This window comes from Salmo salar, chromosome ssa25 (assembly GCF_905237065.1).
Source record: "Salmo salar chromosome ssa25, Ssal_v3.1, whole genome shotgun sequence".
Taxonomy (NCBI): Eukaryota; Metazoa; Chordata; class Actinopteri; order Salmoniformes; family Salmonidae; genus Salmo; species Salmo salar.
In genome coordinates this window covers 42,905,750-43,049,928 of record NC_059466.1, presented here as the reverse complement: position 1 = coordinate 43,049,928, position 144,179 = coordinate 42,905,750, and the positions used below count along the sequence as shown (strand labels likewise).

The following is a 144,179-nucleotide window of genomic DNA, read 5'->3' as shown; positions in this document are numbered from 1 at the left end:
CACACACACACACACACACACACACACCACTTTAGCCCACTCTGACAAATCAATATACCCCAAAACCACAGGGATTAGTTTCTCTTTGTTTTCAAAGTAGGCCAGCGTCAAACTAGCGTGAAATGCAGTACACTACAATAGGGTACAGAGAGATCTATACAGGAAACGAGCCGGAGCTGTCAACATCCTCAAAGAACTGGAATCCCCCTAAACACAAGTAATTCACCCTACCAAAAGGGAAAATGGCAGCCCTAATTGCAGGTGGAACGTGGCATGGTTCAAATGGTTGGTGATGCGTTGTTAGAGGACTGGCACCATGCTGGCAGACTGGCACTGACCTTATGACCTTTTGCCAGCAAGGTGCCAGCCTGCACCATGCTGGCAGACTGGCAATCCAGAAGGTCATCAGGTCAATGCCAGTCACAATCTCATACGTATGTTAGTGTTTTGGCCAGAGGTTCAAAGAGTATGTTTGTCCTGTCTTTCTTTGTTTTAGTTGCAAATCATTACATTGATACATTGATATGGTAGGACATGCTTGCCTGTTTGTCCTCGTATCTTCATTGGGTCAATGAGCTGTTGTGTATTTGGTGTAGTGGTGGTGGCCATGTTAAGAAGCGTGCACAGACACTACCAGATATAGTATGTGCTCCCCATCGGTACGGAAGGACACCGTCACCTGCCGACATGGCGTTCATGTTTATTGCCTACACCATGGTGTAAACAGCCTAAACTTACATTTCTACCTCCTCGTTATTGGATTGTACTTTCACCACATCATGGACATAATATGGGTCATATTAGACACTCAGTGGTTGGCTGTCAGAATTGTGGACAGAAATCCAGTTCCAGGAGTGGTTAAAATAGGACAAATTAGAGCAAGATCCACCTGCTCCCACCGAACCCTACCTTCCTCCCACCAACCCTCCCCTCTCCTCCCTACTTCTCCCTCCCTCCCTCCCTCCCTCCCTCCCTCCCTCCCTCCCTCCCTCCCTCTGCGTAGCAGTGTGGACTGGAGGTTTAGCATCCATGCCCCAGCGATGGAATAGTGGACATACATACATTTGGGAACCTGCTTTTACTTATAGGCACTTTGTTCCCCTTTTATTATTAGACACTTTGTATCCCATTTGTCAATGTCAGCCCTTGGTTCTAATCTCTCCCCACTGTAAACACTTCATTAGACATCCATCAACCCCAATGTACCCTTCCCTCTATCAACCCCCATTGATAGAGAGAAGGGAGGAGTGGACAGAGAGAGAGAAAGGAGGAGTGGACGGATAGGGTGCAGAAGGTAGATTGATTGGCGAAAGGGAGAGTGGCTGGCAGTCATAATTATGGAGAGAGGGAGAGGAGACACCGGGTGGATGATATAGAGGAAGAGAAAGAGCAGAGGGGGTGACATAGAGGAAGAGAGAGTAGAGGGGGGTGATATAGAGGAAGAGAGTAGAGGGGGATAATATAGAGGAAGAGAGAGTAGAGGGGGTGATATAGAGGAAGAGAGTAGAGGGGGGGTAATATAGAGGAAGAGAGAGTAGAGGGGGTGATATAGAGGAAGAGAGTAGAGGGGGGTGATATAGAGGAAGAGAGAGTAGAGGGGTTGATATAGAGGAAGAGAGAGTAGAGGGGGTGATAGAGGAAGAGAGAGTAGAGGGGGTGATATAGAGGAAGAGAGTAGAGGGGGGTGATATAGAGGAAGAGAGAGTAGAGGGGGTGATATAGAGGAAGAGAGAGTAGAGGGGGGTGATATAGAGGAAGAGAGTAGAGGGGTTGATATAGAGGAAGAGAGTAGAGGGGGTGAATTAGAGGAAGAGAGAGTAGAGGGGGTGATATATAAGAAGAGAGAGTAGAGGGGTGATATAGAGGAAGAGAGAGTAGATAGCAGAACAGAGAGTAGAGGGGGGTATTTAGAGGAAGAGAGAGTAGAGGGGGTGATACAGAGGAAGAGAGTAGAGGGGATGATATAGAGGAAGAGAGAGTAGAGGGGTGATATAGAGGAAGATAGAGTAGAGGGGTGATATAGAGGAAGAGAGAGTAGAGGGGGTGATATACTGAAAGAGAGAGTAGAGGGGTGATATAGAGGAAGAGACAGTAGAGGGGGTGATATAGAGGAAGAGAGTAGAGGGGGTGATATAGAGGAAGAGAGCGTAGAGGGGGGTGATACAGAGGAAGAGAGTAGAGGGGATGATATAGAGGAAGAGAGAGTAGAGGGGGTGATACAGAGGAAGAGAGTAGAGGGGATGATATAGAGGAAGAGAGAGTAGAGGGGGGTGATACAGAGGAAGAGAGTAGAGGGGATGATATAGAGGAAGAGAGAGTAGAGGGGGTGATACAGAGGAAGATAGAGTAGAGGGGTGATATAGAGGAAGAGAGAGTAGAGGGGGTGATATACTGAAAGAGAGAGTAGAGGGGTGATATAGAGGAAGAGACAGTAGAGGGGGTGATATAGAGGAAGAGAGTAGAGGGGGTGATATAGAGGAAGAGAGAGTAGAGGGGGTGATATAGAGGAAGAGAGTAGAGGGGGTGATATAGAGGAAGAGAGTAGAGGGGGTGATATAGAGGAAGAGAGAGTAGAGGGGGTGATATAGAGGAAGAGAGAGTAGAGGGGGTGATATAGAGGAAGAGAGAGTAGAGGGGGTGATATAGAGGAAGAGAGTAGAGGGGGTGATATAGAGGAAGAGAGTAGAGGGGGTGATATAGAGGAAGAGAGTAGAGGGGGTGATATAGAGGAAGAGAGAGTAGAGGGGGTGATATAGAGGAAGAGAGTAGAGGGGGTGATATAGAGGAAGAGAGTAGAGGGGGTGATATAGAGGAAGACAGAGTAGAGGGGGTGATATAGAGGAAGAGAGTAGAGGGGGTGATATAGAGGAAGAGAGTAGAGGGGGTGATATAGAGGAAGACAGTGTAGAGGGGGTGATATCGAGGAAGAGAGAGTAGCTAGCAGAAGAGAGAGTAGAGGGGGGTATTTAGAGGAAGAGAGAGTAGAGGGGGTGATACAGAGGAAGAGAGTAGAGGTGGGTGATATAGAGGCAGAGAGAGTAGAGGGGGTGATACAGAGGAAGAGAGTAGAGGGGGTGATATAGAGGCAGAGAGAGTAGAGGGGGTGATACAGAGGAAGAGAGTAGAGGGGGTGATACAGAGGAAGAGAGTAGAGGGGGTGATATAGAGGAAGAGAGAGAAAAGGGGGTGATATACTGAAAGAGAGAGTAGAGGGGGGTCATATTGAGGCAGAGAGAGTAGAGGGGGTTATACAGAGGAAAAGAGAGTAGAGGGGGTGATACAGAGGAAGAGAGAGTAGAGGGGGTGATATACTGAAAGAGAGAGTAGAGGGGGGTGATATAGAGGCAGAGAGAGTAGAGGGGGTGATATACTGAAAGAGAGAGTAGAGGGGGGTGATATAGAGGCAGAGAGAGTAGAGGGGGTGATACAGAGGAATATAGAGTAGATAACAGAAGAGAAAGAGAGAGAGAGAGAGAGAGAGAGAGAGAGCGAGAGAGCTTGGTTGGGTCAATTTTATTTACATTTTATTCAACAAGAGATTTACTGATATTCCATTAATTAATTGAGGAATCCTCAAAAGATTAAAGTTATCTGAACAAAGTGTAAAATTGCCTAACCTTGTTGAAGGGAGGGGCCTACATGATACATTCATGCAAAGGCGATTTGACCTAATATGTTTTTAGGGCAGAGCTATATCAACACCACAAATGTGGTACTGTACACCAGAAAGAGATGCGATCAGAAGACAATGTATGTTAAAGAAAGGCAAATTAGGAACATTTCATTTCCCCTACAGAAATCTCTAAACATTTCAAATGAACATGAAACAATTCGGTAACACTGTGCCTTAAGTCGCCCCTACAACCTACCTATGTAACTACACAGTAATACCTGTATGGAACTGCTTGGTAATAACATGGGTAATAGAATGCAGCAGTGTAGGTTACTATGGTAAAGCGTTGCCAACTATTCAAATTAGCATTAGCATGTAACTACATCGTCATCAATGGAATGATGCACTTATAACAGATTAGTGTGTTTATGATATATGGACATGAACATAAAGTGTCACCCAGGGTCCATTAGTTTGTTATGGGTTCTCTATATGCCAGGGGCTTCATGTGAGGCTTTGTGAGTCCTCCACACATATTGACTGGATGTGATGAGAGAAAAGGTTGAATAAATAGATATGGAACGCGGTATGGAAGGCAAGCAGCTGCATAAACGGGAAGTTATACGCCGCCTGATAGAACCAATTGAACCAGATGCAGAGACAGCCCCGTGATTAGCATAGTGTTATCTCCGGCATTAAATGCTACTCCCAGCACCTATCCTATGAATAGCTGAGGACACAGCTCACATAGATATGCACACACACGGTAAATACAGCTTTATGAAACCTGCTTTGAATTGTAGTATAGATAATGTCTGATGAGCGACATTGTGATGATGAGCCCAGTCATTCTGGATGGAGGCTAACTACCATTTAGTCTAAATTACACTATAGTGCCTGGAAATACGATGACATTGCTAAAGTAGGCAAATATTTAGTAGGAAACAACTTTGCCATCATTAGCATGTAGTCAAATTTACTTTTGACAGTTGGCAATGTTGTCATTAGCTAGCAAGCTTTGTCAAAAATAGCTATCATTGCTAACGTTAGCTAACTAAAATCCAGTGGTCTCCCATTAATCTTAGCTAGCTAGCTAATGTAATAATCTGGCAACATCAAAATGGTGACAAAAGGTTTTCCTATTAATTATTTGCCTTCTTGTGAAATGTCATTGTATTTCCAAGCTACTGTAATACACGTTTGATGAAATCTACATCAGAACTCATTGACAATGCATTGAGTAGAATGCTCAGTTGGGCATCAGTCCAAACTGAATGTTCAAAACAATTTTGTGAGGAAACATGCAACTCATGAATACAGACAACAACACCCCACCTACGCATGCACTTAAACATGTAAGCTACCGTTATATATATATATATTTTTTATTATTATTTATGTTTGGAAGATGGACTTTAGCAAGTGTAGCACGTTAGCACGTAGGGCACACCGATTGGTATCACCTCGTTAGTCAGTACGGGTTACACCTGAGTATTCGAAATACTCCTTTGTGTTAGAGTTTCTGTCGCCGACATCCACCTTGAGGGGTTATAAGATTGATGGAATCATTTTGAAAGTTGCATAAACACACAAGCTTATAAATAATAAAGCCATGGACTTTAAGTTGGAAGCATTTGTGGAAAACCCTACATGGGAGATGCTAGATAAAAGTACTAAGGTGAATCTGCTCTTTATTGCAAAGCGTTATAACATCAGTGGCATCTGGTGATCCAAAAGCAGTAATCAAAGAGTTGATCGGTACTGTTTTGGTGGAGGAGGAAATCCTCTCAGAGAGAGGCTGATGAAATTGGCACTACGGGTAGTGGGGTAAGCCCCATAGACGTGCTACTGCGAGAGGTAGAACTAAGGGCAATAATGGACCAACAGAAATCAGAGCTTGAAGACAAGGAAAGGGAAAGAGAACATGAGGAGAGACTACAGCACAGGGTGCAGACAAACAAGAAAGACTTGTGCATGCCATTCGATTAAAAGAGAGGCCATTCAGTCAAGCCATCCTGCACCCTCAACAGAGTTTGATCTTGGTCAAGACAGCCGACTTGTACTGCCTTTCAACGAAAAGGGGGTGGACGTATATTTTACTCTGTTTGAGAGGATTGCCACATCCCTAAAATGGCCACGAGATATTTAGTCACTGCTCCTTCAAAGTGTTCTTGTGGGAAAAGCTCAGAAAGTGTACGCTGCTTTATCTTGACCAGAGTTCAGATTATGACACTGTTTAAGCAGCTATCCTTCGGGCTTACAAGTGGGTACCAGAGGTATACAGACAACAGTTCCGTAAATTATGAAGACAGAATCACATAGCCATGTTGAGTTGGCAAGGCAACAAGCATGTCTTGCAGATGAGTTTGTGTTGACACATAAACCTACCTTCACAAACAAAGCACCCAGTACTAATCCCTGCGCAGAAAGCAAACCAGAGAAATCACCTAATAATGCAAGATTTTAGTCAATTTCTACAGTGCACAAAGATAAAGATCGGCAGAAAACAGTTTTTTTCGTATCCACCAGCTTGTCATTACTGCCGTTAGAAAGGACAGATTGTCTCTGTGTCCTGAGGTGAAACAGAAAAATGAGAGAGAGAAAAAGCAATTTCTTCTTGTGGGAGCACACCAGCACATTAAGTCTCTGGTTGGGACTGGTGTATCTCCTAAACAAGATTTTGGATCAGGTGTGTATGAACCCTTTGTTTCAGACGTGTTTGTGTCTCTGCAGAGTGGCAATGCTGTTAAGCAGCTGGTGAAGATACTGCGAGACACTGGGGCAGCCCAGTACTTAATTTTGGAGGGTGTTTTGCCTTTGTCTGACACTTCACCAACTGGTTACAATGTGTTAGTACAAGGCGTAGAGATTGGTTGCATGAAAGTTCCTTTGTATAACGTGGAACTCGAGTCTGATCTTATTTCTGGTTCCGTTGTCGGTGGAGTGAGGCCTAGCCTACCGGTGAAGGGGGTCTCATTCATTTTGGGAAATGATTTGACTGGAGGGAAGTTCGTGCCAAATCCTGTCATTTGTAAGGAACCCAGAGTAGAAGAACCTGATGGGTTATCAGAAAAGTACCCTAGATTGTTCCCAGCATGAGCCGTTACACATACTATGTCTAAGAAAGTTGCAAGTAGCAAGTCTAGTGTTGAGGAGAATGGCAGTGATCCCACCACGGTCGATCTGTCCGAGACGTTTATGGTTTTGCTAAACCACCTGAGTTTACCTCTCCTTTGAAAACCCCAAAGGTGAGCGAGTTTGTAGGACCACTGAAGGAAGAAAGGGTACCTACATGCGATACTTCGATGTCTAGGAAGCATTTGACTGCTGAACAGAGTAAAGACGATTCCCTCTCCCCCCTCTTTTTTGCTGAGATACATCCAGAGGAGGAGTTGGATGAAGTTCATGTGGGTTACTTTGACAGAGATGGTGGTCTAATGGGCAGGATGTGTGTCTCAAGTTGTCGTTCCAGTTGCGCTTCGACAAGAGATACTGAGGTTGGCTCACAATGGTAGTACGGCCATCTGGTGCTCAACAAGACGTATGAATGTATTTTGCGTAACTTCTTCTGTCCTGGTCTGAAACAGGATGTTGTGGTTGACTGTAAATCAGGTCGCCTTTGTCAGATTATGGGTACACCGAACCAAGCTCTACCAGTTGCACCTTTGCAGTCTGTTCCTGCTTTTCACAAACCTTTCAGCAGGGTTCTGGTGGACTATGTTGGTCCTTTGCCCGAAGCAAAGAGTGGTAAACAGTTTCTCTTGACCATTATGTGCGCTGCCACTCGTTTCCCTGATGCCATTCCACCGAGGAAAATCACGAGCGGAAAGTTACTACGGATATTGCAAGAGTTTCCCCTTGAAATCAGACATGTCCATGGTAAAGACAATTTGATTGCTGATTGACTTTCAGTGGTGAGCAGTCAATAGGTTGTGTTTTGTGTTTGGTCGGTGTGTAGCCCAGGCTCACAATTTGTTTTGACTAAACGTTTTGCTGTGTTGGAGATGAGTATTGTTTTGGTTGCACTTGTTTCATTGGGATGAGAGTTTTAGAAACATATATTATTTTACCCCCATTTCTCAAAACTTGTGAGTTTTAGGCAATTACAGTGCATTCGGAAAGGATTCAGACCTCTTGACTTTTTCCACATTTTGTTACATTACAGCCTTATTCTAAAATGTATTAAATTGTTTTTTTTCCCTCCTCAATCTACACACAATACACCATAACGACAAAGCAAAAACAGGTTTTTCGAATTTTTTGGAAATCTATCAAAAATAACAAACTGAAATATCACATTTACATAAGCATTCAGACCCTTTACTCAGTACTTTGTTAAAGCACCTTTGGCGAGTTTTTCTTTTTTTTGCATCTTAGTGGGCAAATTTGTTGTTGCTAGTCAACTTTCAGTGGACACTCCCATGAGTGTCTTCCAGAACCCCACCTAGAACCACACCTGTTTTGTTTTGGTTGTTAGTGACTCTTTGCTAGCTCCGCCTTCTGTTTGAGCGACATTTTTGGTTTTCTTGACAGGGAACATAACAGCTACATTGAAAGAAACCCATGCACATGTGACAACAATGTCAGCTGTCTGTCAATTTGGACCGCTCAACTGCGGAGGGGGGGTGTATCTGGGTGTGAGTGAAGTGCTGTTATATCTCTGCCATCTGCAGGATGGTAGTGGACTGTGTTCCAGTCTCCATCTCCTGCTCCTCCACATACTGGCTGCAGTTGGGGTCCCCCCGCACCTTGGTGGACTGGGCGATCTGGACACCAGTGAAGGGGTTAACGCACCAGCACTCGCCCCGCTGACCGTGGGTGGAGATGTGGCACTGGAACACACAAGGGAAAAATGAGAGAGAAAAGGGTAGGAGGATGATGGGGTGATGGGGAGAGGTGGAGGGTTAATGAAGCCCTGGATCCAGTCAGAAGTGGCGTTTTCAGGGGGCGGGTGGGGGCGGGTGGGGGCGACGTAACAGGAGGGCGTTTGCGTTTGGATTGGCCAAGATGAGGTGAGATGGAGGGGTGAGGCTCTGCCCCCCCCAATAACAGCCCATCCTCATGTCATGCCCCCCATCCCCCCTGTGTCCCCCGCCCCCCATCCCCCCTGTGGAGACCCTCCTCTTACCCCGAGAATGAGGTCATAATTTTACTGCGCGGGACTGGATCTGGGGGATAGGGACATAGGGGAGGAGAGAGAGAGCGAAAAACACACTTCATTTTTTCCTTCAATGAGAAAGAACAAAAAGTGACAGTTACAGTATTAACGAGAGGAACAAGATGATTACCGAACGATTAAGTGTTGTTGGAGGTGCAGTATTTTTTCAGCCCTGGGAACCGAGGGGTTTTGTCATCAAAACAATGCCCTCATTCATTCTCTCTGTCTCACAACTTCAGACAGATGCCTTGATGCTGTATGTTCAGAATACAGATATGTCATATCATTGTTTTAACCACATTCTAAAAATAAGTGGGTCGTTCCAGCAACAAAGACAAGCTTGCAGAGGAAACTAAGAACATTCTCATTGGTAACCATTGTTTTGACTGGTGTAGTGTGGAAATCTTCCCAATGCCTGGCTACAGTCTGTCTGCAAACATTACCTTGTAACTCTGTTAAAAACATCACCCCATTCTCGGGCATAGGGTGGGTGAGAGTGAGTGCGGGGGTAAGGGGGTATACATTTACACACACACTGGGCCTCTACCCTGTGTGTGTGTGTGTGTGTGTGTGTGTGTGTGTGTGTGTGTGTGTGTGTGTGTGTGTGTGTGTGTGTGTGTGTGTGTGTGTGTGTGTGTGTGTGTGTGTGTGTGTGTGTGTGTGTGTGTGTGTGGATAAAAAAAAATCACGACAACATTGTTTTTCTGCAACCATATTCAGTTGACCCCTTTACCAGAATGAGTTGAGCTAATAAGGATAAATTGCATTAAACATATCAACGACTTGAGACTTACCTGTTTGAGATTGTACTGGCCTATCTTTTCACAGTTGGGGAATTTGAGTTGGTACAGATTCTCAACTGGTCCCCTGTTATCATGGAAGCTCATCTTGGAGATCTCCTCCAGCACCTTCTCCAGCTCCTGTTTACAAGGGCCCTGAAAAGCACCGACCAAATACAACAGTTCAGAAATAGACCATCACCAGCACCAGGCAGGCCTACTGTAAGATATTATTGTCTGTTATGGCAGCAAGTTGTCTCCATGACTGTTGAACTTAGACATTCAAGTCAGCACCATCCAGTAAATAAAGGATTGCATTGTATGACAGGTGCCCAACGTAACAGAGCTGAGGGCTGAAGGTTTGTATGACAGGTGCCCAGCGTAACAGAGCTGAGGGCTGAAGGTTTGTATGACAGGTGCCCAGCGTAACAGAGCTGAGGGCTGAAGGTTTGTATGACAGGTGCCCAGCGTAACAGAGCTCAGGGCTGAAGGTTTGTATGACAGGTGCCCAGTGTAACAGAGCTCAGGGCTGAAGGTTTGTATGACAGGTGCCCAGCGTAACAGAGCTGAGGGCTGAAGGTTTGTATGACAGGTGCCCAGCGTAACAGAGCTGAGGGCTGAGAGTTTGTATGACAGGTGCCGGAGCGTAACAGAGCTGAGGGCTGAAAGTTTGCTATATATTGTACAATAGTGTATCTGACAAGCATCATAGTGGGTCAAAGTGTGTCCTCTGATGGCTTGGCCTGGGAGGAGTGGGGCATGGCCTGCCAGGGATCTTATATGGATCTTGCAATATCATATGGATGCATAGTTCTTACACATTCTGTTGAGGGAAGAAGGTAGAAAAAGCAGGCTCCTCTAAACTTTACAAGTCTTCTAATCTCTAGTTGGAGGAAATTATGATCTCACTATCTACCTCATACTCTGAAAACTCACGGAAACAGAAAACCCATCTTTAACCATTCCAGCAAACCCCAGGCTGTAAAAATAGTGAAGCTTCAGATTAGTTGTCCCTCTGCAAAACCACAACTCGGCTCTGGTATTTCTACTTTGGAATAGAAATGTATTGATGGTCAAAATGCTGTCTATTTTTGACGGTATTTCGCAACAGTTATACCAATTGCAGTATTAAAAGAAATAGGGCCAAATTAATCGGAATAATTTATTTGAATAAATAACAATCTGTGTGAGCGTGCCCGTGTGTGTCCAGACGAGGGCACTGCCGTACCAAATACTATGACGACCAGGGTCACCACTGACCTCTGCATTAAGGCCAGTATTCATTAAACTACAGATAGTTGATTTACAAATACCACTTTCTGAACTGTAATCAATTTACACAGCAGCACGTTTAGGGAGGAAGGGAGGGTCCTATAACACAGTTCTAGAATTAGTTAACCCTACCAAAATCCAACCATTAAAGCTAAACTATGTAGTTCCATAATACTAATGCTCATTAAGTTTCTGAACTGTATCTCTCGAATAGCAGATGTGAACAAAGACGGATTTTTCTTTTTTTTTTGTAATGGTTTTTCCTGACCTTCATGGGCTCTTGGGTCTTAGGTTCCTCGGCACAGTTGTTGTTCTTCATCTTGGTTTTGAGCTCGTTCTGGGCCTGCCTTATGGCCTGATCTTTGGACAATATCCAGATCCTGACATCTTTGGTCAGCTTCTTCTGAGTGGGGCCCTCAGTACCCTGCAGCTCCTCTGTAGGTCCTCACACACATGCACACACGCACACACGCACACACACACACACACACACACACACACACACACACACACACACACACACACACACACACACACACACACACGCACATGCACACGCACACACGCACACGCACACGCACATGCACACGCACACACACACACACACACACAAAAAAAGGCTTAGTTCAGTGCCTTCAGAACGTATTCACACCCCTTGACTTTTTCCACATTTTGTTGTGTTACATCCTGATTTTAAAATGGCGATTTTTCTTGTCACTGTCCTATACACAATACCCCATAATGTCAAAAGTGTGACATTTTTAACTTTTAATAAAAAATGAAAAGCTTAAATGTCATGAGTCAATAAATATTCAACCCCTTTGTTATGGCAAGCCTAAATTAGTTCAGGAGTAAACATTTGCTTAACAGGTCACATAATAAGTTGCATGGACTCTGTGTGCAATAATAGGGTTTAACATGATTTTTAAATGAATGCCTCATCTCTGTAGCTCACACATACATTTATCTGTAAGATCCCTCAATTGGGCAGTGAATTTCAAACACAGATGCCCAGGGAGGTTTTCCAATGCTTTGCAAAGAAGGGCACATATTGGTAGATGGGTAAAACAAGCAGACATTGAATATCCCTTTGAGCATGGTGAAATTATTAATTACAATTTGGATGGTGTATCAATACACCCAGTCACTACAAAGATACAGGCGTCCTTCCTAACTCAGTTGCTGGAGAGAAAGGAAACCGCTCAGGGATTTCACCATGAGGCCAATGGTGACTTTAAAACAGTTACAGAGTTGAATGACTGTGATAGGAGAAAACTGAGGATGGATCAACAACATTGTAGTTACTCCACAGAACTAACCTAATAGACAGTGAACGGAAGGAAACCTGTACAGAATTTTAAAAAATCCAAAACATTCATCCTGTTTGCAACAAGGCACAAGTAATACTGCAAAAGACATGGCAAAGCAATTAACTTTTTGTTCTGAATACAAAGTGTTATGTTTGGGGCAAATCCAATACAACACATTACTGAGTTCCACTCTAGTGGCAGAAGGCACTGTATTTGCAAAGAATACAAAACAAGGACATATGCACATAACAAGTTTATATGCACAGGAAACTCGTTCCAAACAAGGAAGGTGAGTGCTGAAGATAATTTTTCCTGTATTGGCTCTCAGGTTTGCAGAACACATGAAATCTGTTTTCTTAGCTCCTATACATGCCCTTCAGTCAAGCAAAACTGAATCTGTGCCCTGAAACAGGGGATGATGTGTATGAGTTCATAAACACACACACACACACACACACACACACACACACACACACACACACACACACACACACACACACACACACACACACACACACACACACACACACACACACACACACACACACACACACACACTCACAGTCGTATGCTCTCCTTTAATCACAAGTTCGCTATTAAAGCACTGTGTTTCTAATGACACATTACTGTAAACAATGTGTTGTCACGTTTAGAAGACAAAGATTCCCATGGGCTGCCTCAAGGCACCGTCCTGCTGGTATGTGTCTCACACCCTGACGTCACTTCTCCTGCTGGGCAGTGAGTGGCAGAATAGGTCGGGACTATAGTCTCATTGGCGACGCTGTGCGCAACTGTATATACTGTATACTACAGGTTTTAAATAGCCTGAGATTGGTTGTGCTGTTAAAGTCACAGCCCTCTGCACCTCTGCACATACTGTTTACAAGCCTCTGCCTGCGTGATATCCGAGGTCCCGCCTGTCTTCTACCTCCCCTCCATCTATACAATACATAAATAAATGATGAACTGCCAATCTATGTTTGCTCCACTTGAAGTATAACCATCTTTGGTCACCTTGATGCAAAGCTGTCATCAAGGTAAAGGGTGGCTATTTGAAGAATCTCAAATATAAAATATATTTTGATTTGTTTAACACTTTTTTGGTTACCACATGATTCCATATGTGTTATTTCATAGTTTTGATGTCTTCACTATTATTCTATGTAGAAAATAATAAAAATAAAGAAATACCCTGGAATGAGTAGGTGTTCTAAAACGTTTGACCTGTAGTGTATAGACATATATTTTGTAAAAATATATTTAACTTTTTACTTTCTAACCCTACCACTAAACTAGTGAACAACAATGTTTAGGCCTCTACTTCCAGCTTTGTTTTTACTCCTGTCCTTCCTCTACACTCTCCCATCTATTTCTGATGTCCATCTGGTTTGATTTCTATTTGCCATATCTTTCAAACTGTGCTCTTTCACAAAAGTTCTTAACCCACATACGTTTTACGGACACAGTAAACATTTTTGCTATAAGTATTATTAAAGAATTGATTGATTGACATTTTTGAGATCACCCAGTAGTGCTATCTGCAGGGTTAGCTCCAGGTAAATATTGCAGTTCTACAGCCATTCCTGAACCTGTGACCAAAAATAAGCTACATATGGACAGTACCAAAACAAATGATCTAATGATTCTGTCTCTTCCCAGCAAAATCTGCAGAACTGGGAAGGTTGTATCCCCCATATAAATAACAATCTATTGGTTGCAAGAATTTTGTATAATAATTTAAATAAAAAAATGCAATGTTTTGAATCCGTTTTGGTATCAGTTCATTAACCATGTGCCATGGAATCGGGACGCCAAAAACCTCTTCCCAACTCTTCTGCAATCTATATGGCATGGCTGTCAATGTTTTGGTCCTTAGATGAAACTGGTAGACTTTTTTATTTATCACAATTTTCTTTCACCAAATATGGTCTTGTCACGACTTCCGCTGAAGTCGGTCCCTCTCCTTGTTCAGGCGGTGTTCGGTGGTCGACGTCACCGGTCTTCTAGCCATCGCTGATCCACCTTTCATTTTCCATTTGTTTTGTCTTTGTTTTCTACACACCTGGTTTCATTCCCCAATTACATGTTCATGTATTTAACCCTCTGTTTCCCCCATGTTTTTGTGTGTGATTGTTTCTATGTTCATTCGGTACGTTATGGCTGGTTTTCGACGGGTGCTGTTTCCACCCATGCGTAATTGATTACCGTTTATTGTTGGTCAAGTGTATTTGTTACCTTGTGCCTTTATTTTGAGTAAAGTACGTTGCTCACTCATTCTGCTCTCCTGCGCCTGACGTCATGCACCAGCTACACCCACCTTCTGACAGGTCTTCAATGCAGGGCCGACAGACAAGTTCCTTACGTTTTCCCCCTTCCACTTTCCTCTTCCATTTTTGCGGTAATGCTGCAATTATTTGGTTATAATTTTGGGTAGAGCCGACATTTCCATATATTTTGATAGCTGCATTTGTGGCATAACTCCACTAGTTCTATTTATGATATCATTGATGAAGATTATTTTTTTAATCAAATTTTTAAAAAGTGTTTTTTTTTATCAGTTAGTATATTTGTTGTATTATTGTTGTGTTATTTATACTGTCTTCTCTGTGTCACATCCTGACCAGTAAAAGGGGTTATTTGTCATTGTAGTTTGGTCAGGGCGTGGCAGGGGGTGTTTGTTTTGTGTGTTTCGGTGTTTTTGGGTTTAGGTTCTATGTTCTCTATTTCTATGTTTATATCTAGTTTTCTATTTCTATGTTGGGTTTTTGGTAATGACCTCCAATTAGAGGCAGCTGGTTGTCGTTGTCTCTAATTGGAGGCCATATTTAGTTGTGTTTGTTTCACTTGTGTTTTGGTGCGTGGTTATTTTCTGTATAACCTGGGAGCCTTATGGAACTGTTTTTCGTCATTTGTTTATTTTGTATTAAGTGTTTTTTTTAAATAAATTAAGAAGATGAGCACTTTACCCGCGCCTTGGTCCAATCCTTACGACGCCCATGACACTCTGGGGATTAAATTGAAATTGCAACCAACTTTCTTTGCCTTGTTTTAAAAATAGCGATATTTGGGAGATGTTTTCCTTTTCAAATAACTGAAAGTGAGAGGTTGTAATCTGAATAAAGGGAAAAAGGCCATTCTTGAACATGGGGTGAGACATTCTTACTAATTTGCTAGAAAACCAGTTTGGATTTAATTATAACTTTTGTATTTTTGAAGCCTTTAGTGAGAGTTCTAATGCTTTAATATTTAATCATTTCTGCCCTCTGAAATCATATTCATTATATAAATAGGCCCATTTAATTTTGCCTGGCCTGCCGTTCCAAATAAAATTGAATATTATTTTCTCAAATTATTTAAATCACTTTTCACTAGGTGTAGGCAAGACCATAAGAAAAAAGGTAAACAGGGATATGACTGAAGAGTTAATCAGGGTGATTTTTCCACAAATAGACAGGTATTTACCGTAGCAAGATCTTATGTATTGTTGATAACATGCCTAATCTGTATTACCACATGGTCAAGCTGTGTCATGGTGTCCCCATTACAATGTGTCATGCTGGCCCAGTTACACTGTATTTCACACTGGCCTTTTGCATCATCGCTCGGCTTACTAAAAGCAGGCTGAATTGGCCCAACAATGCAGTTTAGGAAGCTCAATATTACACAATGTCTCCATTCTGATGTTCTTACACTCATTTCCCATTCACTTTTTGAAACCCAGAAAGTTATAACTTAGCTGAATGTTGCTATTCTAATAGAGAACACTGGTGACTAAATTGTTGACTAAGGAGCGGAACGTCACGGGAAGTGAGCACAGAATAGTATGGAAGCACTTTTAGTCTGGTTTTCTTGCTGAGTAAGGACTCTCTGCCTGCCTTCTCAGGGGAGGTGAACTACCTGCCGGGGGCACTGTGTGAGCGTGTGTATGTGTGTGTCTCACTCCACTAACTCTTATCTGTAATTAGGGAGGCACAAACTGAGGAGTATGGCTTTGAGACATTAAATCACTCCCGGGAGGGAAAGCAACCCGATGACTCGACAAAGGTATTCATACAGAGTACAGTGACCATGCCTGAGTGTCTGAGAGAGAGCGAGAGAGAGAGAGGGGGAGAGTTGGAAAGAGAGAGAGAAAGAGGGGGAGAGTCGGAGAGAGCGAGCGAGAGAGAGAGAGCGTGAAAGTGAACAAGGGAATGAGAGAGGGGGTATTCATATCTAGTTTGGCATGACTTTACTCAGTATGCTTCTCCTCAAAATGTCAGGAATGTCCTCAGCAGTAGAGAGGCAGTCCAAATAAAGGTGACCCAGATTCAATGCCAACATGCACTGTGGCAGAAGCTGTTGAAAATACACTTTTCACAAGAAATATTCACGTTTCAGCTTGTTAGAGTCCCTTTGCAACACTAGTGGTGATCCAATCTTGGCCATAGAAACTGCATCTTACCTGTGGAAAGTCATCTGAACGGGGGACTTTGTGAATGCTATTGGGTACACATTCACTGTTCAAATCAGCAATATACTAAGAGTGAGTAATATACAGTGATAACAATGTCACTTACGATGTTAGTTTTCTTTTCTCGATAGTGGTTGTCATTTACAGTAGAACTGTGCTCTCAAAATGTGGTAACTACAGTATGTTCCAAATAAAACCTTTCTTGTCTGCCAAGGAAATGTGCATACTTAAAACAGTATTAGGCTACACTCGAGGCTAAACCACTTCAAACAAGTTAAATAATTGAGTAGGTTTTGTCGAGCCAAAAACCCTGAACATTAGATGAGTTGCTTCTTCTTCCAACTCTTCAAAGTCAAAAGTCCAGAAGTCTTGTATTTGATGACTTAGCAATTATTCCAAAGGGAAGGAGAGGCATGGCTGTCGTATGTGTCAATTGCAACGTGGCTTACTTATGCAAAAAAAAAAATTGCAATAAATCACAGGAAGTTCACAAAAAGTCACACAAAGTTATACTGAGGGAATAGTCATGATGTGTCTGACCTTGTCCCTGGGCTAATTGTGCCTATGAGCCTGGAACACCAATAAATAAAAAGGTGTCCTTTATGGGAGTGTACTTAAGTATTTGTCATTATTTGAACATAGCGAATCACACGACTGTGAATCAGAAACATGTGGTGTGCTAGCAAAAACATGAATTCAACATTGCTTGAGAGGCTGAACTCTAGCTAGCTACCAACTAGCTAGCTAACTTAATATAGCAGCCTTGCTGGTTATACATTATCCAAATCTGTGATCAATATGTGCCGCGCTTGTTGGGAAAACTAACAACCCTAATAAAAACGACAGAATGGACTCAAACAGCAAGCTACATTTCATGAAATCTCCACGTTGCATCAGACGAGCGCAGAAAAGGCGAACATACACAGACATACACAAGACAGGGGAGGTGTTGTGGGAGATGATTGATGAGTGTTAAGCCAATGGTTATGCATCTGGACTTTCTCCCTGACTTTTTATTAGGTTATGGACTTTTTCCAGAACTTTCCATTGGCCCAACGAAGGCCATGTTTGAAGCTTTGGCCTACCAGACCTTCTGAGCATTGGGAGATTAGGATGTGCTTAAATAGGCTAACTTATGCTAACAAGTTGCTGTTTTTGACTATTGTGAGCTCTGTCTTTAAAACATACAGTATTTGATTAGTTTAGAAAACCACCTTTTTCAATTGGTCTCCATCCTGTCTTGACCTCTAAATGGCTCTTTTGACCTCTAAATAATTCTCCAGGTCCATAGCTTCTCCTTTCAGAACAGGTTCAATGTAAAGCTAATGGTATTCAATTAAGGAGAACATCAGCTGATCGCCTTCCTGGAAAAGGGAGTTGTTTATCCTCCTGAAGGGAGTGTCTTCAGGGTCACATGTACTAACATGCAGCTTCCACCCAGAGCACTCCCTCCCTCTCTATCTTTATCTCTCGCTCTGTCACTCGCACACACTCGCACACACACACACACACACACACACACACACACACACACACACACACACACACACACACACACACACACACACACACACACACACACACACACACACACACACACACATACACACACACACACACACAGTAATTAAACACCTGTAGGGGTGTGAGCACACCAAGTCTGAGCACACCATTACCTGCAGGGCTACAAGGGCAATGCCAGCCCAAAGACAACACACTGAGAGGAGAAAGACAGAAAATAGAGATACAAAAATATGTAACAGATTTAGGGTCGCAAGAGAGGGTGTATTATTGGAAACATTCTCAGTTTACCAGGAAACTATCAGAATTTTGGTATCTTTCAAGAATTGGATGTAATTTATCACAAGACATCTAGTGGCCCTGTTAGGTACTACAGATTATCACAGGTGTCTGTAAGAATTTTCTGTTCTTCTGTGTGTCTTTATCACATGTAAAATATTTACATTTACATTTACATTTGAGTCATTTAGCAGACGCTCTTATCCAGAGCGACTTACAGTAGTGAATGCATACATTTCATACATTTTTTCCCCGTACTGGTCCCCCGTGGGAAATATACATGAAATAATTAAATAAGATGATTTTAAAATAAACAAGAGAATGCCAAAGCTGTAAAACATTATCCTAAATACAAACCATAGACTTTGTGAATACCATTGGTGTTTAATGGGAGGGTTTCAGCATAAAATATATTTTATGCATTTCTTTTTACAAATGTTTGTATTTTACTATGTCAATATGTGTTTTTGTCAATATTTTGTCATCAAACTGGTGGCAGTTGTGAAAAAAATGCAATATAAGGAAGAGTTGCATTGTTATTTAAAAATAATAATCATTGTTGATGACATGCTTTAAAAACATTAATTAGGCCATTTCCTCTTCAACCATATGGTCAATCTACTTGAAACTCATGGACAACATGGACACAAATATAATACATTAATACTATATGTGCAGTTATTTAATTATAAATGATCAAAGTTAGGATCGATTGCCATAGATTTTCTGTTCATTACCAAAGGTACTGAAGTTTCTGGTAACTTTGGTAAAATACAGGTAAACACAGCTAAACAGACTTATGGTCAAACATCAGTCATGTAGCAACAACAGGAACATGGATTTGATTGCTACCAAACTGCCACTATTAACTCTTCCCCATCTGGGAATGTTTTTGTGTCAGAACAGTGTCTTTGAGAGACTGAATGCAGCTCCAGCCTGTGCAATGTGCACTCAGGCAGATGAGGACAAAGGTTCAAATATCCATCCAAGCACATAATCCCTTTAAAGTGATGAGTGAAACCATTGAGTTAAGGGTGTACTGTATGTACTCTCAAGTTTTTGGTGTGTGTATTGGGGAACGAAAGAACATGGTGCATGAGTTCATGCAGCTCTTCAATTTGCTCCAAGATGTGATGTCATGCCAATAACAGCAACTGTTATCAAACAGATAACAAACACATGATGGAGGGTGAAAGGGGGAAAACTCTGTGTGGGTGTATGACGTGCTACCTAATTAATGAGAATGTAGAGATTCCCAAGGTGGTAGATCTGGGACATTTCCCCTCAATAACAAGACAACTTGGCACATGATAGCACCTCTGTACACTTGACTGGCTCATGAAATGGAAATCTGATGTGAAGGGTATGCTGTCTGTCAGATGGCACAGAGTTACTGCCAGCAGTATTCATGTTTGACCTGTGCTCTGGGAAATAAAAATGGGGGGAAATTGTTAAACATTTACTTTCCGTTTAAAAAAATCTGAGAAATGGGGTCAGCCAAACATGATTAGCAGTTCGACAAAATATATATACTAATGGATAAAAAAAACAATATTTTTGAAGAAAAAAAAGTAATATCTTTGTAAATGATATCATAATAGGACTGGTAGAGTTCTGTCACATGAAGCAAACAAAAATATATGGAAATGTCTGCTCTTCTCAAAATTACAACCAACTAATTGCAGCATTACTGCAAAAAAGGAAGAGGCAAGTGGAAAGGGGAGAAAGTAGGGAACTTGTCTGACCACCCTGCATTAAAGACCATCATTGGCTAAAGAAAATTGTGGTAAATAAAACATATAGACCAGTTTCATTTAAGGACCAAAAAATGTACAGTTGTGCCATATAGATTGTAAAATAATTGGGAAGAGATTTTCAATGTACAGATTCCATGGCACGTGGTTTATGAACTGATACACAAAGCAACGCTGGATTCAAAACTTTAAAAAAAAATCTATTTCAATTCTTGTTAAATTACTATACAAAATTGTTGCAACCAATAGAATGTTATATTTATGGGGGATACAACAATCTCAGCTCTGCAGATTTTGCTGCGTTGAGACAGAATTATTCAATTATTTGTTTTGGTACTGTCCATATGTAGCTTGTTTTTGATCGGAAGTTCAGGAATAGCTGAATAATTGCAACATTTACCTGGAGATAACTCTGCAAATAGCACTGCTGGGTGATTAAAAAGTCATAGTCAGTCGATGAATAATGTAATAATACTCTTAGAAAAAGATGTTGTCATTAATTTACAATCTGTAGAATCTACGAGAGTAGAAAGGTTCAGAACTTTTGTGAAACATCACAGCACAGTTGAAAAATATATGGCAAAAATAAATTAAAACGTGATGGTGTTCAGAGATATATATTTTGGTACTTATTTTCCCCTTATTGGAGTAAACGAATGGACAAGAACTCTTAGGCTTCTACTTCCAGCTTATACATACCACAGTATATACATTTTACGGACACAGTATAGTTTTTTTATGGGGGATTGGAAATGATGCAGACAATTACATTGATGGAAGGTACAATATCTGCAATATTAAAGCTGATCTACTCTCTAAGAAAAAAAATTATATGAAAAAAAAGCAGTTTGACAAAAAGAGGTTAGCTTGTTTTGCCTCAAAGATCAATAGCATTTGGTTCTACCAGTTAGTCCAAACATACCATGTCAACATTCTTTCCCAAAAATCAATAGTGGCCCATTTGAACACATATTTTGATTTGGAGAAACAAAATACATGTTTTGCCGCTGGCCTGGTGCCATTTACACCTAATGAAGGAATTGTTGCATGCTGATTAATAATAGAAGCCATTAAAAAAGACAATAGATATATTGATATATTGCTGATCTAATTATGATAGAAACACCCAGAGAAGCAATATATATTCCGTATGATACCAGGTTATGTGACATGACATTCAGCAGATGCCATGCACTTTCATTGTGTGGAGACCTTTGTGGCCAATTAAATAACTCACACCCTATGTTTTGGTTTATCATGTCACATGACCTGGATTTTACTCTTTATTTAAATCATTTTCATTAAACTGTCCTCTTTTGTTTTTATATCAGATGGTTCAGCACCAGCCTCAGACAAATGCTGTAATTTGTTGTCTAATTCTCATTTCTGGAAAAGGCTTAAAATAAAGGTTAAAATACACAGGGCCCTATGTATAACACAGATTACTTACCCTAAATTAATGATAACCTTCTCTTAGTGACAGTCTAGTTACTTACCACTCGTGCCCTGATGCTCTTGAGTGCGGTTGGGCACTGGGTCCACTTTTTGTGAGCATCGCCCTAACCCCTGAACCAGCTGCTCCAAGGGCAATTTTGAATCTGCAGTGGGATAACAACGCAGCCCTGTGGAACACCTCGGTGTGTAGACGCCACAGAATTCACCTTCTAACCGGGCACACACCGGACAGCAGCCACAGGCGGGCTCCCTGACTATCTCAGTACAGTTGATGGTGAGCTCAGGACATGCAGTTTGGCGCTCCGCAGTGCACTTCGGACAATGGAATACCAAGTCCCCGAGCGATAGGCCCGGCAGACCAAGTAACATAAGCAGAAGCAAACCGCAGCCAAAATATAGCACCATTCTGCCTCTAGCTGTACTGTTTATTAAAGAGTAACATCAAAAGATAAGGATGTAAACTTTGTGTCCAAAAGTACAACTGCCATCTGTGTTAGCATAGCAAACAGGAGAGAGACCCAGTGGTGCAAACCTCAGGGTCCTATCAACTGTCATGTTTCTGATAGTGTATGTCAAAATTGAAGGTGACAACATGTATCTAGTAGTGGGTTGTCTCTTACATAACGTTTGTGTGCAATGGATAACAAATTATTGAAGGAACAAAATTGTACAATGTCAATATTTGAATAATTATGTGCTTGTGTGTTAATATCCATGCTTCTATAATAGCAAGATCCTGCTGTGTGCTTTCTAATGATATTATCTCTAATAAGAAAATGTTATATTTTATCTTAGGTTGCCCTGCTGTCCCTAGTGAAGAATTATCCTAAGCGTTCATACGATTCAGCCATTATGTCAAGATCATTTTTGCTCTTCATAAGAGTATGTTTAAACGACAAGCATAAAATAATATTACAGAGTGTGCTGAGTGTCTCTGACATGACCACTCCATTTCTCGCATGTTCATTGGCACTTAATTAAAGCTGTGCCTTTTGGACAAAATAAAATGTCTCCTTCCCCTGTACGCCCCATTGATATCTTGGTAGCGAGTAGCGGTTGTTGTGCTAACCCACCAAACAGGCTTCTGTAAACCCATACAGGGTGTCTGTATCTCTTGGCCACCGTCAATAGCAATGGTTGTTGACTCAAGGGGGGCAAAGATAGCACGTTTGTGTATATACATATGTGTGGGCAGCGGGTTACCTATCTGGAATGAATTGTGAAGTGAAGGAGGAGGAAACTGAGAAGCTAGTTTGGACGGAGATGTCTATTTATGTAGAACCTTATACCACTTATTAAAAAGCAATTTATCAACACACAGTCCATTAATTTGAGAATTCACAATATGCTATACAGATCTCTCAAACATCTACAGTATGAAACTAAATGTATTTGACCCATGAAAACATAAACTTTCACATGACAAGCAAAGCAATTCTGTAGCTGGGAGCCAATGATACATCAGCATTTGAGGGGTCAAATAATGCTTTGGGGGCTTAGTTACACCATATGTTAATATTAAGAGTTAATTAAGAATATTAATTTGACAAGTTTTGGTGCAGAAAAATAATCCTGCATCAATATGATTTTTATGTTAAGTCCATAATGTTTCGTGAACTGTGGTTAGGCTATTATCTGGCCAAAATTAGGCTACATGAAAAGTGCAGTACTATAGCTGTGTGTTAGTGTGTTTTTTTTGTGAAATTATCTACAGTGCCTTCGGAAAGTATTCAGACCCCTTGATTCTTTCCACATTTTGTTACGTTGCAGCCTTATTCTAAAATGTATTAAATATTTTTTTTCCTCACCAATCCACACACACAATACCCCATAATGACAAATCAAAAACAGGTTTTTAGAAAATGTTGCTAATTTATAAAAAATATAAAAACTTAAATACCACATTTACATAAGTATTCAGACCCTTTACTCAGTACTTTGTTGAAGCACTTTTGGCAGCGATTATAGCCTTGAGTCTTCTTGTGTATGATGCTACAAGCTTGGCACAACTGTATTTCAGGAGTTTCTCCCATTCTTCTCTGCAGATTCTCTCAAGTTCTGTCAGGTTGGATGGGGAGCGTTACTGCACAGCTATTTTCAGGTCTCTCCAGAGATGTTCGATTGGATTCAAGTCCGGGCATCTCAAGGACATTCAGAGACTTGTCATGAAGCAACTCCTGCGTTGTCTTGGCTGTGTGCTTAGGGTCATTGTCCTGTTGGAAGGTAAATCTTCGACCCAGTCTGAGGTCCTGAGCGCTCTGGAGCAGGTTTTCATCAAGGATCTCTCTGTACTTTGCTTTGTTCATCTTTGCCTCGATCCTGACTAGTCTCCCAGTCGCTGCCACTGAAAAACATCCCCACAGCATGATGCTTCCACCACCATGCTTCATCGTAGGGATGGTGCAAAGTTTCCAACAGACGTGATGCAAGGCATTCATGCCAAAGTGTCTATTCTTGGTTTTATCAGACCAGAGAATATTGCCTATTGGCAAACTCCGAACAGGCTGTCATGTGCCTTTTACTGAGGAGTGTCTTCCGTCTGGTCACTTTACCATAAAGGCCTGATTGGTGGACTGCTGCAGAGATGGTTGTCCTTCTGGAAGGTTCTCCCATCTCCACAGAGGCACTCTGGAGCTCTTTCAGAGTGACCATCGGGTTCTTGGTCACCTCCCTGACCAAGGCCCTTCTCCCCCAATTGCTCAATTTGGCCGGGCGGCCAGCTCTAGGAAGAGTCTTGGTGGTTCCAAACTTCTTCCATTTGAGAATGATGGAGGCCACTGTGTTCTTGGGGACCTTCAATGCTGCAGAAATGTTTTGGTACCCTTCCCCAGATCTGTGCCTCGACACAATCCTTTCACAGAGCTCTACGGACAATTCCTTCGACCTCACGGCTTGGTTTTTGCTCTGAAATGCACTGTCAGCTGTGGGACCTTAAATAGACCAGTGTGTGTCTTTCCAAATCATGTCAAATCAATTGAATTTACCACAGGTGGATTCCAATCATGTTGGAGAAACAGGATGCACCTGCGCTCAATTTCGAGTCCCATAGCATAGGGTCTGAATACTTATGTAAATAAGGTATTTATATTTAGTATTTTTAATAAATGTTCAAAAGTTTCTAAAAACCTGTTTTCACTTTGTCATTATGGGGTATCGTGTGTAGATTGCTGAGGATTTTTTAAAAATGTAATCCATTTTAGGTTAAGGCTGCAACGTAACAAAACGTGTAAAAAGTCAATGGGTTTGAAAACTTTCCAAATGCACTGTAAATCACAAAGCTTATCTGCATTTCCTGCAGGACAATTCTCACATTTCGTGTAATCACGACTCAGGCTAGCCACATAATACTTGCAGAATGCCACACTGGGCAATCAGGTGAGAGGGAGAACACCGGTGTACCTTTTCCAGTTGACATACTTTCCCATACTTCCTGTGTCTAACCCTGGAGTGAGCACTGGGATTTCCAGCCTACAGCGTAGCCTTGCCTGTCATGTCAAAGCTGGTCTCTGTGTGCCGCTACCTGGGACCAGCCTGGGAGGCCTCCACTGTGCCCAGCATGTGAGGTAATGTCTCTCTGTCCGTCCATTCTCTCATCACCATGTCTCTCCATAACTACCCTAATACCCTTCAGCAACTGTGGATCAGACCTGGGTAAAAAAAAGTCTATATAAGGTCTATATAAGGTATCACAGTTGACAGTGCATGTCAGAGCAAAAACCAAGGAATTTTTACATACCTGCGTATGATTGAGTCGCCACTGAGCGCAGCTTTACACTTTTGGGACTATTCCATAAATTGGTTCCATTGTGCCAGGCAAGCTCAATCAACTAGTCTTTCAAAAGAAACCATGGACCCAGGTCTGCCATGGATATGCTGTCTTGGCAGTGGTCACCCTTTAAGGGAACAGTGAATACTCACTAAATGTGCATTGTGTAATGGGTTATTATATTTAGTATGCATATGGACCACAGGAGGCTGCTGGGAGGAGGATGGCTCATAATAATGGCTGGAATGAAGCCAATAGTATGTCATCAAACACGAGTAAACAATGTGTTTGCTGTGTTTGATACCATTCCCCAGCAGAGACTTACAAGATAATCTACAGCAGTGGAGGCTCCTCAGAGGAGGACCATACTCCTCAGTGAATTTTACAAAAAATGTAAAAACTGAAGCATTTAAAAAGTTATCCTTTTTAGATAAAACTATACTAAATATATTAAAGGGTTAGAGAGACGCAAGGCAACGTACTGGTCTGTGGGCTAGAACTATTAACAGTCATGGAGACAAACACCTACCAGGAAGCAACAACCTTTCCCTCCCCACATACCCCACCCCAGAAACAACTATGACAAAATGAAAAGCAAAAATGGAGTACAGCTCCTGAAGCTCTGTCGAACACTGGGTCACAGTCAGCCCACTAACACCTCTCTCAGACCACAGTAAAATCACAATGTATCTGAGAAGAGCGGAACCCAACCATGAAGCATCATGACCCAATAAATGACATGGTACTAAACAGGCCTAAAGATGGAGTGCAAACAGTAAAGAAATCTACCAAAAAGCAATTAGTAGCTAAAAAATACAATCTCTCCTGTACAACTTTTTAGCCTTAACATTCTCCACAGCCGTTTGGAACATAAACTTTTATTTTTTTTTACGAATTAGCCTGCTGAGCATTGGATGTCTAAAAAGTTATCGTACAACAGACCACGAATATAAAAATACAAATATAATGATACAAAAAAATGAATATAATGATATTCAAAAAAGGTCCGGAATTCAGGATGACAAATATACATTTTAATTGGACACAGTTCTATTAGAACACCCAGAAACTAGACGTATCTAGGACTAAATATGAGCAACACAGGTAGCTTTCACATGGCTGTGAATGAGCTGAGAGACAAAGCAAGAAGAGCATTCTACGCCATTAAAAGGAACATTAAAATGTAAAATCTGGCTCAAAATGTTTCAATCAGTTACAGAACCAATTGCTCTATATGGCAGCGAAGTATGGGGTCCGCTGTCTAATAATACATTTACCAAATGGGACAAACATCAATTGAAATACTGCATGCAGAGTTTTGCAAGACTGTATTGCAAGTGCAAGTAAAACCTCCAAATAATGCATGTAGAACAGAATTGGGCCAATACCCCCTCCTTATTCGAATAGAAAAAAAGAGCCATCACATTTTACAGCCATCTAAAAACAAGTGACCCCAAAACATTCCATCACACAGCTCTACAATGTCAAAAGATGAAACAAGAGAAGAGTCCCCTCAGCCAGCTGGTTCTGAGGCTCAGAGCACTAACCCAAGCCAACCCCATAGAGTCTCAAGCAAAAATCACAAAGCAAAGATTTAAATATATCACCTATTGGAAAGACACCACAAAAAATATAAGTAAACTTCAATGCTATTTGGCTCTAAACAGACAGTACATGGTGGCTGACTATCTGACCACTGTGCCTAATAGAAACCCGAGGAAAACATTGACTAGGTACAGACTCAGTGAGCATAGTCTGTCTATAGAGACAGACTGTGCTCACTCTGCTCCAGGGGAGAGGTAGAGACAGAGCTACATTTCCTGTTACACTGTGACAAATACTCAGACCTAAGATAATATTTATTTCCCAAAATGATCATTCAGTACAAAGAATTTGAGACTATAAAAGATGAAGAAAAAATCTAATATTTATTGTGTGAAAAGCCAAATATGTGTCCTCCTGCCACAACCTGAGGGACAGCCAGTGAAAAGTGCAATGTAACGTCAATAGTATTTCCCATTGTAACGGCTGTCAGTAAGAGGGAACCAAGGTGCAGCAAAGGATGTGTTCATCATTAGAATTTTAATTCAAAAAAGCAAGAGAACACTACAAAATGAACAAAAACGACAGCAAACAGTCCTGTTAGGAAAATACTCTACACAGAAACAATTACCCACAAAACCCAAAGGAAAAACATGCTCCTTATGTGTGACTCCCAATCAGCAGCAACGAGCTTCAGCTGTGCCTGATTGGGAGCCACACACATGGCCCAAAACAAAGACATACCAAAACATAGAAAAAGGAACATAGAACGCCCACCCAATGTAACACCCTGGCCTAACCAAAATAAAGAACAAAAAACCCCTCTCTATGGCCAGGGCGTTACAGTACCCCCCCCAAAGGTGCGGACTCCGGCCGCAAAACCTGACTCTGAAGGGGAGGGTCCGGGTGGGCCTTCTTACGGCGGCGGCTCAGGTGCGGGACGTGGCCTCTGCTCCACCCTTGGCGTCGCCCTCTTAGGTGGCGCACCTGGCCGCGCCAAAGGTCTGGTGGGCGACGCTGACTGCGCCCGGCTGGCGGGCGGCGATGGCTGCGCCCGGCTGGCGGGCGACCCTGGTTGCACCCGGCTGGCGGCCGGCGATGGCTGCGCCCGGCTGGCGGGCGACCCTGGTTGCGCCCGGCTGGCGGCCGGCGATGGTTGCGCCCGGCTGGCGGGCGACCCTGGTTGCGCCCGGCTGGCGGCCGGCGATGGTTGCGCCCGGCTGGCGGGCGACCCTGGTTGCGCCCGGCTGGCGGGCGACCCTGGCGGCTCCGACGGCACTGACCCAGGATTCACCAGGCTGGGGAGACATGATGGATGCCTGGCCCTGGGCACAGGCACAGGACTCACCAGGCTGGGGAGACATGACAGAGGCCTGGCCCTAGGCGTAGGCACAGGACTCACAGGGCTGGCGGGCGTCCCTGGCCACTCTGGCAGTTCAGGGCAGTCTGGCCACTCTGGCAGTTCAGGGCAGTCTGGCCACTCTGGCAGTTCAGGGCAGTCTGGCCACTCTGGCAGTTCAGGGCAGTCTGGCCGCTCCGGCAGTTCAGCGCAGTCTGGCCGCTCTGGCGACTGTTGACTGGCGGGCAGCTCTGGCGACTGTTGACTGGCGGGCAGCTCTGACGACTGTTGACTGGCGGGCAGCTCTGACGACTGTTGACTGGCGGGCAGCTCTGACGACTGTTGACTGGCGGGCAGCTCTGACGACTGTTGACTGGCGGGCAGCTCTGACGACTGTTGACTGGCGGGCAGCTCTGACGACTGTTGACTGGCGGGCAGCTCTGACGACTGTTGACTGGCGGGCAGCTCTGACTGCTCTGGACAGGTGAGACCCACTGGAGGCCTAGTCCTGGGAGGTGGCACAGGACGGACCAGGATGGGGAGACCCACTGGAGGCCTGGTCCGAGGAGGAGGCACAGGATAAACCGGGCTGTGGGGGAGCACTGGAGTTCTGGTACGGACACTCTTTACCCACACTCCAGGCTGAATGCCCACTTTGGCCCGGCACGGGCGGAAAGCAGGCATTGGGCGAACTGGACCCTCCCAGCGCTCTGGAGACACAGTGCGCAACGCCGGCGCAGGATAACCTGGACCAAGGAGGCGCACTGGAGACCAGACGCGCTGAGCTGGCACCATCCACCCTGGCTCGATGCCTGCACTCGCATGGCACTTGCAGGGGGCTGGTATGTAGCGCACCGGGCTTTGAACGCGCACTGGGGACACCGTGCGCTCCACAGCATAACACGGTGTCTTACCAGTACCACGCTGCTTCCGGTAAGCACGGGGAGTTGGCTTAGGTCTACCACCTGACTCCGCCAATCTCCCCGTGTGCCCCCCCAAAAAAAATTTGTGGGGCTGCCTCCCGTGTCCGTTGCGCTCCCACTCCTCATACCAGCGCCTCTCAGCTCTCGCCGCCTCGATCTCCCACTGCGGGCGGCGATACTCCCCAGCTTGAGCCCATGGTTCACCTTCGTCCAGTAATTCCTCCCATCTCCAGGAATCCTGAACGATCCTCTCCATCTTCTCCAAAGTCCATGAGTCCTTCTCCTGGTGCCTCTCCTTCCTCTGCTGCTTGGTCCGTTTTTGGTGGGTAATTCTGTAACGGCTGTCTGTAAGAGGGAACCAAGGTGCAGCAGAGGATGTGTTCATCATTAGAATTTTAATTCAAAAAAGCAAGAGAACACTACAAAATGAACTAAAACGACAGCAAACAGTCCTGTTAGGAAAATACTCTACACAGAAACAATTACCCACAAAACCCAAAGGAAAAACATGCTCCTTATGTGTGACTCCCAATCAGCAGCAACGAGCTTCAGCTGTGCCTGATTGGGAGCCACACACATGGCCCAAAACAAAGACATACCAAAACATAGAAAAAGGAACATAGAACGCCCACCCAATGTAACACCCTGGCCTAACCAAAATAAAGAACAAAAAACCCCTCTCTATGGCCAGGGCGTTACACCCATTTAGTTTTGTTTTGGCTTTCATACCATGTCATGTGGCTTCTCAGGTTGAGACTGGTCTACTACTATTGCTTTAATGTATTATTATTCTCATTAATATTGTTGTTGTAGTTGCTGTTAATGGTAATCCCATTTCCACGACTACTATTATTATTGCTGTTGGTCCCACCATTTTTGCTATATGTATACTTTGACAATGTAAGTAATTTAACTTGCCATGTCAATAAAGTCTATTGAATTGAATAGAGAGAGAGAGATTTCATGTTTTTCACTTATTTAGCTAGCTAATGCAGCCTACTCAAACATCTGGCTCAAACAGAGGGGGATGCTATGTTAGCTAACTGGCTATGACTATCCAACACTGGAACTCTTCCAAGTCAAGGTAAGCGTTTGGTTTTACTAATTTATTGCCACCAGGGACTGACAGTGTTACTGATAAACTGCTTACTGACAGTACACTGTACTTCATGATTGTAGCGGGTTTACTAACCCGTTAGTTTAATTAGCTATGTTGACTATGACGTTACTTTAGCTAATATGGTGACAATGTGTGTAGTGGATAGCATTATAATGTGAAGGTTTAGCTTGGAAAGGTTTTTTCACCTGGTCACAGACAGCTGATTTGTTGTGCATTGTCCACAAGTCCACAAGTGAAGAGAAAAGGTGAGTGGAGGACAGCGCGTAGATGCCAGAAGGAATGCAATGAGTTGCTATGAAAGAGAACTGTGTTTATGTGTGATCAGGGGCTTATTCATTCCGACGATTCCGTTGAAAAACATTTCTTAAACAGAAGCAAACAGAACGAAACTATCATGACACAAGGCGAGACCCAGATGCAGACACAGACGTCTTACAATATGTATTAATCCAATAGGGTAAGGCAAGAGAATGGTCGTGGACAGGCTAAAGGTCAAAATCAGATCAGAGTCCAAAAGGTACCGAAGGGCAGGCAGAATCAAGGTCAGGGCAGGCAGGATGATCAGGCAGGCGGGAAAGAAGTCTAGAGTCAGGCAGGGGTCAAAACCAGGAAGACTATCAAAAAAAGAATAGCAAAAGGAGCACGGGAAAACACGCTGGTTGACTTGACTATCATACAAGACGAACTGGCACAGAGAGTCAGGAAACACAGGGATAAATACACTGGGGGAAAAAAGCGACACCTGGAGGGGGTGGAGACAATCACAGGGACAGGTGAAACAGATCTGGGCATGACAGAAACATACATTTACCAAATAGAAATTCTCGTTTGCAACTGTTCAACTAATGATTACTCCCTAGATCACCTAGATGCAGGCAAGAGTGTGCAAGGCGGTATTGAATGTATCACCAACTGTCACCTCAACATTTTCTCTCAAACTAGTTGTAAACTTTCATTCATAGACTAGGTTGTAGCAACCTCATGATGGGTACTGGGAACATTCTAGCATCACGTAGTATCTTAAACCTATCGATGTTACACTGAACTGGGTGAATGGAATATGAATGACAGTCATCCAATATGCTCTAATAGAAATAAGGCTATGCTCATTAAAAAAATGTGCGTCCTCCCTCATGGCACCGACTGCCACTGTTCTACAGTAATATCCTTAGTGCTGAAATTATCCTTAGGCACAGGTATAGAATGAGCTTATACCTTCCCCAATATCTTACCCTAACCACTAGAAAGGCAAACACAAAACTAGGGGTAACTTCATATCCTCAAAGTGCTCTAGTAGCCCCGGTACAGTAGCCCCGGGTACTGGGTATGGAGCCCTCTGGGGATATCCAACAACTGTCTGTCATTACCACATTCTTTCCACCCCTGAGTCTTCTAAGTGGCTCCCGACTGGCGCAGCGGTCTAAGGCACTGCATCTCAGTGCTAGAGGCGTTACTACAGACACCCTGGTTTGATTCCAGGCTGTATCACAACTGGCCGTGATTGGGAGTAGGGAGGAGTACAATTGGCCCAGCGTTGTCCGAGTTTTGGCTGGTGTAGGCCGTCATTGTAAATAAGAATGTGTTCTTAACTGACTTGCCTGGTTAAATAAAACATTTTAAAATAAAAATATTAAGCATGACAAGCCCCATTGTGCACAGGCAAGTTCAATGACAGATGGGTAGAGATTTAGCTTTTTATGTAATAAACAACTGCCAATAACCAATCAATTACTTTCTCCCTGAAGTTTGAGTACAGTGGTGAGCTGAAGATACAGCACTGATTTTACCCCCTCAATTAGCTCACCAGAGTCCAGACAGTTTACCAAGTATTCATTTGTTACTGATTCTCATGCTGTATGGAATGTCAGGCCTCAGACCCACAAGGTCAGAGGAATGATAATATCTGGAGCGTGTGAACCTTCTCACAGTGTACACATTTCTCAGCCCTAAAATTAACTTTTACCCAAACAACACAGCCAATTTGCTTGATTTGGCCTTTACGGGGCCTTTGAACTACGAGCTGACCCATGGCGACCCTGCGTCTGATGCCAAAATACACAGGCAGCTTATTGTGCAGGGATATAAATAACGTTGCTGAGTAAGGAGGATGGAACTAGCAGTCTCTCAGGTCATCCAAATGCCATCTGTGTGGATGAATCATCATCAATGCTATGTACAAGTGTACTGTACTATGTGTCATCACACAACACGTAGCAAGCCGTGTCATGGTGATGAATCTTCTTTTTCTTAATGATGAGGACACAAAAGTGTGTTGTGTCCTCTTGGGACATTCATTGTCTTCTTGTATTGGCTTGTGTAGGGAGAGTTAAGGACAGTCACTAGTGTAGTTACAGACTGTGTTAAGGACAGTCACTACTGACATTACAGACTGGGTTAAGGACAGTCACTACTGTAGTTACAGTCTGGATTATGGACAGTCACTAATGTAGTTACAGACTGAGTTAAGGACAGTCACTACTGTAGTTACAGACTGTGTTTCGGACAGTCACTACTGTAGTTACAGACTGGATTACGGACAGTCACTACTGTAGTTACAGACTGGATTACGGACAGTCACGATTGTAGTTACAGACTGTGTTAAGGACAGTCACTACTGTAGTTACAGACTGGATTACAGACAGTCACGATTGTAGTTACAGACTGTGTTAAGGACAGTCACTAATGTAGTTACAGACTGGGTTAAGGACAGTCACTACTGCAGTTACAGACTGGGTTAAGGACAGTCACTGCTGTAGTTACAGACTGGGTTAAGGACAGTCACTGCTGTAGTTACAGACTGGGTTAAGGACAGTCAGTACTGTAGTTACAGACTGGGTTAAGGACAGTCACTACTGTAGATACAGATTGGGTTAAGGACAGTCACTGCTGTAGTTACAGACTGGGTTAAGGAGAGTCACTACTGTATTTACAGACTGGGTTAAGAACAGTCACTACTGTAGTTAACCATTAATAAAGAATGAATCAGTCTTAATTTGGTTGGTACTAGTAATAAACACAACTTGCAGCCATACATGACTTGTGTGTGTGTGTGTGTGTGTGTGTGTGTGTGTGTGTGTGTGTGTGTGTGTGTGTGTGTTCATCGTTGACTAAATTAGGTGGAATGAGAAGAAAGATAAGAAACGTAATCAAATATGGGTGGTATCACTTCTGCGGGGCCTAATGTGAGGCTGGAGCATTGTCCAGGATTCATTAGGATGCATCCACAAGACAACAATTCATTTGCTGGGTTGAGTGACCATCTGGAGGCCCAGGGATGAAGGACTCCTTCAACCTTGGGTGTATGAGCAGGAGGCAGCCTAGACTTGTACCCCAGGATGAGTGTCTCTCGCTGGGTGTCTATGTGTGGGACAACAGGCTAGAGAAGATGGATTCACTGTTTGGAGAGGTTGAGGCTCTCAGGCTTTGAAGGGAACCTGCTACCCATACTGCCCTCCATGGCCAGTAGTGTCTCCTCCTGCTGTCTGCATCGATCCCTCACCTAGAAATTAGGGAACACAATAGATTAGAACACTGATGTAACGGCCGTTGTTGAAGAGAGTAGACCAAGGCGCAGCGTGGTTAGTGCTCATCATGAATTTATTAAAGATAGAACACTTTAAACAAAAAAAAACAAGAAACCGACTGCCAAACAGTTCTGTCAGGTGCAAAACACTAAACAGGAATAAACTACCCTCAAACCCCAAAGGAAAACAGGCTGCCTAAGTATGACTCCCAATCAGCGACAACGATGTACAGCTGTCCCTGATTGAGAGCCATACTAGGCCAAAACAAAGAAATACAAAGCATAGAAAAAAGGACATAGAATGCCCACCCCAACTCACGCCCTGACCAACCAAAATAGAGACATAAAAGGATCTCTAAGGTCAGGGCGTGACAACCGACTACTGTGGTTTAGATTGACGCTACAGTATATCACATGTTTAGATTCCAGCTCAGATTATTCAAGATTAAACCAGGCTGATGGAAATAGGAAATTACACTAGGCAATTTTGTATAAGTATTTATGTCAGAAGCTTAAACGTACAGTATCCATAGTAGGACAACCCGAGTCTGACTGCAACACGTCCATATTAGGACAGCTTGAGTCTGACGCCAACTCATCCATATTAGGACAGCCTGAGTCTGACTCCAACTCGTCCATATTAGGACAGCCCGAGTCTGACGCCAACTCGTCCATATTAGGACAGCCTGAGTCTGACGACAACTCGTCCATATTAGGACAGCCTGATTCTGACTCCAACTCGGCCATATTAGGACAGCCTAAGTCTGACGCCAACTCGTCCATATTAGGACAGCCTGCATCTGACTCCAACTCGTCCATATTAGGACAGCCTGATTATGACGCCAACTCGTCCATATTAGGACAGCCTGAGTCTGACGACAAATCGTCCATATTAGGACAGCCTGAGTCTGATGCCAACTCGTCCATATTAGGACAGCCCGAGTCTGACGCCAACTCGTCCATATTAGGACAGCCTGAGTCTGACGCCAACTCGTCCATATTAGGACAGTCTGAGTCTGACTCCAACTCGTCCATATTAGGACAGCCTGAGTCTGATGCCAACTCGTCCATATTAGGACAGCCTGAGTCTGATGCCAACTCGTCCATATTAGGACAGCCTGAGTCTGACGCCAACTCGTCCATATTAGGACAGCCCGAGTCTGACTCCAACTTGTCCATATTAGGACAGCCTGAGTCGGATGCCAACTCGTCCATATTAGGACAGCCCAGGTCTGACGCCAACTCGTCCATATTAGGACAGCCCGAGTCTGACTCCAACTCGTCCATATTAGGACAACCTGAGTTTGACGCCAACTCGTCCATATTAGGACAGCCCGAGTCTGATGCCAACTCGTCCATATTAGGACAGTCTGAGACTGACGCCAACTCGTTATGACTCTGATGCTATCCTTACATGGATACGATGCCAGCTAGATGAAATGTGAATAATCTTTTTCACTTCTCCACTCACCATATCAGTGTAGCGTATGAGAACTGGGCGAATCTTAAGCTCCATCAGCAGGTCTCCCAGCAGTATCTTCCGATGGTACCTTTCTATCCTCAGCCTCCTCTCCAGCTCTAGACTCGGGTTGAGGACCAGCTCCTCTGTCTTCCTTTCCCCCACATCACTGGCCTCCTGTGGGGCCGTACTTTCTACCAGCAACCTCTCCTGTCGGAGCTTGGCCTGGAGGTCCTGGATCCTGTAGGTGGCCTTCTCTAACCTCACCTCCAGAGATAGCACCCTATGCTCTTTCCCGGCCAAAGCCATGAGCTCCATCCTAGACTCCAACAGTCTGGCTTGGGCCTCTCCAGCCATTCCCTCCCCTCTCCTTTCTACCGCAACCAGGATATGGTCATCACTCGCTTCGCATCTCTGGCCAGTAGACCTCTTTGGGGCTGTCTCGGTAACCTCCAACCCACTGGCCCCTACTCTTCTACCACGGTGCCCACACTGGTGCAGGTTCACCCACTGATAGGCAAGTTCGGCAGCCCTAGAGCTCTTATATAGGATATCTGGTACAAGCCATTGGACCTTGGCGAACCGCTCAGTGAACCGATCAGCCCCATCAGTATAGGTCAGTAGACTGAAGTTCTCTGCCTTGATTGGACCAGGGACGAGCATCAAAGCCCATCTGCGTCGGAGAACAAGGAGCTCATTGGCCACCTTAGTCACAGATGTAGGGACCGGGCTTTGAGGCTCAGAGGTGAAAGAGATAGTCTGATCAGAAGAAGCGGCAGTGCTCTCATCTTCCTCAATTACGTACAGGTTCTCGCAGAGAGGGACTACCACTTTCTCGTCAAAGGTCTCTTTCATGGCGCCGAGATATTCGACGAAAGAGAGAAGCCAGGTGATGCAGCGTTTTATGTCCGAGCCACTGTAGCCACTGACTGCCACTGCAGGCTCCTCTTGAACCTTGGAGAGGAGAACCCGCAGCTGCTCCAAGGTGTTGATTTCATCCTGCTGTTTCATGGTCAGGGCACTCAAGATTGGGTGAAGAGCGTCCATGTTGAAGGAGTGTTTGCATTGCTGGACATGGTCCTGGAAGGAGGCTATCTCTCTCTTGAGGCACGTGTACAGGTTATCCATGGCTCGTGCTTTTCCACCGAGCAGCACCTATCTGAGACAATATTTTCCATTACACCAATGAGACACACTGTCCAAACATCACATTAATTCACTTTCACAAAAAAAGCGTTTTTAGTTCGGACCCTGTCCTGTCTATACTGTATGTTTGCTCTGACACTAATGGTATTATGCTGACAACTAAGTGAAATGGAAACATTTTCTTATGACCCCCTCCTGCACATTTCTCCAGTTGCAAATGCGTTGTTATTATATCATGTGTATGTTGCCTAGCAACTCAAGATGCATTAGTGAAATCGTCAAATCATTCAATTTTGCACTTAGGGAAAAAAGACCTGACAGGGGTGATGAAAAGTGTTTTCACAGGACTCCTGAAAGGTCCATCTTTTAAGTGGTCGTGTAGTCGAGGCAAATGAAACACTACACAATGGTGTTCAAATTTTCCATTGCTCATTCTTGAGTTTAATTGAAAGGAGCAGAGTGAATGGACGGGTGCTGTTTGGACCAAAGCTAACACCCAAGACAGAACATTAGACTGACGAGATGAAAAGTTTGAGGGGAAAATGTTCCAGCTTTGCTTTAATTTCTCGTTGCATTGTAAAGAAACAGTGGGGACCTTCAAGTCTGAAGGCTTTAAGAAGAACACTGAGACTTAAAAATATTTAGACAAGCAGCACAGTATAAGTAACAATGTGTGTGTGTGTGTGTGTGTGTGTGTGTGTGTGTGTGTGTGTGTGTGTGTGTGTGTGTGTGTGTGTGTGTGTGTGTGTGTGTGTGTGTGTGTGTGTCCATGACTTACCGTGGTAGGGCTGGGGGCTGGTCAGATCCTTCTGACAGTTGTGATGTGCAATCCAGGCCTCTTGTCATTCTTCAATCCATCTCGGGAACATTCCCAGAGTGCTGCATTCCAGAAGAATTGTTCTGAGATCCGAGATGTTATTAGAACAAGACAGACTTCTTGAAAAGTTCAACCATTCTCTCCTAGGAAACTTCTATAGCCACACAACCCTAAACAAGACACTTGAAATTGTAATTGAATTAATATTCTTCATAGTTTAGAAAACAGATTGCATGAACTTTTGGGATTCAAGAATAACACTGTCAGGTATACAGAGGGGAGGGGACTGTATTGTTGTGCAAGTGGTTGCCAAGGTAATAAACATGTCTCCTTCACAGTGGCAACCATAGGCTCAAACATGCGGTCTCTAAGCAATGACAGGGGCGTGATATCACTCCTGTTGCACTGGCTGTCTGGGCCCTGTCAATGTGTTGAGAGGTGAGTGTCACAGTCTGCAGGACTTCTAAAAGCTTTTCTGTTTACACAGCTCTATGTCGGTTAGCTGTGTTTTAGATAGCAAAGAAAGAGGCGGACAGGCATGGACTTAACCATGGGCTTATGAGTGAATGAGGCTTATTCAGACATTGCAGTAGTCTACTGCTCCTTTGGGTTTAGTATAGTATAATATAGTACAGTATTGTATTGTATAGTACTGTATAATATAGTATAGCATAGTACAGTATAATATAGTACAGTACAATATAGTACAGTATTGTATTGCATAGTACTGTATAATATAGTATAGCATAGTACAGTATAATATAGTATAATATAGTACAGTATTGTATTGCATAGCACAGTATAATATAGTACAGTATTGTATTGCATAGTACTGTATACTATAGTATAGCATAGTACAGTATAATATAGTACAGTATTGTATTGTATAGTACTGTATAATACAGTAAAGCATAGTACAGTATAATATAGTACAGTATTGTATTGCATAGTACTGTATAATATAGTATTGCATAGTACAGTATAATATAGTACAGTATTGTATTGCATAGTACTGTATAATATAGTATAGCATAGTACAGTATAATATAGTAAAGTACAGTGTAGTAGTCGATCAAAAGCAAAGACTGAGTGTTGTCTTCAAGCACTTAGGGCATGATCCTTTTTACTATTAGATAAAAAGGAACAGAAGGAGAAAAAAAACGAATGAATAATTCAGACAGTTTAAAAATAAGTGAGATGGTTAAGTGATTAAAGTTTTTTTTAAATACTTCTGTGGAGCATATTGACAATACAAAGAGATGACCAAAAGTAAACAAGTAAACCTTTTGCTTGAGCAGTTTAGGCAGTGACTGAGTTGTGTTTGGTACATTGTACATTTACGTGACTTAACAGATGCTATTATCCAGAGCGACTTACGGGAGCAATTATGGCTACGTGCCTTGCTCAAGGGCACATTGGCAGATTATTCACCTAGTCGGCTCAGGATTTGAACCAGTGACCTTTCAGTTACTGGCTCAACATTCTTTAACCTCTAGGTTACCTACCTTCCAGCATTAGGATTGAGAAACTTTTGGGTGAGTAATATGAAGTTGTCCATCTCAGTCAGTGTGGTATGTGTGTTGAAAAACAGCTTGCCTAATACTGTGCGTGCATGAAAAACATCTCTCACAGTACACTTAAGCAATAAGGCCCAAGGGGGTGTGGTATACGGCCAATATAACACGGCTAAGGGCTGTTATGTGCCTGGATACAGCGTTTAGCCGTGTTAAATTGGCCATATACCACAAACCCCCGAGGTGCCTTATTGCTGTTACAAACTGGTTACCAACGTAATTAGTGCAGTAAAAATATATGTTATGTCATACACTTGGTATATGGTCTGATATACCACGGCTTTCAGCCAATCAGCATTCAGGGTTCGAACCACCCAGTTGATAAAATCCAGTAAATCAAATCAAATCAAATGTTCTTTGTCACATGCGCCGAATACAACAGATGTAGTAGACCTTACTTACAAGCCCTTAACCAACAATGCAGTTTTAAGAAGATACCTAAAAAAAGTAAGAGATAAGAATAACAAATAATTAAAGAGCAGCAGTAAATAACAATGGCGGGGCTATATACAGGCGGTACAGGTACAGAGTCAATGTGCGGGCGCACCAGTGTCGAGGTAATTGAGGTAATATGTACATGTAGGTAGAGTTATTAACGTTCAGTAATAGATTTGTAATGCAATGATACTGTCGGTCATAGTGTTAAACTGAATCAAACTGTAGACAACATCTGTAGGCCCAACAACTACTGCAGATAGTTGTTGGGCCTATTTAGGTCATATCAAATGTAGCCCAAGTTTTACTCACAATTCACAATTTACACAGTTTTACTCACATCACAATTCACACAGTTTTACTCATGAAACGACAGGACAGCGGAGTCAATCACCACCTTCCGGAGACACCTGAAACCCCACCTCTTTAAGGAATACCTGGGATAGGATAAAGTAATCCTTCTAACCCCCCCCCCTTAAAAGATTTAGATGCACTATTGTAAAGTGGTTGTTCCACTGGATATTATAAGGTGAATGCACCAATTTGTAAGTCGCTCTGGATAAGAGCGTCTGCTAAATGTCTTAAATGTAAATGTAAATGTAAACAGAACAGCACACCATACTCCCCATTGCCTTCTGGCTTGCTAAGCTTCTGGAGACCCAGTGGGGTCAAGAGCAGGGCTAAGAGCAGATTTACGGCATACATTTACTCAGGAGATAGCAGTAGGGGGGAGAAAACACTGGACACAGCCCCTCACAGAGAGAGTGCTACTCTCAGATAAATCTATTGCCTCTCCCTACAGTCCAATATATTTAGGTAATAGAGAACTGTAATATGATGCCACAGTCCAATATATTTAGGTAATAGAGGACTGTAATATGATGCCACAGTCCAATATATTTAGGTAATAGAGAACGGTAATATGATGCCACAGTCCAATATATTTAGGTAATAGAGAACTGTAATATGATGCCACAGTCCAATATATTTAGGTAATAGAGAACTGTAATATGATGCCACAGTCCAATATATTTAGGTAATAGAGAACTGTAATATGATGCCACAGTCCAATATATTTAGGTAACAGAGAACTGTAATATGATGCCACAGTCCAATATATTTAGGTAATAGAGAACTGTAATATGATGCCACAGTCCAATATATTTAGGTAATAGAGAACTGTAATATGATGCCACAGTCCAATATATTTAGGTAATAGAGAACTGTAATATGATGCCACAGTCCAATATATTTAGGTAATAGAGAACTGTAATATGATGCCACAGTCCAATATATTTAGGTAATAGAGAACTGTAATGCGATGCTTGAAACAAGACAATATGGACATGAGGTAAGGGTGTGGAACTGGGTCGTCAATTTACGGCTTTAGAAAACTATTATATTGGAAGCTGTGTGTGTGTGTGTGTGTGTGTGTGTGTGTGTGTGTGTGTGTGTGTGTATATAGACACAACCTCTGTAGGCCCAACAACTACTGCAGATAGTTGTTGGGTCTATTAAGGTCATATAAAATGTAGCCCAAGTTTGTAACATGTAACTTTCAAAATACAGAAAACATCCCAGTATGATGCATTTTGCATAATGATGCTGCGTTTTGCCTTATATGTGTGTGTTTTTGCATCAAATATAGTTTTTGGGTGGAATTTCCCTTTAATCAAATCAAATTTTATTTGTCACATGCGCCAAATACAACAGGTGTGTAATGAATACGATGAGAGACAGAGAGCTGGTTTCAAGCACAGGGCGCAGCAGGTGTTTATTGTAAAGGACCACAGGAGGAGGCAGGTAGCTGGGTCCAGGGGCAGGCAGAAGGTCATACACAGGAGGAGGCAGGTAGCTGGGTCCAGGGGCAGGCAGAAGGTCATACACAGGAGGAGGCAGGTAGCTGGGTCCAGGGGCAGGCAGAAGGTCATACACAGGGGTTCCAAAGCCAACAGTACAGGCAGGGAAAAGGCTAGTAATGTAGTCCGGGAGACAGGAAATCCGATAGGCAAAAGTACAGGCAGGGAATTGTTAGGAGAGGTGTATGGAGGCGAAGTCAAATGCAGGAGAGCGGAGTATAAATAACAGGCACACTTTAATACCGGTAATAATATGATACAGCACATAACAAAACAAGCTCCAAAACACGGTCAAAAACCAAAAGTGCAACGCCTGGAATAATACACGTAACAAATACCACCCTCAACAATAAACACTTTCACACAAAGACATGGAGAGGAACAGAGGACTAAATACATGCAGTTGATTATGGAATGAAAACCAGGTGTGTATGAAACCAGACAAAACAAATGGAATAATGAGAAATGGATCGGTGTTGGCTAGAAAGCCAGTGACATCAACCGCCGAACGCCGCCCGAACAAGGAGAGGAGCCGACTTCGGCGGAAGTCGTGACAGGAATAGGCAAAAAGGCATCGTTAGTGAGGAGGGCCAAAACTATGATACACAGGAGGACTAATACGGGAAGTAAACAGAGCTCCGAATAGAATGTGCATCAAAAAAAACAATACCTAACAATGATGGGGTGCAAAGAACTGAACTAAATATTGTGTGTAAATAACATACAGGTGTGTGAGCAGGTGATCAGAATTCAGGTGATTGAGATCTGGATGTTACAAGGTGTAGACCTTACAGTGAAATGCTTACTTACAAGCCCTTAACCAACAATGCAGTTTTAAGAAAATACCCCCAAAAATATAAATCATTTAAAAGTAAGAGATAAGAATAACAAATAATTAAGAGCAGCAGTAAATAACAATAGCGGGGCTATATGCAGGGGGTACCTGTACAGAGTCAATGTGTGAGGGCACCGATGTCGAGGTAATTGAGGTAATAGTAATTGAGGTAATAATGATGCCAGCCTGAGGCCTGAACTCTTTATTGACCAAAAAAATAGATGGTAGATGTTGATGATACTCACTAAGACTCTAGACATACTATATGCACACCTGAAAGGTAGTTTCAGGCAGGGCTGGATTTACGAAACCTCCAGGCGTTTCACCTGCCTTAGTGTGATCCTCATGGCCTTAACAGGTGAGCAACTATGACACTTTCAAGCTACAGCAGTCTAGAGCAGTATAGTCCACTAAATGTTACAGCAAAAACATACAGCAAAAATTCCAGTTACTTTTCTCAAATTCTGTGGTTTTCTAGAGATCTCGGTTGGCGGATTCCCAGATTTCCTGCTTATTTCCTTGTAATTCCATACATCTTCCAACCAGGATTTCTTGGAAGATCAGGGAATTTTGGGAAGGTTAGCTGAATTTGGCAATCCTATTCATCAGTAATGGATATCAGGCCGTTGAAAGTGGGGGAGAAAGCAGTATATCTCTGAGCTATCCTATTTCAAATAGAAGAGCTATGTGATTCAACAGTCGCTTTCAGTTTTTAAATTACCCAAAAATTATGGAAAACACATTCTAACTAGTGTTGACTGGAAGAGTCATGCGGGACAGTGGAATATTTCACGTCCTCTTCCCTCACTCCCAAATGGTCTGTGATTTATTTTAAACATCATTTGTTTGTAGACACAGCCAATTATAGACATAAATATCTCAACACATGTTTTGGTGTTGAGATATTGCATGTTTTTGGTGTTGAGATAATATGTGTTTTTGGTGTTGAGATAATACATGTTTTGGTGTTGAGATAATACATGTTTTGGTGTTGAGATAATACATGTTTTTGGTGTTGAGATAATACATGTTTTTGGTGTTGAGATAATACATGTTTTTGGTGTTGAGATAATACGTGTTTTTGGTGTTGAGATAATACATGTTTTGGTGTTGAGATAATACATGGGTAGCCACACTGTTCCGGATCATATTTCTCCGGCATCACATGTTTGTTCAGAGCGAAGCTGTAGTGCTAGTCCATTAAATCAACTGTTGACATCGCCTGCGGGGCCCAGGCCCTGGAGATCTACATGATGCGTTAGGACGGTGTATTAACACGATGAACAGCATGACCGGTCACACCCTGACATTTGAGCGATTGGTACACAGTAGTCCAGGCTGTTTAGTACATGCTACATTTATTAGTCACTTTTGTCAGTGAATCCCAGACAAATTCTTTACCATTTCTACCTGAACTGTGCACTTTTCCACTACTCAGTCCCCACTAAAAGGAATGGATTGAGTGAGAGAAGTAGTGGAAAATGGAACACTCCTTCAGCTCATAGGTAGTGTTAAAGAACTGTGTGGACCAAGGGACCAACGTTACCAGTTGTGTGGGGCCCTCACTGAAGGATGACATTATCCTACAGGTGCACCAGATGTTCTTCTCACTCTGCTCCTCCCCCTGCTGTGTCCACATCCCCACTCTGCTCCTCCCCCTGCTGTGTCCACATCACCACTCTGCTCCTCCCCCTCTGATGTGTCCACATCACCACTCTGCTCCTCCCCCTGCTGTGTCCACATCCCCACTCTGCTCCTCCCCCTGCTGTGTCCACATCACCACTCCGCTCCTCCCCCTCTGATGTGTCCACATCCCCACTCTGCTCCTCCCCCTGCTGTGTCCACATCACCACTCTGCTCCTCCCCCTCTGATGTGTCCACATCCCCACTCTGCTCCTCCCCCTCAGATGTGTCCACATCACCACTCTGCTCCTCCCCCTGCTGTGTCCACATCACCACTCTGCTCCTCCCCCTCTGATGTGTCCACATCACCACTCTGCGCTTCCCCCTCTGATGTGTCCACATCCCCACTCTGCTCCTCCCCCTCTGATGTGTCCACATCACCACTCTGCGCCTCCCCCTCTGATGTGTCCACATCCCCACTCTGCTCCTCCCCCTCTGATGTGTCCACATCACCCCTCTGCAATGCATCCATGGGACTCTGAGAGCCAACCCTCTCGTGTGGGAACAAATCACACACGCAAACTGCAGACATACAAATACACTATCATGTGAGACACACTCGAGTTAGCAAACAGTAAGCTGGATATCTGTATGACATACATAAAAAAAAATGTGCACATGCACTGTGGCAATATTAACTTGAACATATTGGTGGGGCAAACTCAATCAACAAAGTCATATGAATAGAAACCAGTACACCACACTGGCTACATGTTGAATGGACTAATAACTATTCCAAGAAATGAGTCTTGAGTCAGACATACAAACATAGTAACATTTGGGTTATGATCAGTTTATTACTTCCCATATCTTTAACTCATATTAGAAGATGACTGTACTTTATAGAGTAAACTAGCTAGTAATCGGTCTGCAATATTGCGACACTTCGTGTGTCTGCCTGCCTGTTAACAATATGCATAGTTCATAACGTTATTCCCTCGCTTCATCTATTGCACAGTTTCAGTTACATCAAACATATTTATAACTAACCCTTCTTCAACATGTGGTTCCATGGGTATTACAGTCTGCCACCAAACATCAACAATAAGACATATAGGATATTATAGCTAGCCTACCTCAAAACAGATATTAGCCACTGCTCCATGGTCCACCACCAACCACTTGACTTGAATCTTCTTTTCCTTTTATTTTATTTTTTTTGCTTTATTTTAACGGATGGACACATTTTAAAGTTTACGTGGCTAATGAGCACCAAGACGTTTTATCTCTACATTTCTTTCATAAGGCTGTTTGAAAATGATTTGCTAGGAGATAGCTAAGCTAGTCAACATGTTTCAGCTAGCTAAGCTACCTAGCTTGAAGACGTGGTAAAAGTACATAGTAAAAAACTAACTAGCTATGAAGTTGACAGTGCAATCAAAGTTACCAGGCACAAGATATTGATTTATCAGTGGACAATGAGCTTTCTTAGGCAGGCACTTCTACTGTAAACCAATGGAGCACCGAAGAGGCGTTTTTCCAGGCTAGCTCTCCTAGCAGGTGCTGCGGTGATGTAGTGTCCCCATGAGTGACAGCACCCTGAGCCAATCACGCGCAAACAGAGAAGATCAACGACGCCTACACTCTGTACTTTTTCTGTCTGCCCCTCCAACACAGAAAGCACAGAGCCCTCGCTGAAACAGCTGCAATTTGGAGCTGACTTACTCAACGAAAACTGACCAAAACAACAATACAATGGGAAAGTGACCACCTATGCTTAATAAAAATCAAGCAATTTTTTTTATAATAAAAGGTTATGGTTGCTAACTGTTATCCTATATTGTTGTGACATGCAATTACAGAATTGCATGCAAATCTCCTGGATATTGGTAGGGCTCGACCCCACCTACCACACGTGACATATCGGCACTGCACACCCATATATTAAACTATGGTGCTAATAGTTTTGTATTATATTGATATGTACTTAAATGAGTATTGAATAAAGAGTTGATAGATTTATTTGAAACACATAATAAATATTTATTTTCAGACAAAAAAATAATTTGTTTTACAGTAGTTTGAAAACCCCTTCACAATAACAGCAGGCTGAATTGCTATTCAAGTATCCACATAACATAACTATATTTCAGTATTGCTAATGCTAAAGTAATTAATAATTTACCATAAAATAAAGTCACATAAAAAAAAAATTCTCAGACTGACAAACCACACTTCGTCATTATAGTCAGGTATCGTTTTCAGAGCAGAAAGAGTTATATCTCTGTTGGAGTGTGGCAATATGTTTATGTGTGTGTCACTATATTTGTGTGTGACATGACTTCATGCTGATTTTAACACACAAGTATTGCATGTATAAACCATTCAAATTTCTACATGAAACTAAAGTCATTGTCCTGTACTGAGGCATAAATAGTATGTCATAAGTGCTTCATTACAAGTGGCCTGCAGGACATCTTTTCAATGCCTCAAGACCCTCAATTAAAGTAAAATTCCCCTTTAAATAATCACTGACCTGACGCTTAGATAATTCTAAAGAGAATAATAACTATTTAAAGGGGATCTTCACCTTTATAACGTCATATTTATTACATGGCGCAAACAAGTTGGGAATGGCTCATTAATTCAAATGAATATGCAGTACAAAAAAAGGACTGGAGAAAAACGAGCTCACTATACAATAGGATGTCGCCACAGGGTTAGCAGTTCTATCATATTCCTTATGACAGATAGATAAAGATATACAGGAGTACATTTCTGATTGTCTACTTATTAATAGCCTTCACAAGTGTGCATAATGTACAGACAACAAAAACATTCCTTGTCCTAGACATCCAATCAAATGAGGAAAAAAAGGGCCCGGAGACTTTCAATCAAGCGAGAGGTCTAGGTAACGTCGGTTCAAAAATAACAAGGCTATATTCCTAGATTTTGGGTGGGTGGTCTGGTCAGTGCTAGCATGGAGGTATCAGGTGACGAAAAGTTGTGGATTCCCAACATCTAACATGCCAGGCCTTTTCCCCGGCCCCATAACAATTCGATTTTCATGTCTCTGTTCCAACACTCAGAGAATACTGACAGAACAACACTTATTATTCTCTTGAAGAATAACCACAATTCCAATTCTTGACTGAGGATTTTTTTGGAGTGTTGGTCTTTCTCTGTCCCCTGATCGTAATACAACGTCTATTCCACGTTGGTTCAACGTCAAACAACGTTGTCTCAACCAGTGTGTGCCCATTGGGTAGGCCTATACATTCAATAAGTCTCACATGGTGTGGGGCAAAGTAGGTTGTCCATACACAAAATGCATTCAATAAGTCTCCAATCCTAGCATTTAGCGTTTTACAACCAGAGTCAAAAATGGTTCTGCAACAGCTCATGAAAACGTACATTCTGTGTGGGGTATAACTCTGAACCTTGAGGTAAAGAGTCCATTCCAGAGACTGTACATTTTAAACAAATGCTAAGTTGTATAGAATCCCTTCTGAACCAACTGTGTATAACTTGAAAAACATTTTAAAATGTCATGACTGATTTGTGTTCACAACAGGAACAACAAACTAATGGTCAATGATCTATTTGCAGTTCAAGGGTTAGGTTCATATGAAGCTTCAGTACCCTTCATATCCAACAGTTGCCCTCAAAACATGTAAGTACACAATGACAGTGGTGCTATAAAGTGATTTTGATAACTGTGGCATAATTACAGTGACTGTGACAAAGGTTTCAAATAAAGTTATTAATTGAACAAACACACATTTAGAAAGAATCCCATATGTCAATATGGCTTCATAGAATTTTGGCAACTAAAACAAAATTTAAATAAATAGGTAGGATAACATTTCATTCCTTTGGTCACAAGTACTAAAGAAACAATTTAAACGTATTCAAGGTCAGCAGATCACAATGTGTTCACATATACATCCACAGTGACATCATTGGACTGGCATGTAATGCAGAATATACCACATAAAGAAAAACTGCTCCAACACACAAGCAGTCCTCAGTGCATCTTCGTTTCAGAGGAAATGCATTGAGAGGTCTCATCCAATGATTCTTCTGTTCTTGGACCAGGGAACTGGTATGGCAGTGCAGGTGAATCACAAAGGTCAAAGGTGAACGTGTCCTGCGAGTAGCAAACAACTAAAAACAAATAAAAGGGAACGTCATACTGTTTGGTTAGCGACGTCATCAAACTGCACTGATAATGCCAACAGTATGAAGAAGAGGGGGAAGGCAGTTACGCTGAGGAGGCAGTGGAGTATTGGCTCCAGGTGAAACCTGTGAGGCTGTCGTACAACCAGTGTTCATCCCACCGGTGCCCCAAAAATATGGGACTCCAACACTGGGAGAGGAAACCAACCTACTGGAATCCTTGGGGTTGTCGACATTACACGTATGCCTGGAATCTGTAGTGAGCTTGACCCTTAAAGGAAATGGGAGGAACCCATGTCCAGTTTGTGTAGGGAGGAGGGTTTTTAAATGATTGGTCTGTGTTGAAAGGGTGCATTGTCCATGTCACACACACTTTAGGATTCCCCACCCACTCTGTCACAGTAGGGCAGTAGAGTTGTTACTGACCTTCTGAGAGAAAAAATATATAGTTGGAGCAGGACAAACTGAAACAAATCATAACAGTGGGGTTATTCCTTTACAGAATTTTAAGATCAAAGAGGAGCAAGATTTGAATTTATATATACACACAGTAATATACACATATAATATATATGTATACATAATAATGTTTCTCTGTTGGACAAATATTCTACCCACAGCACATCTGGGGGGGAAACACAGCTACCCAGACATAATAAGGTTTGCCTTCCAAAGAAGCTTGTTCGTAATTGGTTAGTGTTGGAAGACAGAGTGAGCCTATTGGGCCTCCCCGTGTCACGTGTCTACACAAGCATGTGAATCTCGTTATACTCGTCCTGACCATCCTCGTCAAAGTTGGGGGATGACTCGTCTTCCCCGTCGAGCTGTAGAGGGAGAGGATGAGAGTGAGGGAGAGGATGAGGGAGAGGGTGAGGGTAAGGGAGAGGGTGAGGGTAAGGGTGAGGGGAAGGGAGAGGGTGAGGGTAAGGGAGAGGGTGAGGGTAAGGGAGAGGGTGAGGGTAAGGGAGAGGGTGAGGGTAAGGGTGAGGGGAAGGGAGAGGGTGAGGGTAAGGGAGAGGGTGAGGGAGAGGGTAATGGAGAGGGTAAGGGAGAGGGTAAGAGTGAGGGAGAGGGTGAGGGTAAGGGAGAGGGGGAGGGAGAGGGTGAGAGTGAGGGAGAGGGTGAGGGTAAGGGAGGGTGAGGGTGAGGGTAAGGGAGAGGGTAAGGGAGAGGGTGAGAGTGAGGGAGAGGGTGAGGGTAAGGGAGGGTGAGGGTGAGAGTAAGGGAGAGGGGAAGGGAGAGGGTAAGGGAGAGGGTAAGAGTGAGGGAGAGGGGGAGGGAGAGGGAGGTTGGGATGTCATCATCATCTTGATTCATTAGATTAGTGTCTTGATGCGTTGGGCCAATGTAGTGAAACACACCACACACACACCACACACACCACACACACACACACCACACACACACCATTATCCTCTGTATTTTGACAAAGTTCGTTCTCAAGTTGTTGTCATTTAGATCATGAGGTGTGGAGCCTTGAAGGACAGAAATATTTCAACAGAAAAAAAGCTGATTATGTTTGAATAGTCAAATGAAATACTACAGTAATATAGTAAGTGTGTAGTGTAGTTGTGTACCTTTCACAAACAAACAAAAATTCACTGAGAATACAGGGTATCCATGCAACAACTTTTTTTTATAGTTATTTTTTGTTAAATTAGGGGGGTAGATCAGCTTTAATGCAGACAGATTGTAGCTTCCATCAATGTAATTGTCTGCATCACTTCCAATCCCCCCATATATTTTTTTGCTGTTGTTGTAAATATATATATATTATTTTAAATAAATCCCTACCACCCCTCCCTAATTGGAGTTAACTAATGGACAACAATATTTAGGCTTCTACTTCCATTTTATACATGCTACATTATATACATTTTATGGACAGTATATTTTACATTAGTTATCTTTTGTTTGTTTTTAGTCCCAGCCTTCAGCTACCCTCAACCCCTCCAATCTCTCTGAAGATCATCCAGTCCCAGCCTTCAGCTACCCTCAACCCCTCCCATCTATCTCTGAACACCATCCAGTCCCAGCCTTCAGCTACCCTCAACCCCTCCCATCTATCTCTGAACACTATCCAGTCCCAGCCTTCAGCTACCCTCAACCCCTCCCATCTATCTCTGAACACTATCCAGTCCCAGCCTTCAGCTACCCTCAACCCCTCCCATCTATCACGGAACACTATCCAGTCCCAGTCTTCAGCTACCCTCAACCCCTCCCATCTATCTCTGAAGACCATCCAGTCACAGCCTTCAGCTACCCTCAACCCCTCCCATCTATCTCTGAAGACCATCCAGTCACAGCCTTCAGCTACCCTCAACCCCTCCCATCTATCTATGAAGACCATCCAGTCCCAGCCTTCAGCTACCCTCAACCCCTCCCATCTATCTCTGAAGACCATCCAGTCCCAGCCTTCAGCTACCCTCAACCCCTCCCATCTATCACTGAACACTATCCAGTCCCAGCCTTCAGCTACCCTCAACCCCTCCCATCTATCTCTGAAGACCATCCAGTCCCAGCCTTCAGCTACCCTCAACCCCTCCCATCTATCTCTGAAGACCATCCAGTCCCAGCCTTCAGCTACACTCAACCCCTCCCATCGATCTCTGAAGACCATCCAGTTTTGATTTCAAGCTGCCATATATTTTTCCAATGTGCTGTGAAGTTTCACAAAAGTTTTGAACCTTAACATTTTCATAGTTTATACATTTACATTTTAGTCATTTAGCAGACACTCTTATCCAGAGCGACTTACAGTAGTGAATGCATACATTTTTTTTTTTCTGTGCTGGCCCCCCGTGGGAATCGAACCCACAACCCTGGCATTGCAAACACCATGTGTTGCAAACACCATGCTCTACCAACTGAGCTACAGGGAAGCTACAGACTGTAAATTAAAGATAAACATTTTTCCTAAGAGTATTATTAAATATTATTGACTGTTATTGATCAAATCATCCAGCAGCGTTATTTGCAGAGTTAGCTCCAACTAAATGTTGCAATTTTTCTGCCATTCCAGAACCTGCGACCAAAAACAAGCTACATATGGGCAGTACCAAAACAAGGGATCTAATGATTGTGTCTCTTCGCAGCAATATCTGCAGAGCTGGGATGGTTGTTTCCCCCATATGTACTGAACAAAAATATAAACGCTACATGTAAAGTGTTGGTCCAATGTTTCGTGAGCTGAAATAAAAGATCACAGAAATTTTCCATACGCACAAAAAGCTTATTTCTCTCAAATGTGCACAAATTTGTCCACAAATTTGTTTATGTCCATGTTAGTGAGCATTTCTCCTTTGCCAAGAAAATCCATCCATGTGACAGGTGTGACATATCAAAAAGCTGATTAAACAGCATGATTAGTACACAGGTGCAGCTTGTGCTGGGGACAATAAAAGGCCACTCTAAAATGTGCCGTTTTAAAGTGGCCACTCAAGTTTTGAGGGAGCGTACAATTGGCATGCTGACTACAGCTATGTCCACCATAGCAGTTGCCAGAGAATTGAATGTTCATTTCTCTACCATAAGCAACCTCCAACGACATTTTAGAGATTTTGGCAGTCCGTCCAAACGGCCTCACAACCGCAGACCATGTGTAACTACGCCATCTCAGGACCTCCACATCTGGCTTCTTCACCTGCAGGATCGTCTGAGAACAGCCAGACAGCTGATGAAAATTAGGAATATTTCTGTCTGTAATAAAGACCTTTTGTGGGAAAAAAATCTTCTGATTGGCTGGGCCTGGCTCCCCAGTGGGTGAGTGGGTGGGCCTAAGCCCTCCCAAGCACAGCCAGGGCTGTGCCCCTGCCCAATCATGTGAAATCCATGGATCAAGGCCTAATTCATTTATTTCAATTGACTGATTTCCTTATATGAACTGTAACGCAGTAAAATCGTTGAAATTGTTGCTTGAGCTTATATTTTTGTTCATGAATACGACATTCTATTGGCTGCAAGAATTTCTTAATCCGGTGTCGTTTTGTGTATCAGTTCATAAACCATGTGTCATGGAATCGGTACATTGAAAACCTCCTCCAACTATTTTGCAAGCTGTCAACTTTTGGGTCCTTAAATTAAACTGGAATACTTTTTTACTTAAAACAATTTTGGTCTTTAATGCAGGGCCGACATATAAATTCCTTACCTTCTTCCCTTTCCACTTCTCCTCCATTTTTGAGGTAATGCTGCAATCAGTTGGATGTAATTTTGAGTAGAGCAGACAGACATTTCCATATACTTTTGCTAGCTGCATGTCTCACATATCTCCACCAGTCCTATTTATGACATCATTTACAAAGATTATGCTGTTTGAATTTTTTTTCCTCCATTTTTTTAAATATATTTTTACCAATTTGTTTATTTGAGTTTAACCATAATATTTTATCAAATATTTGTTCTGTCTTTTCTGGTGGATTAAACTGAAATTTCACCCAGCTTTCTATTGCTTGTTTTAAAAATAGCGATCTTTTGGAGATTATTTCATTGTCAAACAACCAAAAGTGAGAGATTGTAATCTGAATAAAGGGAAAAAGGCCATTCTTGAACACGGGGTGAGCCATTCTTACTAATCTGCTAGCAGTGGATCTCAATCCTGGTCCTGAAGGGGAGCACATTTTTGGGGAGCATATTTTTGTTTTGCCCAAGCACTACACACCTGACTCAAATCATCAAAGCCTTTTGATGAGTTGATAATTTGAGTCAGCTGTGTGGTGCTAGGGCAAAAATAAAAATGTACACCCTTCTAGGTCCCCAGGACCAGGATTGAGAACCAGTTCGGATTTAAGTATAGCTTTTGAATGACTGAAGCCTTTATTGAGAAGTCCAATGCTTTAATATTTCATAATTTCTGCCTTCCAAATTCATATTCATTATATCAATAAGGCTGTTTAATTTTGTCTGGCTTGCTGTTCCAAATAAAGTGGAATATTTTTTGCTTATCTAATTTAAAAAGCAAGTCGTTAGGTGTCGGCAGGGCCATGCTACTACTTCTAATGTGTGACCCAACGTTGCCCAGACCAGATGATTGGGCCAGAATTCGGATAAGTCCAGGAATGTCCACCTACCGCCTGGAGTTCACGCTCCTCAAAGATCCGGGAGAGGATGAGGCGGCGGAGCGGCACGGTCATGATGAGGATGAAGGGGAAGGCGAGCGAGACCACGGTGGACTTGACCACCCACAGCAACATGATGCAAGCCAGCTGTATGATGGTGAACATGTTCATACGCCACGTCTTCACCTGCAGCACAAAGGCACACACACATTATTATGGGGTTATACATGCTTATGACAAGCCTTACAATCCATTACAACTGCATCCTAATGTATTATTCCTGCATGCTTTAAGTAAAGTGTTACCCCACAATTGAATTGTATTCATACTTTATTGCCAATTAACAGTGTTAGGAAATAATTTGTTTAGGGATAATGTTTTGGGCAGGACAATTGACATGCTAGACATACGGACAGACAGACAGGCAAAAAAAATGTTTTTACCGTGCATATGGAATGTTTCCCTGCATATGGAATTTATTATATAGAATTAGATGGATTGAGCTCCATCTACTGGGTGGATCTCCTCTAGTCTTTTATAACATTGATCACAAAATGACATTAGATCAATGTCTTGGGGCAACTTCATCTCAATAAACTGACAAACAGACCAGGAATAGAAACCAGATATCTATAACAGAAACTGATCATCATATTCTGATAAAGGGAACACCTTGGTCACGTACAGTATATGTGGCTAGACTCTCCATCATATTCTGGTAAAGGGCTCACCTTGGTCACGTATATGTGATCGGGGTGGTGCTTGGCTGGCGTGAACATGAGAGTGATGCGTTCGTAGAGCTGGATGCCGGTGATTGACGTGACGCCCATGTAGAGGAAGATCCCGAACAACACGGCCAGCGGAATGTGACGAAGCACATCTGTCATCACGAGGGACATGCCTAGGGAAAGTCAAAGGTGAAAGGTAAAATGTGTGACATCTAGGTTGCCTAGGGATCTGTAGGGTAGTCAATCTCGGTTAGACCAAATATTAATCCAGAAGTAAATGTTAATCCAGAAGTAAATATTAAACCAGAAGTAAATGTTAACCAAAACTAAATGTAAATCCACAAGTAAATGTTAACCCAGAACTAAATGTTAACCAGAACTAAATGTTAAGCCACAACTAAATGTTAATCCAGAACTAAATGTTAACCCAGAACTAAATGTTAAGCCAGGACTAAATGTTAAACCACAACTAAATATTAATCCAGAACTAAATGTTAATCCAGAACTAAATGTTAAGCCACAACTAAATGTTAATCCAGAATTAGATGTTAGAACATAACTAAATATTAACCAGAACTAAATGTTAACCCACGACTAAATGTTAACCCACAACTAAATGTTAACCCAGGACTAAATGTTAAGACAGGACTAAATGTTAAGCCAGGACTAAATGTTAACCAGAACTAAATGTTAACCAGAACTAAATGTTAACCAGAATGAAATGTTAACCAGAGCTAAATATTAACCAGAACTAAATGTTAACCAAAATGAAATGTTAACCAGAGCTAAATATTAACCAGAACTAAATGTTAACCCAGAACTAAATGTTAATCCAGAACAAAACATTGACAAGCTTTTTGTTCAAGTGGAACACCAAACAGGAATGTAAATACAAGGTTTGTTAGTTTTAATCACAGAGGAAGCCTTGTTATACACAGATAAATAACACCTCTACAAGTCACTGCCAACTCATTGTCTGTTTATTTTCCTATTTCTTGGTTTGCTTTGGTACAGTACACTGTCCCAATGGTACAGTACACCTCACAAGGTACCATATTCAAAGACACCTCAGAATGGACCAATATCTACTATGAGGAACACCTTCCTTCACATCACAACAAGCACCCCAGGACCTAGATATCCAATCCAACCCTTTCCAGAACCACAGCATCCTCCTCACCCACGAGTACGGCGACTACAAGGCCCGTCAACCTCTGCTCCTTCACCTCCTGGATCACGGGCTTCTCGCCGGGCGCTGTGGCCTTGCTCATGACAGTAAGGGCGTTGACATGCGTGACAGAGCGCACAGTGGCGGCGGTGAGCCAGGGCAGGCCTAACAGAGGGCACATGGCGCCCAGCGTGACGATGAGCAGCAAGTCCAGGTGGAAGCCAGAGCCCTTGACCAGGCGACGCTCCTTCTTGCTGACGATGAGTCTGGGATGGGGGGAGAGGGGGGTAAGGAAAGTGTAAGGGAGGTGTAAATAAACACTCCTGTACACACACGCATACATGCAGAAACACATTTGTGCAAAATCACACACACACACATTTGCATAAACACAGACTATATGTGCAAAAGCACACACACACACACACGCGCATAAACACAGACTATAAGTGCAAAATCACACACACAAACGTGAGCATGTTCACACACACACACAAGAAAATGCACAGCACATATCCTTTATGTGGTCCAGGACACCACAAGTGGAAAGAAGCCCTATTTTCATGTTCTTATTTGTTGGTTATCGTTACACAGAGTATCTGGTTCTGTGCCTGTGATATGAAGATCGTAATTGTGTAACGTCTTTCCTCTTCACTTTACTACAATCTGATTGGTTAATTCCAGAGATAGATTAGATGTCTGTTGGTTAACACTAGAAGTCAAGGATATGTTTTGTACAATTCTACAAAGTCCTTGATATAAACGTCGGCCTATAGCCTATTTTAGTTTCCGTTACAATAAAAACATTACAGCGTAATCCATTTGATCAACTTTATTTGTATATTTGATTAGTAATAGTTATAGAAATGAATAAAGTCCAGTTACAGAATCTTTGAAAAAGGAGAAAATAAAAAGATAATAACTTAACCAGCCAGGTCACAGGTGAAATGATTTGCTGTATTCCTAAACAAAAGCACCAGTGCGTGAACAATTGTAAAGGATGAATTGCATAAATAAATATTCTGAAGCGGTTGCGAGGCAGGGTCTCTCTGAAGCGGTTGCGTGGCATGGTCTCTCTGAAGCGGCTGCGTGGCAGGGTCTCTCTGAAGCGGCTGCGTGGCAGGGTCTCTCTGAAGCGGCTGCGTGGCAGGGTCTCTCTGAAGCGGTTGCGTGGCAGGGTCTCTCTGAAGCGGTTGCGTGGCAGGGTCTCTGAAGCGGCTGCGTGGCATGGTCTCTCTGAAGCGGCTGCGTGGCAAGGTCTCTCTGAAGCAGCTGCGTGGCAGGGTCTCTGAAGCGGCTGCGTGGCAGGGTCTCTGAAGCGGCTGCGTGGCATGGTGTCGCCGAAGCGGCTGCGTGGCATGGTGTCGCCGAAGCGGCTGCGTAGCATGGTGTCGCCGAAGCGGCTGCGTGGCATGGTGTCGCTGAAGCGGCTGCGTGGCATGGTGTCGCCGAAGCGGATGCGTGGCATGGTGTAGCCGAAGCGGCTGCGTGGCATGGTGTCGCCGAAGCGGTTGCGTGGCAGGGTCTCTCTGAAGCGGTTGCGTGGCATGGTCTCTCTGAAGAGGTTGCGTGGCAGGGTCTCTCTGAAGCGGCTGCGTGGCAGGGTCTCTCTGAAGCGGCTGCGTGGCAGGGTCTCTCTGAAGCGGTTGCGTGGCAGGGTCTCTCTGAAGAGGTTGCGAGGCAGGGTCTCTCTGAAGAGGTTGTGAGGCAGGGTCTCTCTGAAGAGGTTGCGTGGCAGGGTCTCTCTGAAGAGGTTGCGTGGCAGGGTCTTTCTGAAGAGGTTGCGAGGCAGGGTCTCTCTGAAGTGGTTGCAAGGCAGGGTCTCTCTGAAAAAGTCCACCCCATACCTATCAGACCACAATGACTCCACATCATGCTCGGACAAACAAGAGTGCAATAAATGCTTTGAGTTCATCCATAGACATGTCCCATGTACTGTTTCCTTTTCTGTGTGCATGAGCAACAGTACAATCTCTGATGTGCTGCAACATCTGCATGTAACATAAACTCGCCACTCTTTTCTACCCAAACCGTACCACCCCCCAGACTCCTGTTTCACCGTGCCATCCCTCCCAGACTCCTGTCTCACCGTGCCATCCCTCCCAGACTCCTGTCTCACCGTGCCATGCCTCCCAGACTCCTGTCTCACCGTGCCATCCCTCCCAGACTCCTGTTTCACCGTGCCATCCCTCCCAGACTCTTGTCTCACCGTGCCATGCCTCCCAGACTCCTGTCTTACCGTGCCATCTCTCCCAGACTCCTGTCTCACCGTGCCATGCCTCCCAGACTCCTGTCTCACCGTGCCATGCCTCCCAGACTCCTGTCTCACCGTGCCATGCCTCCCAGACTCCTGTCTCACCGTGCCATCCCTCCCAGACTCCTGTCTCACCGTGCCATGCCTCCCAGACTCCTGTCTCACCGTGGCAGTTGGGATCACCGTCTCAGTTGGCTCTGTTCTGGTTTTTCTGCGGCGAGGCTCAGGCTTCGGAGGCAGAGTCTCGAAGTCAACATCAGAATCAGATGAAGACTTCATCAGCAATGTCGATTAAGCTCAATATCTGATCCTTCATCCGACTCCAACTCCAACTCAACTAAATTCTGCACCATTTGCAATGCTGTCAGTGGGTTCATTCGTTTGGTTGGGCTTGCCATTGTGAACTACACACCTAGTGTTGTTCTTAGTGTCTGATTTGACTCTTTGAGGGGAAATTAGACACTATTTCCAGCCTTTTAGAATAAAATAATTAGCCCGCCCACAACATCCACTATTCTTCATCATCAATAAACTTTTAAATTCAATCACCCTCTTCCCCTTCCTCATCATTCAGTTCATTGAAGTCACATGCACCATTATACGTTTATATTGCCCATTCATCCAGAAAAGCATATTTTAATTTAAAGTTTATTATGTTACTAGTTTTTGCTTAGTAGGCAGAGCAATGCTGCCGTGCGAGTGGTCATGTGCTGAATGCATGGACAGCACGGATATTCTTGGTATTCTTGGAAATAGTGCTGCACCTCCTGAATTCTGAGAGTTATTTGACAAAGGTAAGTGTAATAGAAACTGCAGAATATGCTAACAGAATACAGGCTAACTCTTATTATGTGTGAAATTAGTTTTGATTTGCCAGCTGTGCAGGTTGACCGGCATCGTTTGTTTCCTGCTCATCAACTTGGATAGAGTCAAGGATATGTTTTGCATTATTCTAAAGGCTTATTGCAACACATAGCATAGCATGTGTTAGCATAACATGTTTTCATTTCACTTACAATACATTTGATTAGTAATAGAGTCTTTCTAAATTAAATCAACCTCTTTACCCTCCGTGCCATTCAGTTATCATTCAGTTAGGCCTAATTTAAATTTAATTGTGAAGTAAGATGCACAATTATCACCCATTCATCCATTTGTCCTTCATTCAGTGAGGAGAGAGAGACTCATTAGCGCCTGGCTGAGTTTTAACGTCTTACAGCACATTGTCTTGGAGCCTGGCAGGGTATCAACGTCCCACAGCACATTGTCTTGGAGCCTGGCTGGGTACCAACGTCCTACAGCACATTGTCTTGGAGCCTGGCTGGGTATCAACGTCCCACAGCACATTGTCGTGGAGCCTGGCAGGGTACCAACGTCCTATAGCACATTGTCTTGGAGCCTGGCTGGGTACCAACGTCCTACAGCACATTGTCTTGGAGCCTGGCAGGGTACCAACGTCCTACAGCACATTGTCTTGGAGCCTGGCAGGGTACCAACGTCCTACAGCACATTGTCTTGGAGCCTGGCAGGGTACCAACGTCCTACAGCACATTGTCTTGGAGCCTGGCTGGGTACCAACGTCCTACAGCACATTGTCTTGGAGCCTGGCAGGGTACCAACGTCCTACAGCACATTGTCTTGGAGCCTGGCTGGGTACCAACGTCCTACAGCACATTGTCTTGGAGCCTGGCAGGGTACCAACGTCCTACAGCACATTGTCTTGGAGCCTGGCAGGGTACCAACGTTCTACAGCGCATTGTCTTGGAGCCTGGCTGGGTACCAAATCAAATCAAACTGAATTTGTCCCATGCGCCGAATACAACAAGTGTAGACCTTACCGTGAAATTCTTACTTACAAGCCCTTAAACAACAGTGCAGTTCAAGAAGAGTTAAGAAAATATTGACCAAATAAACTAAAGTAAAAAATAATCATAAAAAGTAAGAGAAAAAGAATAATAATAACGAGGCTATATACAGGGGGCACCGGTACCGAGTCAGTGTGCGGGGGTACAGGTTAGCTGAGGTAATTTGTACATGCAGGTAGGGGTGAAGTGACTATGCACAGATAACAAACAGCGAGTAGCAGCAGTGTACAAAAGGGGGGGTCAATGTAAATTGTCCGGTGGCGATTTTATTAATTGTTCAGCAGTCTTATGGCTTGGGGGTAGAAGCTGTTGAGGAGCCTTTTGGTCTTAGACTTGGCGCTCCGGTACCACTTGCCGTGTGGTAGCAGAGAAAACAGTCTATAACTTTGGTGACCAGAGGCTCTGACAATTTCATGGGCTTTCCTCTGACACCGCCTATTATATAGGTCCTGGATGGCAGGGAGCTTGGCCCCAGTTATGTACTGGGTCGTTTGCACAACCCTCTGTAGCGCCTTACACGCAGTTGCTATAACAGGTGGTCATGCAACCGGTCAGGATGCTCTCGATGGTGCAGCTGTAGAACGTTTTGAGGATCTGGGGACCCATGCCAAATCTTTTCAGTCTCCTGAGGGGGAAAAGATTTTGTGTTGCCCTCTTCATGACTGTCTTGGTGTGTTTGGAGCATGATAGTTTGGATGTGATGTGGACACCAAGGAACTTGAAACTCTCGACCCACTACTGCCCTCTCAATGTTAATGGGGGCCTGGTCGGCGCACCTTTTCCTGTAGTCCACGATCAGCTCCTTCGTCTTGCTCACATTGAGGGAGAGGTTGTTGTCCTGGCACCACACTGACAGTCCTCTGACTTCCTTATAGGCCGTCTCATCGTTGTCGGTGACCAGGCCTACCACTGTTGTGTCATTAGCAAACTTAATGATGGTGTTGGAGTCGTGTTTGGCCACGCAGTCGTGGGTGAACAGGGAGTACAGGAGGGGACAAAGCACGCACCCCTGAGGGGCCCCAGTGTTAAGGTTCAGGGTGGCAGATGTGTTTTTTGCCTACCCTTACCACCTGGGGGCGCCCCTTCAGGAAGTCCAGGATCCAGTTGCAGAGGGAGGTGTTTAGTCCCAGAATCCTTAGCTTAGTGATGAGCTTCGTGGGCACTACGGTGTTGAACGCTGAGCTGTAGTCAATGAACAACACTCTCACATATATGTTCCTTTTGTCCAGGTGAGAAAGGGCAGTGTGGAGTGCAATTGAGATTGCGTCATCTGTGGATCTGTTGGGGCGGTATGCGAATTGGAGTGGGTCTAGAGTGTGCGGGAGGATGCTGTTGATGTGAACCATGACCAGCCTTTCAAAGCACTTCATGGCTACCGACGTGAGTGCCACGGGCGATAATCATTTAGACAGGTTACCTTCGCTTCCTTGGGCACAGGGACTATGGTGGTCTGCTTGAAATATGTAGGTACTACAGACTCGGTCAGGGAGAGGTTGAAAATGTCAGTGAAGACACTTGACAGTTGGTCCGCGCATGCTTTGAGAACACGTCCTGGTAATCTGTCTGGCCCAGCTGCTTTGTGAATCTTGACCTGTTTAAAGGTTTTGTTCACATCAGCTACCGAGAGCGTTATCACACAGTCATCCAGAACAGCTGGTGCTCTCATGCATGCTTCAGTGTTGCTTGCCTCGAAGTGAGCATAAACGGCATTTAGCTCGTCTGGTAGGCTCGCGTCACTGGGCAGCTCGCGACTGGGTTTCCCTTTGTAGTCCGTAATAGTTTTCAAGCCCTGCCACATTCAACTAGCGATAGAGCCGGTGTAGTAGGATTCAATCTTAATCCTGTCTTGACGCTTTACTTGTTCGATGGTTCGTCTGAGGACATAGTGGGATTTCTTATAAGCGTCCGGATTAGTCTCCCGCTCCTTGAAAGCAGCAGCTCTAGCCTTTAGCTCAATACCAACGTCCTACAGCACATTGTCTTGGAGCCTGGCGAGGTACAGTTGAAGTCGGAAGTTTACATACACTTAGGTTGGAGTCATTAAAACTCATTTTTCAACCACTCCACAAATTTCTTGTTAACAAACTATAGTTTTGGCAAGTCGGTTGGGGCATCTACGTTGTGCATGACACAGGTAAATTTTCCAACAATTCTTTACAGACAGATTATTTCACTTATAATTCACTGTATTAGAATTCCAGTTGGTCAGAAGTTTACATACACTAAGTTGACTGTGCCTTTAAAGAGCTTGGAAATTTCCAGAAAATTATGTCATTGCTTTAGAAGCTTCTGATAGGCTAATTGACATCATTTGAGTCAATTGGAGGTGTACCTGTGGATGTATTTCAAGGCCTACCTTCAAATGCAGTGCCTCTGTGCTTGACATCATGGGAAAATCAAAAGAAGACCTCAGCCAAGACCTCAGAAAAACAATTGTAGACCTCCACAAGTCTGGTTCATCCTTGGGAGCAACTTCAAAACGCCTGAAGGTACCACGTTCAACTGTACAAACAATAGTACGTAAGTATAAAGACCATGGGACCACGCAGCCGTCATACTGCTCAGGAAGGAGACCCATTCTGTTTCCTAGCGATAAACGTACTTTGGTGCGAAAAGTGCAAATCAATCCCAGTACAACAGCAAAGGACCTTGTGAAGTTGCTGGAGGAAACAGGTACAAAAATATCTATATCCACAGTAAAACAAGTCCTATATCGACATAACCTGAAAGGCCGCTCAGCAAGGAAGAAGCCACTGCTCCAAAACCACCATATAAAAGCCAGACTTCGGTTTGCAACTGCACATGGGGACAAAGATCATACTTTTTGGAGAAATGTCCTCTGGTCTGATGAAACAAAAATAGAACTGTTTGGCCATAATGATCATCGTTATGTTTGCAAGCCGAAGAACACCATCCCAACAGTGAAGCACAGGGGTGGCAGCAGCTTTGCTGCAGGAGGGACTGGCACACTTCACAAAATCGATGGCAACATGAGGAAGGAAAATTATGTGGATATATTGAAGCAACATCTCAAGACATCAGTCAGGAAGTTAAAGCTTGGTCGCAAATGGGTCTTCCAAATGGACAATGACCCCAAGCATACTTAAAGTTGTGGCAAAATGGCTTAGGGACAACAAAGTCAAGGTATTGGAGTGGCCATCACAAAGCCCTGACCTCAATCCCATAGAAAATATGTGGGTAGAACTGAAAAAGTGTGTGCAAGCAAGGAGGCCTACAATCCTGACACAGTCACACCAGCTCTGTCAGGAGGAATGGGCCAAAATTCACCCAACTTATTGTGGGAAGCTTGTGGAAGGCTACCCGAAACGTTTGACCCAAGTTAAACAATTTAAAGGCAATGCTACCAAATACTAATTGAATGTATGTAAACTTCTGACCCACTGGATGAAAGAAATAAAAGCTGAAATAAATCATTCTCTCTACTATTATTCTGACATTACACATTCTTAAAATAAAGTGGTGATCCTATCTGACCTAAAACAGGGATTTTTTACTGGGATTAAATGTCAGGAATTGTGAAAAACTGAGTTTAAATGTATTTGACTAAGGTGTATGTAAACTTTCGACTTCAACTGTATGCATGAGCCAACCTGTATCCTGATCACAAGCTGATCTAGTCTAACACATCTGACAGGCACCACTATAGGGACTGACACTCTCTCACTGAACAAAAGTGAACTGTGTTACCATAGCAACCTGCAACACTTACGAGGTGATCTGTGTCTCCATGAAGATGAGGATGAAGACGAGGAGGGCGGGCACCACCGATGCCCCCATCATCCACGCGGGGAAGGGCTTGAGGTCGCCAAACGGACTGATGAACCAGCCCCGCTTGTCAGGAGACGTGACCGAGAAACCAGACGGTACATTCAGCTTCTGTAAAACCCCAAGCAACAGAAACAGGACCAGTCAGTGCAAAGTTGTTATTTTTTATTTATTTTATTTCACCTTTATTTAACCAGGTAGGCAAGTTGAGAACAAGTTCTCATTTACAATTGCGACCTGGCCAAGATAAAGCAAAGCAGTTCGACAACATACAAAAACACAGAGTTACACATGGAGTAAAACAACATACAATCAATGATGCAGTAGAAGAAAAAAAATAAGACTATATACAATGTGAGCAAATGATTTGAGATAAGGGAGGTAAAGGCAAAAAAAAATGCCATGGTGGCAAAGTAAATAAAGTATAGCAAGAAAAACACTGGAATGGTAGATTTGTAGTTTGAAGAAAGTTCAAAGATAAAATATAAATAATATGGTGCAAAGGAGCAAAATAAATAAAATAAATAAATACAGTAGGGGAAGAGGTAGTAGTTTGGGCTAAATTATAGATGGGCTATGTACAGGTGCAGTGATCTGTGAGCTGCTCTGACAGCTGGTGCTTAAAGCTAGTGAGGGAGATAAGTGTTTCCAGTTTCAGAGATTTTTGTAGTTCGTTCCAGTCATTGGCAGCAGAGAACTGGAAGGAGAGACGACCAAAGGAGGAGTTGGCTTTAGGGGTGACCAGAGAGATATACCTGCTGGAGCGCGTGCTACAGGTGGGTGCTGCTATGGTGACCAGTGAGCGGAGATAAGGGGGGACTTTACCTAGCAGGGTCTTGTAGATGACCTGGAGCCAATGTGTTTGGCGACGATTATGAAGCGAAGGCCAGCCAACGAGAGCGTACAGGTCGCAGTGGTGGGTAGTAAATGGGGCTTTGGTGACAAAACGGATGGCACTGTGATAGACTGCATCCAGCTTATTGAGTAGGGTATTGGAAGCTATTTTGTAAATGACATCGCCGAAGTCGAGGATTGGTAGGATGGTCAGTTTTACGAGGGTATGTTTGGCAGCATGAGTGAAGGATGCTTTGTTGCGAAATAGGAAGCCAATTCGAGATTTCACTTTGGATTGGAGATGATTGATGTGAGTCTGGAAGGAGAGTTTACAGTCTAACCAGACACCTAGGTATTTGTAGTTGTCCACAAATTCTAAGTTAGAACCGTCCAGAGAAGTGATGCTGGACAGGCGGGCAGGTGCAGGCAGCAATCGGTTGAAGAGCATGCATTTAGTTTTACTTGTGTTTAGGAGCAGTTGGAGACCACGGAAGGAGAGTTGAATGGCATTGAAGCTCGTCTGGAGGGTTGTTAACACAGTGTCCAAAGAAGGGCCAGAAGTGTACAGAATGGTGTCGTCTGCGTAGAGGTGGATCAGAGATTCACCAGCAGCAAGAGCGACATCATTTATGTATACAGAGAAAAGAGTTGGCCCAAGAATTGAACCCTGTGGTACCCCCATAGAGACTGCCAGAGGTCCAGACAGTAGGCCCTCCGATTTGACACACTGAACTCTGTCAGAGAAGTAGTTGGTGAACCAGGTGACGCAATCGTTTGAGAAACCAAGGCTACTGAGTCTGCCGATGAGGATGTGGTGATTAACAGAGTCAAAAGCTTTGGCCAGGTCAATGAATACGGCAGCACAGTATTGTTTCTTATCGATGGCGGTTACGATGTCGTTTAGGACCTTGAGCGTGGCTGAGGTGCACCCATGACCAGCTCTGAAACCAGATTGCATAGCGGAGAGGGTGCGGTGGGATTCGAAATGGTCGGTAATCTGTTTGTTGACTTGGCTTTCGAAGACCTTAGAAAGGCAGGGTAGGATGGATATAGGTCTGTAGCAATTAGGGTCAAGAGTGTCACCTCCTTTGAAGAGGGGGATGACAGCAGCTGCTTTCCAATCTATGGGAATCTCAGACGACACGAAAGAGAGGTTGAACAGGCTAGTAATAGGGGTTGCAATAATTTCGGCAGATAATTTTAGAAAGAAAGGGTCCAGATTGTCAAGCCCAGCTGATTTGTAGGGGTCCAGATTTTGCAGCTCTTTCAGAACATCAGCTGAATGGATTTGGGAGAAGGAGAAATGGGGGAGGCTTGGGCGAGTAGCTGTGGGGGGGTGCAGTGCTGTTGAATGCAGTAGGGGAAGTTAGGTGGAAAGCATGGCCAGCCGTAGAAAAATGCTTGTTGAAATTCTCAATTATAGTGGGCTTATCGGTGGTGACAGAGTTTCCTATCCTCAGTGCAGTGGGCAGTTGGGAGGAGGTGTTCTTATTCTCCATGGACTTTACAATGTCCCAGAACTTTTTAGAGTTGGAGTTGCACGAAGCGAATTTCTGTTTGAAAAAGCTAGCCTTGGCGTTTCTAACTGCCTGTGTGTATTGGTTTCTAACTTCCCTAAAAAGTTGCATATCGCGGGGGCAGTTCGATGCTAATGCAGAACGCCACAGGATATTTTTGTGTTGGTTAAGGGCAGTCAGGTCTGGGGAGAACCAAGGGCTATATCTGTTCCTGGTTCTAAATTTCTTGAAAGGGGCATGCTTATTTAAGATGGAGAGGAAGGCATTTTTTAAAAATAACCAGGCATCCTCTACTGACGGGATGAGGTCAATATCCTTCCAGGATACCAGGGCCAGGTCGATTAGAAAGGCTTGCTCGTTGAAATGTTTCAGGGAGCGTTTGACAGTGATGAGTGGAGGTCGTTTGACCGCTGACCCATTACGGGTGCAGGCAATGAGGCAGTGATCGCTGAGATCTTGGTTGAAAACAGCAGAGGTGTATTTAGAGGGCACGTTGGTTAGGATGATATCTATGAGGGTGCCAGTGTTTGCGGCTTTGGGGTTGTACCTGGTGGGTTCATTAATAATTTGTGTGAGATTGAGGGCATCAAGCTTGGATTGTAGGATGGCTGGGGTGTTAAGCATGTCCCAGTTTAGGTCACCTAGTAGCACGAGCTCTGAAGATAGATGGGGGGCAATCAGTTCACATATGGTGTCCAGAGCACAACTAGGGGCCGAGGGGGGTCTATAGCAGGCGGCAACGGTGAGAGACTTGTTTTTGGAGAGGTGGATTTTTAAAAGTAGAAGTTCAAATTGTTTGGGTACAGACCTGGATAGCAGGACAGAACTCTGCAGGCTATCTCTGCAGTAGATTATGACGAGGAAGTACAGGAGAGTTGGTTGTGAGAGACGTTATTTAAATATTCAATGTGTTAGTGGTGTGTGAGTTAGGGCGCGTAGTTATCAGGGATGGAGTGGAGCCTTTTGATATCTGTACGGATAGATGGAGGAGTTAGTTGTTAGTTGTCATGGTTACCTGGGTATATGTGTCGGGGACGGAGTAACTCAACAGTACAGAGAACAGGATGGAGATGGGGATGCCAAAGTCTCCGATGATTCTTCTGGCCTTGGGGGATCACATGATAAAAAACTTGACATGAGCCCATAGAAAACACATGAGGGGTTTCTGAGAAAATGGCTGCGATAGGTTACCTTCCCGCCCAGGAATCGACTGTTGCGCAATTTCCTAAGGAAGTAGGCCACAAAGAAGGTACCAAGCATGAGGATGAAAGACAGCAGGGCCGTGTTAGGTTGGTTTAGGATGGGGCCGTGGGGGTCTGTGGGGTTGGTGAACTCCATGCCAGGAAGGCCGAAGGCAGGCGGGTAGCTTCTCATCAGAGGATGCTCCTGGAATACCTGTAAAAAGGAAAAATACCCATGTCACAGTCAAATGGACGGATCCCATGCAACCAGCTGGGACTTACCATAAAATGATTTATTTTAATTTCAGTGATTATTATATGCCAAATACCACATCTGGTCAATTTTATCTATTCTATTATTTTCCAAAGAACAACAAAGTTACAGCCCTTTAGACTGTCGTCATGTAAAACACTGTCTACTGGTTGTACCTTGATGAGCTTGGAGAAGGTCTCGTAGATGAAGATGAGTGAGATGAGGAACGCAAATATTTCCTGGGTGAAGGGTGAGATGTATTTAACCAAGAAGCTTCCCTCGGCCGCCACTATCAACAGCACTATGAAGACGAGCCAGAAGCCGACCCACACCCGGCCCGTCAGGTACTCAAAGCCCTGGGCCTGGCAGAACTGAGGGTGGAAAAGGGAGGGAGGGAGGGTTAAATAGATGTTTAACCTTTTACTGCCGAGGGCTAAATCAGGGTTACACAGAGTGTTCCTTGGTAGTCTTATTAAATAAATATACTTTGAAACAAATGTATACACCTCACACACATGGTTTTTGCCTTAGAATAAAGAAGACACCTGTACCACGTCAGATATAGAGTTGAAATGTTTTACATTTTAAATTTGCATCCCAAAATTACACTTTACATACATCATAGAAGACTGAAATATAACAAAACAGTTTGACATAGAAACACTTTTCAGTGGGTTTTTAAAATAATGTTTATTATTTCTGAAAAAATGTACAACATTCCACCCATGAGGCCACTAGGTGATTTGACTGCAGGAGAGGGCTATTGGGCTCAGAATAGGAGAAAATAGGCTTTCAAATGGAACATGAACTTTCCTAACGTTGTCATGACAATTTTTTGAATGCATAAAATGACTGTGATTTTTGGATGGATTATAAATCTACCATCGCCATGCTGTAAATATGTTTCTGTTCAGGCACCTTGTAGAAGGCCTCCTCAAACACCAGCAGGGGTCCTGAGAAGCCGATGATGAGGAGGGGCTGTCCGGCCATCAGAGAGAAAAGTACCCCCAGGGTTGCCGTGGAGATGATGAGCTCAGACACTCCCATCATGCCCTCCGTTTTCTCTCCTGTTTAAATGGAAAGGCAGAAGGATATTGACAGACAGTTTTAAACGTCCTCTCATTCAGTAACAGCTACTTTCTAGTTAATGAGAACACTGTACAGTATCAATGAACAAATCAGTATCTAAAACCTACAGTGACATGTACAGTAGAGATACAAGGAAATGGTGATGCCCAGCTAGCTAGGTCGTCACAACATTTTTTTTCCAATTTGAGGATCTATCAAGCTAGCTGGTTATTTAGCTAGCTGGCTCTTTATGGAGTACACATCCTCTTAGGATGGATAGCAAACATGTCATTGTTTGTTCTGACAAGTCAGTCAATCACATTCTTGAGGTAGAAGAAAAACAATTATTGTGGGCATGAGCCCCCATGCTCTCTTACCCAGGAGCCCTCCAAAGGTGATTGTGGGTGAGAGGGCGGCGAAGTAGATGAAGATGACGGCGGCGATGCACTGTGAGTCCAAGGCGTCCTTGATGTCGCTGGCGTAGCGCGGGTAGCGCCGCCTGATGTCATGGATGAGGCCTCCGAAGGGGATGCCCGACCTCTTCATGGGGTCCACCTCCTGGTCCTCCTCCTCTTCCTGCTCATCCTGGCTCACCTCTGTAGAGCGGTTTGGACAGACAGACAGACTTGCACATTCATTCATTCTACTTGCACATCTATGGCCTATTTATTGCCTTACCTCCCTAATCTTACTACATTTGCACACACTGTATATAGATTTTTCTATTGTGTTATTGACTGTACGTTTGTTTATCCCATGTGTAACTCAGTGTTGTTTGTGTCGCACTGCTTTGCTTTATCTTGGCCAGGTCGCAGTTGAAAATGAGAACTTGTTCTCAACTGGCCTACCTGGTTAAATAAAGGTGAAAAAAAAAAGAAAGACAGGCAGGCAGACAGACAGACAGAAACTTACATATACAGTATGCCTGGGATTCTCAATCTAGTCCTGGGACCCTAAACGGGTACATATGTGCTTCACACATGAGGTATCGGCTAAATAAATGAATGGTCTTCGAAAATATACTCGTAATTATATAAGGACTGTAGGAATACAAAAAAATTCTAAAATAAAAAGTAATTAAATCAATCAAAGACATTATAATCACCTTTGGTTTCCTGGTCTGTCCAGGGGGTGGGGTGGGTCTTGATGTTCTCTCTCTCCTTCCTCTTGCGCAGCATCTGTTTCTGGAAGGAGGCTACTGTCTTCAGCAGGTCCTTGCCTTCCACGTCCGATGGGGGGATGACGATGCTGCAGTCCAAGAACTCATTAATGCCGTTCAGCAGGTCCTGCCGGTCATCCGCAAAGTAGGCCACCTCGTGGAAGTTCTTGTCAGACATGAGGGTGGAGAAGGAGCGTCCAATCTCATGGTAGTCCATGTTGGACTGAGCGGGTCCAAGCAGTGCAAAGAGGAAACGGACCGGCACCGGCACCTCCAGGACTGACTCCAGCAGGACCGCCTCACTCAGCCTGATGAAGGCCATGGCTGGCTGCTCCAGGAACTCCACGCAACCTGAGGAATGACACACAGTGGAGGATCTCCGGGACCAATGCTTGTGCTGATGGGTGATGGCTAACAAAGGCAAGTTAGGCTAACCATGCATGGACTGGATATATCCAAGGGTCATTCCAGGGCAGCTATTTTGTTTGAGAAATCGCATTTGCTATCACTGTCAGGGGAGAGGTGAGTTGTGCCAGCTAGAAATTAAATGAATTGGCATACAGGGTTCACCCCAGGATTTTCAAACAATGTTGTACTGCTGAGTACGGCAGGGGGTGGAGCATGGGGTGGGGGCGGTGACTGGAGAGGGGGAGTGATTCAGAGATTTTGGGGGGTTTAACACCTGTAACTGCCATTTCCTGCAATCTAGAGCAAAAAATAAAATACTATCTTAAGGTATGGTGCATGGCCTTAAAAGATAACAAATAAAGTAAAAAGATATATATATATAAAATATATATATATATATATATATATATATATATATATATTTGACATAGTGGCACAGCCTGTCCACAAGCTGACGCAGCGCCACCCTTGCATTCTTTGGGGAGAACCCTGGTACACAACACCTTAGGCCTATCACGTGAATGGAAAAAGTCAATATTTATGTAGCCTGGAAATACATGTACATCCAAAACACACGCACACACAACATACATTCAGACACACACATACAAACACACAAACACACACACGTCACACACTCCTGCACACATGCTTGCACATAGATACCCGCACCATCACGCACACACTCCTTAAGCTTACCCACTAAGACCACGGTTGCTTCTGCGTCCTTGGGAATCTTGGCTAGGAGTTTTGTGTGTTTGGTAACCTGTTGTTGGAGAGCCATCGGAAGGGGGGGATGGAATGATTTCTGATGTGATAAACCAGACAAACGTTAACAGGTGGGTGTAAGATAAACTTCAGAATGTATTTCATGTTAAGCCTGTGGCATGTGCTAACACAAAGCTTTTACCAGACATTCACAGCAACAGGCTCTTTCCTTGGCCTCAGTTTGTCCAAAGCTCACAAGTGTATTTAAAAAAAAAGGCTACATTTGTCAATTTTACAGATTGTTATGAACCACGAACAGTCGAACAGGGGTCGGCTAAATGCCCGTGAGGGATTTTGTTTTTGTCCCCCCCCCAAATATTTTTGTCATAAACAAGACTGTAAAATCACTGTAAAATCACCAAGAATTCAGCAAAAAATACATATATTTCGGAAATGTCATCCCAAGTATTCCCACAATAAACAAAGAAACATATGTGATCATGTCTCAATGTAATCAAGTTATGAATTTATTGTTATTTTCAAATACAATCTCTTTTTGGGCTTAGTTGTGATCAATTTGCAGTACAAAATATTATAATTATGTTCCTGCCCCCTGACCATCCACTCTGACAAAGATTGGCTGAATCTAGTTGTCTACCCCTGACATACAGAAATCGACAAAGTGACAGGTATGAAATGGTAAAATCCCTTTTAAATGTTTTGAATACAACTGGAGTTATTGATTTTTGATGAGTTGTTTGAAATTTTCCAACGTTTCAAGCCACGGGGAACATTACAGTTTCACAGTCAAGAAGTGTTAACAAGGAGAACCTCTGTAAGCTGACTAAGAACCTAATTGACCACATGTGGAGTGGCTAATAGGAGCTTTCTTTCTGTTTCCAATTCCAAGAACTATCTGTGTCTCTCTGTTTCCCACCGTGGCTGCATTACTGTACTAGCCGCATATATCTGATGTTTTAGTATACTCAATAATGCCCTCAAACTCAACTCTGGACCTCAAAGCCAGTTCCACTGCTTTTTTAAATTGTTTCCCTCTAATCAGGGACATATTTAGACTTAGGACACCATGTGGGTGTACTTAATGATCAGGTAGAAGATAAAAGCAGCAGGCTGCGGACCTCGTAGGGTCAGAACTGAATACCCCTGGCCTAATGTATGTTATAGACAGGTGTATATAATGGGGTCAAAATAAAAAACAATATGACATTTCAAGGTGGAATTTTTGTAATATCCTCCATGTCTCAGAACTTGTAATCATCTACTCAAATGACTCCTCTACTGTTTTCAGAGGAATTGGACAAGGCTATTGAGCCAAGAAGCAGTGTAGTCTGTCCATCTGAAGGACGATTCAGGCGTGTGACTCAGATGCAGACACAATATAAAATGCTAATTGTCTTCGCAACTCTAACTGTACTGGACCAAAACTTTAATCTTTACACATCCATCTCCACTCCAGCCTACTGATTAAGATGAAGAGCTACTGGGCTCTATTCAATCCATATAATGGAAGTGCTCTGGATAAGAGCGTCTGCTAAATGACTTAAATGTAATGTAATGAAAGTTCAGCATTACAGCCGTGATTGGCAATGTTCCTGCATTAGCACAGACTGCATTCAAGGTAAATGCTGCCTATGTTGGCTCATTCTGAAATTACCTTTACATTTCTATCGCACAATCTGTAACGCTTCAGTGATCCAGTTGAATTAGAGCCCTTAGATCACTTTATTGGTAAATTGCACACAAGGTCTAATTGAAATTTGACTTCCGCTTTTAAACCAACCCTTCCGAAAGACACACCTACATACTGCATGGTCGGAACTAGAAGCACAAGCATTTCGCTACACTCGCATTAACATCTGCTAACCATGTGTATGTGACCAATACAATTTGATTTGATATACAGGTTTTGGAGAGGTGCGTGGGGCTGCCACACTGGGCACACTAACCACTAGGCTGCCTGTTTAACCACTAGGCTACCTGTTTAACCACTAGGCTGCCTGTCTAACCACTAGGCTGCCTGTCTAAACACTAGGCTGCCTGTCTAACCACTAGGCTGCCTGTCTAACCACTAGGCTGCCTGTCTAACCACTAGGCTGCCTGTCTAACCACTAGGCTGCCTGTCTAACCACTAGGCTGCCTGTCTAAACACTAGGCTGCCTGTCTAACCACTAGGCTGCCTGTCTAACCACTAGGCTGCCTGTCTAACCACTAGGCTGCCTGTCTAACCACTAGGCTGCCTGTCTAACCACTAGGCTGCCTGTCTAACCACTAGGCTGCCTGTCTAACCACTAGGCTGTCTGTTTAACCACTAGGCTGCCTGTCTAACCACTAGGCTGCCTGTCTAACCACTAGGCTGCCTGTCTAACCACTAGGCTGTCTGTCTAACCACTAGGCTGCCTGTCTAACCACTAGGCGGCCTGCTGCACAAATTGAAACAAAGAGCAACATTCTTCCTAAGCAGCCGCCAAGCAGCCTCCAAGCAGCACGCAAGCAGTGCCAAGCAGCACTCAAGCAGCCACCAAGCAGCACCCAAGCAGCCTCCAAGCAGCACCCAAGCAGCACCCAAGCAGCATCCAAGCAGCTTCAAGCAGCATCCAAGCAGCTTCAAGCAGCATCCATCTCCACTCCAGCCTATAGATGTGCACTAAACTAAACAGACAAGCTCACAAATGCATCTCTGCTCTGCTGCTTCTTTTCATGGTGGAGGTCCTCTGTAGGATCTTCAGCCACTAGGGCCGCCTTGGTGTCGGGAACGTGGTTGTGGTTGCGTTGGAAGCTGCCGTGAAGGCTTTTAGTAGAGTGGTTGCGATGGAAAAGGCCCTCCTTTTCGTCGTTGGGGTGGCTGGAAGCAGGAGATACAGGAGGTTGTATTACATTAAGAGCATGGGGCTGGGAGAGGGACACAATGCAATAGAATTGGAACTTCATGAAGGTTGTTAAACTATATAATGTGTTCCTTCAATACGTTGGTGAGTGGCTGATAGTTTATGCAGACAGAAAGGAAAGGAAACAGAAAGGGAACAATCCTCCATACATACTGTCCAACAGCTCTTTCAGCATATGGGCTCCACTGAATTGTGATGGGTGTGTCTCTGTTAACAAAGACACTGCAGTGTGTGTGTGTGTGTGTGTGTGTGTGTGTGTGTGTGTGTGTGTGTGTCTGTGTGTGTGTGTGTGTGTGTGTGTGTGTGTGTGAGAGAGAGAGCAGGCCCCACACAACACACAGACAGTTTGATCACACTCCCGCTCCAACCCAAAGGTGACATCACCACCATCATTAGGTCCGTTTGCTCTCGTTACCCGCCTCCCGAGTTGGACACAAAAGCTCAACAAAACAAAGGAACAAGGTGTGACACCACACCGGATTGTGCTCAGGCAGCGCCCAGACTGAGTAAGCCATGAGCTAAATTCTACAGCCACCTTGATGTCTTTCTTTCCACATCATCAATTCCTATGTTGAACTGGCTCAGCCAATTAGACAGCTTTTTCCCATGGAAAGCAGCTGGTGACATGATGGGAAACGTTGCCGAAAGGTTTCAACTGATGGAGTGTGTGTGACGAGGCCTGGTGGCGGGGGTGTTGATCACCGTCTGTTATGTGTGTGTGTGTGTGTGTGTGTGTGTGTGTGTGTGTGTGTGTGTGTGTGTGTGTGTTTATGCTGCACATACAGTGAATCTCTCTGAACGGTTAACAGAGGTGCCACCTGGCCCAGTTTGCTCTATGGTTGGTGACAGACTGTCAGGTGACTTGTCACTGACCCTTGGTGTGACATGGCGTACAGGGAAGTTGGCATCATAAGACAGAGACTAGGCAGGTGCTACTTCTGGGATGAAGCCAGAATACCTTGACAATGTATGGACTTAATACAACTGAAACCATATTTGTCCTCAAGCTTCACTATCACAACTATAAAAAGGACTTTGATTTCCATGAGAGACATTATTGATGCTATTTCCCTATTGTCCCTTCTGACAGACTATGAAATGAGGTGATTGTAACCTGTACCAATCCAAATGCTCTGTAGCAACACAACGATCGACCTCAGACACTGACCCCAAAAGGCCTAGACCTATCCATCCGATCATCCAAAAGGCCTAGACCTATCCATCCGATCATCCAAAAGGCCTAGACCTATCCATCCGATCATCCAAAAGGCCTAGACCTATCCATCCGATCATTCAAAAGGCCTAGACCTATCCATCCGATCATCCAAAAGGCCTAGACCTATCCATCCGATCATCCAAAAGGCCTAGACCTATCCATCCGATCATCCAAAAGGCCTAGACCTATCCATCCGATCATTCAAAAGGCCTAGACCTATCCATCCGATCATCCAAAAGGCCTAGACCTATCCATCCGATCATCCAAAAGGCCTAGACCTATCCATCCGATCATTCAAAAGGCCTAGACCTATCCATCCGATCATCCAAAAGGCCTAGACCTATCCATCCGATCATCCAAAAGGCATACCATTAAAAGAAAAATGGATGATTGCTTCAAGCAAACCCCAGGAACACACCACAACACCAGTCAGAAAACCATGACTGTTGAGTCTCCGTAAAACATTTATGTGTCACCACAGAATAACTGTAAACACCATGGTAAGTTAATACAGTTGATGGACAAACATGGTACCATTATGTCCTCTTCTTCACTGGAGGGCTTGGGGACGGCGCTGGGACCAAGCTGGGCCTAGGGACCAAACTGGGACTAGGGACCAATCTGGGCTTAGCAAAAACTGAATCTGAGGTCAGAGACAGATAGAAGGGAGGGTTCACACATATTGAAAAGGTGTGTATGCATGTGTATAGTTTGAGATGCATTGATGCCACATAGGCCTGTGCACAAACGTAAGGCAACTTTTGGGGTTGTACTGAACTGTGGCAAACCACCACATTGAAGACAACAAAACATACATAGAGAAAGTCTTCCTTTATCCTTCATTCATGTGTTCATCCTGCTCTGCCCTCAACCTAATTACATTTGACTGCTGATATTCTTCAAGCCTTTTTCCTCCATGATATGTATAATTCTGGTTGAAATCTATCATGTGCCGCCAATGCAGCAGCTCTGTTAGGGCAAATGGTAATGAACTGTAGATCAATAGAAAGATAAGACAATGGAGGTTGGGAGGGAGGGTTGGCATCGGGGTGATACTCTTTAGTATTTTCATGTAGGACTGAAATTATTATTTTTTTTTTTTTTACAAATGTTTTATCTGTTTTATGCAACAATCTCTGCTCTCTACTGTTGACCTCCCACTTGTAATCCTGGTTTGAGGTCAAACATCACTTACTGCAACCCCAGTAGATGTGGCCTCTCTATGGCACTCTATTCCTTAAAATGTCCACTACTGTTGACCAGAACCACAGATCCAATGGGCTTTGGAAAACAGTAGGGCAGTAAAAAAAAAAAGGTTTCTTTTTTTACTTTAGTTTTTTAGTAAATATTTTCTTAACTCTATATCTTCAACTGCATTGTTGATTAAGGGCTCATCAGTAAGCATTTCACGTTAAGGTCTACTACACCTGTTGTATTCGGCGCATGTGACAAATAAAGTTTGATTTGATTTGAAAAAGTAAGACACTACATAGGGAACAGGGTGCCGTTAGAGAAACAGCCCTGGACTTCCTCTCTCTGATTGACATGTGATTAAGACTTAGGGGTGATGATACACGTTCTTGACACCATGTATATTAACAGGTGTGGAATCTTAACGTCCTCTGAGCTGAAGCCTGGATAGATGACCACTCACTGGTGTTTGAGCAGCAGGGCACGGAGCACGTTGGCCCGGTCCTCCGCTCTGATCTGGTCTGAGATGATCATGGTCTCCACCACCAGGTTGGCGATGCCAGGCAGAGTGGTCTGCTCCAGGTCCAACAGGACGACACCTTAGGGTGGCATGGAGGGGGGAGACAAGGTTTTATTAGTGGTAAGTTTGTGACTGGGTGTGTATCTGTGTGTGTGTGTATCTCTGTGTGTGTGTGTGTGTGTGTGTGTGTGTGTGTGTGTGTGTGTGTGTGTGTGTGTGTGTGTGTATCTGTGTTTGTGTGTGTATCTGTGTGTGTGTGTATCTGTGTGTGTATCTGTATCTGTGTGTGTACCTGTGTGTGTGTGTATCTGTGTGTGTGTGTGTGTGTGTGTGTGTGTGTGTGTGTGTGTGTGTGTGTGTGTGTGTGTGTGTGTGTGTGTGTGTATCTGTGTTTGTGTGTGTATCTGTGTTTGTGTGTGTATCTGTGTGTGTGTGTGTATCTGTGTGTGTACCTGTGTGTGTGTGTGTGTGTATCTGTGTGTGTGTGTGTGTATCTGTGTGTGTGTGTGTGTGTGTGTGTGTCACCATGTGTGATGGTCCTGCGGAGCTCCAGCAGGCTGCGGAAGGAGAGCGAAGCCACATGGGGTTTTCCCCAGCGGTCTGTCTCCTCCTCCACGTCCTCCTCAAACTTGATCCAACGAGCCGTCTCCTTCCAGCGCATCTTCAGGTTCTTATCCACTATCAGCTCGTTGAGCTCCACAAACACCTACAGGTACCAAACAGACAACTAGTTATCCATAACTTCACCTACAGGTACCAAACAGACAACTAGTTATCCATAACTTCACCTACAGGTACCAAACAGACAACTAGTTATCCATAACTTCACCTACAGGTACCAAACAGACAACTAGTTATCCATAACTTCACCTACAGGTACCAAACAGACAACTAGTTATCCATAACTTCACCTACAGGTACCAAACAGATAACTAGTTATCCATTACTTCACCTACAGGTACCAAACAGACAACTAGTTATCCATAACTTCACCTACAGGTACCAAACAGATAACTAGTTATCCATTACTTCACCTACAGGTACCAAACAGACAACTAGTTATCCATTACTTCACCTACAGGTACCAAACAGACAACTAGTTATCCATAACTTCACCTACAGGTACCAAACAGACAACTAGTTATCCATAACTTCACCTACAGGTACCAAACAGATAACTAGTTATCCATTACTTCACCTACAGGTACCAAACAGACAACTAGTTATCCATAACTTCACCTACAGGTACCAAACAGACAACTAGTTATCCATTACTTCACCTACAGGTACCAAACAGACAACTAGTTATCCATTACTTCACCTACAGGTACCAAACAGACAACTAGTTATCCATTACTTCACCTACAGGTACCAAACAGACAACTAGTTATCCATTACTTCACCTACAGGTACCAAACAGACAACTAGTTATCCATTACTTCACCTATGGTCATGGGTCTTCTTTTCTAGTCCAAGAACCGAGAAAAAGAAAGTAGATGTTAGCTCTAACCTTCCAGGAACATTCAGGGGACCAAATAGTCATTTCATTGCAAATGGGACAGAATGTGATCTACTCAGATAACACTGATAGAAATAGTAAACAAATTTAGAACATATGTTCCCATGGTCACTGATTAAATCATACAGTCAAAAAATATATATCCTAAGCTCATGACTGAGGGCTTAGGCCTATGTCATGACTCCAACAGGAGATTCTGGCAACACACGTCCTTACTGTAAAGTGAAGTCCTTACTGTAAAGTGAAGTCCCCTGGCTTTAGAGCTGCTTAATCTTTAGTAAAAAAATACTTGGAAGATCGTGTGTTATTAATTATGTAATACATCCAATCAATCAATTAACCAATCAACTGGCGCTGTGTAGTCGATGTCTCACCTCATGGGTCTTCTTGTCGGCCGCTCTCTTCTTCCTCTTCAGGCTGGACTGGGGTGGAGAGCTGTTGCTGTTCTGAGTGAGATGGCATCGAGACGACTTCTTCACCAGATGACGCCTCACCCCAGGGTTGTCCTCGAATCGGTGACCTTAAAGCACCACAACAGGAGTTATTGTTAATGACACAGAGGTCAGCTGCAGAAAAGGTCAACTGTGTTCACTCAAAGGCCTACGATAGTACACACACTCAGATTATCCAACTGATGTATGACACATTTGCCATTTGTTTTTATTTGTCTGCACAACAGAACCGTCTCCATCTTTTTTTTATTACAATCATTGTGTCAAATGCATTATACAACCTGTGTGTACTGGGGCCAAAGACTGGCTGAGCACTTTCTCTATGGCGGTGCTATGTCTTGTGACAATAAAAAAATCTGATTTCAGTTGATTAAAGTTTCCATTGGAAATAAAGAGAACATAGAAAGAAGGGTAAGCAGCAGGTACATGTGGTAACTGAGGTTCTGTGCACAGCTAGAGTAACGCACAGGGGTGCTTATTTTGGGTGGTTGTTCGTCCACAACAGACCTGTAGAAGCTAAAAAATCCTTATTCAATTTTAAAGCTCTTCAGGCCACAAACCATATTTTATTGAATTTTGCGTAATTGACAGTATCTACTCATCAGGAGAGGGACCAAGCAAGCCTGTAGGGGGAGAGGGCCTATTGAGGCTATAGGGGGTGGAACAAGGGAGAAGGCCTGGTGAGGCTATAGGGGATGGAACAAGGGAGAAGGCCTGGTGAGGCTATAGGGGGTGGAACAAGGGAGAAGGCCTGTTGAGGCTATAGGGGGTGGAACAAGGGAGAAGGCCTATTGAGGCTATAGGGGGTGGAACAAGGGAGAAGGCCTGGTGAGGCTATAGGGGGTGGAACAAGGGAGAAGGCCTTTTGAGGCTATAGGGGGTGGAACAAGGGAGAAGGCCTGGTGAGGCTATAGGGGGTGGAACAAGGGAGAAGGCCTGGTGAGGCTATAGAGGGTGGAACAAGGGAGAAGGCCTGGTGAGGCTATAGGGGGTTGAACAAGGGAGAAGGCCTGGTGAGGCTATAGAGGGTGGAACAAGGGAGAAGGCCTGGTGAGGCTATAGGGGGTGGAACAAGGGAGAAGGCCTGGTGAGGCTATAGAGGGTGGAACAAGGGAGAAGGCCTGGTGAGGCTATAGGGGGTTGAACAAGGGAGAAGGCCTGGTGAGGCTATAGGGGGTGGAACAAGGGAGAAGGCCTGGTGAGGCTATAGAGGGTGGAACAAGGGAGAAGGCCTGGTGAGGCTATAGGGGGTTGAACAAGGGAGAAGGCCTGGTGAGGCTATAGGGGGTGGAACAAGGGAGAAGGCCTGGTGAGGCTATAGGGGGTTGAACAAGGGAGAAGGCCTATTGAGGCTATAGGGGGTGGAACAAGGGAGAAGGCCTGGTGAGGCTATAGGGGGTGGAACAAGGGAGAAGGCCTGGTGAGGCTATAGGGGGTGGAACAAGGGAGAAGGCCTGGTGAGGCTATAGGGGGTGGAACAAGGGAGAAGGCCTGGTGAGGCTATAGGGGGTGGAACAAGGGAGAAGGCCTGGTGAGGCTATAGGGGGTGGAACAAGGGAGAAGGCCTGGTGAGGCTATAGGGGGGTGAACAAGGGAGAAGGCCTGGTGAGGCTATAGGGGGTGGAACAAGGGAGAAGGCCTGGTGAGGCTATAGGGGGTGGAACAAGGGAGAAGGCCTGGTGAGGCTATAGGGGGAGAGGGCCTGGAGAGGCTATAGGAGTGGAACGAGGGAGAGGGCCTGGAGAGGCTATAGGAGTGGAACGAGGGAGAGGGCCTGGAGAGGCTATAGGGGTGGAACAAGGGAGAAGGCCTGGTGACGCTATAGGGGGAGAGGGCCTGGAGAGGCTATAGGAGTGGAACGAGGGAGAGGGCCTGGAGAGGCTATAGGGGGAGAGGGCCTGGAGAGGCTATATAGGGAGAGGGACTGGAAAGGCTATATAGGGAGAGGGCCTGGAGAGGCAATAGGGGGAGAGGGACTGGAGAGGCAATAGGGCGAGAGGGACTGGAGAGGCTATAGGGGGTGGAACGAGGGAGAGGGCCTGGTGAGGCTATAGGGGGGAGAAGGCCTGGAGAGGCTATAGGGGGTGGAACGAGGGAGAGGGCCTGGTGAGGCTATAGGGGGGAGAAGGCCTGGAGAGGCTATAGGGGGTGGAACGAGGGAGAGGGCGAGGCTATAGGGGGTGGAATGAAGGAGATGGCTTGGTGAGATGATAGAGGGTGAATGCCTGGTGAGGCAATCAGAGGAGAGGGCCTGGAGAGGCTATAGGGGGTGGAACAAGGAAGAGGGCCTAGTGAGGCTATAAGGGGGTAGAACGAGGGAGAGGGCCCTCTAAAGACAAAGTTTGGGGGAAAAGGCTAGCCAGGTGTGTGAGTGTGTGTATGTGTGTGAATACTCTGGTGTGTATTCAGATGCTCGACCGTGGGCTGTGTCATCTCCCTGGGGAATGGGGGTGGGAGCTCACTCACAGCTTTGTGTCGATGCCAATCAGAGGGCTGGTTTTGCAGACAGTCTGGGGAGAAGACCAGACCACCTCAAGGCCTCAGCTGCCTTGTGTTGTGTTCTAGACACACCCACCACAGAGAGGGCCAGAAACAATGTTCCCTTTCTCATCCTCCATCCCTCTGACCCAAAGTTCATCCCTCCATCCTTCCATTCTTCTTTGTGTGGTTCTGTTCAGACAATATATTCATAATAAAAAAGGCTCTATGCTAACAGGTCTGGGAGTGCTCCCAGGGATAAGTCGGTATTGAACTGGAAGAGACGCCCTTTGGCTGGACTCGCCCTGAGCTTTGCTAGCTAAGTACAAGTTCTTCTGCTGCTCGTAAAATGCATTTGCTTGACAACAACCCACATTCTTTTGACAGATGCCATTTCACAGTCCCTTTGTCTCACTAGTTAATCATAATAAGAAGCCATTGTTGTGACTTCATAATGAGATAATATATTGTAGCTATTTCAGGGTGTCACCCAAACTGGGACTTGAACCCAGGGCCAGTGACTGTCAACCTAATACCTTATCCAAACCTCTTGACAAGGACACTATGTGTTGGGTTAAGGTCGCTACACTACCCACTTCCTTCAGGGGAGCTCCATATAGCTTGTCAATCCAACACATTTTACATGACATTTTAGTCATTTAGCAGACACTCTTATCCAGAGCGACTTACAGTAGTGAATGCATACATTTCGTACATTTCATACATTTTTTTATTTTTTTCGTACTGGTCCCCCGTGGGAATCGAACCCACAACCCTGGCATTGCAAACACCATGCTCTACCAACTGAGCCACACGGGACCGCACCTAAGCAGCGAACGATAAGAAATCCTTGACGAGGCCGATAGCTGTTGGGTTAACGTTGCTCCAATATGCATGTCAATGTAAATTCAAGTCATCGTCATAACTTCTCAAAGTATCGCCTGTGTCCTTCAGGAGTTTCTATTGTCCTGTCTGTAGGCTCTATCTGGTCTCTGTGTCCTTCAGTAGTCCCTATTGTCCTGTCTGTAGGCTCAATCTGGTCTCTGTCCTTCAGTAGTCCCCGTTGTCCTGTCTGTAGGCTCAATCTGGTCTCTGTGTCCTTCAGTAGTCCCTATTGTCCTGTCTGTAGGCTCAATCTGGTCTCTGTGTACTTCAGTAGTCCCTATTGTCCTGTCTGTAGGCTCAATCTGGTCTCTGTGTCCCTTCTAAACGCTCTATAACCGCACTTCTCTAGCTCGGTCCTTCCCATACCTTCTATGTGCCACTGAATATTCCCTTGAGAACGCCACTTTTCCCCGTCTGCCCATTCGATTCTACAATTACCAGTCTGTATGGAAAAGCTTTGATTCAGATTAACACAGTAGTGGAAATGGACACCCCACTTCCTTGCCATAGTCTCTCCAACGTAGCACCCCATATAGCTGGTCTCTTCTCCTTCTGTGAATCTTCTATCGCCCCTTAGTGAGGAAGTCATGTTCATTCATTCTGTATTCTACCACAGGTCTCTTTGTAGCCCCTCTATTGCCTTTCATCAACAGTGTAGAAGTATTGCACAAATGCGTATTATGTGGTTTATACAGTAATATATCGTCAATTCCTGACGACAGAGTGACTTTGTGACTTTTCCAATTGGGAAAATTGAGATATTGATCGATCATCAACTCATCATCATCACCTTCTCCGCTTTAGTATAGTGGTGTGTGTCCCTACGTGTCACGTGGGAGACCAGGGGTTCAATTCCCTGACAGAGAGGAAGGAGTAGCCTGTCCTAATAAATAAGAATTTGTTCGTAACTGACTTGCCTAGTTAAATAAAGGTTAAATAAATAAAAATCCCTGGGGCTGGTTGTGTCCCTAAGGTAACCCCTATTCGTACCCTATTGAAGGTGTAACGTATAACCTGTATGGCTCATCTATACAGAGCCATCAACTAGATTATACATCCTCTGTCTCTCTACTTGTCTCACTCCCTCTTGCATAATTCAAATCAAAGGGTTTATTGGCATGGGAAACATATGTTTACAATACCAAATCAAATGGAATAGACAAACAAAAAGGGAAATAAACAATAAAAATGATCAGTAAACATCACACTCACAAAAGTTTGTAAATAATTTAGACATTTCAAATGTTATATAATTGTCTATGTACAGTGAGGGAAAAAAGTATTTGATCCCCTGCTGATTTTGTACATTTGCCCACTGACAAAGAAATGATCTGTCACGGTTGTTGTAGGATGAAGCGGACCAAAGTGCAGCGTGATTATCGTTCCACATATTTTATTGAACTGTTAAACTATGCAATACATACAAAATAAACGGAATAAACAAAAACAACAAACCGTGACGAAGAGTTAACATACACGTACTCAAAAACAATCTCCCACAAACCCAGGTGGGAAAAACACCTACTTAAGTGTGATCTCCAATTCGAGACAATGATGACCAGCTGCCTCTAATTGGAGATCATCCCAAACAAAACCCAAAATAGAAATACAAAAACTAGAACATAACAACATAGAAAATCTAAACTAGAAAAAAAACCTGTCAAGCCCTGACCTAGTCTACCATAGAAAATAACAGCTTTCTATGGTCAGGATGTGACAGTACCCCCCCCCCCCCCAAAGGTGCGGACTCCGAACACACCTAAACAAACACGAAAAAAAAAGGAGGTTTAGGGAGGGTGACTAATGTCTATGGCAGTACACAGAACCTTCTCATCCCGCGGATCCTCCAGCAGAGGAGGCGGCTCCAGTTCGGGGCGTAACCCCCGCTCCGCCCGCTGATCTCTCCGCTTTTGTGTCACCGGACCCTGGATCATCGCCAAAGGACCCGGACCGTGGATTATCACCGGAGGTTCTGGACTGCATCCCGCCGCTGGAGGTTCTGGACTGCGGACCGCCGCTGCAGACTCCAGACTGAGGACCCCCGCTGGAGACTCCGGACTGCGGACCGTCGCTGAAGACTCCGGACTGCGGGCCGTCTCAGGAGGTTCCGGACTGCGGGCCGTCTCAGGAGGTTCCGGACTGCGGGCCGTCTCAGGAGGTTCCGGACTGCGGGCCGTCTCAGGAGGTTCCGGACTGCGGGCCGTCTCAGGAGGTTCCGGACTGCGGGCCGTCTCAGGAGGTTCCGGACTGCGGGCCGTCTCAGGAGGTTCCGGACTGCGGGCCGTCTCAGGAGGTTCTGGACTGTAAAACGTCGCTGGAAGCTCTGGACTGGGAACTGTCGCCGGAAGCTCTGGACTGGGAATGCGCACTGGAGGCCTGATGCGTGGGGCTGCCACAGGTGGCGCCAGACTGGTAACACGAACCTCAGGGCGAGTGTGGGAAGCAGGAACAGGACACGCCGGATTTGGCAGGCGCACTGGAGGCCTGATGCGTGGAGCTGGCACAGGTGGTGCCAGACTGGTGACACACACGTCAGGGCAAGAGCGAGGAGCAGGCACAGGGCATACCAGGCTGGATAGACTCACTGGAGGCCGGGTACGTGGGGCAGGCACAGGATATACTGGGCTGTGGAGGCGCACTGGAGGTCTCGAGCGTAGAGCTGGCACAACCCGTCCTGGCTGGATGCTTACTTTCGCCCGGCAAATGTGGGGCGCTGGCACAGGACGCACTGGGCTGTGAATACGCACTGGCAACACAGTGCGCAGAGCCGGCGCAGGATATCCTGGATCGAGAAGGCGAACTGGAGACCAGGAGCGCTGAGCTGGCACCACACTTCCTGGCTGAATGCTCAACCTAGCTCGACAAATGCGGGGCACGGGCACAGATTGCACCGGGCTGTGAATGTGCACTGGCGACACAGTGCGCATCACCGCATAACACGGTGCTTGCTTCGTCACTCGCTCCCCACGGTAAGCACGAGGAGTTGGCTCAGGTCTCCACCCTGACTCTACCAATCTCCCCGTGTGCCCCCCCCAAAAAAAACATTTTTGGGGCTGCCTCTCGCACTTGCCTCGTGGTTGGTATAGTGCCTCGTAATATCGCCGATCTGATTGATTGATTGCTTTTTTGGACAGGTGTCTTTTATACAGGTAACAAGCTAATCTCAGCTCGTTACCTGTATAAAAGACACCTGGGAGCCAGAAATCTTTCTGATTGAGAGGGGGTCAAATACTTATTTCCCTCATTAGAATGCAAATCAATTTATAACATTTATGACATGCGTTTTTCTGGATTTTTTTGTTGTTATTCTGTCTCTCACTGTTCAAAAATACCTACCATTAAAATTATAGACTGATCATTTGTTTGTTTGTGGGCAAACGTACAAAATCAGCAGGGGATCAAATACAACACTGTACAGTGAGGGAAAAAAGTAACAATGTGCAAGTAGTTTAAGTACGAAATGGACAAGAAAGAAACAGATAAATATAGGTTTTATTTACAATGTTGTTTCTGCTCCTCTGGTTGCTCTTTTGTCATGGTAACGATCCATCCACACATCGTGCTGCTGTGATGGCACACTGCGGTATTTACACTAACAGATATGGGAGTTTATGAATGTTTGATTTGTTTAAAATTATTTGTGGGTCTGTGTGATCTGTGTCTCTAATATGGTCATACATTTGGCAAGAGGTTAAGAAATGTAGCTCAATCCCAGTGTTAACTGTGCCACTAGAGATTCTGGGTTTGAGTCCAGGCTCTGTCACAGCCGGCGGTGACCGGGAGACCCATGGAGCGGCGCACAATTGGCCCAGCGTCGTCTGGGTTAGGGGAGGGTTTGGCCGGCAGAGCCCTGATGTCCCCCAGGGCTCTGTTCTAGGCCCTCTCCTATTCTCGCTATACACCAAGTCACTTGGCTCTGTCATATCCTCACATGGTCTCTCCTATCATTGCTATGCAGACGACACACAATTAATCTTCTCCTTTCCCCCTTCTGATAACCAGGTGGCGAATCGCATCTCTGCATGTCTGGCAGACATATCAGTGTGGATGACGGATCACCACCTCAAGCTGAACCTCGGCAAGACGGAGCTGCTCTTCCTCCCGGGGAAGGACTGCCCGTTCCATGATCTCGCCATCACGGTTGACAACTCCATTGTGTCCTCCTCCCAGAGTGCTAAGAACCTTGGCGTGACCCTGGACAACACCCTGTCGTTCTCCACTAACATCAAGGCGGTGACCCGATCCTGTAGGTTCATGCTCTACAACATTCGCAGAGTATGAACCTGCCTCACACAGGAAGCGGCGCAGGTCCTAATCCAGGCACTTTTCATCTCCCGTCTGGATTACTGCAACTCGCTGTTGGCTGGGCTCCCTGCCTGTGCCATTAAACCCCTACAACTCATCCAGAACGCCGCAGCCCGTCTGGTGTTCAACCTTCCCAAGTTCTCTCACGTCACCCCGCTCCTCCGCTCTCTCCACTGGCTTCCAGTTGAAGCTCGCACCCGCTACAAGACCATGGTGCTTGCCTACGGAGCTGTGAGGGGAACGGCACCTCCGTACCTTCAGGCTCTGATCAGGCCCTACACCCAAACAAGGGCACTGCGTTCATCCACCTCTGGCCTGCTCGCCTCCCTACCTCTGAGGAAGCACAGTTCCCGCTCAGCCCAGTCAAAACTGTTCGCTGCTCTGGCACCCCAATGGTGGAACAAGCTCCCTCACGACGCCAGGACAGCGGAGTCAATCACCACCTTCCGGAGACACCTGAAACCCCACCTCTTTAAGGAATACCTAGGATAGGATAAAGTAATCCTTCTAACCCCCCCCTAAAAGATTTAGATGCACTATTGTAAAGTGGTTGTTCCACTGGATATCATAAGGTGAATGAACCAATTTGTAAGTCGCTCTGGATAAGAGCGTCTGCTAAATGACTTAAATGTAAATGTAAAATGTTCTTTTCCCACGCGCTCTAGCGACTCCTGTGGAGGGCCGGGCGCAATGCACGCTGACATGGTCGCCAGGTGTACGGTGTTTCCTCTGACACATTGGTGCGGCTGGCTTCCGGGTTATGCAGGCATTGTGTCAAGAAGCAGTGCGGCTTGGCTGGATTGTGTTTCGGAGGACGCACGGCTCTCGAGCTTTGCCTCTCCCGAGTCCGTACGGGAGAGGCAAACTACCAATTGGATACCACGAAATTGGGGGGGGAATAATAATAAAAATAAATGTAGCTCAGTTTCCACCTCATTTTGTGGGCAGTGGGCACATAGCCTGTCATCTCTAGAGCCAGGCATGCCTATAGCAGCCTTTCTCAATAGCAATACTATTCTGACTGAGTCTGTACATTGCCAAGGATTTAATTGGGATGTTGAGCTTTATGTTCCTTTTGATGGTACAGAAGGCCCATCTTGCCTTGTTTCTTAGATCGATCACGGCCTTGAGAAAGTTACCTGTGGTTTTGATGTTTTGGCTGAGGTAGGTGTAATTCTTTGTGTGTTGTAGAGCAACGGTGTCTAGATAGAATGTGTATTTGTTGTCTTGGCTACTGAACCTTTTTTGGAATAGCATTATTTTTGTCTTACTGAGATTCAGTGTCATGGCTCAAGTCTGATAATCTGCAAACACTAGACACCCGGCCTTTCCAGTAGGGTGAGGCTGGGGGCTGCAGACTGTTCTAGTTAATTAGCCCTTGCCAATTCATTGATATATATGTTGAAGAGGGTGGGGCTCAAGCTGCATCCCTGTTTCATCTCATGGCCCTGAGGAAAGACATCTGTGTGTTTATTGCCAATTTTAACTGCACACTTGTTGTTTGAGTACATTGATTTTATAATGTCATATGCTTCCCTCCCCCCAACAACGCTTGCCATGAATTTGTATAGCAGACCCTCAAACCAAATTGAGTCAAATTATTTTTTTAAAAATCAACAAATGAGAAGACTTTGCTTTTTCTTTTTGTCAATTTGGATGATCAGGCCTTGGTTTTCTCTCTCTCTCTCTCTCTCTCTCTCTCTCCTGTTTCCCCTCCCTCTCTCTCTCTCTTTCTGTCTCTCTCTCTCTCTCCTGTTTCCCCTCCCCCTCTCTCTCTCTTTCTGTCTCTCTCCCTCTCCTGTTTCCCCTCCCCCTCTCTCTCTTTCTGTCTCTGTCTCTCTCTCTCTCTCTCTCTCTCGCTGAGGAGATCTTTAGGAGCTTGTGCTTCATGTCCATTCTATCCATCGTTGTACAGCAGCGCTACATCAGAGGAAGCTGGTGTGAGGAGCTATATGAGGAAGGGCTCATTGGAACGGAGTCAACCGTGGTTTCCATATGTTTGATGTGCTTGATACCGTTCCATTAATTACATTCCAGCCATTACAATGAGCCGATCCTCGTATAGCTCCTCCCACCAGTCTCCTCTTTGCTACAATGTCATAGTGACCAGCACCTAGCTAACCCTCACAGCACTTCTGCAGAATACCAGTGTGTCCCAATCCAATGGTAGTCAGAAAAACAGCAGTACAGTTTGTCAATGGGATATCTTTCCAGTTCAGTAAGTGGAGAGGCCCCCCAGGGCCAAACATGGGCCACGTGATCAATAGGTTAGCAGGGAACGACGAGAGGTAGAGAGGGTGCCAATTCACCCATGACCCAGGACTTGAGAGAGCTTTGATTTCCACACCACCATTGCAAGGCCAACCAAGCATTGGCATTAATTAGCTTCTGTTTGTTTCTACATACAAATCAATGAAAACAACTCTGAATTCTCCCCAATCAATCGCCAATGTCAGGGCTTTCCACCAAAAGGGCAGAGTGCTATTCCATCACGTCAGACTCACACTCGTTAGTATGGAAACAGCTATGTAATATTACTGGAATGCTGGAGTTGCTCTGAAGTACATTAGTGAATGGGAATTATGATGCATGTCTGTAAACAGAGATACAGTGTTTATTGCCAAGGGAAACAATTAAGTGTACCAATAATGCAGGGTTTCCCAAACTTGGTTCTCGGGATCCCAAGGGCTGCACATTTTGGCCTAGCACTACACAGCTGATTAAAAAGACATGTAACCCTTGGTGCACCGAGGACAGAGTTTGAGAAACGCTGCAATAATGTGTTTCAAAAATCCAGTGTATATCAATGAAAAAAAAAAACAATTAAGCAAATAGTAACTAGATATATCAACAGTTATACTTTACATCAGACATGCTTATCTGGAAACAGTATACCAAACAAAAAAGGTTATCACACACTGACTCCTCATTCGTGATTAAATCATACAATCACATTTCATAGAACTCTGCCAGAGTAACTAGCAGCAACATAATCTATGTATGATTGTCATTTCCTTATACAGTTACCCTAGCCTAAATGAAGATCAACGTAATGGTAAGTGTTTCCCATTCTTCCATGGCCACACATTGCTTCCCTCTGGGGGGGTGGGAGCTCTGGTACTTACTGATGGGTCCCAAGGGTTCTGGGTTCTCAGGGGACCCCAGCTGGTCATGGTCGGGCTCCAGGGGGGCTGCGTCCTCAGGGGACCCCAGGTGGTCATGGATGGATTCAAGCAGGTCATAATCGTCAAAATTCAACACAAACTCCTCAAAGTCCTCCAAGCCCTCCATGTTGAACTGAGAGGCGCGGTGCACCACCTCTGCTCCCTCGTTGTGCCGGTGGTTCACAGAGAGGCGCTGGTGTGGGGTGCCCAAGGTCCCTGGTGTGAGAATGTTGGTGGTCGTCTTGGTTTTTGGGTGTTTTTCCCCCACCATCACCTCTGGACAGGGGGCTGGTGGTCCCTGGTTCTCCTGCCCCATGGGGTCTGTCATCTCCTGGGTCTTTGACGGTGTCTGTGGTGCCTCTTCCCCACCCCACTCCGGGTGGGCGCCCTGCTCATCCAGGGTTCTGGCGTTCTCTCACCTGCAGCTTCTCACCGTTGGTTGGTGTTAGCTGTTATCCAAGCCTGAGCCTCACGGAACCAGAGAGCGGTTCTGTGTTTTGATGGGGTTGATATTCGTCAGGAACAGAAGCTGCAGCACAAGCCAAGCTGAAGTAGTGGCTGCTGGTCACCAAAAGGCTATGTCCACTCTGCAGACTACTATAAATAGGTCCTCTTATGAAGTATCTGCTGTCACTGGAAATCCACTCTAGATAACGGTTTGGGATAAAAAAGCTGACAAAAAAAGACTAAAAACAGACATTTATCTTCTTAGCATCCCAATCAAACTCAAAAGCGGAAGAGAAATGTCACACTGCTGCTGTCCTCTCAGTGGCGTAGACAGAGGTAGTAGTGGTTTCTCTAGTAGATTTAGGCTGGGCACGATTCAGCAGCAGACTGGCTCAAGCTGTCACTCCAAAAATAAATATTGATACAAACTGCTGCACTTGTTTTCAGACCTTCCTCTAATCTATTGGGCTAATTCAACAGTTTCCGTGATGCCGGCCGTCCATTGATCCTGGGATAGATGCTGGGATGAGGCGGGGCATGCGGGTGGGGTGACGCACCCCCGTTTTGGTTTCCATGGCACCCCGTCACAGCCAGGGCAGGCAGCAGGAGCACAGTCAAGGCTAAATCAGAGGCTCAATAAAAACAGGGAAGTGAAAGCTCTCTTCTTCTCTCAGAAAACATCCAAACAACTGAGAAATGCATTATACCCTATCACAGACACAGACAGAAAAACAGTAGTCATACTGCCTTTGTACAGAATGGAACTCTGGTTAGGAGCAAGAGCCTGTCTCCAGCACTGTCTCCATGGAAACAGTGATTACTTCTAATGTCCTGTCATCCTTCGCCCACAACGGGTACCTGAGTTGAACACTGACCTTTCTTCAAACCTGTGTTTACAGTGTGTGTGTGTGTGTGTGTGCGTATGTGTATGTGTGTTTCACTTGCTTAGAGGCATTCTGAACATAAGCACAAGTTGGTTATGCTTCAAAGCAAGCTTGTTCCATAACACTGTGTCAAGCATGAGCCCTGTTAGCCAACATCAGCCATTGGTAGCCCACATCAGCCATGTTACTTACAGTGAACGAACAAGTACACTCTCAGTGGGGCAATGGAACTCACAGTGCCTTGGGCAAAACAGGGCAAACCTCTGTCAACATTTGAAACGGTTGTCATGACTGCTGCAGTACTAGATTAAACTGCAGTACTATAGTGGATGTTTTACTGCGACGAGACTGCTGAACAAGTCAAACCAGTCAATGGTCACGCGGAGAAGTTTCATTTGTTTGGAATAGTAATTAATGAAAGTTATGTCCTGTTACAAAAATCTATTCTATGGCTTACATAATGTCAGTTAACCATCACGAAACATCAAACCATCAACCAGTACCACATTAAACTATCATCCTGCATGATAAATACACTACTGTGTGCTGTGACTGAATAACAATATGGACTCATCGAAGTGGAAGAGGTGGAAAATACATGAGCTAATGGATATATGCGGTATAGCCTGAAATCTGTCCGTCCCCTACATCTGATAGCTTGTCTGTTTCTGTTTCTATTTAATCTAGTCTGAGTGGCCGGTCAATGCTTCCCATGCTGGGTGGGTAAAAGCAGGAAGAGCCTGGGGCAGGGTCGCTGTCAAGGAGAATCGACCACTGATCTCTTGTGTTAATTATTGCCGCAGGATCATGGGATAGACCAGAGAGTGCTGCCCATCTATTTGCCAAAATGGTCCATCTACTCTCCCTCGCTTTCTCCCAATTAAATTACATTCAAAAGGTGTTGATGGCATTGAGAATGCAATCAAATATATTCTCCGTCTTTCTCTTTCTTTCTCCCTTTCTCTCACTCAATTCAATTTCAATTTCAATTCAAAAGGCTTTATTGGCATGGGAACGTTTACATTGCCAAAGCAAGTGAAATAGATAATAAATAAAAGTGAAATAAACAATAAAAAATGTACAATAAACATGATACTGATTCAAGTATTTTCTCTCTCTGCTATGCATCCCTCTCTCTCTGCATCCCTCTATCTCTGCATCTCTCTCTCTCTCTCTCTGTGTAACCTAGAGGGCAACCAGTGGGTCCATCTCTCTCTCTCTCTCTCTCTCTCTCTCTCTCTCTCTCTCTCTCTCTCTCTCTCTCTCTCTCTCTCTCTCTCTCTCTCTCTCTCTCTCTCTCTGATCTGTATGTCTCTCTCTCGCTCTCTGATCTTTATGTCTCCCTCTCTGGTCTGTTTCTCTCACTCGCTCTCTCTCTCTCTCTCCGGTCTATCTATATTAAATTCGAAGGGCTTTTTTGGCATGGGAAACATACTGTATGTTTACATTGCCAAAGCAAGTGGAATAGACAATAAACAAAATGGAAATAAACAATCAGAAATTAACAGTATACATTACACTTACAACATTTGTAAAATAATATAGACATTTCAAATGCTATATTATTGGATATGTACAGTGTTGTAACAATGCGAAAATCGTTGAAGTATGAAAGTAAAGATAAATAAACAGATAAATATAAAATGGTGTTTTAGCTCCACTGGTAGCCATTTTCTTTTGGCAACAGGTCACACATCTTTCTGCTGTGGTTGCACACTGTAGTATTTCACCTCATTTATATGGGAGCTTATCAAGAACGGATTTGTTTTACAATTCTTTGTGGGTCTGTGTAATCTGAGGGAAATACGTGTATCTAATATGGTCATACATTTGGCAGGTTAGAAAGTGCAGCTCAGTTTCCACCTCATTTTGTGGGCAGTGTGCACATAGCCTGTCTTCTCTTGAGAGCCAGGTCGGCCTATTGCGGCCTCTCAAATAGCAAGGCTATGCTCACTGAGTCTGTACATAGTTAAAGCTTTCCTTAATTTTGGGTCAGTCAAAGTGGACAGGTATTCTGCCACTGGGTACTCTCTGTTAAGGGTCAAATATTCTAGTTTGCAAAAAAAATTGTTAATTCTTTCCAATGTGTCAAGTAATTATCTTTTTGTTTTCTCAAGATTTGGTTGGGGCTAATTGTGTTGTTATCCTGGGGCTCTGTGGGGTCTGTTTGTGTTTGTGAACAGAGCCCCAGGACCAGCTTGTTTAGGGGACTCTTCTCCAGGTTAATATCTCTGTAAGTGGAAGGTTTGGGAATCACTTCCTTTTAGGTGGTTGTAGAATTTAACGGCTCTTTTCTGGATTTTGATAATTAGCGGGTATCGGCCTAATTCTGCTCTGCATGCATTATTTGGTGTTTTACGTTGGACACAGAGGATATTTTTGCGGAATTCTGCATGCAGCGTCTCAATTTGGTGTTTGTCCCATTTTGTGAATTCTTGATAGGTCAGCGGAATCCAGACCTCACAACCATCAAGGGCAATGGGTTCTATAACTGATTCAAGTATTTTTAGCCAAATCCTAATTGGTATGTTGAATTTTATGTTCCTTTAGATGGCGTAGAAAGCCCTTCTTTCCTTGTCTTTCAGATCATTCACAGCTTTGTGGAAGTTACCTGTGGCGCTGATGTTTAGGCCGAGTTCCATCTAGGACAATGGTGTCTAGATGGAATTTGTATTTGTGGTCCTGGCAACTGGATATTTTTTGGAACATTTTTGGAACATTTTTGACTTACTGAGATTTAGTGTCAGGGCCCAGGTTTGACAGAGTCTGTGCAGAAGATCTAAGTGCTGCTGTAAGCCCTTCTTGGTTGGGGACAGAAGCACTAGATCATCAGCAAACAGTAGATATTTGACTTTACATTCTAGTAGGGTGAGGCCGGGCGCGCAGACTGTTCTAGTGCCCTTGCCAATTTGTTGATATACAGTATGTTGAAGAGGGTGGGGCTCAAGCTGCACTCTACAGCCCTGTTTTAACTGCACACTTGTTGTTTGTGTACATGGATTTTATAATGTTGTATGTTTTTCCCCCAAAACCACTTTCCATCAATTTGTATAACAGACTCTTATGCCAAATTGAGTCAAAAGCTTTTTTAAATCAACAAAGCATCAGAAGACTTTGCCTTTGTTTTGGTTTGTTTGTTTGTCAGTTAGGGTGTGCAGGGTGAATACATGGTCTGTCATATGGTAATTTGGTAAAAAGCCAATTTGACATTTGCTCAGTATATTATTTTCACTGAGGAAATGTACGATTGATAATGCAGAGGATTTTCCCAAGGTTTTTGTTGACGCATATCCCCCGGTAGTTATTAGAGTAAAATTTGTCTCACACTTTTGTGGATTGGGATGATCTGTCCTTGGTTCCAAATATTGGGGAAGATGCCAGAGCTGAGGATGATGTTACAGAGTTTAAGTATAGACAATTGGAATTTGTAGTCTGTATATTTTATAATTTTATTGAGGATATTCAAACCTTTTTGGTTTGGAGGGTTGGTATTTTGTCATGTAGTTTATTCAATGTAATTGGAGAATCCAGAGGGTTTTGGTAGTCTTTAATAGTTGATTCTAAGATTTGTATTTGATCATGTATATGTTTTTGCTGTTTGTTCTTTGTTATAGGTACAAAAAGATTGGAGAAGTGGTTTAATCTCCATTTTGGATAGATAACTCTTCGTGTTGTTGTTTGTTTAGTTTGTTCCAATTTTCCCAGAAGTGGTTAGATTGTATGGAATCTTCAATTACATTGAAATGATTTATTACGTTGTCTAAAAGGGATTGAATTTGTTGTTGCCTAATTGGCTTTTACACTATTTTCCATCCATCTACATGATGCAGTTCCTTTGGCTTTGATGCGTCATGACTGAGTATTGCTCTATTCAAGTAGACTGTGATTTTGCTGTGATCTGATAAGGGTGTCAGTGGGCTGACCGTGAACGCTCTGAGAGACTCTGGGTTGAGGTTAGTGATAAAGTAGTCTACAGTACTACTGCCAAGAGATGAGCTATAGGTGTACCAACCGTAGGAGTCCCCTCGAAGCCTACCATTGACTATGTACATACCCAGCGTGTGACAGAGCTGCAGGAGTTGTGACCCGTTTTGTGTCTGGGGGGGGGCATATGGGGGAGGGAATGCTGTCACCTCCAGGCAGGTGTTTGTCACCCTGTGTGCTCAGGGTGTCAGGTTCTTGTCCATTTCTGGCATTTTGGTCACCGTAGACTAGTACATGTCCCTGGTCCTGGAAATGATTGATTTCCCCCTCTAGGATGGAGAAGCTGTCTTCATTAAAATATGGGGATTCTAGTGGGGGGATATAGGTAGCACACATGAGAACATATTTCTATGTTGCGATAATTTCCTTTTGAGTTTCTATCCAAATGTAAAATGTTCCTATTTTGATTAATTTAATAGAGTGAGTTAGGTCTGCTCTATACCAAATTAGCATACCCCCTGAGTCTCTTCCCTGTTTCACACCTGGTAGTTTGGTGGATGGGACTACCAACTCTCTGTAACCTAGAGGGCAACCAGTGGGTCCATCTCCTCTATACCATGTTTCTTGTAGGATGACAGTCCAGGTTCCTGCCTCTGTCTTTCTCTCTCTCTCTCTCTCTGGTCTGTATCTCTCGCTCTATTTGTGTCTCTCTTTGGTTTATTTCTCTCTCGATTGCTCTCTTGAGACAGGCCAGTTTCCTGCCATGTGTTCCCCAGACCAACACTCAAACAGGTCCTAAACAAAACTCTCACCCCCAAACAATGACACTTGCACAGTCTGGCAAACAAGCACAAGCCCCCTGACATTCATCTGTGTGAGGGACAGTAAACAACAACAAGCGTATCAGCTTCCTGATTTCCACACTCATATACTGTAGCATTCCCTTCCCAAGGGCCTAACATCATACATACCACCACTCCTACAGGCCAGTAGACAAGCATCCCACCTCCCAAATGCCCACGCTTGCACTGGCTAGTGAACAGACACAAGCACACATTCTTGAAAAAAAATGTACCCCCCTTTTCTCCCCAATTTTGTGATATCCAAATACGATCTTGTCTCATCGCTGCAACTCCCCAACGGGCTCGAGAAAGGTGAAGGTCGGTCATGCCTCCTCCGAAAGTTGACCCGCCATAACCTCACTTTTTAACACCCGCACCCTTAACCCAGAAGTCAGCCGCACCAATGTGTCGGAGGAAAAACCGTTCAACTGACGACCGAAGTCAGCCAGCCCGCCACAAGGAGTCGCCATAGCGCTATAAGACGACACTGGGCCAATTGTGTGCCGCCCTGTGGGAATCCCGGTCACGGCCAGTTGTGACACAGCCTGGGATCGAACCCGGGTCTGTAGCGTTCACGGGTCTGTAGTCATTCACACATAGCAAATGTTCTCAACATTCACAGATTCGCTTTTGCTGTCTTATTTCTGTCCCTTTTGATTCACATATCCACCGTATCAAATCCCAGTATTCACATATCCACCCTATCAAATCACAGTATATCCTAGTACTAAAACATAGCAACACCATGTATTACACTCTCACATAAGGACATATACCTTAAATAGAATATCACACAGATGATATATTAGACAGATATGTCCTATATTGTTACGTCAATAGAGGGTGCCCTAAACTAGCAGATTTTCCCTCCACTTCTTACGTTCAAGAATATGAACTATGGTAATACAGTACAGTATCATTAAACATATTGCCAGACTTATCTACTGAGGCATTATTACAGTACATCAATCCTGCGGGGTAAGTGATTGATATTTGATATTTCATCCCTGTACTCAGACCTGCTTCAAACTGTCACCCTCAATCTCCCACAGCAGAACAGCTGGGAAGGCAACTGGAGCATGGCATCCAATTGGAGCAACCTGCCTTTGTCAGGCGTAAAGGATGCTAACTGGGTCTGTCCATCAAGAGGCACCAAATGAGGAACCCAAGGGTTTGGTTAAAATATATTTACTAAGTTCCAAGTCTCAAGGTATGCATTTTTATTTAAACCTGCCACCAACGTTACTTTGTATTAAATGACACTACCTTTACCCTCTACTTTCATTAAAAATGGTATGCCCTTGTTCAGGAAAAAGGGTCTACACCAGGCAGGGGTGGTCAACCCTCCTCTAGCAGCTGGGTATGCAGGCTTTTGCTCCAGCCCTACATAAATACACCCGATTCAACCAAAGTCCCGATAAGCAACTGATTAGTAGAATCAGGTGTGGTAGATTAGGGCCGCAGGAGGGTTGCTCACCAGCAGGAGGGTGGGCTAAAGGGGTTGATTTGGGAACGGTCCGTTCTCTCTAGTGTGTATGTGTGTGTCTTACTCTTCATGTCGTCCAGGTCGGCGCTAGCCAACATCTGAGCCTCAGCCTCGTCGGTGGGCACCTTTCGGTACACGGCTGTTTCCATGGCAGTCATGCTGCCGATACAGACGCGCTCCCGCAGGTCGTAACTGGTCCGCGGTGCAGTGTGGAGAGGATTCCTCCTGAACCAGCCTCGGGTGGTCATGCTAGGGGGGTCCGCAGAGGGGGGGCACCTGGGGAGGGGAACACAGGGGGGGATCACAGAGAGTGCAGCGGGATCACTTGAGTATGTGTGAGAACCCATCATAGAGATCATATTGTATTTGATTCTTCAAACGTTTGCTTTTGAAGTATGTCAACTATCGGTTATCCATTGTGTCAACTATCAACTACCAGTTTTATCTCCATCTCTTCATTCAGACTCAATCATGGACACTCTTACTGACAGTTGTGGCTGCTGTGTGTGATGTATTGTTGTCTCTACCTTCTTGCCCTTTGTGCTGTTGTCTTTGCCCAATAATGTTTGTACCCTGTTTTGTGCTGCTACCATGCTGTGTTGCTACCATGTTGTGTTGCTACCATGTTGTGCTGCTACCATGTTGTGTTGCTACCATGTTGTGTTGCTACCATGTTGTGCTGCTACCATGTTGTGTTGCTACCATGCTGTGTTGCTACCATGTTGTGTTTCTACCATGTTGTGTTGCTACCATGCTGTGTTGCTACCATGTTGTGTTGCTACCATGCTGTGTTGCTACCATGCTGTGTTGTCATGTGTTACCGCCATGCTCTGTTGTCTTAGGTCTCTCTTTATGTAGTGTTGTCTCTCTTGTCATGATGTGTGTTTTGTCCTATATTTTTATTTAATTTATTTTTCTTTTTAATCCCAGGCATTTGCCAGGCATTCATTGTAAATAAGAATTTGTTCTTAACTGACTTGCCTAGTTAAATAAAGGTTACATAAAATAAATAAATAAAAATCATGAAGGACCATCAGCCATAAACCAGTTGTGAATATGAGTTTTTTGTCCCAAAGTGTTAAAACTCCAGAATCTACTAAATCCTTTTTTAAAATGAACATGGTATCAAACGTCAACTCAGTCTATACAAACAAACATCTTGACTGGCACACACACACAAACACAAACACAGTATGGATAATCTGGGAGGGGTCAGATTGTTGGGTGTAGTGTGGTCCATCATGCAACAGAGGGCACCAGAACACAGCACAGCACTGCAACACCGGCTTCCTCACCCGGTGAATCGTTGGCTGCTTTAACTCAGGCTACAATAGCATAACATTACATGACATTGTGACTACGTTCCTTTTTTTCTGCTGCAATAATAATAAATCAGCGAGATTAACCGCCCTGCAGAGAGGGAAACAAGTACCTGGGTTGTATTCATTAGGCTCCAAGCGGAAGAAAATAGAATGAAAAAGGGAGGGACTACCTGGAGTTGTCCAATAAGAAATTTACATTTTTGGTTTCCGTTGCAAAATATTTTTCTATGTTGAGCCCTAATGAATATGACCCTCGACTCCACACAGTCTCTGACATCCCAGGATGAATGCATATATTATTCAATCCATTACCAAATAATTCATATTCTCATAGCTCTGTGTTGATGAGTCAGATAGGATCTTTGCAAAAGACCTATCTAGGACACGAGACATGATGGTGACAGGCACAAGGTGTCCTTTTAAGCCATATAAATGTTTTGATTGTTTTTAGATGTTCACTTAAAAACAGACAAATCTACCAGAATCGGGAGAAATGAGCATTGAATTTTTGAAGTTTTTAAATGAAGAGCATTGTAGGAAGAGCTGGGCTATTTATTTGATGAGCCCTTAAATATCTTCAAATATTGAGTACCGACCTCTGTCATACGAAATAAATATTGGAGGCACTGTACTATTTTTAGTGCACTCTAGCTCTGTGTTTTCTTAGTTCACTATTCATGAAGCCTATCATCTTTCTAGTTACATCCTAGTATCACCTTGTGTCTTACGGCGAGCTTTGCTAACAAAATAAGTGATGGTTGCTGGTTGCTGCATATTGAAGTGATCCATACAATTGGCTGATTTGAAAAAACATTGTTTCACCACACAGCCAAGTTACTGTACCTAATCTCCTGCTAGCTACCGTCACATTGCTTTATGCATCCAAACATCTGATTCTGGGCACACCTGTTGGTGGACTCTTCATCACCCTCCTCATCCTCTGGTTGCTCCCGAATGTCCTGTTGTGCCTCTTCCAACTCCCCCTCCACCACCTCTGCCGTGGCCAGTGTGGCCTTCTCCGGCAGCGGATGTTGTTGTTCGCTCTCCATGTGGAATGAAGTTAATGGGACAGCCGGCCCCAAATTCTCCTCACTCCCCAGGCTAAACTAAGAGGAGAGGGAGTTGGTTACATTGGTCTTAGCGCATCTCTCTCTCTCTCTCTCTCTCTCTCTCTCTCTCTCTCAGCAACTGAAATAAACAAAAGTGAGAAGAACAAAAAGGATAAAGACGTTTCCCGAGTGGCGCCGCAATCTAAGGGAGTCCCATAGAGTGGCGCACAATTGATAGGGTTTGGGGTAGGGTTTGGCCGGGTTAGCCGTCATTGTACATGTTCTTAACTGACTTTCCTACTTAAGTGTTTTCAACAATGTGCAAATAGTTGTAGTATGAATAGTATGGGAAGATAAGCACACTCTTTCTCTCCATGCACCTGTTAGACTAGTACTAACAGATCTTCATCTTTCTTGGGTCAGCTACTGCCTGCTCTTTGTCAAAGGTCTCATACTACACAGGAGACCAAAACATGTCATGTGTCACAGACATTTCTCTCTGGAGTGTCTTTCAAATGAATACACTGAATGAATATATAACAAATTAATAAACTAAACTTCTACTTGCAACATTCCAAACATTGTATTGGACTCTATAAACAATAAATGACCAATAACAAAAAGAGGTATTCTGATAAGCTGTCAGACATGATCACACATTTCTCTGTTATGTTACCTGCTGTTGGTCGTCGGCCTGCTCGGTGGGCGTGGCTGCCAGGTCCCTCCCCTCTGTCTCAGACTCCTCCTCCTCCTCGTCTACCTCATGGATGGTGGGTGTGACCTCCGAGGGCGCCATGGAGGTCTTTTTGTTCTGGCGCTTCTTCTTGCGCCGGCGTTTGCGGTCCATGCTGAGCACCCGCTTGCGTAGGCGCTGGGGTGGGGGTAGATGGGTGGACAGCGGGTGGTGGGTGTGGTGAAAGGTGTGCCGGTGATCTGTGAAAGGAATGGTAGGCGTTTAAATGAAAATACCGTCCAAGTCTGCCGGCATAATGAATGCAAGACTTGTCATAAGCAGTTCCAACCCTTTTATAACGTTTTTGAACTATCTGACAGTAAAAAAAAACTCATACAGATCCTGACAAAATACCAGACATTTTAAAGCAATTGAAATGTTGATGAACAGACAGAAATGCCCCTGATATTACAAAGGCTCATATGCTTATAACAAGTTATAAAGAATTATACTGCACGCTTAAATTAAAGGCCCAGTGTCAGTCAAAAATGTAATTTTCCTATATTTTATATACACTGAACAAAAATATAAATGCAACATGTAAAGTGTAGATTTTATGAGCTGAAATAAAAGATCCCAAGATTTTTACATACTCACAAAAAACATATTTCTATAAAATTTTGAGCACAAATTTGTTTACATCCCTGTTAGTGAGCATTTCTCCTTTGCCAAGATAATCCATCCACCTGACAGGCGTGTCAAAAACGCCTCCAACGTCATTTTAAAGAATTTGGCAGTGCATCCAACCGGCCTCACAAACGCAGACCATGTGTATGGCGCCGCGTGGGCGAGCGGTTTGCTGATGTCAACGATGTGAACAGAGTGCCCCATGGTGGCGGTGGGGTAATGGTATGGGTAGGCATAAAATACGGACAATGAACACAATTGCATTTTATCAATGGCAATTTTAATGCACATAGATACCATGACGAGATCCTGAGGCCCATTGTCATGACATTCATCCGCCGCCATCACCTCATGTTTCAGCATGATAACTCACGGGCCCATGTCACAACAGCCTGATCAACTCTATGCGAAGGAGATGTGTCGCACTGCATGAGGCAAATGGTGGTCACACCAGGTACTGACTGGTCTTCTGATCCACGCCCCTGTAACGTGTAAACTGGGAGTCGGGAAGCAAGTACAGGGAGTGGATTTAATAAATAAATGAACATAGACCAAAACAAGAAACACGAGTAGCATACAGACATGGAACACAAAACAGAGTCAATAACACCTGGGGAGAGAACCAAAGAGCCAAAGGGAGTGACAGTTATAGGGAAGGTAATCAGGAAGGGAAGTCTGACGAGGCGCTGGTGCGCGTAACGATGGTGACAGGTGTGCGGTAAAGTAAGCAGACTGGCGACTTCGAGCGCCAGAAAGGGAGTATATGTGACAGCCCCTACCTTTTTTTTAAGGGATCTATGAACAACAGATGCATATCTGTATTCCCAGTCATGTGAAATCCATAGATTAGCGCTGTTGGATTCCAGATTGAAATATACACTGCTCAAAAAAATAAAGGGAACACTTAAACAACATAATGTAACTCCAAGTCAATCACACTTCTGTGAAATCAAACTGTCCACTTAGGAAGCAACACTGGTTGACAATAAATTTCACATGCTGTTGTGCAAATGGAATAGACAACAGGTGGAAATTATAGGCAATTAGCAAGACACCCCCAATAAAGGAGTGGTTCTGCAGGGGGTGACCCCAGACCACTTTTCAGTTCCTATGCTTCCTGGCTGATGTTTTGGTCACTTTTGAATGCTGGCGGTGCTTTCACTCTAGTGGTAGCATGAGACGGAGTCTACAACCCACACAAGTGGCTCAGGTAGTGCAGCTCATCCAGGATGGCATATCAATGCGAGCTGTGGCAAGAAGGTTTGCTGTGTCTGTCAGCGTAGTGTCCAGAGCATGGAGGCGCTACCAGGAAACAGGCCAGTACATCAGGAGACGTGGAGGAGGCCGTAGGAGGGCAACAACCCAGCAGCAGGACCGCTACCTCCGCCTTTGTGCAAGGAGGAGCAGGAGGAACACTGCCAGAGCCCTGCAAAATTACCTCCAGCAGGCCACAAATGTGCATGTGTCTGCTCAAACGGTCAGAAACAGACTCCATGAGGGTGGTATGAGGGCCCGACGTCCACAGGTGGGGGTTGTGCTTACAGCCCAACACCGTGCAGGACGTTTGGCATTTGCCAGAGAACACCAAGATTGGCAAATTCGCCACTGGCGCCCTGTGCTCTTCACAGATGAAAGCAGGTTCACACTGTGCACGTGACAGACGTGACAGAGTCTGGAGACGCCGTGGAGAATGTTCTGCTGCCTGCAACATCCTCCAGCATGACCGGTTTGGCGGTGGGTCAGTCATGGTGTGGGGTGGCATTTCTTTGGCGGGCTGCACAGCCCTCCATGTGCTCGCCAGAGGTAGCCTGACTGCCATTAGGTACCGAGATGAGATCCTCAGACCCCTTGTGAGACCATATGCTGGTGCGGTTGGCCCTGGGTTCCTCCTAATGCAAGACAATGCTAGACCTCATGTGGCTGGAGTGTGTCAGCAGTTCCTGCAAGAGGAAGGCATTGATGCTATGGACTGGCCTGCCCATTCCCCAGACCTGAATCCAATTGAGCACATCTGGGACATCATGTCTCGCTCCATCTACCAACGCCACGTTGCACCACAGACTGTCCAGGAGTTGGCCGATGCTTTAGTCCTGGTATGGGAGGAGATCCCTCAGAAGACCATCCGCCACCTCATCAGGAGCATGCCCAGGCGTTGTAGGGAGGTCATACAGGCACGTGGAGGCCACACACACTACTGAGCCTCATTTTGACTAGTTTTAAGGACATTACATCAAAGTTGGATCAGCCTGTAGTGTGGTTTTCCACTTTCATTTTGAGTGTGACTCCAAATCCAGACCTCCATGGGTTGATAAATTGGATTTCCATTGATTATTTTTGTGTGATTTTGTTGTCAGCACATTCAACTATGTAAAGAAAAAAGTATTTAATACGATTATTTCATTCATTCAGATCTAGGATGTGTTATTTTAGTGTTCCCTTTATTTTTTTTTAGCAGTATACTAATTCATGTTACAATACTATAACTTATTGATTACTTTACATGTACAAGGAATGTATGTGTTGGAGTCAGTGGAGGGTGGATAATAACTAGGTCTATGGAAAGTTACTGAGTGAGAAAGGGGAGGTAGAAAGTTTACATTCTGTTAAAAAATGTTACCATTAAATCTCATGTATCCTATGGAGGTCTGGTTTCAGTTACTGATAAGGTAGGACAGTCGTGGATTAGGGAGGAGCAAGGAATTCGGCCCGAGGTCAGGTCAGATGAAGTGAGAAGGAAGAGTCCTATCCCACACACATATATTTCCACCCCCATGAAGGTTCTAGCAGAAGGCGGGGCCATGACTACACCAGTGAGAGGAACAAATTAAGTTCCTGACTTAGCAACAGAGATGTATTGGCTGTCTAGATGTGCAAGGAGTTGACTCCGCCTAGTAGGAGGGTATAAATACATGTGCTTGTTTAAACATGTCTTTGTCTTTGCAGCTGTTATTCCAGCTGTGGTGGAATAAACTTGGTTTGAGCTTTTCCTCTGTTTGTTTAACAGGGCCTAATTTATTTATTTCAACTGAACTGTAACTCAGTAAAATCTTTGAAATTGTTGCATGTTGTGTTTATATTTTTGCTCAGCGTATATTTCCACACAATGAGGTTGGAATAATACTGTTAAATTGTGAAAATGATGATAATGCCCTTTTAGTGTTAGAGCTGTTTGAAAAGACCGCCTGAAAATTCAGCCTGTTTTGGCGGGGTGGAGTTTTGTCCTCAGCAGGCAGTAAATTAGTTAATAAACCAAGAAGAAAGAAAGTTTCAAACCTCTCTGCCAAGAACAGTTAGTTTCCTGTTTTCCCCTCTCCACTCAGACCACTCCCAGACAGTCCTAGTCAAATTCTTGCTTGAGAAATTGCTCTTTGTTAAGAAGCTATTTGTCTTTCTTTTTGACCATTTTAATTGAAAACAAAGTAAGGTACTTAATTTCTACCCAGAAATTATTTGATAGAGATAAAATCTTCCTTTAAGTGATACCAAAATATAATTTTTAAGCCAAAACACATTCCTGTTGGCAAAAACGGATATTCCAAAAAGTATGGAGAACACCCCCAAAAAACTGGGTAAGCAGTAGTGTTGCACGGTATACCGAAACTTTGGTACTTTGTTGATTAAAAAAATTCATAAAACGGTACTAGAATTTTTGTTACGTTCAAATGTTGTCTCATGTGATCAAGAGGATTGTAACGACGGGAATGGACCAAGGCCCAGCGGGTTGAGTGCTCATAATTAACTTTAATATAAACACTTACATAAACAAAACAAAACGATGGACAACGAAGACAGACTTGAAGGCACAAGACAGCAATTCAAGTGACAACCTCCCACAAATACAAACACACCCTAATATATAGGACTCTCAATCAAAGGCAACTAGACAACACCTGCCTTCAATTGAGAGTCCACACCCCAATTAACTAAACATAGAAACAGACTAACTAGAAAGAACATAGAAATAGACTAACATAGAGCAGTGACCAAAAAAAAACCGGAATACATAAATCAACTACCCTCTACATAATACACACACCCCAAACCACATAAACCAAATACCCTCTGCCACGTCCTGACCAGCCTACACTAACAAAATAACCCTCATACTGGTCAGAACGTGACAAGGATTATGTCTGTCTCAGAGCACAGTCCATTTAACCCGTGAAGAGCAAAGAGCTCCACTACCTCATTCATCGCTAGAGCAGTCTGGGCTGCATTAGCTCTCCACTCATTCTGCACAGAAGTTAACACACTTAAATAATGCAACACGGCATGTAGAAATATGGAACCTGTTCATTGCTGTTCTCAAAACAATGTCCCTACAGGCTAGAACACTTTACAATGCAAGAAGATACCGGTAGCTTCTAGCTTTGTAGGTGAACTTTCCTTGCTAGCTTACAGCTGAATTCCCTACCTTAGTACTTTTGTGTTTGTGATAATATGCTAACTATTAAGCAAAATATACTGATTTTAAAGCTGATCGTCACCAAAAAAGTAATTATTTAACTTTGTCTCCCTAGCCACAAAAAACAAATTCAGTTCTTCATCTCCCTTGCCTATCATCTTGTTTCCACTAGATTCCATAGCCACAAAGTCAGATTCCACAGCCACTTTCTGCCTAGAAAATGAAGTCATTACTTTCTTAAAGAGACAGCGCACACATTTATAAAAGAAGCGATTGCTTCTTCTATGCAAATGTTGTTGATCACTTCAATAAAATAATATGTTCTCATAGTAGTTGTCATTTGTCATCTGTAGCCCCATGCTGTCAGCTAAAACAAGCTGAATAACTCAATGCATACACTCTCATACTGAATAATATGCAAGCAAAAACTCCTATTGAATGATATGCATGCACAAACTCCTATTGAACGATATGCATGCAAAAACTCCTATTGAATGATATGCATGCACAAACACCTATTGAATGATATGCATGCACACACTCCTATTGAATGATATGCATGCACAAACACCTATTGAATGATATGCATGCACACACTCCTATTGAATGATATGCATGCACAAACACCTATTGAATGATATGCATGCACACACTCCTATTGAATGATATGCACGCACACACTCCTATTGAATGATATGCATTCACGTGTGTTGTGAATAGACCTAGTCTACATCTTGATTTACTCAGTTTATCAATAGAGATTTACCATTCAAATACATTATTACCATTATGTTGTTATGTAGTTAGATTGGTAAAAACCAAGTCACATTGATTGGATGATTGTACAGTTGACCAAATTAATGCATACATGGCTGTCTCAACTACAAACGAGTACATAACATTTTCCGATGAAATTATATTGAACTCACAAGATGCCCAACAATTGAACAGAGTAGGAGCTGAGGTTATCTGTCTGGAGCAAGTGCATTCTGTGACTTTAACTAATTAGGCTTCTTTCTTGTTGTGGTATTGTTTACGTATGGCGTATCGTAATGGTCTCGAGTATTGTGACAGTATACCTGGTATCAGTATCGAAGTAAACATTCTGGTATCTTGACCACACTAGTAAGCAGACATTCACGGAATGTTTACTCTGTGTTCTACAAAAGCAGAGAAGATAAAGAAGACTAAAGATTGGTGAATGGCTTACACTCAAAATCCTTCTCGTTGTAGTTGCGGCCCATTTTTTCTCCACCACTGAACGCGGAGTCAGTGATGATGTTCCCGAACCTCTCCACTGATAATGCATTCTCCCAGTCCTCATCCTCTTCCTCCTCCTGCTCCTCTGTGGAAAAGTCCTCATCCTCCTCCTCCTCTTTCACATGACTCTGTACAGAGAGAGAGAGAAAGAGAGTTCTTTCCACAGGGCCGGGGGGTGAGATAGGGATGCAGCTTAAGTGCCACCCTCTTCAACATATATATCAACGAATTGGCGAGGGCACTAGAACAGTCTGCAGCACCTGGCCTCACCCTACTAGAATATGAAGTCAAATGTCTACTGTTTGCTGATGACCTGGTGCTTCTGTCCCCAACCAAGGAGGTCCTACAGCAGCACCTAGATCTTCTGCACAGATTCAGTCAGACCTGGGCCCTGACAATAAATCTCAGTAAATAATGGAGTTCCAAAAAAGGTCCAGTTGCCAGGACCACGAAAACAAATTCCATCTTGACACCGTTGCCCTAGAGCACACAAACTATACATACCTCAGCCTAAACATCAGAACCACAGATACATTCCACAAAGCTGTGGAAGTTATGCCATCAAGAGGAAAACATTTTTGACATACCAATTAGGATCTGGCTAAAAGTACTTGAATCAGTTATCAGTTATTGGAAAAGGACAAGGTTATGTTTGCTATTGTTGGTTGTGAGGTCTGGGGTCCGCTCACGAACCAAGAGTTCACAAAACGGGACAAACACCAAATTGAGACTCTAGATGTAGAATTCGGCAAGAATATCCTCTGTGTGCAACGTAAAACACCCAATAATTCATGCAGAGCAGAATTAGGCCGATACCTGCTAATTATCAAAATCCAGAAAAGAGCCGTTAAATTTTATAACCTCCTAAAAGGAAACGATTCCCAAGCCTTCCATAACAAAGCCATCACCTATATAGGAATGCACCCCGAGAAGAGTCCCCTAAGCAAGCTGATCCTGGGGCTCTGTTCACAAACACAAACACACCCCACAGAGCCCCAGGACAGCAACACAATTAGACCCAACCAAATCATGACAAAACAAAAAGATAATTACTTGACACATCGGAAAGAATTAACAAAAAAACTGAGCAAACTAGAATGCTATTTGGCCCTTAACAGAGAGTACACAGTGGCAGAATACTTGACCACTGTGACTGACTCAAACTTAAGGAAAGCTTTGACTATGTACAAACTCAGTGAGCATAGCCTTGCTATTGAGAAAGGCCGTCATGGGCAGACCTGGCTCTCAAGAGAAGACAGGATATGTGCACACTGCCTACAAAATGAGGTGAAAACTGAGCTAAACTTCCTAAACACCTGTATGACAATATTAGAGGCACATTATTCCCTCAGATTACACTGACCCACACATTTTTGTTAAACAAATAACATTTTTGATAAACTCCCATATCCCTTGGGTGAAATACCACATTGTGCCATCACAGAAGCAAGATATGTGACCTGTTACCACAAGAAAAGGGCAACCAGTGAAGAACAAACACCGTTGTAAATGTTCCCTTTAGTACTTGAACTATTTGCACATCATTACAACATTAAATATATACATAATATGACATTTGAAATGTCTTTATTCTTTTGGAACTTTTGTGAGTATAAGTGAGAGAGCTAGACAGAGAGAAAGAGAGAGAGAGAGAGAGAGCGAGAGCAAGACAGAGAGAGAGAGAGAGAGAGAGAGAGAGAGAGAGAGCGAGCAAGACAGAGGGAGAGAGACAGAGAGAGAGAGAGAGAGAGAGAGAGAGAGAGAGAGAGCAAGACAGAGGGAGAAAGAGGGAACTGTGTAATTACATGTTGTCAATGTCACAGATTCAGCTCTTACAAGCTGTTCATAATCAAGCTACTTATATCAAGTTGCTAGGTATCTAATTACTCCAATGTATTACAATATTTACCAAAATAAACCAACATTCAGCGTGTCAGCAAGTTGTCACAGTGCAGACCATTCACCAGTGTTAGAAAGAGGAAGGGTCAGTTACAGTTTTATTTTGATTTCACCTTTATTTAACCAGGTAGGCCAGTTAAGAACAAGTTCTCATTTACAACTGCGACCTGGCCAAGATAAAGCAAAGCAGTGCGACAAAAACAACACTGCGTTACACATGGGATGAACAAACGTACAGTCGATAACACAAGTTGCATCAGTTTGGGAAACCCTGTGCTAGTTAATACTATCTATACACAAGGGGACCTATCACTACGGCAACCAACTCAGTATCGATGCAGCAAAGTGCTGAGAGAGGAAGTGAGGCTAATGCACTGCTGGGCCCTCTACTAACACACTTCTGTCCTTCTTTCATCTGAAAGACAGTCCCAATGCCTGGCTGCGTTTACACAGGCAGCCCAATTATGATATTTTGCCCAATTATCGGCAAACGAGCTGATCTGATTGGTCGAAAGACCAATTAGTGGAAAACAATAGCAGAATTGGGCTGCATGTCTAAACGTAGCTGTAGTTACACTACATACATTTCAGGGCTCCCGAGTGGCGCAGTGGTCTAAGGCACTGCATCTCAGTGCTAGAAGTGTTACTACAGACCCTGGTTTGATTCCAGGCTGTATCACAACTGGCCGTAACTGGGAGTTCCGTAGGGCTGCACACAATTGGCCCAGCATAGCCTGTAAATAAGAATTTGTTCTTAACTGACTTGCCAAGAATACAAATTTTACAGTTTAGGCCACGTCTCATTATGGGTGCTAGGACAGAGGACAGCCTACAGTGCCTTCGGAAAGTATCCAGACCCCTTGACTATTTCCACATCTTGTTACGTTACAGCCATATTCTAAAATGGATTAAAAACATATGTTCCCTCATCAATCTACACACAATACCCCATAATGTCAAAGCAAAACAGTTTTTTTGAAAATGCAAATAAAAAAATAAAAATCAAATATCATATTTACATAAGTATTCAGAACTTTAACTCAGTACTTTGTTGAAGCACCTTTGGCAGCGATTATAGCCTGGAGTCTTCTTGGGTATGACAATACAAGCTTGGCACACCTGTATTTGGGGAGTTTTCCCCATTCATCTCTGCAGATCCTCTCAAGCTCTGTCAGGTTGGAGAGGGAGCGTCACTGCACAACTATTTTCACGTCTCTCCAAAGATGTTCGATAGGTTTCAAGTCTGGGCTCTGGCTGGGCATCTCAAGGACATTCAGAGACTTGTCCCGAAGCCACTCCTGAATTGCCTTGGCTGTGTGCTTAGGGTCATTGCCCTGTTGGAAGGTGACCATTCGTCCCAGTCTGAGGTGGTGAGAGTTCTGGCACAGGTTTTCATCAAGGATCTCTCTGTACTTTTCTCCGTTCATCTTTCCCTTGATCCTGACTAGTCTCCCAGTCCCTGCCGCTGAAAAACAAACCCACAGCATGATGCTGCCACCACCATGCTTCACCGTAGGGATGGTGCCAGGTTTCCTCCAAATGTGACGCATTGGCATTCAGGCCAAAGAGTTCCATCTTGGTTTCATCAGACCAGAGAATCTTGTTTCTCATGGTATGGTCTGAGTCTTTAGGTGCTTTTTGGCAACTCCAAGCGGCCTTTCATGTGCCTTTTACTGAGGAGTGGCTTCCGTCTACACACTTTGCCATAAAGGCCTGATTGGTGGAGTGCTGCAGAGATGGTTGTCCTTCTGGAAGGCTCTCCCATTTCCACAGAGGAACTCTGGAGCTCTGTCAGAGTTACCATCGGGATCTTGGTCACCTCCCTGACCAAGGCACTAAGACCGCACTCAACCAACACTATAAGGCCATAAGCAAACAAGAAAATGCTCATCCAGAACTGGCGCTCCTAGTGGCCGGGGACTTTAATGCAGGGAAACTAAAATCAGTTTTACCAAATTCTTACCAGCATGTCACATGTGCAACCAGAAGAAGGAAAAGAATTCTAGACCACCTTTACTCCACACACAGAGATGCATACAAAGCTCTCCCTCGCCCCCTATTTGGCAAATCTGACCATAATTATATCCTCCTGATTCTTGCTTACAAGCAAAAATTAAGCAGGAGGTACCAGTGACTCGCTCAATACAAAAGTGGTCAAATGACACGGATGATACGCTACAGGACTGTTTTGCTAGCACAGTCATCGGCTTCATCAATAAGTGCGCCGACGACGTCGTCCCCACTGTGACCGTACGTATAAATCCCAACCAGAAGCCATGGATTACAAGCAACATCCACATCGTGCTAAAGGCCAAAACTGCCGCTTTCAAGGAACGGGACACTAATCCGGATGTTTATAAGAAATCCTGCTATGCCCTCAGACGAACCATCAAATAAGCAAAGCATCAATAAAGGATTAAGATTGAATCCTACTAAACCGGCTCTGACGCTCGTCGAATGTGGCAGGGCTTGAAAACTATACTGCTCAAAAAAATAAAGGGAACACTTAAACAACACAATGTAACTCCAAGTCAATCACACTTCTGTGAAGTCAAACTGTCCACTTAGGAAGCAACACTGATTGACAATAAATTTCACATGCTGTTGTGCAAATGGAATAGACAACAGGTGGAAATTATAGGCAATTAGCAAGACACCCCCAATAAAGGAGTGGTTCTGCAGGTGGTAACCACAGACCACTTCTCACTTCCTATGCTTCCTAGGCTGATGTTTTGGTCACTTTTGAATGCTGGCGGTGCTTTCACTCTAGTGGTAGCATGAGACGGAGTCTACAACCCACACAAGTGGCTCAGGTAGTGCAGCTCATCCAGGATGGCACATCAATGCGAGCTGTGGTAAGAAGGTTTGCTGTGTCTGTCAGCGTAGTGTCCAGAGCATGGAGGCGCTACCAGGAGACAGGCCAGTACATCAGGAGATGTGGAGGAGGCCGTAGGAGGGCAACAACCCAGCAGCAGGACCACTACCTCCGCCTTTGTGCAAGGAGGAGCAGGAGGAGCACTGCCAGAGCCCTGCAAAATGACCTCCAGCAGGCCACAAATGTGCATGTGTCTGCTCAAAGGGTCAGAAACAGACTCCATGAGGGTGGTATGAGGGCCCGACGTCCACAGGTGGGGGTTGTGCTTACAGCCCAACACCGTGCAGGAAGTTTGGCATTTGCCAGAGAACACCAAGATTGGCAAATTCGCCACTGGCGCCCTGTGCTCTTCACAGATGAAAGCAGGTTCACACTGTGCACATGTGACAGACGTGACAGAGTCTGGAGACGCCGTGGAGAACGTTCTGCTGCCTGCAACATCCTCCAGCATGACCGGTTTGGCGGTGGGTTAGTCATGGTGTGGGGTGGCATTTCTTTGGGGGGCCGCACAGCCCTCCATGTGCTCGCCAGAGGTAGCCTGACTGCCATTAGGTACCAAGATGAGATCCTCAGACCCTTTGTGAGACCATATGCTGGTGCGGTTGGCCCTGGGTTCCTCCTAATGCAAGACAATGCTAGACCTCATGTGGCTGGAGTGTGTCAGCAGTTCCTGCAAGAGGAAGGCATTGATGCTATGGACTGGCCCGCCCGTTCCCCAGACCTGAATCCAATTGAGCACATCTGGGACATCATGTCTCGCTCCATCCACCAAACGCCACGTTGCACCACAGACTGTCCAGGAGTTGGCGGATGCTTTAGTCCAGGTCTGGGAGGAAATCCCTCAGGAGACCATCCGCCACCTCATCAGGAGCATGCCCAGGCGTTGTAGGGAGGTCATACAGGCACGTGGAGGCCACACACACTACTGAGCCTCATTTTGACTTGTTTTAAGGACATTACATCAAAGTTGGATCAGCCTGTAGTGTGGTTTTCCACTTTAATTTTGAGTGTGACTCCAAATCCAGACCTCCATGGGTTGATAAATTGGATTTCCATTGATTATTTTTGTGTGATTTTGTTGTCAGCACATTCAACTATGTAAAGAAAAAAGTATTTAATAAGATTATTTCATTCATTCAGATCTAGGATGTGTTATTTTAGTGTTCTCTTTATTTTTTTGAGCAGTGTATTACGGACTACAAAGGGAAACCCACATGCGAGCTGCCCAGTGACACAACTCTACCAGACGAGCTAAATGCCGTTTATGCTCGCTTCGAGGAAAGCAACACTGAACAATGCACGAGAAGCACCAGCTTTTCTGGATAACTGTGTGATAGCACTCTCGGTAGCTGATGTGAGCAAAACCTTAAACAGGTCATGATCCACAAAGCCGCAGGGCCAGATGGATTACCAGGACGTGCAGTCAAAGCATGCACAGACCAACTGGTAAGTGTCTTCACTGACATTTACAACCTCTCCCTTACTGAGTCTGTAATACCTACATGTTTCAAGCAGACCACCATAGTCTCTGTGCCAAAGGATTGCGAAGGTAACCTGCCTAAATGATTACCGCCCCGTAGCATTCACATTGGTAGCCATGAAGTGCTTTGAAAGGCTGGTCATGGCTCAAATCAACAGCATCCTCCCAGATACCCTAGACCCACTCCAATTCGCATACTGCCCCAACAGATCCACAGATGACACAATCTCAATCGCACTCCACACTGCCCTTTCCCAGCTGGACAAAAGGAACACCTATGTGAGAATGCTGTTCATTGACTACAGCTCAGCGTTCAACACCATAGTGCCTCCGAAGCTCATCACTAAGCTAAGGACCCTGGGACTAAACACCTCTCTCTGCAACTGGATCCTGGACTTCCTAAGGGGCCGCCCCCAGATTGTAAGGGTAGGCAACAACACGTCTGCCAAGCTGATTCTCAACACTGGGCCCTTCAGGGGTGTGTACTTAGTCCCCTCCTGTACTCCCTGTTCACCCACGACTGCATGGCCAAACACAACTCCAACACCATCATTAAGTTTACTGATGACACAACAGTGGAAGGCCTGATCAACAACGATGAGACAGCCTATACAGAGGAGGTTAGAGAACTGTCAGTGTGGTGCCAGGACAACAACCTCTCCCTCAATGTGAGCAAGACAAAGGAGCTGATTGTAGACTACAGGAAAAGGCGGGCCGAACAGGTCCCCATTATCATCAATGAGGCTGTAGTGGAGCGGGTCGAGAGTTTCAAGTTCCTTAGTGTCCACATCACCAACAAACTACCATGGTCCAAACACACCAAGACAGTCGTGAAGAGGGTACGACAAAACATTTTCCCTCTCAGGCATCACCGCCTGGTATGGCAACTGCTCGACATCTGACCGTAAGGCGCTACAGAGAGTAGTGCGTACGGCCCAGTACATCACTGGGGCCAAGCTTCCTGCCATCCAGGACCTATATAATAGGTGGTGTCAGAGTAAAGCCCATAAAATTGTCACAGACTCCAGTTTTCTGTGCTATCGCACGGCAAGCGGTACTGGAGCGCCAAGTCTAGGACCAAAAGGCTCCTTAACAGCTTCTACCCCCAAACCATAAGACTGCTGAACAATTAATCAAATGGCCAATGCAAATCAATTTATAACATTTTTGACATGCATTTTTCTGGATTTTTTTGTTGTTATTCTGTCTCTCACTGTTCAAATAAACCTACCATTAAAATTATAGACTGATCATTTCTTTGTCAGTGGGCAAACTTACAAAATCAGCAGGGGATCAAATACTTTTTTCCCTCACTGTAGGAGACAGGTGACCTGTGAGTAAACCAGAATGTTTGGCATTATATCAAAAGAAACACAAAGTACTACGAACATTTTTAAACTACATGATAACCAACTCTGTTGTTTGTTCTGTTACAATAAATGATAATGTTCGATGGGACTTTTGATAGCAAAGGTTTCCAAAAATGCTTGTAACAAACAATTTATCAGTTTGTGAGGGGAGAAATGGAGGGACATTTGACACACGCTCACCAGTTCATAGAGGTGAGCAGAACATCAGGTTAGCGTTAGATAGGACAAAATAAATATAAACATTTCTTCTTTCTCTTCTTCCTCTGGCGTTTGTTCTACTATAAAGCACAATGTTCGATGGACTACATAACTAAGGTTAGCAAGAAAGTTTGCATTTAACAATTAGTCTGTTTGTGTGGGGAGAAATGGAAGGAAATCAATGTCACGTGGCCATATCTCAGATGCATACATAGACAACTCTAGTGCCCAAAAGCACATTTTAGCATGGGCATGACTATTGAGGACTTTCACCATTTTGAAGTAGTCAACTGGGTGGGGCTTCCTATGGGTTAAGGAAGGGTCACATCATTCCTTTCAGGTCATCAGGAGGGATCCTCCAATGAATTATACAATCCAAAAATGCAGGAGGCAGTAAATCGCCAACCTTGGCTTTATACCACAGGCGGTCGGGAGGACAGGCTCGTGGTAATGGCTGGAGCAGAATCATCGGAATGGTATTAAATAGTTTCCATGTGTTTGACGCCATTCCATTCTCTCCATTCCCAACATTATTATAAGACATCCTCTCCTCAGCAGCCTCCATTGCTTCATACCTGTTCAAACAACACCCTCCAGGTGGCAGTATGCACCCTTTCAGTTTGTTTACCAACTCATAGAAGTATTTGAATAAGAAAATTGATGACTTCAAGATAGATTTGGCCTCCATTGACTGCCCGTGCTCTCACAGACGCCATAATGAGACAAATACAAATCATCTACCAAAGTACATAATCACAGGGGGTTTCTAGAGCGAGGTGGCCTAACCCTTTAGCTCTCATTGGCCTCCAGAGGCTTTGATCTGGGCTTTGAAGTCAAGAAGGGGTCTGTTGTCAGGGTCACAGACTAGAAGAAGTGGGTGGTGTTTGTTAAGGTGGTGAAGGACCAACAGGGGCCTGTTTATTTTACTCATTTAGCAGATGCTCTTATGCAGAGTGACTTACAGTATAGAGTAGGGATGCACAATATATCGGTGAACATATCGGGAATCGGACGATATTAGCTACAAATGCCAACATCGTTATTGGCCCGATGTCTAGTTTAATGCCGATGTGAAAAACCGATGTCAAAGCTGACGTGCATACCTATATAACGTAGTTACATGACATGTGTTTACAATACCGCGTTGGTAATAAAGCATTATTTGTTCGACCGCAACTTCTGGGGTAGCTAGCTAGCTCAATACAACCAGTCTGAAAACAATTACCAGTAGAAACTGCAGTCATTTTCACGATTCTTAGCAATGATTTAGGAATCCTTGTGAGTAAGTATTAGCTAGGTAGCCACGTGTTGTTTGTCTATTGAAACTGAACTTCAGTACATGAAAATAAATAGCTAGCCAGCTACTTAACCCTGTTGCCCAAAGCTAACGTTATAAGCAGCCAGCTAGCTTCTTCTGGCTAATGAGGCTCGATCGGACCGGGCTATGTGTTGTTAAGCTAGCTACAATAAGGATTAGGCACAATAGTGGAATTTGCGGTTTGCCTTCAAAATAAAAGTACCTCTTTGAAAGTGATGCAGAAGGTTACAATTGGTGGAATCATGCCATATTTAGACTAGATAATGTTAAACAAGGTTTGAATGTGAAGCAATGAAATGGGGTATCAGTCTACTCGGTGACACCCACAGAACACAACTGTGAAGAGTTTACGCAAATATTCGCGTTGTAGCTCTTATCGCAGGACTGTGACTGTGTGAAATCACCTCCCCAGTCAGCCTATTGTGTGCATTGATATTCATATTGCACTGTACAGCTTTACCTAAGGATTGGGGATCAATGAAATGGGGTAACAGTCTACACAATATATTTTTTCCCAATGTCCTCCTCAGAGTTATCAGACTCCAAAACATCCACGCAGTATTGTTTTACATAGGGAATAGTGTTCAATACACATAGGTTGACAATAAATGTGTCTCAAATCACAGTTGTTTCAGAGTCCCGCAATAAGATCTACGATGCTAATGTTGTCTGTGTGTCACTGAGTAGACTGATACCCCATGTCGTTGATTCACAATCCATAGGTAAGGCTGTACAGCAAAATAAGTACACCCCCAATGCAATTCTAAAGTATAATACATCCAGTTTGATTTCAACAGATATGTCAAATTAAGAAAATTCCAACCTTGTTTAGCATGATGTATTCAATTAGGGCATAATTCTACTATTTGTATTCATTTGCATCACTGTCAATGACATACTTTTATTTTGAAGGCTAACGGCAAAGTCCACTATTGTGGCTAATCTTTATTAAATAAGCTTTTCATTTGACATGTCAAATAACAAACAGTTATATTAAATCAAATCAAATTTTATTGGTCACATACACATGGTTAGCAGATGTTAATGCGAGTGTAGCGAAATGCTTGTGCTTCTCGTTCCAACAGTGCAGTAATATCTAACAAGTAATCTAACAATTACCCAACAACTACGTAATACACACAAATCTAACTAGTAATCTAACAATTCCCCAACAGCTACACACAAATCTAAAGGGGTGAATGAGAATATGTACATGTACGTACATGGATGAGCGATGGTCGAGCAGCATAGGCAAGGTGCAGTAGATGGTATAAAATACAGTATATACACATGATATGAGTAATGTAAGATATGTAAACATTATTAAAGTGCCATTATTTAAAGTGGCATTGTTTAAAGTGACTAGTGATCCATTCATTAAAGTATCCAGTGATCGGGTCTCAATACAGTATATACAGTGGCTTGCGAAAGTATTCCCCCCCTTGGAATTTTTCCTATTTTGTTGCCTATGATTCTTAAAATAATTGTTATGTATTTTGTCAACATTTATCATGAGTAATTTAGTAAATTCACCGGAAGTTTTCGGTGGGAATACAATTTCTGAACATCACACGCCAATGTAAAAAGCTGTTTTTTAATATAAATATGAACTTGATTGAACAAAACATGCATGTATTGTATAACATAATGTCCTAGGAGTGTCATCTGATGAAGATCATCAAAGGTTAGTGCTGCATTTAGCTGTGTTTTGGGTTTTTGTGACATATGCTTGCTTGAAAAATGGCTGTGTGGTTATTTGTGTCTATGTACTCTCCTAACATAATCTAATGTTTTGCTTTCGCTGTAAAGCCTTTTGAAATCGGACAATGTGGTTAGATTAACGAGAGTCTTATCTTTCAAATGGTGTAAAATAGTCGGATGTTTGAAATATTGAAATTATTGAATTTTTTAGGTATTTGTATTTCGCGCCACGCGATTCCACTGGCTGTTGAATAGATTGGGACGCTAACATCCCACCTAGCCCATAGAAGTTAAGGGCTTGTAAGTAAGCATTTCACCTGTTGTATTTGGCGCATGTGACAAAAAAAAAATATTTGGTGTGTGTGTCAGTCAGTCAGTGTCTGGTTATTTTTAATCATGACAGTGTCACAACAGTACGACACTCTGGACGTCTTCTTTCTCTGTGTTACCCTGACACATAGAACATGACTGGATGCCATCCCTCAAATCTGTACTGATGTCTTTACGCTACATGCTAATGTCCAAAAAACTACTAGAGATGCTCCACTCTACAAGATTTGAGTAGAATCTCCTGGGATCCAGGAATCTTTTGGAACAAGTTATTTTTTTCATTTCACTTCACCAATTTCGACTATTTTGTGTATGTTCATTACATGAAATCCAATTAAAAATGTATTTAAAATTACAGGTTGTAATGCAACAAAATAGGAACAAGGGTTTTGCCACCAAGTACTAAGTCATGTTTTGCTGAGGGGTCAAATAATTATTTCTCTCATTAAAATGCAAATCAATTTATAAAATTTTTGACATGCGTTTTTCTTTTTTTTTTTGTTGTTATTCTGTCTCTCACTGTTCAAATAAACCTACCATTAAAATTATAGACTGATCATTTCTTTATCAGTGGGCAAATGTACAAAATCAGCAGGGGATCAAATACTTTTTTCCCCCACTGTAAGTATAAAATATATGGATGAGCAGTGACAGAGCAATTCCCTGTTCTCCTGGGTGTCCACAACTGTAACTACACATATTCTACTTGCTCTGTTTTGGACTCAAGGTGCTGGCACACCGACATATAAATGGCACAAAAAAAGTCAGATTGGTGTGATTCACTTTTCTGTTTGATTAATGTTTTGTCCAGTTTGACATGTTCAAACAGCATACTGTACAGGCACACAAGCATGGGTTCTACATCTCTGCTTCAACTGAGAAAATGACACCTGTAAACAAGCAAAAGCACAATTGTGAAGTATATTGCTTTTGACAAATATCTGTTCAACACAAACATGTGGGCCTGAACACTTTGTCTCTCTCTCGTCTTTTCGGCAGACATTTTATCCATCCATTGTATGAATGGTAATTGAGCGCAGTAAAAAGGTTATGGATTGCATTTACATTTGTTAAACAAGCGAGACAAAAAAGAATGGATGGCGCTGTGAATTCAGGAGAGGCCTACAGATGTGTTTGTACTCTCTTCAATAGGGCTCTGAGTAAACTGCAGACAGAAGGCAGTCACAGGCAGCAGGCTGTGCCAGATAAGAGGTAGAACGCTGCATGGGCAGCAGCTAGCAGACTTCTCCATTCCCACAGCTGGTCTTCTGAAACCTATATAACATGTTCTTCCATCCAGCACCAGCAGTTAACAATGATCCCTCTCGGGCACACATTTACCTAATCCAAGTTTGTGGTCACAATGTGCCCTCTCCCCCCACACATGCTAGCGTGGGTGAACCTGCGTTTGTTTACACGGCCCTAATGTCTGCATTTGTTGCCTTGTGTATATGCGTCAGCCTGCCTAGTACATCACCATTGCAAACCCAGTCACGGCTGGCACCTGGGGTTAGAGCATGTGGTTTATTTACCCCCCCCTTATATATTTTCACGTTAATAAGCTAGCTAGTTAACGGCCGTGATGTCTGTATAGTTAGCTAGTGGTGGTCATGCTACTAGCTAGTAAGTTAGAAGTGCATTTACTCACCTCAGCGCTGTTTCTAACTTTTGTCATTAACCGAAATAGCTATGTAGCTTACCGAAAAATGCATCGTCAGAAAACATTACAGTAGATCTGAACACATGTGCCCTGCAAGGTAATGTTTGCCTGCTAGGCAAGCTACCCAGGAAGAGACAGGTAGGAACAATACGTAGCTAGCTAACTACACCTATCTATCTAGCTACACCTGTCCTTGCAGATACCTTCTTGATAACAAGCAGCTCTTCCAAGTCAGCTTGGATTGCGATATTTCCGTTTTTTTTAGCTAGCTAGCTATCTAAAGCTGAAGTCATTCGAGTTTTATTTTCCTGACATTGTCATAGATTTTAATACAACTCGTCTTCTTTAGGTATAGCTATTCAGATGTTCTTGAGTACTGGACAGACCATATTTTCTAGAATACATTGACAAGGTATGTCAATATATTCAAATGTCTGTGTGTTTTCAATGTAACTCACATTAGGGCTTGTAGGGCCCCATGATTTCCGCAATGCGGAAAACTCAGACGGAATCCAAAAATGTAAACAGAATACACAGTGACAGAATACACAGGATATTTTTATTACAGTAACCCAACATTAGTGTGAATAATAGGTATTACAGATATACGGTATTTTTAAATTAACGAAATGGATTGAACACGTTAGGCAACAAAAAGTTAACACGGAATTCCGGAAAATAAAACAGCATTTGGGGAAAAAATAACTATTTCATAGGGCCCTATTTATGTTTTATTCAATGCGTTGTCGCCCAGGCAGGTATTGACAATGTGTGTCTTCCTTATTTTACAATGAGATAGCATATGGGGGCAGCAGGTATAGCCTAGTGATTAGTGCATTGGGCCAGTAACCGAAAGGTTGCTGGATCGACTCCCCGAGCTGACAAAGTAACAAGGTAACTGTTCCCCCCATAGGTCTTCATTGTAAATAAGAATGTGTCCTTAACTGACTTGCCTAGTTAAATGAAGGTTACACAAGTTATAATATGTTAAAGCTTATGTATAAAAAAAAAATGAATTGATTTTATCTTAATTCCGCAGGGATCAGGCAGCACATGCAATGTAAGATCTGCAGTTTTGCTGCATTCAAGTAGAAATACGTGACAACCACAACCGTGTGAGTGCCAAAATGGCAAAGACCTCATATCGAAGACAAGATGTTGTTCAGGCCCTTCCTGTGAAGGACTTCAAAGAAAGATGGCCAGCCCTGTTTGAGCCCACTCGGGTACAAAACACAGCTGAATGAAAATAGTCAATGTAGGCGAAAAAAATTATATTCATTTAAATATTTTCTGTTGTCTTAAACTAATATTCTAATCTACAATTAAATATGCATTAAAGATTAGTCTGAACATTCTCACTCTGCACATGCTTTGGGAGGGGTTTCCCAATAGCATTCAGGCTCTCAGATCACCTTTTGTCCTTATCTGTTCAGAAGATGTTTCCTTCCCCTTCTCCTCTCTCGCTCTCTCGAATGAAGAAAGAGTTCAGGAGAATTACAACTGTTGCTCTTGAGTCCACCTTTATCCAGAAGCTGGACGAATATACACCAAAACTATTGGACTTGTTTAAGTCAAAAGGAGGTGCTGTAAAGGTGGGAATGCAGAAAATATTAAATATTTGAAGTTCTGTACGGGGTATGCACAGTAACACCTTCAAAATAACATATGGGTTATACTGTATGTATTTAGTTGCCGGTATTAAATGCAATTATTTGTATAACATATTACAGTGCAACAACATCCAGGAAAGAAGAGACAGTGTGATCCGTGGCCTGATCATATACCTCGGTGAGAGGGTTGAAGACCTTATTACAGAATATGAGGTAAAGGTTTATATTTTTGTATCCTTATTTATTTAGAAACGATGTACCTTCCTTTGTTTCCCTCTCCTCCTCAAGTTGCACAGTTAATGTAATAGCCTAATCTGTTATTTCTCATTTTTTTTCACTCCGGATGCTGACAACACCATTACCCGAGAGGATCTTGTTCAGGATGTGATGAAGGTGTTCACTGTGAAAGATCTGCACCAGAATATAGAGCATGGGATCTGCATCGATTGAGCAGAGGTCTTGGCTGGTATTCGCAGTGTTGCACAGTCATGTACCTTGCTTTTGGGCCTCATCTATGGCTTGAATCTAAGGTACCGCAAAGAACTGAAAGATACCTTTGAGGTGTTCCAAAAAGTATTCTTGGAACTTTATAATCTCAGGACCTCCCCATGGGTCCAAGCTCTAAAGATGAAGTTACTTGTTTTCAGAGATATCTATGAGAACTCTCAAATGGCCACTCACAAACTGTGGTCTAAACACTACTTAGAAAGCTGAAAAGCTAGTTGCTAGGTGGTACAGGAGCTACAGTTTACATTATGCTCTTTTTCAGGTGAAGTCACACGAGACATTGACAATTCCTGTTTAAAAAATAGCTTTGTTTTAAAACTTACTTCATATGCACTAGTGGATTTCTGAGATTATTTGTAGTCAGGTGCAAGCAATCTGGATGTACAGTTGAAGTTGGAAGTCATTAAAACTCATTTTCAACCACTCAAACTATAGTTTTGGCAAGTCGGTTAGGACGTCTACTTTCTGCATGACACAAGTAATTTTTCCAACAATTGTTTACCGACGGATTATTTTACTTATAATTCACTGTATCACAATTCTAGTGGGTCAGAAGTTTACATACACTAAGTTGACTGTGCCTTTAAACAGCTTGGAAATATCCAGAAAATGATGTCATGTCTTTAGAAGCTTCTGATATTCTAATTGACATCATTTGAGTGAATTGGAGGTGTACCTGTAGATGTATTTCAAAGCCTACCTTCAAACTCAGTGCCTCTTTGCTTGACATCATGGGAAAATCAAAATAAATCAGTCAAGACCTCAGAAAAAAATTGTAGACCTCCACAAGTCTGATTCATCCTTGGGAGCAATTTCCAAACGCCTGAAGGTACCACGTTCATCTGTAAAAACAACAGTACGCAAGTATAAACACCATGGGACCACGTAGCCGTCATACCGCTCAGGAAGGAGATGCATTCTTTGGTGCGAAAAGTGCAAATCAATCCCAGAACAACAGCAAAGGACCTTGTGAAGATGCTGGAGGAAACAGGTACAAAAGTATCTATATCCACAGTAAAACGAGTCCAATATCGACAAAACCTGAAAGGCCGCTCCACAAAGAAGAAGCCACTGCTCCAAAATCACCATAAAAAAGCCAGACTACGGTTTACAACTGCACATGGGGACAAAGATCATACTTTTTGGAGAAATGTCCTCTGGTCTGATGAAACAAAAATAGAAATGTTGGCCATAATGACCATCGTTATGTTTGGAGGAAAAAGGGGGAGGCTTGCAAGCCGAACAACACCATCCCAACCGTGAAGCATGGGGGTGGCAGCATCATGTTGTGGGGGTGCTTTGCTGCAGGAGGGACTGGTGCACTTCACAAAATCGATGGCATCATGAGGCAGGAAAATGATGTGGATATATTGAAGCAAAATCTCAAGACATCAGTCAGGAAGTTAAAGCTTGGTTGTAAATGGGTCTTCCAAATGGTCAACGACCCCAAGCATACTTCCAAAGTTGTGGCAAAATCTTTTAAGGACAACAAAGTCAAGGTATTGGAGTGGCCATCACAAAGCCCTGACCTCAATCCGATATAAAATGTGTGGGCAGAACTGAAAAAGCACATGCGAGGAAGGAGGCATACATACCTGACTCAGTTACACCAGCTCTGTCAGGAGGAATGGGCCAACATTCACCCAACTTATTGTGGGAAGCTTGTGGAAGGCTACCCGAAATGTTTGACCCAAGTTAAACAATTTAAAGGCAATGCTACCAAATACTAATTGAGTGTGTGTAAACTAATGACCCACTGGGAATGTGATGATAGAAATATAAGCTGAAATAAATCACTCTCTACTATTATTCTGACATTTCACATTCTTAAAATAAATTGGTGATTTTTACTAGGATTAAATGTCAGGGATTGTGAAGTTTAAATGTACTTGGCTGAAGTGTATGTAAACTTCTGATTTCAACTGTAACTTTACCTAAGGAAGAAAGGTGGAGTTATACCCAGAATGCCTATACCTGTCAAAATAATATGTCCATATGGGCTTCACTAGTGCATATGGAGTCAGGTTTAAGGGACAATTTGGCAAATATTTTGTAACAATATGTGCAATGTATGTTTTGAAAACCCATGTTTTGATTCATCTAAAACAGTTTGAATTAGGATGTATTTGAGCTAAAGTTCATTTTGTGCTTTGTGTAAAGTCATTTAAGATAAATGGTTAATTTACGTTTCTGTTAAAATATTGCTTTGTTGTGATGGGGCACACAGACCACCAGAGAATTCTTGCCAAACTGTACAAGATGTGAGGTCAAAGTGCTAATCCCAAACGATCATCTAAACTTCATGCAGTTGTGAAGATCTGAAATTATTTGTAGTCAGGTGCAAGCTATCTGGATGTAACTTTACCTAAGGAGGCAAGGTGTAGTTATACCCGGAATGGTTACAGATTACAAAATAATGAACTCTCCACAAATGCCTAAGGAGTAGGGTTTAAGGGGAAATTTGAGATTGAAGTTTGAAGAAAACCTTTATTGAAAATAAAGGTGTTGAAGTTGAACACTGTTTATTTTTGAATATTCCCTTGTATAAAAATAATACTTTTTTGTAAATTATCCCAAGTATACTGGGGTAACTATTTGCATCAGTTTTTTAAGTATAGTTGTGAGTATATATTTAATTAGTAGGAACCCAATTTAAATACATTTTACTAACCTGAGTACCATAGGTAACTGAGCAAAAACATTTGTAGATTAACCATAGAATATCAATTACGATACTGAGTAAATTCATCAAATTAAACTTACAATATTAGTTCTGTAACTGACTACAGTAAGCATTTCACTGTAAGGTCTACACCTGTTGTATTCGGGCGCAGGTAACAAAAAAACTTTGATTTATATCAAACTTATAACATTAGTTCTGGGATTTGAAGGATTTAAGCAGGTCAATAAAAAAAAACTGTTCTGAACCAGATAAAATGAAGTTGAATGAAAGGAATTTGAGAACCTGTTAGTTGTTTGCACTTAATATATTTGAGTTTGTAATGCACTAAAAGCGAAGTATATTATACTTAAAAGATCCTCCTTGTTGGATTTACTTAAAAGGCTGATGCAAATCGTTACCTAAATTTGTTTTATTAAAAGGTCGGATAGGGTGAGCAGGGGTGAATGAGTTGAGGTGGTATTTTATTAGGCTCCCCATTAGCTGTTGCAAAAGCAGCAGATACTCTTCCTGGGGTCCACACAAAATATCAGCGGTGTAGCTAACAACTGGAACTACACACTGTTTTACCATGTAGCGATGTAGCTAACTACTCGAACTACACACTGTTTTACCATGTAGCGGTGTAGCTAACTACTGGCACTACACACTGTTTTACCATGTAGCGGTGTAGCTAACTACTGGAACTACACACTGTTTTACCATGTAGCGGTGTAGCTAACTACTGGAACTAGACACTGTTTTACCATGTAGCGGTGTAGCTAACTACTGGAACTACACACTGTTTTACCATGTAGCGGTGTAGCTAACTACTGGAACTCCAAACTACTTTTTTTGCAAAAATAAAATATGGGTGAAGGGGCGGCAGGTAGCCTTGTGGTTAGCGTGTTGGGCCAGTAACCGAAAGGTTGCTAGATCGAATCCCCGAGCTGACAAGGTAAAAATCTGTAGTTCTGCCCCTGAACAAGGCAGTTAACCCACTGTACCTAGGCCGTTATTGTAAATAAGAATTTGTTCTTAACTGACTTGCTTTGTTAAATTAAAGGTTAAAAAGAAAATATTTCATTAACAAAAATGTCTTTATTTGTTTATTAGGCTACTGTGCAGTCTACAATACATACTGTAGTAAACATGGGAACGTGCCTAATTCCTTACATAAACAGGAGCAGGCCATGTCTGTACTACAGAATGCGGGAGCCCGGTGTTATTTCATAGTTGTGATGTCTTTACTATTATTCTACAATGTAGAAAATAGTAAAAATAAAGACAAATCCTGCAACGAATAGGTGTGTCCAAGATGGAACAGAAAAATTCAGAGCGTTGTCAGTTTGTAAATTCAGACCGTTTCGCGCTCGGAGCGCACACTGGACGTTCGGGACGAGGAGTCAGGTTGATTTGAGCGTTCTGGCCTTACAATGGCAGTCTAGCACCCAAGCTAACGTTGGCTAGCTTGCTAGCAACTACCAGACACAAATGAGACCACTCTGACCATTTTACTCGCCCTAGCAGAGCTGGTAAGTTAGCTAACATACCGGTACATACTGCTGTAATGATATGCTATGTGGTTCGTATGGACAGCGTAGCTAACAAATTGTCAGCCAACATAATGTAGGTAACTTATTTGAAAAGTCATTACTTTATTACATTGAGTAGCAAGCTACCCCTTGGTCGTTAGGGCAAATCTGGTCTGTGAAAGTTTTATTTTTTTTCACTCCTACCTCGGCTATTAGACTATTCTTTAGTAAAGGTTGAATAGTCTATTGTTCAGCTATTAGCCCCCCTCCCCAACTTGCAACAAATTGTTGTTGTTCCCATCTCGTTCCTTTCCCTCTTCCACGCGTCATCATTCTGCGCCTGAATGGCTCGCTTGTGGTCATGCTGACAGGATATGGTAGCATTTTCGGTTGTGCATCAAGAATTCTGCATACAGTAGAAAGTTTGTATGAAGGTGTGGTTATTCACAGGCAAATTGTTATGTTATGGAGGTACATTTGTGTATTTTTGTCGAGAGCAAAACTTGTTATTTTCAATCAAAATGAATTGTTCTGAAAGCAACCTTTTTCCGACACAAAGGAAGTCATAGCGGACACCTACAAAGAAGGACTGTGTGATGATGGCATCTCAGGTAAGCAGCACTGGGCATTCTTCCGTCCAACTTTTACATATCTAGTATTTAGCTCCTACGATTCAGTGGCAGTTCAAAACAGTGTCAGTTCATAACATTATACTATATTACATACATACCATAGAATGATAAATCATGCAATTATTATTCTCAAGCTAACCAAAAGCATTTATCTATGAACGCCTGTTCTCGCCATTTTCAGTTGACTTAATCTAACTTTCTTTCATGGCAACTCATAAGCAGGCCATGTCCTATTTGTTTCATAGTCAATATATAATCATATTTAATGACACCTAATGAACAACCACACTACCAGTCTGGTGTTAAACTTTTTGTGCTGTATTGACGTATCCTGAAAATGACATCTGTTGCTTTAGATTGAACGGTCATCTTCTCAGTTATTGTTTTCATATCTACAAAAAAGAAGCTATTTTCTTTACTTTCAGAAAGTGAGCTGATCAAGGGGTCGAAAATGTAGATATTGCCAGATGTTCACTGTCTGAGGAACAGGCCGTGGAAGCTTTATTGCTTGTAAAAGTGTCCATAACCAGAGGTAATTAAACTGTTCCGTGTTATTTTTCTCTCTTCCTCTCTGCCCGTCTTGTTGTACATGGAACCTGTCTCGCATGCAGTAATTAAAAAACCCTTAAGATGTCAGCTGCTAATTTTCAGATTTATACCACATAAACACAGCCATTTTCACTGGACTATCTGTTGCTGCCAAGTCATGATCTCCCTGTTGGTTAGCCTTGCAATAATCAAGTGGTGAGACACATAGCCCTCTATATTTACATATTTCAGGTACACTCCGATAGGTGTCTGCGTCACATACAGTATCTTCTATTGACATGATCTTCTATTGTTTGTCCTCGTGTCTGTTTTTCAGCATAAAGTACTCTATAGCCAATTAGTGTGGACACCTGCTGAGACCACACACACACACACACACACACACACACACACACACAATAACAGTCTCTCTCCTTCACTTCCTCCCCCTTCTCCCTAAATCCTCTAGGTTATATCAGCTGTGTTGGTGAACCCCTCCCGCATCTGAACTGGCTGACACAGAGGGCACAGCATGATCATAGGTGAGAGGTCACTTGGTCAGGTCAACAGTAAGTATTATTAAAGAGATGCTTTACATTGAAATACAGATAGTGATGTAGTAGTCCCAGAGTTAATGATCCAAGGTCAGTTTTGCATTTCACCTCCTGATGATTATGATGACTGACTGTGTTAGAATAAAATAACAAGGCTTAATCATACTCTCTATCCATCTGTCTCTCGTCTGCAAGTATGTTTTGATGTGAGAGAGGAAGCCAGTCCCGTTATCGCCACTTCACCAGCTCTTAAAATAACCTTCGGGCCGACTGGGAGCCCAAGGCTGGTTAGGAGACACCGCTAGAGACACTATGTAATTGTGATGAACTGAGAGAATATTAGGGTAGCACTGAAATTCATTAATCATATGCTGTCTGCCTCTGTTCTTACCTCTTTCCCTTTCTGTCTTCTACACCTCTCTCCCCACCTCATCTTTCTTCCTCGTTTTATAATGCACACCATATGTGCATTGAAGTACAGATTGAACTTGTAATTATAATATAATATTACAATTATCCTAATTATAATGCATGTATTATGTATTTATTACACCTGGATAAAGAACTTCCTTCAATAAAGTGTTTTACATTCTCCACTGGTTGAAATTAAGTATCTCATTGAAATACTATCCTGTGTCCTCAGATTAATGCAGATGAAGGGAGTTAGATATGCATATTTTTTTCTGTATATATGAATTACAAATCAGCCTTTACTTAAATCATGTTTCTAGTCTAATGTAAAGTTACAATGTGTAATCATTGATGTCCCAGGAGCAGGAGTGGTAAACACTGTTGAAGTGTATAATTGTAATACATACATGCAGACACAGCATCATTCAAAGAATGGAGTTTGACATGACTGAAAAAGAAGGTCTCAGAGATTCATACCTGAACCACAACTTTATTTGCCAAGGAAGAGTAAATGATCAGCGAATATATTCAATGTACAGGCTACAATGCGGGAATCTCATGCGTGGTAATAACTTCATGTATATAGGACTTGCATCCTTGGCACAAAGTCATTATATTCTACTCTGTGCATAGGCTTCATTAATGCCATTCAGACTTGAAGTTGATACAACAACTATGATAGCTGAGGTTCATAGATTGGTATGAATATCAGTACAGAACCTACCGTTTTAGGGTCCATACACAGATCGGCTACATACCGTGGCTAGCTACACATCCATAGGCATACAGGTATTTTTATCCTCCACTACACAATAAGCAAGTAAATAGTTAGCTAGCTATGTTACTTCAGCTGCATTGCAAGGCAAGCTTACACAATTGTACATTCAATTTGCAGTAAATGCTTTAGCTAGCTAGATTCTTTCCATCCACTGTTTCACAAGACGACAGCCTGGTTTAATCAGGAGTACTTAAAACATTAAACAACACGAATTACAAAATTCATTCTCATGTCAAAACACTAGCTAGCTAGCTGGCTAATGTTAGCTGGTCAGCTAATTTGCTAAATAGGGATTTTGGTAAATTAAATTTATGACAAAAAAATACACACAATCGTTTGTCTCTACATTAACTAACATATTCCTCAGAATATATATTTTTTTGCTTGACTCGTTATGACATAACTACTTACATTTGGTTCCACCGTAATATTTTGTCAGTCATCTTCACCCAGGGACGGGTGGCTCACGTCAAATTCTTCATTGGAACCACTCGATATGATTGGTCATATAAAAACCTTGGGACCCAAATGCATAATGAGTGCTCTAACTCCCCCTTTTGGTGGTCTGGAGCAATGAAGCTGTGACGCTGGGTACCTCGAAGTCCCGCGGTGTAAGCTCGCAACTTTTAAAGGAGAAACCACTAACTTCTTTTAGTGTGAAGTAAATGGTAGCTTGGTAAACTATCTGTTCAGAGTATCTTCCCCAACACTGCTTTTGGATTAACTACTTACTTTTAGATTACTTTCCCCCTTAAGATGCGTAGACAAAAAATATCACCAACTGAACGACATGAATTACAGATAATAATACAAGGCTATATCTTTACATTAAAAAACTAAGTAAGATTGCCAGTCATTACAATTAATTAATTTCCCCTTGATCTTAAAAAATATGACTTGGAAATATGGAAAACTAGATTACAAAAAAATTGTACCGGAACAAAACAAAAAAATGAAGGACATATTAGCCTACTGTGTTGTTGATGTTTTTGTTGTCATGGGCCCATTGCTTCCAAACATGGTGGAAACAATAGTGTGATTGCGGCCCACAATTCGGGGCACCCATTTTTCAATAGTTTCAAGTTGAATTAGTCGTATGTATGGGATACGCATGGCATACATCGTCCAACAAAATATTTACTAGCAGGAAGTGTTCCCTCTAAGCTGTGCACATGCCCACGGTGTGCAGTAGCCCGAGACTGCAGCCACGCAGAAATATCAGCCCACAGAGAGAAGCATGAGATTGAACTTCACTCAACTTTCTAGAGCAGTGGTTACCAAATCGGTCTTAGACCTCCAAGGCATTCCTAGTCGATCGCCAAACAGTTCTGTAAAAACAACAAAAATAAAGTTCCTATTTTTAATTTTAATTTATATTTCAGGCCGTTGGCAGTAATTACACACAATTCAGCTGCCCTGCGTGCCGGGTAGGCAAACTGTTTCATTTCATGTGTCTGAAGGTACAAACCAGTGGGCCCAGAGAGCAAATCAAGTGCACTATAGGCCTACCACTGGCCAATCGGATGGCTGAGATGACCCTGTCTTCAGTAACATAGCAAGCATAAAAGAAAAGCTACAGCAAAGTTGATACTGTGAAATTTCAAAACGTTTAAAACCATGACTAGAGAGAGACTGTCAACGAATACAGCAAAGAGATACTGTGAGATTTCAAAACGTTTAAAACCATGACTATAGAGAGACTGTCAACGAATACAGCAAAGAGATGGTGTTTTTATGAGTGAGTTCATGTTTAAGTCAGCACTGTCAACACTTTGCATTCAACACTTTTATAAGACATAAAATGCGCATTCTTCCTATTTCCACTCAGCGCTACAACTAGCACTGCAGCAGTAATGAATGAATAGGAAAGTGTGTATATAGGCATGCATTGTTGTTGTTATTATTAGTGGCTCTTTTTTAATATCGAGGAATATTTCACTTTCGCTGTTCATAGGAGTAACAACATGAATTTGTGGTTGAGGCAGAAATAATGCGATGCGACTCGCCATCGTCTGGAAGACTGTGTCCCTTATTGGTCAGTGTCAGTGGAGGAAAGGGAGAGCGGAGGGGCGTTAAGAGGTGGACCCTCAGTCTGCTGCTCTCTCCCTCTGCTGAGACTGACCATCAGATGCAGGCACCATTAGCCCAATAAAATACAAGTAAATAGCAAATTACTTAAAATGTAAGCTCACTCAGATGTGCTTCGCAAGTAATACAACAATGGATCTACCAGTGTGATCATATAGCCTACCTCATCATTTGAAATATAAATGTAAAACATTTCCTGAACAATTCATTGCCAGAGCAATTCAAGCAAAGACAATATGCGGTGATAATGCATTGGGCCTATATTGAATCTTACTGCACAAACCTCATTGCTACAGTACTGTTTTTAATTGGTTAATGTTGCATAGGCTTACGTTTTTTAAGTAATGTATTAAAAAAATCTGAGTGGTAGATCTCACCTTGCATTTTGACTCAAAGTGATCAAAGACTCAAACTTGAATTGATGTTCCACAACTCAGACTTGCGTCGCATGTGCCAAGGACTACAGACAATCACAGACTACAAATGCAAATCCAGCTGTGCGGTGCCCACCGAAGCCTCCCTCCCAGACGAACTTAACACATTCTATGCTCGCTTCGTGGCAGACGATACCGAGCCATCCAGGAAGTTGCACATCATTTTCACAACATTCAAGTTTGCGCTCAGCAGATGATTAAGTGATTCAATTGTGCACTACAAAAAGTCTGGTAGCAACAGTTGTGATGTGTGTGTAGCATTAATGTACAGTATGTGTGTGTGTTTGTGTGGATGTGGGTGTGTGCATGAGTGAATGCATGTGTGCTAAGGTGTGGAGAATCAGAGCAGGTGGTCAGTCCAGTTCAAGCGTTCAGCCCTCTGATGGCTTGTAGATAGAAGCCAGTCTCTGAGCCTGTTGGTATCAGACCTCATGCTCCGATAGCATCTGCTCGACTGTAAGGGAGAGAACAGCTCATGACTGGTGTGTATGGCGTTCTTGATGATGATGCAGCATGCCTTCCTCAGGCACCGTTTCGAGTAAATGTCCTGGATAGGTGGGAGCACGGTAGCAGTGATGTAGTGGGCTGTCTTGCGGGCATGGACGGAGCAATTACCATAACAGGCCGTGATGGAATCGGTCAAGATGCTCTCGATGGTGCTGCAGTAGTATTTGGAGAGGACCCGTGATCACGACAGGACGATAGTCATTTGGGCATGTCACCTTGTTTATCATGGGCACTGGGATGATGGTGGTCTCCTTAAAACAGGTGGGGACAGAAAGGAAAGGAAACAGAAAGGGAACAATCCTCCATACATACTGTCCAACAGCTCTTTCAGCATATGGGCTCCACTGAATTGTGATGGGTGTGTCTCTGTTAACAAAGACACTGCAGTGTGTGTGTGTGTGTGTGTGTGTGTGTGTGTGTGTGTGTGTGTGTGTGTGTGTGTGTGTGTGTGTGTGTGTGTGTGTGTGTGCTCGCACGCGCGTGCTGGAGAGAGATAGATCATGTGTGGACTGCTCAGAAGTTTGCAGCTGAGAGGTTCAGTAGTTACAGTTCTAAACATATTGAGGAATTATCTGAGACTGCAGAGACCCCATATATATACTGCTCAAAAAAATAAAGGGAACACTTAAACAACACATCCTAGATCTGAATGAAAGAAATAATCTTATTAAACACTTTTTTCTTTACATAGTTGAATGTGCTGACAACAAAATCACACAAAAATAATCAATGGAAATCCAATTTATCAACCCATGGAGGTCTGGATTTGGAGTCACACTCAAAATTAAAGTGGAAAAACACACTACAGGCTGATCCAACTTTGATGTAATGTCATTAAAACAAGTCAAAATGAGGCTCAGTAGTGTGTGTGGCCTCCACGTGCCTGTATGACCTCCCTACAACGCCTGGGCATGCTCCTGATGAGGTGGCAGATGGTCTCCTGAGGGATCTCCTCCCAGACCTGGACTAAAGCATCCGCCAACTCCTGGACAGTCTGTGGTGCAACGTGACGTTGGTGGATGGAGCGAGACATGATGTACCAGATGTGCTCAATTGGATTCAGGTCTGGGGAACGGGCGGGCCAGTCCATAGCATCAATGCCTTCCTCTTGCAGGAACTGCTGACACACTCCAGCCACATGAGGTCTAGCATTGTCTTGCATTTTGAGGAACCCAGGGCCAACCGCACCAGCATATCATCTCACAAGGGGTCTGAGGATCTCATCTCGGTACCTAATGGCAGTCAGGCTACCTCTGGCGAGCACATGGAGGGCTGTGCGGCCCCCCAAAGAAATGCCACCCCACACCATGACTGACCCACCGCCAAACCGGTCATGCTGGAGGATGTTGCAGGCAGCAGAACGTTCTCCACGGTGTCTCCAGACTCTGTCACGTCTGTCACGTGCTCAGTGTGAACCTGCTTTCATCTGTGAAGAGCACAGGGCGTCAGTGGCGAATTTGCCAATCTTGGTGTTCTCTGGCAAATGCCAAACGTCCTGTACGGTGTTGGGCTGTAAGCACAACCCCCACCTGTGTACGTCGGGCCCTCATACCACCCTCATGGAGTCTGTTTCTGACCGTTTGAGCAGACACATGCACATTTGTGGCCTGCTGGAGGTCATTTTGCAGGGCTCTGGCAGTGCTCCTCCTTGCACAAAGGCGGAGGTAGCGGTCCTGCTGCTGGGTTGTTGCCCTCCTACGGCCTCCTCCACGTCTCCTGATGTACTGGCCTGTCTCCTGGTAGCGCCTCCATGCTCTGGACACTACGCTGACAGACACAGCAAACCTTCTTGCCACAGCTCGCATTGATGTGCCATCCTGGATGAGCTGCACTACCTGAGCCACTTGTGTGGGTTGTAGACTCCGTCTCATGCTACCACTAGAGTGAAAGCACCGCCAGCATTCAAAAGTGACCAAAACATCAGCCAGGAAGCATAGGAACTGAGAAGTGGTCCCCACCTGCAGAACCACTCCTTTATTGGGGGTGTCTTGCTAATTGCCTATAATTTCCACCTGTTGTCTATTCCATTTGCACAACAGCATGTGAAATTTATTGTCAATCAGTGTTGCTTCCTAAGTGGACTGTTGACATGGAGTTACATTGTGTTGTTTAAGTGTTCCCTTTATTTTTTGAGCAGTATATATATATATATATATATATATATATATATATATATATATATATATATATATATATATACATATATATATACATATATATATATATATATACACATATACATATATATATATATATATATATATATATATATATATATATATACACATATACATATATATACATATATATACATTGGATGGAAACCTAGCTGAGTGGTGGGCACAAATTAAACTTCAGAGCTTGCCAGAGTGACTTTGAGCAAGCACAACTGCATTTCCGCACACAGTAAATTATTTTGAGAACAGACATTTTTGTTCGCCTGACTCAGAAATGACTGCACTCTCACAAATACGCCGCATCGCCACATGGATGTTTCCTCTCCCTCTCACACCAATTTTCAAAAATCAATTTTCCTCTCACAAATGCTTACTATAATTTTATAATAGGGGCAAATTCTAGCCAATGAACATAGCCTGTAGCAGACTACTGAAACGCAATTGATCAGGTTTTTGGACCAATCCCGGCTTGACTGCTCTCTAACCAGACTTTTAACCATAGAGGTGAAAGGAGAGTGTGAAAGATGGCTGACAATGAAGAGGTAAGTTCGATGGTTAGCTAGTTTCTCTACTGAAAAACGAACAAACTAGCAAGCTAATCAACTATGATTGCAATATTAAAATTCAAGTAGTTGTTTGGTATTCTGTTATTAAAGAAGGCTATTGATGAGGCAAGCTAAGTTAACATCAGCTATCTAGGAAGCTAACTAGCTAACGTTTGATAACTTTTACATAGTTTTTGTATAGTTCCAATAAATAAGAATGACTTCAAACCATTTCTCTCTCTCCATCCCTCTTTCCATGCAGGTCCACAGGCACTAATATGTGGTAGTGTAGTTGTTCTCTGCTCAGCTGACAGAGACAGGAGATACAGTCCAAGTAGGTTACCTTGGCTCTTCTCTATGCACAGCACTCTGGGGACTTCCTGCATGTAACCATGACATCCACCAATCATCCCCCTAACTTAATCATTAGTGGTACCAAGAGTTCCTCTAATTTCTTGGACGCTGTATGAAGGCATTGTGCCATAGGACATTTGTCACGTAGAGAGGATGATGACCAGCTGCTTGGTTAGAAAATATGATTCTATTCAGAGGATGGTTCTATACTGAACGTATGTGATTGTCATTGCTAAACAATATGAGTAGTGTAGACAAGGGATGAAGTGAACCTATAGGAGGATAGCTCTCCCCGGGTGGGTTGGACATGAAATGACAGCAGACCAACAAAAAAAAAACAATACTGAGCCATGCTGACTGACAAATTGTGTGGATTGGTAATTCCGGGTAATTCCACGATAACAGAGTGAGTGATCTTGAGACTGTATGTATGTCAAACAAACCAATGATTGCAAATTGTTGAAAGTAGTCCTTGTGCATAGAGTTGTATGGTTTTTCCACTTGGAAATCATTGGTTTTTGTTTGACATACAGTACATTTTAAAGTGAAAAATCTGAGCATCAGCGTCATTCTGTACCGTTGAATTGTACAGCTGGGCTCAGTCCAGTCCCACATTGCATGTTATTGATTATTTGGCTAAATTATTATCTCAATTGGTTCCTCTTTAGATACAGCCACAGCAGTCTTAAAATTGACTGATAAATTGAATGCAACGTTAAGATGTTAAAACATTTCAACTCCAATTGAACTCTGTCTGTGACATCTTGTTTTCCTCCCTCTCTCACTCCAGTTGTTCTCAGAAGGCAGGTCAGTGTGTGTAGAGAACCAGTTTGACCAGGTGGAGTCAGGCTTCTACTTCATCGCCCTGGACCACTACACCAACGAGGCAGAGGACGGCAGGTTTAGTGAGTCAGCAATCTTATGCCTAACACTGGCTATACTCAACCAGGGGTACGCGCAATGCCGTCAGGGTACACCAAATAAAAATGTGATTCACATTTTCAAACAGTCCATTTTGATTTTCCAACGGGGCTATACATTTGGATGAAGTTTTTTTCTCGCCTGAGTAGCCTCGTTTCACTGCCAAAAATAAAATTAAACCATGTAGTGTTCAGCAAAATAACAAGCAAAAGCCATGACAGGGAGACATAGTGGAGTGGTAACGCGAGTGCAAGCAGTTGCTCCCGACGCCAATTGGGTACCCTGCAGCATCCACCGAGAGGCTCTTACTGCCAAGGGAATGCCTGACAGCTTGAAAGACATTTGGACACTACAGTGAAAATGGTTAACTTTGTTGAAGCAAGGGCCCTGAACTCTCGTGTATTTTCTGCATTATGCAATGATATGGGCAGCGACCATGTAAAGCTTTTACAACATACAGAAGTGCGCTGGTTATCAAGGGGAAAAGTGTTGACACTTATTTTTTTAATTGAGAGACAAGCTTTCTTTACTGACCATAATTTTCACTTGTCTGACCGCTTGCATGATGACGAGTTTCTCACACGACTGGCCTATCTGGGTGATGTTTTTTCTCGCCTGAATGATCTGAATCTAGGATTACAGAGACCCTCTGCAACTATATCCAATGTGCGGGACAAAATTAGGCTATGATTAAGAAGTTGGAGCTCTTCTCTGTCTGCATCAACAAGGATGACACATAGGTCTTTCCATCATTGTATGATTTTTTGTGCAAATGAACTCAAGTTTATGGACAATGTCAAATGTGATATAGTGAAACACCTGAGTGAGCAGGGTGCACAATTACGCAGGTTTTCCCAACACGGACGACACAAACAACTGGATTCGTTATCCCTTTCATGCCCTGCCTCCAGTCCACTTACCGATATCTGAACAAGAGAGCCTCATCGAAATTGCAACAAGTGGTTCTGTGAAAATGTAATTTAATCAGAAGCCACTGCCAGATTTCCTGTCTTGGCATTTCACGCTGTTAAAACACTGATGCCCTTTGCAACCACGTACCTATATGAGAGTGGATTCTCTGCCCTCACGAGCATGAAAACTAAATACAGGCACAGACTGTGTGTGGAAAATGATTTAAGACTGAGACTCTCTAGAATACAACCCAGCATTGCAGATATGTGCATCCTTTCAAGCACACCCTTCTCATTAACCTGTGGTGAGTTATTCACAATTTTTGATTAACAAATAAGGTTTCATATGTAAGATGGCTAAATAAAGAGCAAAATGATTGATTATTATTATATTATTATTTGTGCACTGGTTCTATAAGAGCTCTTTGTCACTTCCCACGAGCCGGGTTGTGACAAAAACTCACACTCATTCTTATGTTTAATAAATGTATTGTGTAGTGTGCCAACAATGTTGGGAAAAAACAACATTTGAAAGTGCGCTGACCCTGGTGCTAGAGGGGGTACGCAACTGGAGGTGAAATGTTTGAAGGGGTACGGGACTATAAAAAGTTTGGGAACCACTGCCTTACACAACTCAGCACGTGTATCGCTCCACCTTCCTCAAACGCCAGTGCTCTACTTTTGTTTACCTTTTTACCAATGTCTATGGATTGTACAAGGATTTTAAATTGGGACTTTGTCGCCATACTAAATCTAATTCCATCTCTTGTATTGTTCTGCCCTCTCTATAGACCATGCTGATGCCCCACTGCAAGAATCTGGAGATATTCACTCTACCACTGTCTGGAGAATAGACAGAGGGTGGTCAAGACATCCCCGCCCGTTTCGGTAAAAAGATAAGTGATGTGCTGGAGAAATGTAACCACTTTCAAATTCATAGACAGAGCTATGGATGGAAGGACTGACCATCGTGCCTCCTTCTAAAACCCCATTGGAGGAGACGACACAAGATTCCTCGCCTCAGACCTCCTCCAATGGATTTTAAGGAGGATGGGTTTAGGGGAAGTGAAGAGTTGAGCAGAGATTAATTGGGACAGAGCTGATGTCATTGTTTTAGGTGGAAACTTATGTTGATACGATGAATGAATGAATGAGAAATGAATGACATTTTATTTTCGTGTCTAATTGCCAATAGGCAATCCATCCCTTATGGGGATTAACTGACACAAACAATCATTACAATAATTCACTGTGGTAATTAAATTCTAATTCTTCTTCTGGCGGTCTCTGCATTGCGCATCACATAAAGAGTGAAAAAATACATTTATTCTGTTAGGCTTAGAAAAGCTTTAAGCCTGCCCCCCATCAGCCTGAAAACCCAAAGGTGCCAAGACTTGAGAGAGAGCAATTGGAGACATTGAAAATGAGTGCTGGTGGACAATTTAATGCATAAATTATAAATGTTTTTACATGTTTGAATCATGTTTCTTTGCGTACAATTATGTACTGTTTAAAAGCCAATTCATATTTGATCCGGAAATGTTGTCAGAGGCTCTGTGGCGCAATTGCGGAGCCTCTGGAGGCACGCGGAGGCCAAATTGAACTCCGTACCTGATCATCGTGCACCTCCGAAATATGGTAACAATGTGGAGGGCTCCGTACAGCTCCGCATTGACATGATTGTTTGATGGCGGGAGGTCCTGTATAAACACAAACTCACTTCCTTGACAAACAACTCAGTTCAACAACTCTGAATGCAACTATGAATGCAACCCTGACATCTGCAGAGGCCGTATCACCGTAAATGCTGCACTGCAAATGGAGACGTCGGATTGACCATGCAGCACCTTTAAGATTGTATTTTATCTGTGACAATGATGTTCTGCGATGCTCAACGTCACAATTGTCACACGCTCCATTGGGGTACCACAAGTGATGGCGCCGGAGGGGAAGGCAGACATCTTATTGGCTCTTAAACAACCACGCAAAAAATGTTTTCGCATTGTTCGTAACTTGTTTTCTACATAATGTTGCTGCTACCATCACTTGTGACCGAAAAGAGCTTCTGGCAATCAGAACCGCGATTGCTCACCTCAAACTGAACAAAGAGTTCTTCTTCAATGAGTTGGACGGGAGGGATATAATACAGACAGGCCCAGATCCACGTTGTTCGCTGGAGAAGAAAACTGAGATTTCGCAGAAAGAGATCAGGGTGCCTTGTGAGGATCAGGCCAAGAGTGGCTAATCTGCCCTTGCTTTCCGTCCTGCTAGCTAACGTTCAATCGCTGGAAAATAAATGGGAGGAACTGAAAGCACGTTTATCCTACCAACAGGACATTTAAAACTGTAATATCTTATGTTCCACAGAATCATGGCTGAACGACGACATTAAGAACACACAGCTGGCGGGTTATACACTATCGGCAGGACATAACAGCAGCCTCTGGTAAGACACAGGGCGGGGGCCTATGCATTTATGTGCACAACAGCTGGTGCACAATATCTAAGGAAGTCTCAAGGTGTTGCTCGCCTGAGGTAGAGTATCTCATGATAAGCTGTGTTCCACACTATCTACCTAGAGAGTTTTTATCTGTATTTTTCGTAGCTGTCTACATACCACCACAGACCGATGCTGGCATTAAAACTGCACTCAATGAGCTGTATACAACCATAAGCAAACAGGGAAATGCTCATCCAGAGGCAGCGCTCCTAGTGGCTGGGGACTTTAATGCAGGGAAACTTAAATCAGTTTGACCTAATTCCGATCAGCATGTCATATGTGCAACCAGAGTAAAAAAAACTCTAGACCACCTTTACTCCACACACTGAGACGTCTACAAAGCTCTCCCTCGCCCTCCATTTGGCAAATCTGACCATAATTCTATCCTCCTGATTCCTGCTTACACGCAAAAATGTAACCAGGAAGCACCAGTGACTCGGTCTATAAAAAAGTGGTCAGATAAAGCAGATGCTAAACTACAGGACTGTTTTGCTAGCACAGACTGGAACATGTTCTGGGATTCTCCCAATGGCATTGAGGAGTACACCACATCAGTCACGGGCTTTATCAATAAGTGCATCGAGGACGTCGTCCCCACAGTGACTGTACGTACATACCCCAACCAGAAGCCATGGATTACAAGCAACATTCGCACTGAGCTAAAGGGTAGAGCTGACGCGTTCAAGGAGCGGGACTCTAACCTGGAAGCTTATAAGAAATCCTGCTATGCCCTCCGATGAACCATCAAACAGGCAAAGCGTCAATACAGAACTAAGACCGAATCGTACTACGCCGGCTCCGATGCTCGTTGGATGTAGCAGGGCCTGCAAACTACTACAGACTACAAAGGAAAGCACAGCCGAGAGCTGCCCAATGACACGAGCCTACCAGATGAGCTAAATAGTTCCGGACGACTGTGTGATCACGTAGCCAATATGAGTAAGACCTTTAAACAGGTCAACATTCACAAGGCAGCAGGGCCAGATGGATTACCAGGATGTGTACTCCGAACATGCGCTGACCAACTGGCAAGTGTCTTCACTGTCATTTCCAACCTCTCCCAGTCTGAGTCTGTAATACCAACATGTTTCAAGCAGACCACCATAGTCCCTGTGCCCAAGAACACTAAGGTAACCTGCCTAAATGACTACTGACCTGTAGCACTCACATCTGTGGCCATAAAAACCTTTGAAAGGCTGGTCATGGCTCACATCAACATCATTATCCCAGAAACCCTAGACCCACTCCAATTTGCATACCTCACCAACAGATTCACAGATGATGCAATCTCTATTGCACTCCACACTGCCCTTTCACACCTGGACAAAAGGAACACCTATGTGAGAACACTATTCATTGGTTACAGCTCAGCGTTCAACACCATAGTTCCCTCAAAGCTCATCACGAAGCTAAGGACCCTACCAGGGTGCTGGAGTGTTGGGAGATAAAGAGGGGGAAACTTCAGGCAGAGAAGTTGAAAGTTTTTTTCCCTCTTTACCCTTTCTTTAAAAGCTGGATCACTGTCCTGCCCTCTCTCTATCACTCTCTATATCTATCACTCTCTCTATCTATCACTGTCACGTCCTGACCATAGTAAGATGTGATTTTCTATGGTAGAGTAGGTCAGGGCGTGACAGGGGGTGTTTTGTGTTTTTCTATTTTTTCTATTTCTATGTTTAAGTTCTAGTTTTTCTATTTCTATGTTGGGTTTTTTGGAGTTGATCTCCAATTGGAGGCAGCTGGTCCTCATTACCTCTGATTGGAGATCATATTTAAGTAGGGTTTTTTCTTCCTGGGTTTTGTGGGTGATTATATTTTGAGTAGTGTTTGTTTCTCTCAGCGTCACGGTTTGTTGTTTTGTAAATTCAGTTATTTATGTTTTGCAAAGTTTCACGGATTTAAAAAAATGTGGAACTACAACCACGCTGCACTTTGGTCCGATCCTTTCGTCAGCCGTGACAATCACTCTCTCTCTCTCTCTCTCTATCACTCTCTCTCAGCCTCTCTGTCCTCTCTCTCTCTCTGTCCTGTGTGTCTGTCTCTCTCTCTCTCTCTCAGCAGTATGACATAGTTGTAAACCCCCGCTACGTATTACAAACCAGTCATTAGCCAGTTTTTTTTCTTCACTTTGACATTTTGCTGCAGTCACAAAAGATTAATTTAGAAATAGCTTGGGAGCAACTACAGTTGACTGACTAGCCTATATTCTACTGAATGTTCCTCATACTCAAAGCCGAAATACAGCCTTCATTATCTTGTTTACATTCCATTCAAAGGAAATGGAAACATCAGGTCAATCATTGACAGGTCATTTTGTTCTGCTTTCCTTTCATGTAGAAATGTCACAAACGTTGGGAGATGAAAGAACTTGCAAGCTAAAGGAAATCCTTGATACAGTAGCTCACTGTATGCATGGCATTGATGTCTATTTACCACTGGCCTTTCAGGACAAAATCCCACAGAGACATTCAGCAGTGCCAGCATACCTACAGTATATCTATCCTTACACACACACACACACTTTCTCCTCAGTGAGTAGTCGCAAATGTCATAGTGCATCTCACATGGCTTGGCATGAAACTGCGCTACTGGTGGTTGCTTAGGAGACGCCGTAGCAACCCAGTCTAATCAGGAATATTCAAGTCATTCTACTTCACAACCTGAATTCTGTTGCCTTTTTTTTAATGGTAAGCTGGACTTCAGACAAAAAAGCAACAATTGAAATCGTGACTGATAAGTAAGAACTTGTTCAGTACACAAACTAGTGCTGTGTTTAGAGGGATATGTCATGTTGCCAAAAAAGCAACTAGTTTGCATCCCTGCTTGGTGTATGTGCTATGTTTGTGTTGGAAATCTGACCTGTGAGCTCATCTGCCTGTTTCCCTGTTGAGTTCCCAGTTGACTCGTATCTATATTTCACGTATTAGGGATGTTTACTCCTTCTATTGAGAGCTGCGGAAGGAATTTCCTCTTGAAGGAAAATCAACATAATCAAATCAATCTTACCTGATGCAGGTTGATCAACACATCCTTGGCAGGGCCATGGCCTCCTGCAGCCATGGGGCTGGGGTCTGGGAGTGGGGGGGCTAGGTGTGGTTGGGGGGGGGCGACAGTAGCTGGAGCTTGGGGACTGGGGATCAGCCCTTCTCTTTCACAGTGGGGGTTCCAGGAAGCCTGTGGGGTGGCATAACCTGTGTAGGCAAGAGAGAGAAGTGAGAGGTAGGTGGTGAGGGAACCTTGTTTAGCTTGGTAATAGGTCAACTGAAACACACACACAGACACACAGACACACAGACACACACACACACACAACCCAACCATAACTCCAGCTGCAACCCTAACCATAACTCTTGATTTGCCAATGTAAGCAATTATAACTTAGTGATTTACAATATTGACTTAGTATCATTTTATATTTATTTAAGGGTATACATATTTAGAGGTTTCGATCCTGTGGTGGTCTCTTCTCCCAATAACAAGGCCTTATATTTGCCTTTATAGCCACAGCTCCTGAACATTTGGACCCACCTGTGACCCTTTACAAACACTACAGAGCACTTTTTGTTGATTCCGGTAGTTTGGACTTTGCTGTGGGACCCCGCACATACAGTCTTAACAGCCTGTAGAAGTGTTATTTCTTAACTAGAAGTTTATCAAACCTATGTGCCCGTGCACCCTGTCCCACTTGTGGGTAAGAGACCTCAGTCCCCTTACTTAACCCTAACTCCGGTTGAAACCCTAACTCCAGTTGAAACCCTAACTCCGGTTGAAACCCTAACTCCGGTTGAAACCCTAACTCCAGTTGAAACCCTAACTCCAGTTGAAACCGTAACTCCAGTTGAAACCCTAACTCCAGTTGAAACCCTAACCCTAACTCCTGTTGAAACCTTAACTCCAGTTGAAACCCTAACTCCAGTTGAAACCCTAACTCCAGTTGAAACCCTAACCCTAACCCTAACTCCAGTTGAAACCGTAACTCCAGTTGAAACCCTAACTCCAGTTGAAACCCTAACCCTAACTCCAGTTGAAACCGTAACTCCAGTTGAAACCCTAACTCCAGTTGAAACCCTAACCCTAACTCCAGTTGAAACCCTAACCCTAACTCCAGTTGAAACCGTAACTCCAGTTGAAACCCTAACTCCAGTTGAAACCCTAACCCTAACTCCAGTTGAAACCCTAACCCTAACTCCAGTTGAAACCCTAACCCTAACTCCAGTTGAAACCCTAACTCCAGTTGAAACCCTAACTCCAGTTGAAACCCTAACCCTAACTCCAGTTGAAACCCTAAGCCTAACTCCAGTTGAAACCCTAACTCTAGTTGAAACCCTAACCCTAACTCCAGTTGAAACCCTAACTCCAGTTGAAACCCTAACCCTAACTCCAGTTGAAACCCTAACTCGTTGAAACTCTAACCCTAACTCCAGTTGAAACCCTAACTCCAGTTGAAACCCTAACCCTAACTCCAGTTGAAACCCTAACTCCAGTTGAAACCCTAACCCTAACTCCAGTTGAAACCCTAACTCCAGTTGAAACTCTAACCCTAACTCCAGTTGAAACCCTAACCCTAACTCCAGTTGAAACCCTAACTCCAGTAGAAACCCTAACTCCAGTTGAAACCCTAACTCCAGTTGAAACCCTAACCCTAACTCCAGTTGAAACCGTAACTCCAGTTGAAACCCTAACTCCAGTTGAAACCCTAACCCTAACTCCAGTTGAAACCGTAACTCCAGTTGAAACCCTAACTCCAGTTGAAACCCTAACCCTAACTCCAGTTGAAACCCTAACCCTAACTCCAGTTGAAACCGTAACTCCAGTTGAAACCCTAACTCCAGTAGAAACCCTAACTCCAGTTGAAACCCTAACTCCAGTTGAAACCCTAACCCTAACTCCAGTTGAAACCCTAACTCCAGTTGAAACCCTAACTCCAGTTGAAACCCTAACCCTAACTCCAGTTGAAACCCTAACTCCAGTTGAAACCCTAACCCTAACTCCAGTTGAAACCCTAACTCCAGTTGAAACCCTAACCCTAACTCCAGTTGAAACCCTAACTCCAGTTGAAACTCTAACCCTAACTCCAGTTGAAACCCTAACCCTAACTCCAGTTGAAACCCTAACTCCAGTAGAAACCCTAACTCCAGTAGAAACCCTAACTCCAGTTGAAACCCTAACCCTGACTCCAGTTGAAACCCTAACTCCAGTTGAAACCCTAACCCTAACTCCAGTTGAAACCCTAACTCCAGTTGAAACTCTAACCCTAACTCCAGTTGAAACCCTAACCCTAACTCCAGTTGAAACCCTAACTCCAGTTGAAACCCTAACTCCAGTAGAAACCCTAACTCCAGTAGAAACCCTAACTCCAGTAGAAACCCTAACTCCAGTTGAAACCCTAACTCCAGTTGAAACCCTAACTCCAGTTGAAACCCTAACTCCAGTAGAAACCCTAACTCCAGTAGAAACCCTAACTCCAGTAGAAACCCTAACTCCAGTTGAAACCCTAACTCCAGTTGAAACCCTAACCCTAACTCCAGTTGAAACCCTAACTCCAGTTGAAACCCTAACTCCAGTTGAAACCCTAACTCCAGTTGAAACCCTAACCCTAACTCCAGTTGAAACCCTAACTCCAGTTGAAACCCTAACTCCAGTAGAAACCCTAACTCCAGTAGAAACCCTAACTCCAGTTGAAACCCTAACCCTAACTCCAGTAGAAACCCTAACTCCAGTTGAAACCCTAACCCTGACTCCAGTTGAAACCCTAACTCCAGTTGAAACCCTAACCCTAACTCCAGTTGAAACGCTAACTCCAGTTGAATCCCTAACCATAAAGGAGTTGGCACATAATTTGATTTCAGTTAGAGCAACATTGACAACATGAGCAGAGTAGACAACTGTATAACACTTAGAGGACTTGAAAGAGACTTTACATCAAAAAAGAGAATGGGAGAGGCAAGTGTGATAGAATTAAGTGAGGGCATGTACGAGGAAATTGAGAGGTGGTGCTGACTGGGTTATTATAACACAGTACAACAATGTTGATCTCAGTTAGTGCACCACATTCATATAACATACACTTCATACAATACTTCATACAACAACAAGACAGGTAACAGCGTGAAATGAAATGACTGTAAAATGCAAGTGCAATAAATATGATATTACATGAGATGTGAAACCATGACAGACAAGGACAGTACCTCTGTCCCAGTGAGGTCATTGACCCACATGTCACACTGGTGCCCTGACCCTTCATATAGTAGGCTACATGGGTAATGTTCACTAGGCTAGGACATAACATGGAGAATTTAAAAAAATGCACAACACAAACAATCATTCTTATTGGACATGATCTGATTATACCTCTTCCGTTC

At 43.6% G+C, this 144,179-nt stretch overlaps 2 protein-coding genes across 5 annotated transcripts; both read right to left on the bottom strand.

Annotated features, from left to right (window-relative positions):
- Nucleotides 1-8,267: 8,267 nt before the first annotated feature.
- On the bottom strand, nucleotides 8,268-21,996 carry igfbp-2b1 (IGF binding protein 3; the record flags this gene model as incomplete). Its single annotated transcript, NM_001123648.1, is given in 4 exon segments — nucleotides 8,268-8,445; nucleotides 9,566-9,706; nucleotides 11,091-11,257; nucleotides 21,633-21,996. Coding segments are annotated over 4 exon segments (850 nt in total), but the record flags the coding sequence as incomplete, so codon positions are not given.
- A 23,583-nt stretch (nucleotides 21,997-45,579) lies between these two features.
- LOC106586823 (anion exchange protein 3) lies at nucleotides 45,580-140,911 on the bottom strand. Of its 4 annotated transcripts, none has more exons than XM_014174517.2 (20): nucleotides 140,821-140,911; nucleotides 98,984-99,240; nucleotides 98,165-98,364; nucleotides 96,001-96,212; nucleotides 77,444-77,589; nucleotides 76,076-76,256; nucleotides 75,494-75,629; nucleotides 72,406-72,580; nucleotides 69,709-69,817; nucleotides 68,548-68,952; nucleotides 67,820-68,038; nucleotides 67,293-67,441; nucleotides 66,551-66,745; nucleotides 66,132-66,335; nucleotides 65,956-66,045; nucleotides 62,534-62,700; nucleotides 54,697-54,950; nucleotides 53,520-53,689; nucleotides 52,801-52,974; nucleotides 45,580-48,555 (listed from the first exon to the last, which is right to left on the bottom strand). In XM_014174517.2, the coding sequence occupies exons 2-20, from the start codon at nucleotides 99,152-99,154 to the stop codon at nucleotides 48,475-48,477; spliced, it is 3,438 nt and encodes a 1,145-aa protein (XP_014029992.1). In that variant the 5' UTR covers nucleotides 99,155-99,240; nucleotides 140,821-140,911; the 3' UTR covers nucleotides 45,580-48,474. The 4 variants fall into 4 exon arrangements, with proteins under 4 accessions (XP_014029992.1, XP_014029996.1, XP_014029995.1 ...); XM_014174521.2 differs by lacking the exon at nucleotides 140,821-140,911 and adding an exon at nucleotides 105,283-105,456; XM_014174520.2 differs by lacking the exon at nucleotides 140,821-140,911 and having other exon boundaries at nucleotides 98,165-98,359; nucleotides 98,984-99,071.
- Nucleotides 140,912-144,179: the final 3,268 nt, after the last annotated feature.

Excerpts from the sequence above, each read along its gene's own strand:
- LOC106586823 (XM_014174521.2), bottom strand. The coding sequence starts at position 105,316 with ATGGGCCGCAACTACAACGAGAAGGATTTTGAGT. Across the intron at positions 98,365-98,983 it reads AGGCCGACGACCAACAGCAG|TTTAGCCTGGGGAGTGAGGA; the intron begins GTAACATAACAG and ends CTCTCCTCTTAG. Across the intron at positions 68,039-68,547 it reads GACAGACCAGGAAACCAAAG|AGGTGAGCCAGGATGAGCAG; the intron begins GTGATTATAATG and ends ACCGCTCTACAG.